This window comes from Hyla sarda, chromosome 11 (assembly GCF_029499605.1).
Source record: "Hyla sarda isolate aHylSar1 chromosome 11, aHylSar1.hap1, whole genome shotgun sequence".
In the NCBI taxonomy this organism is placed as follows: Eukaryota; Metazoa; Chordata; class Amphibia; order Anura; family Hylidae; genus Hyla; species Hyla sarda.
This window is the reverse complement of record NC_079199.1, coordinates 41,674,964-41,791,800: the sequence shown is the minus strand read 5'-3', so window position 1 is coordinate 41,791,800 and position 116,837 is coordinate 41,674,964. Positions and strand designations below refer to the sequence as shown.

Here is a 116,837-nt window from a genome sequence, read left to right as displayed (position 1 = left end):
TGTATTGTGTCCTTGTTTATAGTTACAGTGGTGTCCAGAAAGTTTACACTTTCTGTAGAGAAGTCCATTTTGAGTTTGATGGATGGATTAAATGTGTTGAAGGCATCATGAAATTGTTTATCCTCTCCTTCAGTCCAAACAATGAAAATATCATCAATGTATCTGTAGTATCTGTAGGGTTTGTGAATTTGGGTATTCAGGAATCGCTCTTCAAGGTCAGCCATGAACAGATTGGCATATTGTGGTGCCATCCTGGTCCCCATAGCAGTTCCCATCATCTGTAGGTATATTTCACTGTTGAAGCTGAAGTAGTTGTGTGTGAGAATGAATTCTATAAGTTTGGTGATGATCTGAGGGCTGTATTTCTGGTTGTGGGTCTGGGAGGAGAGGAACAGTGAGCAGGCCTCAATTCCATCTCTGTGTGGGATGTTACTATACAGAGATTCTACGTCCATTGTTACCAATATGGAGTTTGCAGGCAAGTTTGTAATCTGACTCAGTTTGTTAAGAAAGTCAGTGATGTCCTGTATGAAGCTGCTGGTGCGTGTAACAAAGGGTTTTAGTGTGTTTTCTACCAAACCAGATATCTGTTCAGTTAGTGTGTCCATACCTGTTATTATTGGTCTGCCAGGGTAGAAAACACACTAATCCCTTGTCAATTTCTATAAATTTTCATCCTTTTCATCCCTATTTTCTCTCATATATATGCTATATATTTCTATTCTTAACTACTTTCTTTTCATATATTTTTTCCTGTTACTGCGTTTTTACAATTCATTGTCCAATTGTACAATTACCTCAGGCACAGCTCTATGGTGTCCCTGCTTCCTGCGCTTGGGCTGGTAACCAGCTCCACATGCTCAAATCACCTCAGACATGGGCAGCTCCTTGCTCAAATCACCTCAGACACAGGCATCCATTTTCCTGACACATCGCTTATTCTCCTGTCAGCTGGTTTCCTCACAGCTTCAGCAGCCAGAGATTTCAGTCAAGGTTCAGCTCCATTAAAAGGCTGCTGCCATCTAGTGTTCATTTCAGATAACTACATTCAATATATTATAGTAATTCATTTTGTTTAGATTCCTTTTCTTCAATTCATACTACTAATGTCATTAATTTAATAATAAATATATTAATAGCTGAAGTCAATAAATAATTAATTAATTTACTAATAAATTAATTAATAATTATTAAACAATAATATTAAATAATTTATAATTAAATATTAATACATTAATAATTATTATTAAAATTAATTCATATTTATTCCTAAACAATTAATTATATACACCTATTTTACAATTACTATACAATTCTATTTATCTTTAATTTATTATATTATTTCCTATATTTTCTGTCATATATATATTTTTCTATTCATACATGAAGAACGAGGAAACAATTAAAATGTCTGAAACTCATAATTTTGATATTATAGATGAAAATCTATTAAAGGCTAACGAGGACCAGACCGGTCAATAAATCGGTACAGACAGCAGTTTGTTCTGCTTCCATACACAATGTAATTGCTAAATCCGTGGCTTCAGCAATGAACCGTAACACATTTCATAGTTACCCTCAAATGGGTCCAGCCACACCCTCTGAGTTTTTTTTGGTCTGCAGAGGACTCCACCTCTCACATGGCGGGTGGATTTAAAGCTACCCAAAAACAAAAACACCCCGTTACCGATCCTTCTGCTGCCAAACCAAAGAGAATGGAATCACAAGCAGGGGATCAGGTTTCTATAAAGGCTTTATCTAAAGCTTAATTCAAGAGGTCTCTAAGTTACCTCATAGACCCTCGGCCCCAGAGGAAGTATACCATGAGCAGGCAGCTAAGGCCTCTTCCACAGAGAAAGACTACCGCCTCCCCTACTTCACCTGTTCATTCCTCCTCTGATGAGGCTGATATTTCAGACCCAGGTGACAAATCACAATATGAGGACATTTATGAAGAAGGAGATGATTTATTGGGTGCGAATCCTCTGGTCCTGTCATTCTGGATAGTTTGAGGAATCCATACTTCGACCCGGGGGAGAATAAATACCCACTGTCGGGGGAATGGAGTCCCCATCCACAAGTTTCAAAGTTTGTTAGCCTGTGGGCCGGGCCGCCATCAGGGAGGTACAACCCATACACTAGTAAGGGGCACGGAGCTTCAGGGCAGCCCGGCCTGCGCTGTGTTTTTTTTTTTGCTTGTCAGTGAGTGACTGTGTCTGTCACTCACTGACCGCTGGGAGCCACTGTACGCTGCTCGCTGACTGATTGACTGACTACATACAGTCAGTCAATCAGTCAGAATCCTTTGAAAATGCGGCGGGCCCCCTCACACGCTGGGTCAACGCTACCAGGGAACCCTGTGCACATATGACGGGGCAAGCAGTCTTGCCCCGTCACTAAACTGCTACACCTGCCTTTTGGTACTTGCTGGCGGAGGTGCACACGGTGAGTGACGTCATCGCAAGTGCCGCGACGTCCTGCGCGGCGCATGCGATAACGTCACTTACAGCAGGCAGATGTAAGTAGCGCAGGCCGTGTGAGTGTGAGAGTGAGTGAGTGTGTTTGTGTGTGTGTTGGGGGGGGGGGCCTGATGTAGGAAGGCTACCTAATGTGGCGGTGCTACTTAATGTGGGGAGGCTACCTAATGTGGGGGTGCTACCTGATGTGGGGGTGCTACTTAATGTGGGGGTGCTATCTGATGAGGGGTGCTATATGATGTGGGGAGGCTACCTGATGTGGGGAGGCTACCTGATGTGGGGAGGCTAGCTGTTGAGGGGAGGCTACCTGACATGGGAAGGCTACCTAATGTGCCTACTTAATGTAGGGAGGCTACCTGATGTGGGGGTGCTACCTGATGTGGGGAGGCTACCTGATGTGGCGTTGCTACTTAATGTGGGGAGGCTACCTGATGTGGGGGTGCTGCTTAATGTGGGGGTGCAACCTGATGTGGTGGTGCTATCTGATGAGGGGAGGCTACCTAATGTGGCAGTGCTACTTAATGTAGGGAGGCTACCTGATGTGGGGAGGCTACCTAATGTGGCAGTGCTACTTAATGTAGGGAGGCTACCTGATGTGGGGAGGCTACCTAATGTGGTGGTGCTACTTAAAGTAGGGAGACTACCTGATGTGGGGGTGCTAGCTGAGGTGGGGAGGCTACCTGATGTGGGGAGGCTACCTAATGTGGCGGTTCTACTCAATGTAGGGAGGCTACCTGATGTGGGGGTGCTATCTGATGTGAGGGTGCTATCTGATGTGGGGAGGCTACCTGATGTGAGGATGCTACCTGATGTGGGGAGGCTACCTGATGTGGTGTTGCTACTTAATGTGGGGAGGCTACCTGATGTGGGGGTGCTGCTTAATGTGGGGGTGCAATCTGATGTGGTGGTGCTATCTGATGAGGGGAGGCTACCTGACGTGGGGAGGCTACCTAATGTGGCGGTGCTACTTAATGTAGGGAGGCTACCTAATGTGGGGAGTCTACTTAATGTGGTGGTGCTACTTAAAGTAGGGAGGCTACCTTATGTGGGGGTGCTATCTGATGTGGGGAGGCTACCTGATGTGGGGAGGCTAATTAATGTGGCGGTGCTACTTAATGTGGGGTGCTATCTGATCTGGGAAGGCTACCTGATGTGGGGAGGCTACCTAATGTGGGGGTGCTACCTAATGTGGCGGTGCTACTTAATGTAGGGAGGCTACCTGATGTGGGGGTGCTATCTGATGTGGGGGTGCTTCCTAATGTGGGGAAGCTACCTGATGTGGGGGTGCTACCTTATGTGGGCAGGCTCCCCAATGAGGGGAAGCTATGCAATGCTGCCTAATGTGGGGAAACTATGCTATGCTACCTAATGCGGGGAAACTATGCTATGCTACCTAATGTGGGGAAACTATGCTACACTGCCTAATGTGGGAAAACTGTGCTATGCTGCCTAACGTGGGGAAACTGTGCTGTCTACCTAATGTGGGGAAACTGTGCTGTCTACCTAATGTGGGGAAACTACGCTACCTAATGTGGGAAAACTATGCTATGCTGCCTAATGTGGGAAAACTATGCTATGCTGCCTAATGCGGGGAAACTATGCTATGCTACCTAATGTGGGGAAACTATGCTGCACTGCCTAATGTGGGGAAACTGTGCTATGCTGCCTAATGTGGGGAAACTGTGCTGTCTACCTAATGTGGGGAAACTACGCTACCTAATGTGGGAAAACTATGCTATGCTGCCTAATGTGGGAAAACTATGCTATGCTGCCTAATGTGGGGAAACTGCTGCCTACCTAATGCAGATTAATGTGAGTTGCAGTGCAATGTTATAGTATAGCACTTTTTTTTTTTGGGGGGGGGGGGCGGGGGTTGTCTAGCCCAGGCACATTCCTTGCACAGGGGCCCTATGCTGTCTGTGTCCACCCCTGGCGCCAGGTCTAGGCTCTATCACTCTATACGAGGGTGCAGCTCCGTCCCCTGAAAGAAATCTTTCCCCCTATCAGGCTGTTCCATCAACCAACGCCCCCGGAGGGATAGTATACAATTGGGGGCAATAAGAGGGGAGTAATATACAATGGGGGGAAATTGAGGGCATAATATACTATGGGGCAATGTGAGGGGCATAATATACTATGGGGCAATGTGAGGGGCATAATATACTATGGGGCAATGTGAGGGGCATAACATACTATGGGGTAATGTTTCTGGCATAATAACCTATGGGGGAAATATTTGGGCCTGCTAATCTGTAGGGACAATGTTGGGGCCTAATACTATTCATCTGCACAGAGGGATCTAATACTATCTGGGGTAGTGTGATATATATAGGAGGTTTGTATAGAGTTGAGGATTTTTCTGTAGCGAGAAGCCTAAAATGTTTGTCTGACAGATTCGGTGAAGACGAGTTGTGATTGGGAGACGTCTTTGTGATGACCCAGGACAGATGGAGAAGAAAGAGAAAAGTGAACGACTCTGATCAGAGAAGACGCCCCAGTGAGTATGTAACTATACTGACTTATATGGTCTGCAGCACCTGTGTACAGCTCAAATCTACACCTATATAGGGGTTATTGATCTTTTGTATAGTGGTTTTTATTCAATAACAATATAACGGTATTAGTCAGTGGTCATGGTGTGGCGGAATTATATGTCCCTTGTATTGTGGTGTTGTTAGTGATACAGGTCTGCGTTCATGTAGTGGCTTTTATTTCCTTACAGTATGGTGGTCTTATTTAGTCACTCTAGAACTAATATGGAGTGGTGATATTATTTTATGTTTCTAAGCTGGATACTAAGATAAAAATCCAGCGTGTGCCACAGTGATACTACAAGCCGTGTAAGGGGCCCCAAAATTTCTGATGGCAGCCCTGTCCGTGGGTTCAAAAACCTCTTGACAAAACGGCCAGGAACAAATTAAAATATGAGTGCCCTAGATCCTATTGATCTATCTACTCTTAAAGGTTGGGTACAATGTGCTTTATGCATGTTTGGAAATGCCAATGCCTCTATATGTATGGAGCAGAAGGGATCCACTCTAATGAAACTGAATCAATTAATCCATTTGGCATCTTCAGACTCTACCCCATCTGCTGATAATTATCTTCTTGGGGACTCATACATTGAAGAGATAAAAAAATATGTCAGGCAACCATATAGAGGCCTTCCCCCACCTAAACCAGATAACTTCTCTTTATCCCAGGTTTCTTATCAACCAACCCCCTTCTTTCCAAGTATAGGGCATCCATGGAAGGCTAGGGGCCATAGAGGCTTCCCACAATCGAGACCCCCTACAGGTAAGTGTTCCTCCATATTCTTCTCAAATACCCGTAGGAGGGAGAATAGCACATTTTTTTCCATGTCTGGTCCACGATAACTTCAGACACTTGGTTTTTGGAACACGGTTCAAGGATATTAAATAGAATTTATTTGTCCTACTGTTCAAACTCAAGTACATCAACCATTGATATCTTCAAAATCAGATCACAACCTCGTTCAAATAAAAATCAAGGAACTATGATCCAAAGATGCCATAATTCCAGTACCCTTCAATACCTCAGGTTTCCTGAGCAACCTATTCTTGGTGAAAAAGAAAGATAGAGGTGACAGACCCGTCATCAGCTTAAAAATTTTAAACTATTTTGTCATTTACCATCATTTTAAGATGGAGGTAATTCATCTTTTACGAGATTCATTATTACAAAACGACTGGCTGGCCTATGCCCTATGTCTCTAGCATACCTCCTGTTTTTATGGGAAGGTCAAAATGGCAATTCACCAGCCTGCCATTCGGTCAATCTTGAGCCCCATGGTGCTTTACAAAATTATTAAAACCAGTAATCGCTATTTTGAGGGCTCGAGGAGTTCATCTTATAATATTTCTGAATGATATTCTCATCATGGCCGATTCTTTAAATCTCATTTATCTTCAGTTACATTGGACACTAACCTTACTTACCAATCTCGGATTTCTAATCAATCTCGAGAAGTCAGTTCTCAAACCTTCAAAAGAAGTGGATTTTTTTGGATTCCTGGCCAATACTCAATCAGCCATACAGTTCAGTTCTGGATATGATCATAGAATCGAATGCCAGTGGTCTGGGTTGGGGTACTCACTGCAGTTCACTTTCCACAGGAGGAAAATGATCCGAAGAAGAATCCCTTCTTCATATCAACTGTTTAGAACTTTTGGCGGTTTCTTTTGCCCTCAAGAGTTTCGCCAAAAACAAGTCACATTGTTGTATTCTACTGCGGATGGACAACATTCCTGTGGTACAATGCATCAATCGACTAGTAGGTACCAAATTGTAACTGTTAGCCAATATCACAAAATATTGTCTGCACTTTTGTTTGAATCTAAACATTATTTTGAATGCAGAATACCTCACAGGTTTGTCTAACTCCATAGCGGACTGGAACTCTTGTTTCCTAATTGACAACAGCGATTGGAGACTAGATCCTCTTGTTTTCAATCAACTCAATTCTCTCTGGTGTCCCCTTCATCTAGACTAGTTCACATCCTGTCTGAATCGCCAACTTCCACGATTCTTCAGTTGGTGTCCTGACCCAGAATCTCTCGGCACAAATGCATTACTTCAACTTTGGCCATCAGAGACCCTTTATGCATTTCTACCATTTGCATTAATTCCAAGAATTCTCCTATTACCAAATTTCAGAAATCGACGATTGTCCTGATAACCCCTCTTTGGCCGACCCAATCTTGGTTCCCTCAGATTCTGGGAATGTCTATAGATTTTCCTTGCATCGTACTAACATCAATCCATCCTATTAGATCTGTCAGGGAATCCACATCCTCTGATTTTGTCAGACCAATTGTCTCTAGTAGCCTGGTTCATCTCAGGTCATCAGAACCTGATTTCGATCTTTCACAATCAGCTAGAGATATTCTCTCGGACGCGTGGGCTCCAGGTACCACATCAGCTTATGGATAAGCTGAAAATTTGGTCTGATTGGTGCTTACAAAGGGATTTGGATCCCATGCATGCATCTATAACTCAAGTCATCAATTTCCTTTCAGATTCTTTTGATGTGGGTAAAGCCATCGTACTATTAATGTATATACTTCAGTCACCCCTCTTTACCATTAGGAAAACACCCTTTAAAGTGCAAGATATTGAAAGGTATTAATATAGAAGACCCCCTGCTCCTAGATATGAATCCACTTGAGATGTCAAGGTAGTCTTAAATCTGATCAATTCATGGGGAGATAATGATTCCATACGATTAAAATTATTATCCTATAAACTCACAATGTTATCATGTCTCGTTTCTTTTAAGAGTCTCAAACGTTAGAGCTTTAGATATTTCTCAACGTGTTATATTTTTCAATATTTAAACGTACTAAGACTAACCTTCACATGGTTTTTAACCCAGCTTTTCCTCATCAAGAAAATGTATATGTTCGTTGCTTGAAGTCTTACGAACTAAAAACGGAAACACTTAGGAGTCGCTCAACTTCTCAATGACTTATCTCCTTTTGCAGACCTCATTTACCGGTATCTTCTCCAACTTTAGCAAGGTTGATCAGACAAATCATGTCTCTATTAGGTATCAATACTTCCATTTTTGGGACCCATTCAACTAGAAGTGCCATGTCCACTAAAATAAGACAAGCAGGAGGCTCTTTGGCAGATATATTGAAAGCTGCTTATTGGTCATCAGAATCCACATTCAAAACCTCTTATTTTAGACCCACAAATTTCTATGTCTTTATTTTAACTTTAGATCTATGACTGTATATATTTTCATTAATGTATAAGCTTTAAACTAGCATAATGTGAGTCTCCTGTCTTGCTATAAAATTGGAGATTTTCCTACCCTTGGTACGGAAAATATAGATTTTATTTAGGACAGGAGACGAGCATTATCCCTCCCATGTAGCCGACCCTATCTATTTACGATCTTTGTTTGTTTCTTTCAGCCTAAACAAATTACAACTCTGGGTTTCCGGTTATTCCTTCTTATATAATGGATCACTCATCCTTAAGTTGACCTACAATTGGTTCCAGTTCCGTTCATTCTGTTTTCATCACGAGAACTTCAACTTTATATTATTCTCATCTACCCCTTCATCAAAGAAAGAGGAGGGGCTTCACCTGAGGGGTCCTTATATTCACCTGGACTGTACCATTACTGATTAAATACTGGACTTAATGTACTGCTTCAACTTTTTTCTTGTTAACAGTTTATTAACTCTTTGTTGCTATCCATTCAGTAAAGAAAGAATTTAGCATAATGCTTGTCTCCTGTCTTTAATAAAATCTATATTTTTCATCACCACGTTTATGGTATGTAAAATGGCTAGGTGGCACTTATAATGTACATAGCTACAAAATGAGTATTAATAGTGCATCAGTAAATTATTTTAAAGGAGAATACATTCTCAAGAAATTCAGCAGATTCTTGAAGGTTAGCCCCTGCATCAATTCCTAGATTTTAAAACTGTAACTGCATTCCTGCTTTGTTACTGGAGGCACATCACCTGCATGTTCAACTAGGAATACTATTCAATACTATCATACATATTTCTTAATTTTTTACAAGAGGATAGTTCACCATTACTACCACTAACAGTTTTTATTCATGTCTTGTCTGGACAGTGGAAAATCATGGATGGCCAGTTCACAAAGAAAGTATTGTGTCCCTTAGCCTGGCCGGTGAAATATAAAGTGAGCAGCGATACATACAGTGTGTGCATTTATGGTGGCCCAGTATGGGATGGTGTTACCCTGTACCTTCCCTGCCCTGTCAGGCAGCGTCCCTCCATGTCCCAAGGGCCCCCCTGCAGTGTTTCCCCATTGCAAATATGTTATGCATTATGCTGTGTATTGTACCTTTAACAAACTATACCATGTGATTGTTACCCAGGATGTACCAGTGACCAGCTGACCCGAAGAGTGACCTATGGGCTCCCTGCTAGTTTCCCCCATATAAGCCCTGGGTGGAGCTAGCTTCTCTCTCTTGTAGCTCAGAGCTCTTTGTGCTGAGGTCCAGTGCAGTCAATCTGTCTTAGTGTGTGTGTCCAGAGCATTGGAGGCCTCAAGTTAAGTCTGGCAGCCACAAGTCAAGTACAAGTAAACTAAAGTCACCGTCCTGTCAGTCACGAGTCAGTCAAGTCATCTGTCTACCACGGTAATGCTACCGTTGTCTGTAACTTGGCGTCCGTGTCTTCATTGCCCCCTTGCCTAGCCCAGGATCCAGCGGTATACCTTCGGGTGGTTTTAGGCTAAACCACGCCCTGGCATCACAAATACAAATACAAAGGGGTTAATGTCATCTGCCCGTAGGGTAACAACATCTGCCCTGCATCACACCCCACCTTACCACATCTTTTGGCATCACAAACAGGACAAGGGTGTGTGTCTTATGCCACAAGTCCTCCCCCCTAGTCTGAACTGTGTCCAGTATTGTCTGCAAGAATCGCTTGCCGATGCGAATAAAGTTTGCGCCAGAAAGTGTACCGGACTTTGTCAGTGGAAAGTGTTTTACTTGTGGCGCTTGTGAAATAGAGGGAGAAGTGAAGGAAAGACTGTTGTTTGCCACTGTGGAGTACAAAGAGTCGTTACCTGAAAGGGTTAATTTGGTTCGGTGTTTCCCATGCGAGCAGTCGCAGCTCCGCCTTGTCAGTCCCCAATGGTGACGCCTCTTAAGCACAGCGAGGAGGAACCAAAGAGCCGCCCTGTGTTGCACAGGGGAAAACTTTGCCGACTAGACCAACACAGGAAGTTCCCTGGGCGCAGCCATATTGGAGGTTCCAGCGGCTGCGCCCGGCTCTGCTGTCTTCTATCAAGCACCCGCTGCAGTGCAGACTCTGCAAACACCAACGATCACCAGTATCAAGTCTCCAGTGCCAGTAGCTATCAGCATTAACCCACTAGTGTCCGCAAGTTTGGTCGCAAGATAAATTACTACCAGGTACCTGCAAAATAGAGGGGGAGCATCCATTACAGTACCCCCACTAGCCCAGTCCAAGCCGCTGCAGCACTTCAGCAATTTTCTTCAAGGGGAAAGCACCTTATTCTTCTTAAGGCGACAGCTCACCTATGAAGGAAAGACACCGCTCAGTTGCCCCAGGCATGTATCAGAATGTCAAGAAGATGCTGGCCGAAATGAAAGAGGCAGACGTCATCCAAGAAGAGTCCCTGGGCGGCGCCACTTGTCCTGATCAAGAAAAAAGATGGAACCATCTGCTTCGGTGTCGACTACAGGAAGCTGAACAATGCCACACATAAGGATGCTTATCCTCTGCCAAGGATCGAGGAGTCTCTCACAGCCCTCGGGTCTGCTGCTTACTTCTCCCCCCTGGACTTAACCAGCGGATATTGGCAAGTGCCCATGGCCGTCGAAGACCGGGAGAAGACAGCCTTCGTGACACCCATGGGACTATTCAAGTTTAAAAGTATGCCGTTTGGGCTATGTAATGCCCCTGCCACGTTCCAGCATTTGATGGAAACATGCCTGGGCCATCTGAATTTTAAAAGTGTCCTATTGTACCTGGATGATATCATTGTGTATTCCCTGTCCTACCAGGAGCACCTCAGTCATCCATCAGACGTCTTCCAAGTCCTGATCAAGCACGGGCTGAAGATCAAGCCGTCAAAGTGTCACTTGCTCAAAACTCAGGTACACTACCTGGGTCATGTTGTCTGAGTACCAACCCAATCCTGAAAAGTTGGAAGTTGTCAAGAACTGGCCTACCCCCCGCACAGTGAAAGATGTCAGGAGCTTTCTGGGATTTGCTGGCTACTACCCCCGCTTCATTCCCCACTTCACCCAAATTGCACAAGCCCTCACAGCTCTCTTACAGGGTACAATGAAGGAGAGCTACAATGGAAGACTACCTGATGAATGGGCCGAAGAGCAAGAGACAGCGTTCCGTCTGCTGACAGAACCACCAATCCTGACGTATCCAGACTACAGTCAGCCGTTCCGGCTATATACCGATGCCAGTTTCGAGGGTCTGGGAGCTGTCATGTCCCAAGCCCAGGAAGGACAGGAGCGGGTAGTTGCTTATGTCAGTCATAACCTGCCAGGAGCCGAGAAGAACGAAGCAAACTACAGCTCATTCAAATTAGAACTTCTCGCTTTGGTATGGGCCGTGACCGAAAAGTTCAAAGACTACTTTGCTGCCACACCATTTATTGTCTACACAGATAATAACCCATTGGCCCATCTGAACACCGCCAAGTTGGGTGCCATCGAACAACATTGGGCTTTAAGATTAGCCAATTATAGTTCCACCATCAAGTATAGAAGCGGCAAGTCGAATGTCAATACCGATGTACTGTCTCGGATGACCCCCGGCGAAGAATCCCCTTTTGAGAACATGTAGGAAGATGTGAAGATGCCCCCATTTTATCAACGCTTTGTGAACCAAAATGTTGTGACTGCCCTCAGGGATGGCGAACCCAGGTCCGAAAAGGTTTCAGAAGACCTATACACCTGGAATACTCTTCAGGACGAAAGTCGAGTCACTGGGGATCTGTTGGATTACCTTCTGGCGAAAAAGGTACCAACCTATCTATGCCGGGCCCAGTGTGACTATGAGCTGAAACATCTGTGGCGACAGATGAAGTGACTGTTGTGCACAAAGGGCTGTTGTGCTGAAATGCTGGTGATCAACTTCATCAGATTCTGGTTCCCCGAAGAGTCAAGTAAAGTCATCTGTTTACCCATTGTGGCCTGTACTAAATTCTCATCTCTTCAAACTAGAAGTCCCAGCAAGTCTGCCCTGGCTGTACTGCATAGACTGTACCAACTGTCTACCCGCAGTTAAGCTACCGTTGTCCGTAACTTGGCATTGGCGTCTTTATTGCCCCCGTGCCTAGCCCAGAATTCAGCGGTATACCTTTGGGTGGTTATAGGCTAAACCACGCCCTGGCGTCACAAATTCAAGGGGTTAATGCCATCTGCCCCTAGGGTAACATCTGCCATGCATCACACCCCACCATACCACACATTACTGTACAGTGTACATATACTGGGATGGATTCTATCACACAATGTCCAGTATACAGTCATGAGCAGTGTCACAATCTTGAAGCACTTATCTCACCCCATGAAGTTAGAGGTGATGGATGCAGTGTATGCATCACTGTTCAGTACTGTACAAGAGCAGGGAGCCGCCATGGAATATTCATTCAGTAGCAGGTACCTCTGTCAATGTCTAGACTCCCTGCTTACTTCACATTCAGTGAAGGTACACTTACGATGCATCACTGCACACTTTACATTTGCCAGGCCAGATGCAAGAGTACTTGGCCCAGTAAAAGTACAGTGTAGGAAGGAAGTAAGCAGAGATGCATACACTGTAGATTTTAAACCTCTGTGGCCCTCCTTCACACTATGCCACTGTATCTGGTTAACTTATATTTGACAACCTTGCTAGGTTTACATACTATTTAGTTACTCCTCACGCTAGCACCTGGGAGGAAGGAAGTGATCAGCGTCAGGGGCGTAGCTAGAAACGACAGGGTCCCGTTGCAAAAAAAAATTGCCCTGGGCCCCCCTACCATCTGACGACCCCTTACTCTGCCGCACAAAGATATCAGTGAACACAGCACTGATGGGACACAGTCAGGAGAATACACAACTATATAAGTGACTAACAGGCAGGGCCAGACAGTCAAAACAGGCATTGAAGAATAAGCAAACCTTTTTTCTGGTTGGGGTCTAACTGCTGGGACCCCCACCAATCACCCAATCACCAATCAGCTGTTGTAAAGCTATAACTCCCATTATGTCTGGAGAGCCTCAGGCATTATAGGAGTTGTAGTTTTGCAACAGCTGGAGAGCCACAAATTAGGGTACAGCGTCACCCATCATCACTGTGGAACTTACAAGTGACTCCAGCTGATGGGACAGTCAGGAGAACACACAATGATATCACTGACCTGAGTGACGTCTTCTCTGTTGTCTTTTCTTTTCTTCTCCATCTGGTCCAGACGTCAGGACGTCTTCCAGCTCCATCTTCTCTGCAGAGTCTGACGCCTGGACATCATAGGTTTTCACTTTGTCAGTAGATCCTCATCCTCTGCTTGAAGACAATAATCATTATTATTCTGCTAAATACTGTACCCCCTGAATATAATACTGCCATTCACTGCACCCCCTGAATATAAAACTACCATCCACTGTACCTCCTGCATATAATACTGCCACCTACTGTACCCCCTGAATATAATACTGCAACCTACTGTACCCCCTGAATATAATCAGCCACACACTGTACCCCCTGAATATAATACTGCAACCTACTGTACCCCCTGAATATAATCAGCCACACACTGTACCCCTGAATATAATACTGCCACACACTGTGCTCTCTGAATATAATACTGCCACATACTATACTCTATGAATATAATCCTGCCACACACTGTACTCTATGAATATAATACTACCACACATCATACCTTCTGAATATAATCCTGCCACACTGTGCCCCTGAATATAATACTGCCACACACTGTGCCCCTGAATATAACACTGCCACACACTGTGCCTCTGAATATAAACCCTCAAAAATAACCATGCTATACGCTGTACCCTCCCACACATCATACATACATCTTGCTTACACACATCTATCATTCATACACATACATCATTCATACACACATTATTCATACATACATCATACATACACACATCATTCATACACACGCCAAATCCGGACCACCCCAACACATGCATAATACATACATACACACACATCATACATACACATCATACATACACCATACATAAACACATATCATACATACATCCGCTTCCTCCAGATCCCTCTGCATAATTCATCTCCACACATCATACATACATCCTTCTATATTGCACTGAAGTATGAAAGGTTAAAATATCAATTTTTATTTCATCTAGTTAAAACTGATAGAAGGACACACAAAAAATATAAAAGGGCTAACTAAACGGCCGCCATCTCTACTCAGATATTGGTAGGAAATAAATGTTCATACATGCCATGGCATCAAAACAGTTACACCAAAGTTCTAATAAAGACCTGTGCAGCAATTTCAGCCAGGTGGAGACAGAAAAAGATTGAAAGTATAGACTGAAGTGACTTTGTTAGAGCTAAATATTTAAATTTTAACTGAAGTTTAATACATTTAGATGTGAACCAAGTGTGACTATATGGAAATAGCAACTAAAACAAAGGAAAGCGCTCCATAGTGTGATAACGTAGATATATGAAAAAAGGTGAACAGTGATCAGTTTTGCTCACCAGCGGTGGTTGTAGTGAGCCAAGCACAACAATGGTAAAGGCATATGGAGAGGGGAACTCTCTGATCTAGCAGCCGCTCCAAGGACAGATACAGCAAACACACAATTTCCTCCGAAAGAACCACAGGATAAGGCAGGCGCTTGGATCTTATTTGAAGTAAAAGGATTTATTACCCACAATGCAACGCGTTTCGTGGCGAACCGCTTCATCAGGCATATTGGGAGCAGCAGACATGCAAGGTATTTATACAGATTCATTTAACCCTTACATAGACAAAAAAGCAAAATACATGGGAAAACACAATAAAAAGAAGGGATACAACACGGAGTATAAAACATTTTTAAAATGCAGATTACATAACAAATTAGTTAAAGAAGGAACAAACATAGAATATATATAGATCTCAATTATCCACATATATCAGTTCTTATATTGTAGAGATATCAAATATGTATGCATACTTGTCAGAAAACCGTCTGATGCTATTTAGCATTGTCACGCCGTGCGCTCCGGGTCCCGCTGCTTCCCCGGAGCGCTCGCGGCGTGCTTCTGGATGCAGCGCTCCGGTCGGCACTGCTGACCGCGATTGCTTCTTCCATGTTCCCAGAGGGGACGCGATCCGAGGTGCGGGACGTGCCCGCTCTTGGATCGCGCCCTGTGTCTCTCACCAACCACGTCCTCCTTCACTGCCCTCCACGTCCTCCTTCACTGCCCCGCTCTCTAGGGCGCGCACACGCAGACTCTATGAAATTTAAAGGGCCAGTGCACCACTAATTGGTGCCTGGCCCAATCAGTTCAATACATATAAAAACCAACTTCCCCTTCCTATCCTTGCCGGATCTTGTTGCCCTAGTGCCCTGAGAAAGCATTTTGTGTATCCCAAGCCTGCGTATCCAGACCCTTGCCGTTGCCCCTGACTACGAACCTTTGCTGCCTGCCCAGACCTTCTGCTATGTCCGACCTTGCTCTTGCCTTGTCCTTGTGTACCGCGCCTGTCTCAGCTGTCAGTGGGGTTGAGTCGCTATCGGGAGGAACGACCTGGGGGTAACCTGCCACTGCAAGTCCATCCCGCTTTGCGGCGGGCTCTGGTGAAAACCAGTAACCTCTTAGATTCCGTTCCCCTGGTACGGCCCACGCCATCACCTCACTGACACAGAGGATCCACCTCCAGTGTCCTCTCTGCATACCAGTCCGGATCCTGACAAGCATTTTCAATGGATTCATTAAGACGATGCAGAAAAAGAGTATCTAATGTAAAGATCCAATATGATTCACTGTTGATCAATTTCTGAAATCTATTGTGAATCAGCGGAGAAATTGTTTCTATAATGACCAAATCACACATCAAAATTACTATCACGTTTTAACAAAAGATGACGTGAAATGCTGTAGAGCATGAAACGGTTTTTGACATTGGATCTATGTTTGTTCATGCGGGACCGCACTGTCTGAACAGTGCGGCCCACATATTGGAAACCGCAAGAACAGGATAGCTGTTTATCTTCTATCCTGTTCTTGTGGTTTCCAATATGTGGGCCGCACTGTTCAGACAGTGCGGTCCCACATCCAATGTCAAAAACCATTTCATGCTCCCTAGTATTTCACGTCATCTTTTGTTAAAACATGATAGTAATTTTGATGTGTTGGATTTGGTTATTATAGAAACAACTTCTCCCCTGATTCACAATAGATTTCAGAAATTGATCAACAGAGAATCATATTGGATCTTTACATTAGATACTCTTTTTCTGCGTGGTCTTAATGAATCCATTGAAAATGCTCAATAGCATCAGACGGTTTTCTGACAAGTACGCATTCATATTTGATATCTCTCCAATATAAGAACTGATATATGTGGATAATTGAGAGCTATATATATTCTGTGTTTGTTCCTTCTTTAACTAATTTGCTATGTAATCTGCATTTTAAATTTTTTTTATACTCCGTGTTGTATCCCTTCTTTTTATTGTGTTTTCCCATGTATTTTGCTGTTTTGTCTATGTAAGGGTTAAATGACTGTATAAATACCTTGCATGTCTGCTGCTCCCAATATGCCTGATGAAGCGGTTCGCCGCGAAACGCGTTGCATTGTGGGTAATAAATCCTTTTACTTCAAACAAGATCCAAGCGCCTGCCTGATCCTGTGGTTCTTTCTGAGGAAATTGTGTGTTTGCTATATGGCAATAGGACACCAGCACATTAGCAAGCAGTTCTGGATGGCAGGAACAAGGGCTGTTATGAGGCCCAGTAGCTAAAGCTGGCCATATATATCAGATTAATGTCAGCTAAGCCCACTGATTTTGGCAGGATCAGCAGACCATCTAATGAATGGGGGAATCATAATTTCCTACTGATGTCAGATGGTGGGGAGAAAAGGATCAGTTAGTTGGATTTCAACATGCCCAATCATTTTGTTCTGAAGGGAGAGGAATCTGGCAGCGGATTACTCCACTTTTCCTACTCAGAACACTTGCATGCTCTACTGTGCCAAGCATGCATGTCTATGGGGCGGTTAGGAAAGTCAGTTGACAGGCACAACTGCTTAGCTAACAGCTATCTAATGAATAAGCAGTGTTACAAATAGCAGGAAACTTCCTACTAGTCTGTATTCACCTGTGTATTAGTCTGTCTCTCTGCTGATCTATTGCTTTGGATTGGCTAATTTCTACTGCCAGCCCTGAATAGTTTAGAATGAAGTTTTTGATTGGTAATCCTGTCTTTAAAAATCCTTGGCTTGTGCAGTTCTTTGTGGATTATAGGTTAAGATCTGTGCATTTGTTTCCATGTTTTGTGTTTCTAATGTCATGTTCTAGTCCAGTCTTCCTATAGTTATTCAATGTGGTTTATATTTTGAAATTGCTGTTAGAATTCTCAGTTCCCTGTTTGTTTAGCTTTTGTGATTTGGTTTATGATTTTCCTGGCTTTGTCGATGTGTCCTAGTGCTTTTTGTAAGTTAGTCCAGCGTTTACATAGGGATACTTGCAGGGACAGTATAGCTCAGAGATGTCTAGTGCTAGGGAAAAAATTAGGGGAAGCTGGCGAGGGTCAGTCCTTTCTATTTGTTTCTCTTTGTCATCTTCTGCTCAAATTTTGACTACCACCATCATCATAATTTGTTTGTGCCATCAACTATTCCATTATATTTGGTTGTAGTCATCTTTTGGTGAGTTGCTATTCTTGTTCTGTATGTTTTGCATGCTTTCATGCTCTGTATGTTTTTCTTTCTTGTGAATGGCTTCTTGTCATACTATTTGGTTTTACTTGTCCTGGGGGTATCTAAATACTTTAAGCCACAGTTGGGACCCAGAAAAAGGCAAAAGTTATAGTTAAGTTCTGCTGTTTAGTGACCACCTGGCATTCTTTCAGCCTGCCTAGGTGAGCCTAAAAGGTGAAGGCGATTACAAAGGGTGGTAGTGGTTAAACATTGAATGTAAATCCCTACGAGACTAATGAAAAGGAAGACGAGACACAGGGGACTGAGTGGAGACAAAAATAATCATAAGATTTTCATGTTAATCTTAAACACGTTTGGCGCTGAAGATAACTGTGCTGAACTGTGGCAGCTTCCAAGATTTGCCATAGGGATCCATAGTTATACAGGGGAGTTTAGAAGTTGCTCTTAAGTTCTGGTACCTGAGAGAACCCAAAGACAGAAGAACAACACCAGTATTGTAAATGGAGCCCAAAAGTTTGCATAGACTCAAACACCAACGAAAAACAATAATAAATGTTGCTACAATATGCAATATTTCCTCTTTACTCTTATTTTAGTGCAACCGGAATAAACCTTCATGATTTATGTATTATGGCAGTCACATTACTAGTTTTATGTATTACAGGCAGACTGTATTAATTATTGTTTCAACTTGGGGGCAAAAATTAAAATGTCCAGCAAAACAAAATGTTGTTCTGCTGGTCTTCCACATCCTCACAATGACAGAAATAAGCAAAAGGAGACAAAATTAGTACTAAGAGATACCGTATTTTTCGCCGTATAAGACGCACTTTTTCTTCCCCAAAACTGGGGGGAAAAAGTCGGTGCGTCTTATACGGCGAATACACCCCTATCGCGGCGGTCCCTGCAGCCATCAACGGCCGGGACCCGCGGCTAATACAGGACATCACCGATCGCGGTGATGCCCTGTATTAACCCTTCAGACGCAGCGATCAAAGCTGACCACCGCGTCTGAAGGGAAAGTGACACTAACCCGGCTGTTTGGTCGGGCTGTTCGGGACCGCCGCGATTTCACCGCGGCGGTCTCGAACAGCCCGACTGAATAGCCGGGTTAGTGCTTACAGGACACCGGGGGGGACCTTACCTACCTCCTCGGTGTCTTCTCCGTTCAGGGATCCCCTGTATGGCCGGCGCTCTCCTTCCTCGTCATCACGTCGTCGCGTACGTGCGTCGGCGTGCGTAACGACGTGATGGCGGCGACGGAGAGCGAGGATACCCGGCCGGCAGCAGAGACATTCCGGAGCGACGGGGACACGGCGACAGCGATGGAGCGACATCCAGGGCAGCGGTGACGGGTCCGGAGCGGCGGGGACACGTGAGTATTACCTCCTCCTGCAGTGGTCTTCAATCTGCGGACCTCCAGATGTTGCAAAACTACAACTCCCAGCATGCCCGGACAGCCAACGGCTGTCCGGGCATGCTGGGAGTTGTAGTTTTGCAAAATTTGGAGGTCAGCAGGTTGAAGACCACTATTGGGTTAAAAATCTTTATTTTTTTAGATTTTGTCCCTAAAAATTGGGTGCGTCTTATACGCCGGTGCGTCCTATAGGACGAAAAATACGGTAACAATTTAGGGCTGGCATATTTTTCCACCTGTCAGCCGGAACCTGTACACCAAGGTTGTCACCTAAATAGGTGAATAGCGCTGTTTATATGAACCACAAGAATAGATTTTTTGGTAAATATTGTGCATTGGAAACTTAATTTTTGCAGAAGTTGAAATATATAAACTGAAGTAAATAATGTAATTTCCCGTTCAATAGCCTGCAACTTTCCAACTTCCTCTTTGATCTTAAACATCGTCATGCTTCTATAATATTGAAATGCTCCTGTCTTTCCCAGCCTCACTGCTCATAACCACTCACAGATTTCATCATGTCTCCCGTCTATTTATAAGTGAGTGAGTCACCATATCAACATGTTCAAACACACACATACATGCACGCTGGCATTGTCTGAAGTTTCAACACATCCACCTACCTTCCTTACCAATCTTGCTAAACCAGAATATAATATTCTGTATCACAGTACAGTATTAAATATAAGGCAATTGCATAAAAATATAACAAGGTATAGAACAAATATCATTCATCTCTTGAGTATCCTCTGCTGTGATTGATTCGAAAGGCTGCATTATAAACTGCTATAGAAACTGCACGTGTGAATACAACCTTTAGTCTGAAAACAGACACAGCGTTTAAAAAAAAAACAAAAGCATAAAAAACCCCACCAAGCTTGCTGAATGGTATTTTTGGAGGCCAAAAATGCTATGGCAAGTGCCATTTTAGTGCCATTTTTAGGCTCCGTGCTCTGGGTATAATGCCATGTGTGCATGTATGATGGTGTTTTTCCTGGCATCTAATCCCCCTTCCCCCCCAATTCTTCTACAGAAATCTCTAAATCATAGAACAAATTGTGGTGTCCCGGCACCGTATTTCATACAGTGCCTTAGTTATTAGTCCCCAAAGTTAGAGTCCCTAGGACTGACTGGGTTCGCTTTCCTCATTTAACCCCTAGTCACTCCTTAGTCAATTAATATTTGTAAATATTATCTATCTAAATAGATGTATATGGTATTACTCACTGTTTTAGCGTCGCAGGACCTGTGGGTCATGTGACTGGGTTGCAGAACTCTATGGTTTTTGCTAAAGGACCTTTGGTGGTTTTGGACATGTGATCACCCACAATCCATTGTAACGGTGAGTGACAGCTGATATGAACCAATCCAAAACGGCCAGCCCCTGCCCATATAAGGGAGCTATGCTATATTGTCGCTCTCTTGGGTTGCTGACTCTGGACGAGGTAGGACCTCCGCTGCTTACAAGACAAAGTACTAGGCCCAAAGCCTTGCGGCTTAGGCCTGCGCTACAGACGGATAGTTCTTACAATTCCCCGCTATCTCCGCAAGATCTCCGGACCTAATCCAACCCCTAAATCCGGCGGATCTATCCAAGTAAAATCCTTAAAATCTAAAGAGAACTTTCCGGTCCTAAGCATCTGTCAATCACTGCTGTGCTGTTTGTAAATACTCTGTTGTCTGGACTGACAACATCAATTCTTGAGAAATCCCTAAATGCCGGGATTTATTCACAATTTCTACCTTGGTTTAATATGTACAGTATAGTTATTAATGGGATATATATTATACAGATGGAGAATGGAGGCAAAATGCACAATTGTTACTACACACTCATTGGGATGTTGAGAGTTTTAGGGTCTATTCACATGGCGGATTTTCCGCCGGCAGAATTCCGCCTCAAATGAAAGCCCAATACACTTCTATTGAATTCTGCACTCCTGTTGACACTTTGGAATTTCCACTTGCTGAATTCCACTAGCATAATTTCCGAAGTGTCAACGGGAATGTGGAATCCCATAGAAGTGTATTGGGCTTTCATTTGAGGCAGAATTCCACTGGCGGAAATTCCGCCGTGTGAATAGACCCTTATGGAGTATGTGTTAAGCAACCAGAATGAGTCATAAGTAAATTGTTAATTTGTCAAGTTTGTTTATTAAAAATCAACATATATATAGAATTGATAGATCACACCACAGGGCCCTCATCTTTTGGCTCTATGACATAAAACAATATATTATATTATACTTGGTCACAAAATCATTACAAACACATCCTGAAAATAAAGTACATTGTGCACAAATGTGTAAAATTGCTCCCAATTGCCTTATTGTCTCTGATAAAGAGCCTGGTAAAAGAAATGGCATAGAACTATGTGCTCGTTGTTCTGTCTGTGTTGGGAATATTGCACTATTTCGTTCTCATATGCCATACTTCAGTGTATTGCAATATTAAAAACGTTTGGTTTAATGACAAGGTGTAATTCCGTTTAGGGCGTTAGGAGTAGTGCCATAAATGTCTGTACTGATGCTATTCACAGTACAGTACGAAAAGTTAGTGTTGCTATGCCCCACTGATTGCCGATGTGTCTGGCCCTCTTTAAAAAAGAAACTATAATAAAGAATAAAGATGTTGGCATTTCTCACCCTCTGTAAAAAAAGAAATTGTAATAATGTGGTAAAAAAAGAGTTTGAGCGCACGATCAGGGGGTTCCACTCATTAACGTTGGTGTCGTTCCGATCAAGGCAGTTAAGGCTCCTTTCACACTGCTGTTGCGCCCCGTCAAGAACGGACGTTAAAGTCTTTTTTTTTTGTGTGTTTTTTGTGCCTTTTACGGCCGTTCTCGTGATGGGGCACAACGGGCAACAAGGGTCCCAACGGCTCCCATTTATTATTATGGGGTTCCTCGGGCGCCGTTGCTTTTTGATGGGAATAGAGGGAGAAAAAGGTGGGTCTCTTTGAGGTGCATGGTGGCTGCCTCTGCATCCTCCCAATGTTCCTCTGAACAACGGTAAAGGAAGCCAGACAATGGTGTAGGAAATCTCCGAAAAATGGAGGTCAAACAGCAGGCGCCTTCCCCAAGGACATACCAGCATGTTACTTCTTGGGGAAGGCCCCTGCTGTTTGACGTCCATTTTTGGGAGACTTCCCGCACCATTGTCACCACGTGACACTGCTGCATTGCTCAGCATCACAGCTAATTAAAATGAAATGGTAGGGCACATCCTCTGGTTCACTTGAACATATAGTAGATACGATGCAGCACACCAAAGCGTTTTCATGCAAAAGGTGATTTATTCCATGATGAACACAGAGACTCAGCCGGAATGTTGGACCACTCTTCCTTTGTAAACTGCTCCAGGTCTCTTATTGGAAGGGCGCCTTTTCCCAACAGCAATTTTAAGATCTCTCCACAGGTGTTCAATGGGATTTAGATCTGGACTCATTGCTGGCCACTTCAGAACTCTCCAGCGCTTTGTTGCCATACATTTCTGGGTGCTTTTTGATGTATGTTTGGGGTCATTGTCCTGCAGGAAGACCCAAGATCTCAGACACAAACCCAGCTTTCTGACACTGGGCTGTACAGTGCGACCCAAAATCCATTGGTAATCCTCAGATTTCATGATTCCTTGCACACATTCAAGGCACCCAGTGCCAGAGGCAGCAAAACAACCCCAAAACATCATTGAACCTCCACCATATTTCACTGTAGGTACTGTGTTCTTTCCTTTGTAGGCCTCATTCCATTTTTGGTAAACAGTAGAATGATGTGCTTTACCAAAAAGCTCTATCTTGGTCTCATCTGTCTACAAGACGTTTTCCCAGAAGGATTTTGGCAAAATGTAGTCTTGTTTTTTTATGTCTCTGTGTCAGCAGTGGGGTCCTCCTGGGTCTCCTGCCATAGCGTTTCATTTCATTTAAATGTCGACAGATAGTTTGCACTGACACTGATGCTCCCTGAGCCTGCAGGACAGCTTTAATATCTTTGGAACTTGTTTGGGGCTGCTTATCCACCATCTGGACTATACTGCATTGACACCTTTCATCAATTTTTCTCTTCCGTGCACGGCCAGGGAGATTAGCTACAGTGCCATGGGTTGCAAACCTGATGATGTTGCGCACTGTGGACAAAGGCAAATCTAGATCTCTGGAGATGGACTTGTAACCTTGAGATTGCTCATAATATTCCACGATTTTGGTTCTCAAGTCCTCAGACAGTTCTCTTCTCCTCTTTCTGTTGTTCATGCTTAGTGTGGCACACACAGACACACAATGCAAAGACTAAGTGAACTTCTCTCCTTTTTATCTGCTTTCAGATGTGATTTTTATATTGCCCACACCTGTTACTTGCCCCATGTGAGTTTAAAGGAGCATCACATGATTGAAACAATCATATTTTTTCACAATTTGGAAAGGTTGCCAATAATTTTGTCCTGCCCATTTTTGGAGTTTGGTGACATTATGTCCAATTTGCTTTAATCCTCCCTTTTTTTGTTTAGTTTCAATACACACAAAGGGAATAAACGTGTATAGCAAAACATGTGTTACTGCAATACTTTTCTGTGAGAAATACTTCATTTTCTTGAAAAATGTCAGGGGTGACAACATTTACGGCCATGACTATATATATATATATATATATATATATATATATATATATATACTATAGTCTGTCGTCTAGGCAATGAGTTGTCAACAAATGTATAGAAATATTTTAAGGTTCAGAAAGAAAATAAAAGCACAGGAAACAGAGTTGATAAATAATATTAAGAAGTTAGAACAAGAATTAAGTGGAAATAATGACCAAAAAATCAGGGAATCGCTGGAAGCAGCCCAAAAGAAATTTCAGTTATTTATAAATGAGAAGGTTCAACACAGAATGTTCTTTTGGGGATATAAGAATTTTACTGAGTCAGGTAAACCAAATAAGTGGCTGTCTAGTATTGTTAAAAACCAGAAAGGGAGTAGACTAATTAAAAATGTGTATAGTCCCCAGGGGAAATTAGCAGTGGGAGATAGAGAAATAGGGGAAGTTGCTCTGGAATTTTATCAGAACCTTTATACGTCAGAGGGGGATAAGCAAGAGAAAGATCTGGACACATATTTTGAAAGTATAGATCTGCCTAAAATTAGGGAAGAAGAGAAAAAATTTCTTAACAGAAAGATCGGAGTGGAGGAAATAGAAAAGGTTGTTAACAATATAAGTGGTAACTCAGCACCGGGATCGGATAGGTTGGTTTTTGAGGTATACAGGAAATTTAGAGATCCCCTCTTGTCCTTTTTAAAAGAGGTATTTGATGAATCCTTGAAAATTGGGAGGTTAACCCCCTCAATGCTTGACGCTATTATTATTTTGATATCTAAAAAAGGAAGTGGGGGAGGAAGTATTGAATACTTTAGACCAATCTCTCTCTTAAACACCGATGGGAAGATTTTTGCTAAGCTGTGGGCTTGCTGGCTGGGACGTGTGATTAATTCCAGTCGGCGAGGAGCAGAAAGGGTTTGTGCCAGCGAGAAATATGTATTAAAATATTAAAAGACTTTTTTGGAACATCCAAATAGAAGGAGGGGGGCCCCGCTCCATCCTGTCGGTGGACGCGAACAAGGCGTTCGACAGGTTGGAGTGGGGCTTTTTGTTCAGGGTTCTAAAAGCCTTCGACCTGGGGGAGAAATTTATTGAAGGGGTTAGGACAATTTATAGTGCTCCCATGGTTAGGATTGACATCAATGGGGAACTTACCCCTAGCTTCAGGTTAGAAAGAGGAACCAGGCAGGGCTGTCCCTTGTCCCCCCTGCTATTTGCGCTTTTTGTGGAGCCCCTGGCGGGGCGGATAAGGGACAATAATAGCCTGCCTGGTTTTGGGATTAAGGAGGGAGGGGAAAAATTCTGTTATATGCAGATGATATTGTTTTATTTATTAAAGACCCCTTGGTGCAGATGCCGAGGGTGATTGAGGAAGTGGAGGAGTTTGGCAGGCACTCAGGTTTAGGTATCAACTGGAGTAATTCGGTTTTGTTACCCCTTGACAGTAAAATAGAGTGCCCAGTAGGGAAGATAAAAGTACTAGATATAGGAGATAGCTTTGAATACCTAGGGATTAATGTATCTGGGAATATTAATCAATTTGGGAAGTTGAATTTGGATCCTTTATATGAGGTAGTCAATTCTAAATGTAAAATATGGAGTAGAATGGGGCTATCTATGGCAGATAGAATTATGCTGGTCAAAATGGTACTACTCCCGATGACTCTTCACTATTGTAGAGCCGCCCTAATTAGGATTAAAGATGCTTTTTGGGAGGGACTGGAAAGGAGAATTAATGAATTGATATGGGGGCAGAAAAAGGTTAGAATGAAGAGTGTATATCTTAACCCCCCCCAATAGAGAAAGGGGGTTTGGGTCTCCCCACTTTTCGCATTTATTATTTTGCAAGTCAATTAACACATATTTGCAGGATAAGGATAACACGCTTGAATTTCTAAGGAGAAAGGGTATAGAGGTGGAGGATTTGTTCACAATTATGGAGAGTGGAAAGTTGGGAAACATAATTTATAGGAAGTATCCAGATATTCAGTTGTTATATTACACTTGGAAGAATATTAGGGAATTGATGGGTATAAGGGGAAGTTTGAAATGTACCCCACTCTGGCACAATATATATTTAAAGGAATTTGGAAAAATTTCCAACTTCATCGACTGGGAAAAAAGGGGTATTAAAGTGGTGGATCACTTATTTGAAAAAGGTAATTTAAAAGAGTGGACACAGATTAAAAGAGATTTTAGATAGGAAGAGAAATTAAAATTTGGTTATATAAAAATTAGAGAGGCTTATAAAAAGGATAAATACAATGATAGATGGGTAGTAGGGGAGCACTTAATTATGGATTATATTATGGACCCACTGATCCCTTATAAAGGGAAAGTAATGGGGAATATATACAAAATGATTGTTATCAGTAAAGGGGAGACTCAAATTAATAAATGTAAAGGGAAATGGGAAAAGGATTTAGGGGAGATAAGCAGAGAAGCCTGGGTGAACGCCTTCTGTAACATTAAAAAATCAATACCAAATCAAAACCATCGGATTTCCCTGTTTAAAATGCTCCATAGATTGCATTACTCACCAAGGTTCTTGTGGAAGATAGGATATAGAAATGACCCTATCTGCCTTAAGTGTAGAGTGGGGGAGGCAGACCTGTTTCATATGTGTTGGGGTTGTCCCGAGATCCTGAAATTTTGGGGAAACATTACTGCTAAAATTGTGGAAAGCTTTTGTGTAAAACTACAACTCAATGCGCTATCGGTAATAATGGGGGAAAGCGGAGTTAGTGGGGTAAAGAATGAAATGATAAGCAAACTAAATAGGTTGGCAAAGATGTGTATTCTTGGAAGGTGGATTTCAGATAAACCTCCGTCTACTGAAGAGCGGATAGGTTTGGTAAATAAAGCAGAAACATATGAGATACTTGCTAGTAAAGGAAAAAGGAAGGAGGAAAAAGTGAGGAAAAAATGGTCATTGTGGAAATGGTAAGAAAAAAAAAAGAGATTAGTAATGGTGCCAGACTGAAGGGGAGGGGGGGATTGGGGTTAGGCAGGGTAATAATAATTTGCTTTAATGTGACATTTAGTGATTGGTAATTTTTGTGAAAAACAATAACATTTTATAAAAAAAGAAAAAAAAAACGATGGGAGGAAAGAAGAATGTATTCTCAAAAATATTTAACTAGACGTGCCCTAAAAGTTTAAGCAAGTTTAACTATGTTAGTTAAGATGGAAATACCCTTTTAATATATCTTAAAGAAACTGCAACTCCATTATTTAGCTCTACACTTTACATGGCATCCTGAAAATATATATATTGACTGTATAAGTAAATGTATTCTATAGTCATATTGTGTCACACGATAGGTGAGGTTATCTATTGCAAACATTTATGCATTTCTTTTCTAGAGATTAAACATTTTTGTGCTTTATTGGATGTAATCTGGCAGCAGATGAATATAATCTTTTAATCCAATTTATGTAATCACCGCTGCAGCAAGCTGTGATCCTTCTACAAAGGTACTTTCAGGACTGTGTCACACACTTCGCCTGGTTTACTTACACATAGGTAAAAGCAGGATGCCTGCAAGGAATAAAATATTCTTTAAGCTCTAAACAAACATTTTTTTTTAAATTACCGTATATACTCGAGTATAAGCCGACCTGTATATAAGCCGAGGCCCCTAATTTCACCCCAAAATCCCAGGAAAAGTTATTGACTCGAGTATAAGCCTAGGGAGGGAAATACATCATCCCCCCTGTCATCATCCAGACCCCCGTCATTAACACCCTCATCACCCTGTCATCATCCCCCCTTCATCATCACCGCCTGTCATCATCCCCCCCTTCATCATCACCACCTGTCATCATCCCCCCCTTCATCATCACCGCCTGTCATCATCCCCCCTTCATCATCACCGTCTGTCATCATCCCCTTGTCATCATCCCACCCCCCCTTCATCATCCCCTTGTCATCATCCCACACCCCCCTTCATCATCCCCTTGTCATCATCCCACACACCCCCTTCATAATCCTCTTGTCATCATCCCACACCCCCTCTTCATCATCCCCTTATCATCATCCCACACCCCCCCTTCATCATCCCCTTGTCATCATCCCACACACCCCCTTCATCATCCCTCTGTCATCATCCCACACCCCCCCTTCATCATCCCCTTGTCATAATCCCACCCCCTTCATCATCCCCTTGTCATCATCCCACACCCCCCTTTCATCATTCCCCTGTCATCATCCCACCCCCCCTTCATCATCCACTTGTCATAATCCCACCCCCCCTTCATCATCCCCTTGTCATCATCCCACACCCCCCTTCATCATCCCCCTGTCATCATCACCACATGTTATCAGCCCCCCCCTTTCATCATCACCGCTTGTCAATGTCTGATACAGTGGTCTTCAACCTGCGGACCTCCAGATGTTTCAAAACTACAACTCCAAGCAAGCCCAGGCAGCCATCGGCTGTCCGGGCTTGCTGGGAGTTGTAGTTTTGAAACCTCTGGAGGTCCGCAGGTTGAAGACCACTGCAGCCTTCGACATCATCCAGCCCCCCCCCTCTCACCCCCTTTAGTTCTGTACTCACCTCCGCTCGGCGGGACGTTAGGGTGCGCTGGTCCGGTGCTGCAGGACTGTCCGGTGGGGAGGTCGTCCGGTGGGATAGTGGTTCCGGGCTGCCATCTTCACCGGGGGGCCTCTTCTCCGTGCTTCGGGCCCGGAATAGAGGCGTTGCCTTGACGACAACGCAGAGGGACTTTGGTAATGAACGTCCCTCTGCGTCGTCATCAAGACAACGTGACTATTCCGGGGCCGGGCCCGAAGCGTGGAGAAGAGGCCCCCCGGTGAAGATGGCAGCCCGGAACCACTATCCCACTGGACGACCTCGCCACCGGACAGTCCTGCAGCACCGGACCAGCGCACCCTAACGTCCGCCGAGCGGAGGTGAGTACAGAACTAAAGGGGGTGAGGGGGGGGGGGGGGGCTGGATGATGTCGAAGGCCGCAGTGGTCTTCAACCTGCGGACCTCCAGAGGTTTCAAAACTACAACTCCCAGCAAGCCCGGACAGTCGATGGCTGCCCGGGCTTGCTGGGAGTTGTAGTTTTGAAACATCTGGAGGTCCGCAGGTTTAAGACCACTGAGGCCGGAGAGTTCACTCGAGTATAAGCCGAGGGGGGTGTTTTCAGCTCGAAAAATCGTGCTGGAAAACTCGGCTTATACTCGAGTATATACGGTACATAGTAAGTTTATTGTATTGCCTGGATGTCTTTGCTAAGCGTACACTGCCCTGCAACAGTGAAAAAATGTTTAAAGGGGTAGTCCACCCCTAGACATCTTATCCCCTATCCAAAGGATAGGGGCTAAGATGTCTGATCGCTGGGGTCCCGCCGCTGGGAACCCCGCAATATCTCTTGCAGCATCCCGTGTCATCTGCTGCACGGATCGAACTTCGCTCCGTGCAGCAGATGACACAGGGTGCTGCAAGAGAGATCGCTGCCACTGCAGTTTTTTGAGCCAGTCAGAAGTGGATCCATAAGGGAGGAGAAGTGTAAGTCCTTTCTTTATATTTCCTATTCCTTTTGAATACATTTCTGGCTTTAGCTCAAAAACTGCAGGGGCAGAAATCCAAAAACTGCCAGAAAATATATGGTGCTGGTACAAAGTGGTCCCCTGAGCTTCTGACTTCTTCCGGCTTTTGAGACGAGTGCTCAGTACAGGACCTGCTGGCTCAGCCTATCACTGCTGAGATGGGGAAACGCAGTGGCCAGTAATTGGGTGAGCCACCAGGTCCTTCACCAAGCTGTTGTCTTCAAGTGGAGCTTTAGCGTGTAACTGCACAAAAAAGAAGTGACTTCTTTTCTGTGTGGATCCCTGTCTACCATTAAAGTCAATGGAAGTGGAGTTTTGTGACGCTGCATGGTTTCTGGTGAGGGAATCAATGCATTGTCCTCACAAAAAAAAAAAAGAAGAAAGATTATAAACTGCATAAACATGCACTCAGAATAGCCGAGTTTAGCGCACGTTAATGTTTATAAGTCTCATAAATTAGTGTATACCCGCCAGGGTTTCTCCAGCTATTGCAAAACTACAACTCCCAGCATGCACGGACAATCATGGTTGGGAAACACTGTTAGACAGTAAGTAGAGTGGAGGTTTAGTACAAACTGTTGTTCCATTTATTTGGAGGGCTGGTGGTCGGAGCCCCACCTGTCAGTCAGTTATCCCCCATCCTGTTGGTAGGTGATAAGTTTAAATCAGGAAACGTCTCAGGTAACGGATCAGCTGCTAATGTTTAGGTGCCACACAGCACAGGACACCATCACAGGTCTATTCCTTAAGGGTCTATTCACATGTACAGTATCCTGCGCAGGATTTGAAGCTGTATTCAGTCATTTAGTTTACATTAAAATCTGCAACATCAAGTCATGTGCATTAAAGGAGATGTCCGGTGTAGACTATTCCTATTCCATTCTGCCCGGGCTGCAAAAAAAGAGAAAACAAACTTTCACTTACCTTCCTACGTTCCCCTGGAGCTCCGCAACAGCTGAATTGTCTACTTACTACTTCCCTTAGCCCGGTACGTCACACGGCGCTTCAGCCTATCACTAGCCGCAGCGATGTCCCGCCTTGGCCGGTGATAGGCTGAAGCCCCGTGTGACGTACCGGGCTAAGGGAAGTAGGAAGTAGACAGCCCGGCCGACCGATCAGCTGTTGCAGAGCTCCGGGGGAACGTAGGAAGGTAAGTGAAAGTTTGTTTTCTCTTTTTTTGCATGCCGGGCAGCATGGAATAGGAAAAGGCCATGCCGGACATCTCCTTTAATTATGAGCAGGATACTGTACGTGAGAATACACCCTAAGGGTAGGGCCACACGTAGCGCATCCACAGCATATTTTACATTGGGAATGCGCTACTGACCATCCCTAGAGTGTGTCTCCTGCTGTGCCCATGCGTTCAGCTTTGTCTGCTCGTAACAGCAATCCACCGCTATGAGCAGACGCACAGGGATTGCAGGAGCAGGAAAAGTGACCGTGTAGTCTGTGATTACACTGCGCGTGCATATGCTACTTGCAGATCCCTGTGTGTCTGCTCGTAGCGGCAGATTCCTGCTACGAGCAGACAAAGCAGGAAGCACGGGCAGAGCAGGAGGCACACTCTAGGGACAGTTAGTAGCACATCCGCAGCATTAAATACACTGCAGATGCGCTACGTGTGAACCCTACCCTAAAGGGGGCCCCAGCCAAAACTAACGTATCATCTATCCACAGGATAGGGGATAAATAGCTGATCGTGGGGGGTGCGACCACTGGGACCACCGCGATCTCCAGAACCATACCTGCCTGTCAGTAAGGAGCACATGCTGCAGATGGCACGTGCTCCATTTATTTCTGTGGATAGTGGATAAGTTAGTTTTGGCAGGAGTTCTCCTTTTAGGGGCCTATACACACGTACAGTATCCTGCGCATATTTGATGCGCAGGATTTGAAGCTGTAGATTTGAAGCTGTGTTCAGTAATTTAGTTTACATTGAACTCTGAAGCATACAATCTGCAGCTTCATATCCTGCACATCAAATATGCTCAGGATACTGTACGCGAGCACAGGGTCATACCTGCCGTATTTTGCTGCATATTTTGTGCAGCTGACTTTACGCAGCAGCAGATACATAGCATAATACGGTAGGTGTGACCCTACCCTAAGGTTCCATTCACACATACAGTATCCTGCGCATATTTGAGGCCGCAGATTTACACAGAAATCTGCAGCATCAAGTCTGCAACTTCAGATACGCACTGGATACTGTACTTGTGAATACACCCTAAAGCAGTGTTTTGCAAACAGTAAGTCTCCAGCTGTTGCAAAACTACAACTCCCAGCATGCCCGGTCAGCAAAGGCTGTCCGGGCATGCTGGGAATTGTAGTTTTGCAACAGCTGGAGATGATGTGTTTGGAAAACACCACCTGAAGGGTCTGTGCTCTCCTGGCAGCACAAGAGAGGTCTAGACAATACTGTTTTTTTATTTTTATTTTTTTTATAGGTTTTATTCTTATGGCTGATGAGTATATATAAATCATATACTGTATGTCTATATATGTCACTATGGTGCTCTTTATTATGTATTCCACATTCAGACAGTGCGGATTGAAGGTCATAGGATAAGCTCCATCGTCTTTTATTAACACAGCAGCCTCTGTCAGGATTCCACCTTGGCAAGACTCCGCACTTATGCAACAGCCCTCATAAGCCCCGCCCAGCTGTAACAGGGAGCGCCGCCGCCATATTAGATCAGGGCGGGGCTTCCTGAAGGTTGTTGTTAGCATCGCCTTCCGCTGCGTGACAGAGAAGTGGGAGGGCCCGCGCGAATATCCCGCCATTTCCTCTTATACCCAAGGTAGGCGGGCACTAAGCGTGACGTCAGGGGCTGTGATTGACAGCCTCAATGTCCTTAGTTCCCGGAACGGGTTATCCGTGGCAGACATGATTGTGCTGAGCTACTTGTTGTTACTGGTGCCCTGCTGCCTCCTATACTTTGTCGTGCAGCTCGTCAGGCTTAGTAAAGCAGATGGAGATTTAACTTTGTTGTGGGCTGAAAGCTTTGGCAGTTCCCCAGGTAATTATCAGACACGCTAATACGTCACTAGCTACGTCATTAGAGCATTATAACCTTATTATCACCAGCAGAATCATATTACAAAATATCCTAGATAAAGCAGTGTTTTCCATACTGAGGGAATGCAAAATGTGCTTTTGCATCTTAAAAGACTGCAATTCCAAACAACGTACTTTGCTGGGACTTGTAGTTCCACAGCTGCAGAGCCGCAGGATATGAGCGACTTTTTTTTTTTAAACAGTTGTAACGCGCTACGTACCGTATCACTATGTACCATCTGGCTGCAAAAAAAATCTATGTGTATCCTCAGCCCAGTGTTTCCCAACCAGAGCGCCTCCAGCTGTTGCAAAACTACAACTCCCAGCATGCCCGGACAGCCTTCGGCTGTCCGGGCATGCAGGGAGTTGTAGTTTTGCAACAGCTGGAGTCACCCTTGTTGGGAAACACTGTAAATAATCTTGTGTTTTTTTTTTTTTTTTTTATGTCTTCGCAGAGCGTAAGTTCCGTGGTAGCGTTGTCTGGGTCACAGGCGCATCCAGCGGTATCGGTGAAGAATTATGTTACCATCTGGCGAAATTAGGCGCCTCTGTAGTCCTGTCCTCCAGAAGAGAAGCAGAATTGTTGAGAGTGAAAAAGAGGTGTCTCGGTATGATGTTTTTGTCTAGGGGGTACAGGGGGGTGAGTTGTAAAATTTGGTGCAGAGAAATAGTGGAGCAGTTGCCTATAGCAACCAATCAGATTCCAGCTTTCATTGTTTAGAGGCCTTAATGCCTTGGGGACGGAGGGCGTACCTATACGCCTTCAGCTCACTCCCTCTCTACAACGCGGGGCCTCTAACAATGGCCGGGACCCGTGGCTAAATTTACCCTTTAGATGCGGCGTTCAAAGTTGAACGCCACGTCTAAAGTGAAAGTAAAGCACTGACTGTTAGCTCAGGGGGCTGTTCGGGATCGCCGCAATGAAATCGCGGCATCCAAGACAGCAGGAGGGTCCCTTACCTTGCCTCCTGGTGTCCGATCGCCAAATGACCGCTCAGTGTCTGAGATCCAGGCATGAGCAGTCAAGCGGCAGAATCATTGATCAATGGTTTACTATGAGAAACCATTGATCAATGTAAAAGATCAGTGTGTGCAGTGTTGTAGTCCCCTATGGGGGCTATAACAGTGGGGAAAAAAAAATTAATAAAGATCATTTAAAGGGAACCAATCAGATTTTACCCTATATAACGCTTGGCAAAGCGTGTTATAGGGTAAAATCATTATTTTCACCATTCCCGGGGGACGCTCCTGCCCCCAGGGATGGTGAAGATATGAAGTTATAAACTAGTCGCCGCCGCCATAAGTAGTCACCTGGGCGGGGTGCTCTTCTCATCTACTCCTGTTCTTCGGCCGGGAGCGACGCCCCCTCCGCTTGATTGATGGGCCGCGTCATCACTCTGCTCCGTCTGTTCAGTGAGCGGAACAGTGACGCGGCCCATCAATCAAGCGGAGGGGGCGTCGCTCCCGGCCGAAGAACGGGAGTAGATGAGAAGAGCACCCCGCCCAGGTGACTACTTGCGGCGGTGACTAGTTTATAACTTCATATCTTCACCATCCCTGGGGGCAGGAGCATCCCCCGGGAATGGCGAAAAAAAAAAGATTTTACCCTATATAACGCTTTACCAAGCGTTATATAGGGTAAAATCTGATGATTGGTTCCCTTTAACCCCTTCCCTAATAAAAGTTTGAATCGCCCTCCTTTTCCCAATTAAAAAAAGAACAGTGTAAATAAAAATAAACACATGTGGTATCGCTGTGTGCGGAAATGTCCGAATTATAAAAATATATAATTAATTAAACCGCACTGTCAATGGCGTACACGGGAGAAAAAATTCCAAAGTCCAAAATAGCGTATTTTTGGTCACTTTTTATATCATGAATAAATGAATCAAAAGTGATCAAAAAGTTTGATCAATACATAAATGGTACCGCTAAAAACTTCAGATCACAGTGCAAAAAATGAGCCCTCATACCGCCTCAAACGCAGAAAAAAATTTATAAAAAGTAAAACAAAATCAAACCTATATAAGTAGCTGGACCTACAGAATAAAGAGAAGGTGTCATTTTTACCGAAAAAATTTACTGCATAGAAACAGAAGCCCCCAAAAGTTACAAAATGGCATTTTTTCTTCAATTTTGTCGCACAATGATTTTTTTTCCCCTTTCGCTGTAGATTTTTGGGTATAATGACGGATGTCATTACAAAGTAGTATTGGTGGTGCAAAAAATAAGCCATCATATGGATTTTTAGCTGCAAAATTAAAAGAGTTATGATTTTTAAAAGGTGAGGAAGAAAAAACTAAAGTGCAAAAACTAGAAAACCCTCCATCCCCAAGGGGTTAACAAAATAAATAAAAAGTTGCTATGGGCAACTGCACAAGTTTAAAAAAATCTCATCCACAATGTTGCAGTGACCCTAATATTTTAGGCTACGTTCCCATTCTATAAGTAGCCACAATTGGGGTAGGCATCAGCTGACCAGCAGAACAGGGTGCTGACATAAACCACACCGTACCCATTTCAGAGTTTAAAGGGGAACTCTGGTGGAAACAAGTAGAAAACAAATGTTTTCAAATCAACTGGTGCCAGAAAGTTAAACAGATTTGTAGATTACTTTTATTAAAAATTCTTAATCCTTCCAGTACTTATTAGCTACTGTATAAAACAGATACATTTGTGAATTTCTTTTCTGTCTGACCACAGTTCTCTCTGCTGACACCTCTGTCCATGTCAGGAACCTATCCTATCCTGCTCTGGACAGTTCCTGACACACAGAGGTGTCAGCAGAGAGCACTGTGGTCAGACTGGAAAGAACTTCACAAATTTCTCTGTAGTATACAACAGCTGATAAGTACTGGAAGGGTTAAGATTTTTTTCATAGAAGTAATTTACAAATCTGTTTAACTTTCTTGCACCAGTTAATTTGAAAACATATTTTTTCCACCGGAGTTCCCCTATAATGAACCGAATGCAGTCACTAGTGACTACATAGCGATCATTTTTGGGCATTTACTCGTTTATGGAAAATAAAGTCCTCAAAAAGTGTACAGTCCCACAACAAGTATAGTCTATCCAGAAGAGCACCCTTTATATAGACCAGGTTTTTGAGTGATTTTTTTTAATGCAATTTTGGGTGGGCTTTTCACGCCCCCTTTCCCTGACAATCCCGCCCCTTTTCTGGGTTTTCTTAGAAAAATGGAGAGTTAGTTTTTTGTTTTTTTTAATCTGGCACAGACAGAATTTCTGGCGCAATGCGCCAGAATCTGGCGCACAACCCGACAAAACATGTCAGGTTTGCAATAGTAAATGAGGGCCATTGTATATACTTGGAAATGTAGCAAATGTAGTCTCTTGTAGAGTTGAGTGAACTTACAGTAAATTGGCTTGTACTGAACCTTGCAGCTCGGCTGTTGATTACTTTAGTCTGCATAAATTAGCTCAGCTTTTTAAGTGCTCATGTTGCCTGGAAAAGTCCCACGTGACAGTGTTAGGTCTCCTAGGACTGTATCCACCTTTTCTAGGACCACTTGGAAAGCTGTACTAATTTCCGCAGACTAATCAACGACCGAGCCTCTAGGTTCGTTACAAGCCAATTTACTGTAAGTTTGCTCAACTCTATAAGTTACTACATTTGGTCCATTTCAAGCATATACAGTGAATCCTTATTGAAAAGCCCACCCAAAATTGCATTGAAAACTGTTGTTCTATGTGGGTTGGGCTTCTTAAAAAAACTGAAAATGGCAACCATGCAAAATATGTGGCCATCTTAAAAAAAAAAAAAAAAAAAAAAAAACACTCTGCATTTTGGAGTCCCACAAAAATGAGTATATGCCTGAAAAGGGTCCAAATGTAGTCACTAGTGTATATGTCACCATACCAGTCTGGTGGTATGCTAATGTGTACCCTGAACGTGACTACTTATCAGATGTGAGCCCGGATTTGCTTATCATGTCTGTGCCACACTTTTGGCTTATTTGTGAAAGTTTCATCAACATATATATTTTTTTAACTTGTGAAAACATAAAGGGGTACTCCGGTGGAAAAATATATATTTTTTTTTTATTAACTGGTGCCAGAAAGTTAAACAGATTTGTAAATTACTTCTAATAAAAAAAACTTAATCCTTCCAGTACTTAGCATCTGTTATATGATTCCAGAGGAAGTTCTTTTCTTTTTGAATTTCTTTTCTGTCTGTCCACAGTGCTCTCTGCTGACACCTCTGTCTATGTCAAGTATTGTCCATAGCAAGAGAGGTTTGTTATGGGGTTTTGTTCTGCTGTGGACAGTTCCTGATATGGACAGAGGTGTCAGCAGAGAGCACTGTGGTTAGAGACAAAGGAAACTTCCACTGTAGTATGCAGCAGCTAAGTACTGGAATGATTAAGATTTTTTAATAGAAGTAATTTACAAATCTGTTTAACTTTCTGGCACCAGTTTATTTAAAAGAAATTGTTTTCCACCGGAGTACCCCTTTAATATTAGGCAGGGTCAGGGCTGGTGCAAGGATTTTTGCCACCCTAGGCAAAAGCTAATTTTGCTGCCTCTTGACTGTGCAGCGGACACCTATTGACAGCAATGGGATCCTTCTGCAGCAGAATTTCAGAGCAGAATTCCATTGCAAAATTCCGCACTGAAATTCCCTAGTGTAAACCTAGCCTTACAATAGTGAATCTGGGCCAAAATCTAAAATGAATCTGCAGCAGTTTCACAGTAATCTGAACATATTCTGGATTTTCAACACTTACAAGTTGGGCAACTTTTACCACCATATGGTAACATAAAAGTCATGAGCTTGTGACTTATAAGGAATAAGTCACACAACAAAAACAAAAAAACAAAAAAAATTATAGCAATATAGGGGGAGATTTATCAAAACGTGTGCAGAGGAAAACTTGCCCAGTTGCCCATAGCAACCAATCAGATCGCTTCTTTCATTTTTCACAGGCCTTCATAAAAATGAAAGCAGCAAGATGATTGGTTGCTATGGGCAACTGGGCAAGTTTTCCTCTGCACAGGTTTTGATAAATCTCCCCCATAGTGTCCTCTGATGACAGACGTTATGTAGTAATGGAGCAGATGACACATGTACCACATGACTATATTTTGTGCTAGGAAGTGCCACGTCTTTAATGTGCCATGAAATCAGCGGATCCTCTTAGCCAAACCACCAAGGTAAGTATAAAAAGAAGTGCAATGTGCTCAACCCATTGGATTCTATTGTAAGTCAATGGTAGTCCGTCGTGTGATGGATCTCGCTGAGTACTTTTTAATAAAAGCTATGGTGCAGATGTGAACCTTGTTGCACATTTACATTCGTGGAGAGGCAGCACTAATAGACATCTCTAAATATGGCTGCTATTGGTGACTTTCCAAACCCAGCCAGAAAGAACATGTCAGGAGCATTTCTAGTTGATGAGAAGAAAACGCAGCACAGCGGTGAACACAAAGAGCTCTCGGCACTGCTAAGTGCACTGCTTATCCTTATCACACTTACTTTTAAGAGGCATGAACCAGGAGTCATTGTTTTATGTAATGCTAGAAATAGGCAAGACATAGTCTGCTGTTATTACGCTACTTATTGCGTTTCTTTCAAAGGCAAATTTTTTTTTTAAAGATCTTGAATTATTGATATATTATGAGGTTCACAGGCCACGGTCATGTTGATTCATTAGAAGGTTGCTTATACATACATTGTGACCCATCTACCAGTTCATGGGGAGTGATTAGCTATTCCATAATAGATCTGTACTGGTATGGCTCCCAATATCAGCAAGATTATACAGTGCAATAATGTGTGCAGCTACAAAGAACATAGATTCCCCACAGCTGCTCTCAACCAAATACATATGCTGTTAAATGGGTATTCCAGATTTTTTTTTTTTATTTGACTATGCTACAGGGGCTGTAAAGTTAGTGTAGTTCATAATATAGTGTCTGTTCCTGTGTGTGACGGTTTTCTCACAATTCTTCTGTGATTTCCGCCCCAATATTTATTTTTAACAGCATACAAAATGACTGTTGTCTCAGGATTTCCCAGGTTGCAGTGCATCAAGACCTGACATCACTAGTCAGGTGATCAGAGGGGGCCAGTCCTGCTTCAATTTTGCAACAGTTGTAGGCCCCCTGGTTAGAAGACAATGTGTTTTCAATTGGTGGGGTGGCTGATGTGTAGAAGGGAGGAAAGTGACCTCATACTTGCAAGCATGGAACTGTGGGATGTGTAGTTTAGAGAACAAAATTCAAGAGGAAATACCCAGTTCAGGTATGTGCTAAAATCACCTTATGCTGGATAACCCCTTTAATAGCAGACTGTAGTATACGAATGTAGAGTGCAGAGTAGACACATTGCCCATCTGAGAAATTGCTCAAACTTTGAAATTGTTGTTTATTTATTTTTATGAAAGTGATTAATTTATGACCTATATATTTTTTATTATCAGAGATCAGCAGTTTGGAAGAGAAAGATCTTTTAATTGTTCCTCTTGACTTGACTGATACCAGCGCACATGAAGCGGCAACAGACAAGGTCATAAAACATTTTGGAAGAGTAAGTGCACATTATATCGTATACAGGAAGCCTACAATAGAAACAATAAAAATCATCACTGCACTTTCAACAAACTTTGCATTAATTTATAGTAAAAGAAAATATTTAAAAAAAAACTGTCATCACAGAATAATGCCTTCTTTTACACTTGCACTTTTGCACTTAACTCTTTTCTGCTCTCCAGCACAAAATAGTTATCATTAACTCAAAAAACATTTTGAGTGAGGAGATGGACTAGCAGCTCACTGAAAGATCAGGTTACAACTGTCCAGAAAAGTCTATGGAGAGGGGAAGGGGGAAGATCTAGATGGACTAACAGCTCACTGAGAGATCAGGTTACAACTGCCTAGAGAAGTCCATGGAGAGGAGAGGGGAAGGAGAAGTTAGCACCATAGGTAGAGAGACGCCAAAAAGCTTCTGAATGCTCTAGTAAGTGTAATCTCTGTGCTAGATTCACAGCTTACACTGCTCTTTAATGTCCTCTATGGTGCTGCTGCTTCTAAGGGTGTGCCATAGAGGTATAGGGGAACAGGATCCTTTTCTGTGTGTGCATGCAGAGTATATTTTACAAACTGTTAACTATGGTATAAAATAACAAAAGGAGTAAAACTTTTAGTATTGATTCCCCTGATGCCCTTATGCCAAGGCTTCCCTGCCCCTACACCAGTCAATTTTTAGTGGTCTTTAGGGATCATGTGACATGTGGACTTGTGACTGCTGCAGCCAATTAGTCGCTGTAGAGGTGAAGTATATCTATCTGATTGATGGGGAGTTAAGTGATGTGTGTGTATAAATCTTCACCAGTCTAATGGCGAGTGAATGGAGCCGAGGGTAAGCATGCGACCTTCCACTTTATTCACTTGTGGGACAAGGGATCCCTGTTCTTGGGATCAAATGCACGGGCCCCTATGGAGTAAATACTTTTCACCTGTCCTGTAAGTAGGTGATAGGTTATAATCTTGGGATAACCCATTTAAGGCCATATACTTTGAGGCTACAGTCTGTGGCCAATAATCACAAGTTTCAAGATGTAAAAGCTAATCCTTTTGTTTCTGTCATTTTTTTTACTGTCTGCAGATTGACATTCTGGTAAATAATGGTGGCCAGTCACAGCGCTCATTGTTTGTGGATACAAACCTGAATGTTTATCAGGGATTGATGAATCTCAATTATATAGGGACTGTTTCCATAACAAAACATGTCTTACCCCACATGATCGAGAGAAAAAAGGGAAAGATCATCACCATAAGCAGCATCACTGGCTTGATCGGAGTGCCCCTGTCTACAGGGTATGCTGCCAGTAAACATGCGCTTCAGGTAAATATTTTACCAAGTGTAATCTGATATTTTGTTTTACCAAAATCATATTTTAGGCAAATATTTATAAGATCACTTTTTTCCCCCTAAAATGAAAAAATGTGAATCAGGGATTTCCATCTGTTCTATTCATATGTCTAAAAGACTGCAATTCTTATTCTATGTCCATTCTTCTTATACACACACTATCCACATAAGCACACATTACTGCAATTATTTAGGCTGAATAGAATCTTGATGGTAAATTGGGTCCTCCACATGCCCCTAGGACAAAGGTGACTTACCAGAGAACAGAAAGACAAGTGTTGCCATCAGGACATGAGCAGATTTGCTGCAGGCTTTGGGACTGTAAAGTCAAACAAGGAAGTAAGCCATAAAAATACAATTTTCACGTTTTTCATGTATACTCAAAGAGCATTCCTATAACATTTCTGGTATTTCTCCTTTAAAGTAAAGCTTCCTCTTTTTACCCTTGTATGTAACTCATTCACTCAAGTGGAAAAATGCAATACCAGTTATCGCTGCTGAATGTACAGAGCTGTCCCTGATAGGAAGTGAAGAGGCTGCAGAATATATGACAAGTGCAGTTGATCCTTAAATCAGCTGATGAAAGTTGTGCCTCCACTGATCAGATATTAATGGCCTAGCACTGAGCCTTGTTCATCTACCATGCAGGGCTGGGAGGGGCCTCTACGACTCTTAAGCTTTGAAGGAAAACATGATTTTATAACTTTGGATACAGCCATTAGCTAAGAGAAAGATATCCTTTATTTTGTGTCAATGTGAGCCATCTGCCCATTTTATGCAGCTCTGAGCAAGATATAGAGCTGACTGATTCCAAGGGAAAAATAAAGCAACTTTGCAAATAGTCTTGAATAGAAATTACAGCATCAGTGTAAGAGAGTAAAGAAACAAAGGCTAGAGAATTAAGAAAAGGGATGGGGAGAAAGAGCTTCCTATACAGAGAACAATTACTTGACTCTGGAGTTGCAGTGCTACAAGCAGGCTTGTAAGATTCACTTAAATGGGCACTGTTATTTGCAAAAACTCTTTATAATGCAGATAACATTATATGTACATATGTTATATACATTGGTTATAAAATGTGTATATTTTTGGATGAAATAAAACTACCGTATTTATCGGGGTATACCACGCACCGGCCTATAACACGCACCCTCATTTTACCAAGGATATTTGGCTAAAAAAAGTTTTTTACCCAAATATCCATGGTAAAATGAGGGTGTGTGTGTGCGCGTGTATACCCCGATATACCCCCAGGAAAGGCAGGGGGACAGAGGCCGTCGCTGCCCGCTTCTCTCCCCCTGCCTTTCCTGGGGTCTAGAGCGCTGCTGTCTGCCCTTTTCACCCCCTGGTTATCGGCGCCGCTGCCCGTTCTGTCCCCCTGACTATCGGTGCCGGTGTGAGGTGGTTTTTTGCGCCCCCGTAGATCCATGCGTCCGCTCCTCCCCCAGCTCTCCGAACATTTCCGAAGCTAGAACTGGGGGAGGGCAGAGCAAGGGGAGAGAAAAGGTTCACGCCCCCTCCCTCATCTCCCCTACCTGAGCTCGGCTGGACGCAGATCTCCACAACACGCCCCCTCCCTGAGCACATAGATCGCCACGGCAGGTCCCTCCCTCATCTCCCCTCCCTGAGGACGTAAATCTCCACGGCAGGTCCCTCCCTCATCTCCCCGAGCTGAGGACATAGAGCAGTGCTCCCAATGAGCTTTATGTGTAAAGGGGGACATACTGTACGGGCTAAAGGGGACATACTGTACAGGCTGAAGGGGGACATACTGCACGGGCTAAAGGGGGACATACTGCACGGGCTAAAGGGGGACAAACTGTACAGGCTAAAGGGGGACATACTGCATGGGCTAAAGAGCCCGTGCAATATGTCCTCCTTTACACATAGAGCTCATTGGGAGCACTGCTCTATGTCCTCAGGGAGGGGGCGTGCCGTGGAGATCTGCGTCCAGCCGAGCTCAGGGAGGGGGCGTGTACCTCCTCGCTCCCCTTGCCCCAGTTCTAGCTTCGGAAATGTTCGGAGAGCTGGGGGAGGAGCGGACGCATGGATCTACGGGGGCGCAAAAAACCACCTCACACCGGCGCCGATAGCCAGGGGGAGAGAAGCGGCGCCGACAGCCAGGGGGAGAGAAGGGGCAGCGGCACCGTTGCCTCCCCCCATCCCCGGTGGCATAATTACCTGAGTCGGGTCCGCGCTGCTGCAGGCCTCCGTCGTGCGTCTCCAGCGTCGTTGCTATGCACGGCGCGGCGCACTGACGTCATGCGCCGCGCCGTTCCGCACATAGCAACGACGTTGGGGACGCACGCCGGAGGCCTGGAGCAGCGCGGACCCGACTCAGGTAATTATGCCACCGGGGATGGGGGGAGGCAACGGGGCAGCGGCGCCGGCAATGGGTGCCGCTGCCCCTTCTCTCCCCCTGGCTGTCGGCGCCGCTTCTCTCCCCCTGGCTATCGGCGCCCCATTGGACAGAACGGGCAGCGGCGCCGATAGCCAGGGGGTGAGAAGGGCCGGCGGCAGCGCTCTAGACCCCAGGAAAGGCAGGGGGAGAGAAGCGGGCAGCGACTGCCTCTCTCCCCCTGCCTTTCCTGGGGGTGTATCGGCATATAACACGCACACAGACTTTAGGCTAAAAATTTTAGCCAAAAAAGTGCGTGTTATACACCGATAAATACGGTATGTCTTACCACTAGGGGTCCTTCTTCTGCACAGAGCACTGTCTTTTCCCTGCAGCTATTGCCTGTACCAAAATAATTCAAGAAGGGATAAGCAGTCCTATCTTGTCAATCAGCCTGTTCTGTGAGCCGGGGGTATGTCACAGAGCCTCAGTGCACAGAGCAGCCAGTTGTCAGCTGTCAGGAGTTGACTTCAATGGATAGCAGAAAATATCCATCAGCAGCATGGGCAGCAGAAAATATGCATCAAAATATGCTGCTAATGCTATACGCGTGACCCTAACATCACCCCCAACAAAATACAACTTTAGCCCCTCCTGGTACAAGACTAGATACACACATATAAAAAACTCCTAATCTCATTTCTTTTACAGGGATTTTTTAACAGCCTGAGAATTGAGCTGGGATGTTATCCAGATATTTCAGTCATAAATATATGCCCAGGACCCGTACAGTCAAAAGTAGTGGAAAATGCTTGCACTGAAGACTTTAAGAAGGTAAGATCTTGCATATTTTGCTGCAGAGCTAAATCTGTCATTAGTTACCTGTAAATTTATGCTGGGTCAGATTGTGATTTACAGACATCTCTTTACTATTGGTAATGGAAATTAAATGGGCACTCAGATACAAAAACGTTTGATATGTTGTAAAGCATGTATAACCAATAGGTTTTTCAATTGCTTTCATTAGAAAATTTTCAGTATTTCATAACGAAAAAGCCAGTCAAACAACTGCCCCCCTGCCTGCTTGGACACATACTAGTCCTGCTGTGTCCATGCATCATCACCTATGTCATGGACACATTTCCTTGATTGACAGCTGTGAGCACAGGGCTCACAGCTGGAGGAAAAATCCTCCCACTGTCAGCTTGTGTCCCGCTACTGTCAGTGAGGACAAGCTGGGAGTTGTAGTTTTGCTAATGCTAGGGGAGATGTGAGCAGACAGCATACTGAGGGAGGGGGCGGAGACCTGCACAATGAGGCCACGCCCCCTCCTTTTGAGAGGAATTCAGACTAGTGAGCTAAATTAAAAGTGTAATAAAAAAATAAAGGTGCTAGACACATAACAATTAGATGTACATGGTCAGGATTAGGTACTGAGTGATATATTTAAAAAAAAAAATTTGAATCTGACGGGTACGCCTAAAGAGTTACTTTGAGTGTCTTTTATTCCAGGCATCTGTTGGAAATCGTGGAATATAATATTGTATTTTAACCATCTGGCCAATTCCTTGGAAGAGCAGGAACTATAGAAGGGTTTATCATGAATAGAAAAGCTTTGTAAGGCTTCATTTAGAAGCCACCATACAGGATCAGTATTTTTGGTGCAAAAAAACCAGGATTGAATCCTGTCAGGAGAAATTGCAGGAACCTTTTCCGCTGAGAATTTCCCTGCAAACCTTTTTGGATTTGCTGTAGAACTTTTCCTCTGCAAATGTGTTATACGTGAACTTTTACCCAGCCAGAACAATACAGAAAAGGGACCAAAGATGTACGGTAATATAAAACTGCTGGTTTTAGCTTTTGCACGATCCACAACTAGTTGGTTAGGCATCGGTTATGGAAAATTGTAATTGTTTTGTAATACAATAGAATATGTATTTTTATTCTATTAAGACAAAAACATTTATTTTATTTTTTCCAACTGATTTTCTTGCTTTTATGTCAACAGTCTGTTGGAAACAAAGCGGATCAGAGTCACAAGATGGCAACAGACCGCTGTGTCCGTCTTATTTTGGTTTCAGCTGCAAATGATTTGAAAGAAGCCTGGATTGCAGATCAGCCCTTTTTAGCGGTTTATTACCTGTGGCAGTATGCGCCCACATGGGCATGGTGGCTAACACAAAAGATTGGTCAGAAGAGAATTCAGAACTTTAAAAATGGAATAGTAAGTATTGCATGGGAAGTATATATGCTTCACATTTTAGGTTGTAAAGACACAGAGCAATGATTATATGCGGTTGAGATGGTAAGGACTGCTTACATCTATCAACAGCAGTCCCATGCAAAGCCAAAACGGCAACATTGTGGCTTGTTATTTTGTTGGAACAAAGTGTAACTTTGCTTTTTTTGGATATAATGGTGGTCCCTATAGAATAAATATGTCCTAACATCCGTTTGGAGGTTTGGTAATAGGATTATTACTGAATTACATCGCCTTAAATGTAATCTGTTAACAGAACCGACCTCTTCAAATTTATTTATATAACGGTATTACACGTTTGCTGTATTATACAGTAAAACCTCTGAAAAGACCAAAGAGAAACAGAATATGGCCATAGTGATATTCTTAACCAGTCCAGTTAATAAAAATGAATTAATCCCTTCCCTAATAAAAGTTAAAATCACCCCCCTTTACCCACTTTTAACCCCTTAAGGACCCAGCCAATTTTCACTGTAGGACCCGGCCATTTTTTGCACATCTGACCACTTTCACTTCAAGCATTAATAACTCTGGGATGCTTTTACCTTTCATTCTGATTCCAAGATAGTTTTTTTTTTTCGTGACATATTCTACTTTATGTTAGTGGTAAATTTTTGTCGATACTTGCATCATTTCTTGGTGAAAAATTCCAAAATTTTATGAAAACATAAAAAATTTAGCATTTTTCTAACTTTGAAGCTCTGTTTGTAAGGAAAATAGACAATATGTCTACTTTGTTGGCATCATAAAGTTTACATGTTTTTACTTTTGGAAGACATCAGAGGGTTTCAAAGTTCAGCAGCAATTTTCCACCATATTTTCAAAATTGGAATTTTTCAGGGACCAGTTCAGTTTTGAAGTGGATTTGAAGGGCCTAATATTAGAAATGCCCCATAAATTTTTATTGAAAAGAAATACCCCATTATAAAAACTGCACCCAAAGTATTCAAAATGACATTCAGTACATGTGTTAACCCTTTAGGTGTTTCACAGGAATAGTAGCAAAGTGAAGGAGAAAATAAAATTTTTTCATTTTTTACACTCTCATGTTCTTGTAGACGCAGTTTTTGAATATTTTACAAGGGGTAAAAGGAGAGAAATATTCCTAAAATTTGTAACCCAATTTCTCTCGAGTAAGGAAATACCTCATATGTGTATGTAAAGTGTTCGGCGGGCGCAGTAGAGGGCTCAGAAGGGAAGGAGCGACAATGGGATTTTGGAGAGTTAATTTTTCTAAAATGGTTTTTGGGGGGCATGTCCCATTTAGGAAGCCCCTATGGTGCCAGGCAACAAAAAAAACTACACCCCTCAAGGAACGTGACAAGTGTACAGTGAGCCTTAGCACCCCCCAGGTGTTTGACGACTTTACGTTAAAGTTGGATGTGTAAATTTTTTTTTATTTATAAAATGCAGTTTTTCCACAAATTTTTTTAATTTTTACAATTGGTAATAGAAGAAAAAGCCCCCCCAAAAGTGTAACCCCATCTCTTCTGAGTATGAAAATACCTCATGTGTGGACGTCAAGTGCACTGCGGGTGCACTACAATGCTCAGAAGAGGAGTCATATTTGGCTTTTGAAAAGCAAATTTTTCTGAAATGGTTTTTGGGGGCATGTCCCATTTAGGAAGCCCCTATGGTGCCAGAACAGCTAAAAAAAAAAAAAAACCCACATGGCCTACTATTTTGGAAACTACACCCCTCAAGGAGCGTAACAAGGGGTACAGTGAGCCTTAACACCCCACAGGTGTTTGACGATTTTGGATATGTAAATTAATTTACGATCGTCTGGCCAATAGCAGCGATCCTGGGGGGGGGGGGGGGGGGGTGACGAAATCGCCACCTCCCCATAGATACAGGAGGTGATTGGGAGTGTATCCTACACCCCCGATCACCATGTATCTCCGGGTCAGCGAGTCACACGTGACCCGCATCACCGGAATCGCCGCAAATCGCAGGTGTGAATTCACCTGCGATTTGCGGTGATCGCCGACATGGCATCTACATCTGCAATTGAGAAAGGGTAATATTCTACCCGAAACGCGTCTTGCCCATGGTTGTACATGCAGACTACTTTTATCAAATAAAGTATAAGTTCTGCTTAACCCATCGAGTCATTTTATTTTATTTATTTGGAATCTATTCAATATGCCATAAGGAATAGCGCCCTTGCTTGGAGCCCTTTTTTCTTGCTTCTCTGCATATCGTGTCACCGGACCTCCTGCCAGTCTCCGGTTAAGCTCCATCGGCCTGCCATTCCTAAAGATCACCCCGTTACCAGAGGTTATGTGACCATTTTCTGCATTCATCAGGTGAGAGTCTCCAAGACAGCTGCTCACCATATTCTCTGTACAGCCGCAGGATTATACAAGGCGCTGCCCTCTTTTTTTTTTTTTTTTTTTCCTTTTTTTTTTTTTTTCTTCTGTTCTAGACAAGGGAAGTAACTATCTCATACGTGTTGGAGCAGAAAAAGTATGCATAGGAACCTGACAGGTTATACTTCCCTCAAGCATCACTGCTGAGAGCAGAGAATTCTTGGCATATAAGCAGGTGGCAAGTGCAAAATGCACATCTCAGCCAGTTATTCTAAGTGGTTCATGAAAATTGGGACTTTGTGCCATGTGACCCATTATTCTGCCTATGGCACTTTTTTCTTAGGCTGTATATTTTTATCTTTGTATTCTTAACATGAGCGTTCCAATAATAGAGTAAGGAAGATTCCCTGTAGTGTGTTTGGCTAGAAAGAATACAGACTGTCCTAAATGGCTGCTTGAATTCTGCTGACTTGCTGGGCAGTAGTAAGGAGTACTCCCTTAGCTTTGCTTACTGAACTTTTAAGAGGGATTATCCAGAGCAGAATAAAACAAAATGCTAAAATTAAGTTACAAATGGTAACAAAGAACAGCCAATAGAAAAGTCTGCCAAAAGGGTTCGGGTGCGCTCCTATGTGTAGAGGTCCCACTCTAGGTATGGTGGCATTAACCTGTTGTATGGTGTGTATAAAAGGTTTCACTAGTTACACGCCTGCAAAAAGTATTGAGTCTACCTAGTTCTTCCTCCTTATTTATTGTCCCTCGGTTTATGGACTGAAAATATCACAGACAGAAATCCTGGACTACAAAGGGAGACTAGAAGCAGATGGATCCTGTGTACAGGATGAATGGGCTCTAGCACACCCCTATCCTTGTATGTTCTCATGCCCTATATGTTTCTCTTCAGGGGGAATCAGTCAAAACTGTAACACACTAAGGGGCTTTGATCAATGTTTGCTTATGTATTCCTTTTTTTTTTTTCTTACAATTTTTTTGCTTACTGTGCGACTTATCAACTGGTTTCATCCTGTTAATAAATTTCTTTCACATAAGCAATTATTTTTTATTTTTTGCTTTGGTAGTGGCTTTTTCTGCTCCACGTCTGAGCTGGAGTAAATTTAGTAAGTTTTTTTCATGCCAAGTAGTAATGCAGATCCAGCTGTACAGTAAAATATTTTATTAGAAGACAATACAGTTAGAGTACCTCTCTTGATCTTGTTAAATTTTATAATCCTCCCAGTTCACTGCCCCATCATGATAAACCACCCCCTTTGCTTTTTTTATTATTTTTTAGTTTTTTACCTTGATATTGGTCTGTATTTTCTGCTCAGTCTCAGATTTACATACAGCCCCCCCCCCCCCCCCCCCCAGCACTCCAGACCGCATTTCCTGATTTTGGACTTCTGCCAGGCCAGCAGGAGTCCAAAGTCTGTGCAATAGATGTGGAATGTGCTCAGGACAAGTAGGGAGACACCTAGTGGCAGCTACATTTAAACACAGAAAACTAAAAAAAAAATTTTTTAAACAAAGTATATTACAAAGATTTATTTATTTATTTACCATAAGGAGTGCAATAGCAAAAATTAGTTTTAATGACCATGCCCATTTAATACTTGTACTTTAGCCACATGACTATCTTTTTGCGGTAATGACTACTAAGGTGAGACTGCATGTTAACCTGTGCTGTTTTCTCTTGCAGGATGCTGATGCTTCTTTACTTTCAAAGAAAACCTCCTAATGGAAATCTTTTTTACATTGAACATGAGAAGCAGAACCAAATTGTTCTAAAAAAAAAATAAAAATTAGGTAACGCCTGATTGGGACTACAGGATGTGCTATGAGCTCATTGGCTTTTCTGAATTTTTTGCATTGCACTTCTGCTAGGACAGAGCAAAACACACGTGCATGCACTGTGCGGAATCAAATGTTCTCTTTTAAGATGAGCAGGCCTTATCTGCTCCTGCAGAACTGTTTACACAACTCCGGAAGTTATGTAAAAAGCGGAGCTAGGTTATTTGCGCAAAGTTGTTTATAGTCAATTGCATAACTTTCCTGCATTGACTATAAACATTCCGGCTTTTGCGACCACCTCCGTGGCCAAAGATGGAGGAGCTGGGCAGAAAACAATCAGCGAGGTGGGACAACCCCATAAGTCGTGTGATCCTGCAGCTTGATCTAACCCAGAATTGTACCTTGAGTCACGCACATACTTGAGTTGACCTGTGATTCTACATTTCCTTCCTTATGTTTGGCCATAGACCACGCTGCTCTTTAACCACTGCAATACTTCATATCATTTTATTTTTATTTTTTCACATTAAGTGAAATAGACATAACAATAAGTGAAATAAAGTATTAGCAGTACATTCTAGTTTTCTTAAAAAATAGATTAGAACCATAGATCAGTGTTTCCCAACCAGGGTGCCTCCAGCTGTTGCAAAACTACAACTCCCAGCATGCCTGGACAGCCAACGGCTGTCCAGGCATGCTGGGAGTTGTAGTTTTGCAACAGTTGGAGGCACCCTGGTTGGGAAACGCTGGCATAGATTGTAAGCTCTTGTGAACAGGGCCCTCATTCCTCTTGTTTGGATTGTGTGTTTTATTTTATTTTTTTATTCTGTAATTTTTCGTTTTCTCTGAAATCTAAAGTGCTTCAGAATATGTTAATTCTATAAAAATTAAATGTATTTAATGGATCCATCGTCATCAGTCTATTTAATACATAGTCATTAGTCTGTCTCCCTCTGGGAATCTCATTGCAGTGTGGGCATCATTGCTTCCAACTAGACATGAGCGAACTTACAGTAAATTCGATTCGTCACGAACTTCTCGGCTCGGCAGTTGATGACTTATCCTGCATAAATTAGTTCAGCTTTCAGGTGCTCCCTTGGGCTGGAAAAGGTGGATACAGTCCTAGGAGACTCTTTCCTAGGACTGTAGCCATCTTTTCCAGCCCACCGGAGCACCTGAAAGCTGAACTAATTTATGCAGGATAAGTCCTCAACTGCCGAGCTGAGAAGTTCGTGATGAATCGAATTTACTGTAAGTTATCTCTACTCATCTCTACTTCCAACACATTACTATTCAGGAACTGTTCCAACATGTGCACTACATACTCATTCATACGGCGATGAAGGGCGTTTTATATCTGCTTTATAGCCGCAATAGGGGCCGGAACAAGTGGTGATTGCACGAAACTCACCGGTTTGTAGCCTTTGAGCTTCCTGCAAGATCCCGGACATCCATGGTGGCTGCTATTTACTGAGTGATGGTTGCGGTGAGTTGCTGGATCTTTCCTTTTGTTATTTCAATATTGACTATCGATTCCTCTGCACCACCGCTTATCTCAGATTTTTTGGAACCACTGGTATATTTTGTCTTCATTCTCCATGCATCCTATTGATAGCTTTTTTTAATTTGGTTGGTTAGGTGCCTCCAGCTGTTTTTCTCTTCATTAGCCAATAGTCAAGACAATGCTGTACCTGTACTGTAAATTGAACTTTAATTACTATAGGGCGTCAACTTGAATCAATCCAGGCCAGGCCACTGCTGAAGCCGATACCAAAGTGAAGCAATACCTGCATAAGAGCTTTGCATCTCCTGACTTTTATTTAAAATATGGTTAACTCCTGAGACCTGATATTATCCATAAGTGGAGTTACAGGTTTTAAAGAGATTTTCCAGCTTTGGAAAATTGCTGGCCTTTTAACAGGATAGGCAAACAATCTTAGATCAGCAGGGGTCCTACTCCTGGCCCCCCCGCCATTCAGCTGCTTGAAGTGGCTCTAGTGCTTGCACTAGCACCACTCTCTCTAAAGGGGTACTCCGGTGGAAAACTATTTTTTTTTTTTTTTATAAACTGGTGCCAGAAAGTTAAACAGATTTGTAAATTCTGGCAGCCTCCCAGTTTGACTGGGAGCACATGGTAAGTGGCGTCCATTGCTGCCACGGCGCCGTGTCTGTGGGGAGGTGCGGCCCAGGGGCTGGTTTGAGTGGCATTGGGGCTGCTCTGCCAGTGGGTCGTTCCCCCTGTGGGCACTGGTGTTGCGTCGGTGGTGGTCACAGCCCAGTACTACGCCATTTTATGCTAGGGCCATTAGGAACCAACTCTAATTAGGTGGCCTTGACGTGGTAAGTGAGCTTGTACCTTTTGATCAAAATGTATACTAACAACCTGTTAGTTTTTGAATTTATGCTGAGAAGCAAGTAGATCTAAATAGAATTTGTGGATGTGCGACCATGTCTGTCTTCTCTACTTGAATTCAGATTTTGTAAATTATTTAATCTTAATCCTTCCAGTACTTGTCCTTCCAGTACTTATTAGCTGCTAAATACTACAGAGGAAATTCTTTTCTTTTTGGAACACAGAGCTCTCTGCTGACATCATGAGCACAGTGCTCTCTGCGGACATCTATGTCCATTTTAGGAACTGTCCAGAGTAGGAGAAAATACCCATAGCAAACATATGCTGCTCTGGACAGTTCCTAAAATGGACAGAGATGTCAGCAGAGAGCTCTGTAACAAAAAGAAAAAAAATTCCTCTGTAGTATTCAGGAGCTACTGGAAGGATTACGATTTTTTAATAGAAGTAATTTACAAACTTTCTGACACCAGTTAAAAGAAAAAAGTTTTCCACCGGCATACCCCTTTAATGTCATCTTTGCATCACCAAGCAAATAATAGCAATGGTGCAAGGTACTGTTGTCCCGTTCACACGAATGGGATGATTCTGCAGTAGCTTGCACTGTCGCTACTTAGTCAGGTCCCAGACTATCTAAGCAGGCTTACGCCTATTAAGCTGCATGTACAATCGAATGCATCAGCACTCACTAAACTGTGCTCTCTTCAGATGAGAGCTGCCAACATAAGCCTATTCAGACTCTATTATAATGCTAGAGGAAACTTATGTTTCTGGGTCAAAGAACTGGTGGGCCATTTAGGAGCTGCATATAAATTGTGGGGGGGGGGGGGGGGATTTATCAAAACCTGTGCAAGAGGAAAAGTGGTGCAGTTGCCCTTAGCAACCAATCAGATTCCTTCATTTTTTAAAAAGGCCTCTAAAATGACAGAAGTCAGGTTGCTATGGGAGTCTGCTCTACTTTTCTTCTGCGCAGGTTTTGATAAATTTATCCCCTAAGTATTTTTCCAAAGTATTTGTAAAATAAAACAGAAATAGAACACATGAACAGTATAAATGTTTTCTGGAATCACAAAAGAGAAAGTGCGGAGCAACTCACCCGGTAAATCGGAGGCAGCGAGGCACATCACGGTTAGGCAATGATGGAGCGGGGAGGGGGTAGGTGGAACGGGGGGAATCAGGCGTCGTGCCACAGCCGTATCGCACTGTTAGGTGCTTCATCAGGCCCCTGCGACCTCGTCGCAGGGGCCTGATGAAGCGCCTAACGGTGCGATACGGCTGTGGCCCGATGCCTGATTCCCCGTTCCTCCTATCGCCTAACCGTGATGTGATGTGCCTCGCTGCCTCTTATTTACCGGGCGAGTTGCTCCGCACTTTCTGCGATTCCATTGTGCATTGTTTAATCTTGCGTGCAGCACCACCCATAGGAGAACACAGACTGCTAACGCTAGCCACACTATTAGAGGAAGTATACTCATAGGATAAAGCGACAGTGCCGGATTCTTTCCTTTTTGTTTGTGATTGCATAGAAATGTTTTCTACCGCTTCAGTTTTGGACCTAAACCCAGCGAGTGCTTATGAATACTGATGTAAAATGCACAAATGTGAACAAGCTCTAACATTTTTCTTACAACAGAAATCTCATAGGCCACAGTGTGGCAGCTTCCTGAATGAGGTAGTAATAAAGGGGGGTCAATATATTTCAGAAGCCTTTTGAGCTGTTTTAAAGGCAACACCAGCATCTGTTCTATGCAGTGACAAACTCTTCGAGCCTTGTTACCCATTTGGTCAGTTTTGTACAAAGGCAACAACGGAGTTTCACAACTGCAAATCCCAGCCTGACCATGGATCTAATGATCCGAACTGACAGCTATACATTCAGATAATCAGACCCAAAGGTGGTCCAGGACCAGTAGCCATAATACAGTCTATAAAATGCACTGGTTTCACACATGTATTTTGCCCCTGTATTACTTTTGTTTTGCAGACTGTAATAGGGATCTAATGTTAAAGGGGTATTCCAGGCCAAAGCTTTTTTTTATATATCAACTGGCTCCGGAAAGTTAAACAGATTTGTAAATTACTTCTATTAAAAAAATCTTAATCCTTCCAATAGTTATTAGCTTCTGAAGTTGAGTTGTTGTTTTCTGTCTAACTGCTCTCTGATGACTCACGTCCCGGGAGCTGTGCAGCTCCTATGGGGATATTCTCCCATCATGCACAGCTCCCGGGACGTGACATCATCATTGAGCAGTTAGACAGAAAACTTCAGAAGCTAATAACTATTGGAAGGATTAAGATTTTTTTATAGAAGTAATTTACAAATCTGTTTAACTTTCCGGAGCCAGTTGATATATATAAAAAAAAAGTTTGGCCTGAAATACCCCTTTAATCTATAGAGCTATTCACATGGCTGTATAAACTGTGCGTATTTTAAGAATACAGCATGTGCTACTCTCCCAATGGAGAGGGAATAAAGTACAGATGCATCTGATCCCTATTGAATCAGTATTTTCATTTATTTTATCAATGGCTTTTTAAAGTCATTGCTAGAAGACTGATTTATACCTAAACAATTGGAAGAAACAGATTTTAGTCTGATAGTATTGGTGGAAGGTATTGAGGAGGCAGCACCAGCACTTTGAGGGGTACTCCGGTGGAAAATCAACTGGTGCCAGAAAGTTAAACAGATTTGTAAATTACTTCTGTTAAAAAATCTTAATCCTTCCAGTACTTATGAGCTGCTGTATGCTCCACAGGAAGTTCTTTTATTTTTGAATTTCTTTTCTGTCTGACCACAGTGCTCTCTGCTGACACCTCTGTCAATTTTAGGACGTGTCCAGATTAGGAGCAAATCCCCATAGCAAACCTATCCTGCTCTGAACAGTTCCTAAAATGGACAGAGGTTTTGGCAGAGAGCACTGGTCAGGCAGAAAGGAAATTCAAAAAGAAAAGAACTTCCTCTGTAGTATGCAGCAGCTGATAAGTACTGAAAGGATTAAGATTTTTTAATAGACGTTATTTACAAATCTGTTTAACTTTCTGGCACCACTTGATTTAAAAGAAAATGTTTTCCAGTGGAGTACCCCTTTAACTCAGAACATGGCATATGGGAGACAGATCGGAAGTCATACGGTTTTTGTTACTTTGAGGCTATGTTCATACAAGGAATATCCACATGGAAAATCTCTGTGTGGACATTCTCCTGACAGCTTCTCATAGACGGCAATGCATTTCATCTTCGGTGTATTCAGCATAAGGTGTCATTTGGTACAAATTACAGAAAACCAAACAAAACAGCACACTACCATGTAAACAAACTCTGGTTTACTACAATCAAAATGAACAATTTATAAAAGAAATATTATACATTATACACATTTTGGTCAGACATTTTTGTAAAGTGTACACGTATTTACAAGAGGAAGCAATAACCTATTTCAAGTCGCCTGTCAAATTTACTATCTGACATATAAAACAAAGTGATTGCAATGATGTAGAGGTAACGTGGGGATGACATTGGTACGTGCAGCTTAAAGGGGTACTCCGCTCCTAGACATCTTATCCCCTATCCAAAGGATAGGGGATAAGATGTCAGATGGCCGGGGTCCCTCTGCTGGGGATCCCCGCTGCGGCACTGCACTATCATTAGTGCACAGAGCGAGTTCGCTCTGTGCGTAATGACAGGCGATACAGGGGACGGAGCAGCGTGACATCATGGCTCCGCCCCCTCGTGACATCACAGCCTGCCCTCTTAATGAAAGTCTATGGCAGGGGACGTGACGACCGCCACGCCCCCTCCTATAGACTTGTCTTGAGGGGCTGGGCTGTGACGTCACGAGGGGCGGAACCGTGACGTAACGATGCTCCGGTCCCTGTATTGCCCGTCATTATGCGCAGAGCGAACTCGCTCTGTGCAGTAATGATAGCGGGGTGCTGCATCGGCGATCCCGGGGGTCCCCAGCAGCGGGACCCCGGCCATCTGACATCTGAGATGTCTAGGGGCGGAGTACCCCTTTAATAAAAAAATAATAATGACAAAACAATTTTTTTTTTACAAAAATCCAACAGCAGCATCTACATTTGTGTTACTAGGTCATAAACTAGTGTTTTCCACTGAACATGCAGAAACACGGTAAAAATGGATTAATATAAAGGCACATGGAGAGGTACAGAGGAATAAATGGGGTATCCAAGAGGTGGGTCTGCTGCCTGCACAGTTAGGTTACGTAGGAGCACAGGGTGGGCTTGGATACTGTAGCGTTCTTCATCATCGTTGGTGGCGTACAACAATTCCCAGGAGAGATTGGCCCATTGGCCTCGCACAGCTTCTGAGTTCAGTTTTCCAATCTGCACCAGCTGTTCTTGTAGGGTGAGCACTCTGCCAGTGTAAACGCCCTGCATACAAAATAAATATTAAGATTAGAAGTTGTAAAGAAGAACCGGATTTACATGAAATCAAGGCAAGGAAGCAGAAACACAGGAGGCGGCGTAGTGATGCCAACAAAATAGGAGAGGAGTAATTGTAAGCATGTGACCAGCCTGATAATAACATGTATTGCTGGTACTCTGTCATTAGGATTTTCTAGGAAATGACATGTAAAAGACCGACTACTCTCTGGATTCAGAACAGCTTTATAGTATTTTCATGTAGCAAATTTCTGCATATATCACCCAGCACTGTAAAACCAAATGAAAACACACATTACTTGGCAGCAGATTTTACCCCCCATCTGTAGTGAAAATGTGCAGAAGTGCAATTTTGCTTATGCTGGGTTCACATTAGCATAATACGGATGCAATTTGGGTAAGCAGAGCCACGGTTTGGGCAGGACTTGCGGTGGTAATGATGTCACAAAAAGGCATCCTTAATAATGTTAGTTTTAATCCAGTCTTAAAGGGGATGTGCCATTTTATAAAGTTATCCCCTATAGCAGTGGTCTTCAACCTGCGGACCTCCAGATGTTGCAAAACTACAATCCCAGCATGCCCGGACAGCCAAAGGCTGTCCGGGCATGCTGGGGGTTGTAGTTTTGCAACAGCTGGGGGCACCCTGCTTGGGAAGCACTGGTCTATGTAGAGGAAAGGAGCTTCTAAAAAAAATTAACATGGAGCCGCCCTCACCTGGTGTCCAAAGGAGCAGCTAACCCTGGCCCAAAGAGTAGTACAGAACATGTAATACCACCCTGTACTGTAGGGGGCACTACCAGACATCAGTCAGTGCATACGCTTCAGTAATACAGGTGTTTTACCAGTGAATGCCCATTCTGATTGGTCAGTTCATTGACACATTTCACAGATCAGGACTGTCTGTACATTGTATGTTGAGTCTGGTTTCAACTTACAATGTTCCAGAAAAGACCATTGTATGTTGAAACTATTGTATGTTGAGGCCATTGTAAGTTGAGGGATCACTGTATCTACCGTAGCTGTCAGGGCTCTGCCAGAAGAGTCGAGATCATTACAACCACAATAAATTCTATTTTGCAATCATGTAGTTACTTATTTTCTAAACTATCTTTCTTGGCGAGGAACGAGATGCAGCTGTCCTGGATGTGTAATGTCCCCTCAGCTTATCTAGCACAATAAAAGTAATGTTGCGTTCCTTGTAAAAATCAAAATGTAGTTTAGTGAAACGTCTATTGGGCAATACGGTTCAGAGGCCAGGAACTCTGGGGCATCTCGTATCATAGCCCTTTTTAACTAGAATTTTATGGTCATTGGCAGGTTCTAATTTTAGTACATGAGCAATTTCAGTTAAGGCTTCTTAAAGGGGACATAGAAATCTAATATTCTCTAACATTGTATAGGTGATTTCAATTTTGTTTTCCTTATTTGTCAAAAATTCTAATTCATTTCACAATGTGGTAGGGTAGGGGTAGGGTCCCACGTGGTATATTAGCCATGGATTTTCCGTATGGAATCTGAAGCATTTACAGTAGCTGCAAAGTGGATAAGATCTCATTCATTCACACACTGTGGAAAAATCTGCACTAAATCCATATAATAATCCGGTGTGAATTTCATCTCAATTTTGGGATTTTGAACCACTACAAATTTATTGTGCATTTGTTCAATTAAAAGAAAGGAATTTATGGTTTTTTTTTTGGGTTGTTTTTTTAGGCTCCCTGGGTGCTGCAAAAAACACTAAATAAGTCATGCCCACCTGCCCTGATCCCTACCGCTGCTGTTTTGCCCTGTACCCAATGTTCTCGCTTCATTCCGCTTCTGATGACTTTTTGCTGAGCAGTAAAAGCTTACTAGGGTGGTTAGCCCTGTGACCAGTGATTGGCCGAGTCGGTACATCCTTTCCAAATGAATCGGCATCGGAAGTTGAAATCAGAGAGGAAAGGGATTAGGTTCCATCAAAACAGCTGCAGTGAGGATCAGGGTAAGGGAGTATTATTTTGTGTTTTTACAGCACCCAGGACATACAAAAAAAAAACATTGTGCCCAAAAAACCAATAAAACTACGTGGGAGTCAATTTTCACAATCAGTAGTTGTGAAGAAAAGTTTGCAAGTGTAGAATTCATAAACACATTTATATTTTGTAGGTGTGTGTTAGCAGATATATAGAAAAAAGACATAATAGATGGTGTTTTAAGTGCCATTACCAGGTGGATATAATGGGGTGAACTAGAGTTGCAAGTTATGCACCCACAAAAAGTGTCTCATTGTCGCTGTTGGGCAACAGGATACAGGAGGCAGACGATATCCAGCTGTGGTCCATGCACGAATGAGGACTCAAGTAGAGATGAACCTCGGACAAGATCAGGGACCAGCAGAGAAAGTCGATACTTAGCGCCGCCCAGAGGCTGTTCCCGATTTCAGGAGCGGTAGCCAGTGTAATAAATAAGGTTATTTTATTCTCATTTTATTTATTACGCTGGCTACCGCTCCTAAAATCAGGAATAGTAGCTCGTTTGTGTCATCCCAAATCTACACCAAAAGTTGCACAGTTTGGTGATAAAAGGGTGTGTTTCCACTTTGCTTACAAATTGTCAGAAGATGCTCCTGGTCTTCATGCATTATGCACAGTTTACCTTTACATAGCACAGAGCACCTTCACTGCCACTTCCTTCTAGTTTTTAGAAAGAGGCGGAGGGTTCACATTGAGGAATATCACTGATCATTGGCGACACATTCCAGCCATATGCTGCCAACCTCTCTAGATGAATCATTTCAACAGGGCTTGTGGAACTTGTACTAGGGCTGGGCGGTATGACTAAATGTGTGTATCACGGTATTTTTTAAACTTTTGGCGGTTCCACGGTATATAACGGTATTTCCTAGCCCCCCATATTAATCATCAGCCCACATCCCCATCGGGGTAAATACTCGCATTTCACCCGCATGCGCTGCCCTCCTCGTCCTGTTGGTTGCGACCGCCGGCGCTGACACTCTATACTGTGCGGTATCCCTATGCCCGGGATGCAGAAGGTAAACAAAATAAACTTTAACTCACCTACGTCGGCCTTACGCTGGGGACGGAAACGTCGGACAGCCGTCAGCCTATCACCGGCTGCAGCGATGTTCCGCCTCGGCCGGTGATAGGCTGAGCCCACTGTCATGTAAGAAGTCGGCTTCTTACATGACAGTGGGCTCAGCCTATCACTGGCCGAGGCGGAACATTACTGCGGCCGGTGATAGGCTGACGGCTGTCCGACGTTCCGGTCCCCAGGAAACAAGTGAGGCCGGTACCGAACCAACGGGAGGTGAGTTCAAGTTTATTTTGTTTATTTTTTTTGCAGCCCGGGCATAGGGATACCGCACAGTATAGAGCAGTGGTCTCCAACCTCCAGATGTTGCAAAACTACAACTCCCTGCATGCCCGGACAGCCGTTGGCTGTCCGGGCATGCTGGGAGTTGTAGTTTTGCAACATCTGGAGGTCCGCAAGTTGGAGACCACTGATATAGAGTGTCAGCGCCGGCGGCCGCAACAAACAGGACGAGGAGGGCAGAGCATGCGGGTGACATGTGAGTAGTACCCTGATGGGGACAGCGCTGGGCTAATAATTAATTGGGGGGGGGGGGGCAGAACTGCGCTCGCAGGTCACATATGATTAGTTCCCCGATGTGGGGACAGCGCAGCGCTGGGCTGATTCATTCATTCCCGAGGGGGAGGGGCCAAACCGGTATTGCGGTATGGGTTAAAATCGTGCAGCACAAAAATTTCGGTATTCGGTATGAACCGATATACAGCCCAGCCCTAACTTGTACTATAATTTAGATTAAAATCAATTCTGATGCAGCTATTACTAAAATATCTTACCATGTTTGGATCATGACCCAAAGAAAAAAGATATGATTTCTCTTGCAGAATTGCCTGCTGCCACTCCGAGTCTGACACCAGACCAATGTACCAATCGTTATCATACTCCTCCAGATAATTCAGCAGTTCTTTGAAATCTTCGACGGGTCCCAGACTCGCTTTATCAACCATGAGCTTAAAGGTATACCTACAAGATAAAAGTCAAAGACTGAGCAAAGGTGAACAGTTCACAAGCACGTGCAGTCATGAGGAATGGAGAAGCTGCATAAAAACTATTTCATTAGTTATAAGAAGAGTTTACAACAAGATATTCACCTAAAGTCCTGGATGGCAAATCTTCTTCTCCTTCAATGATATGGAAGAATCACTGAATGAATAGATGCCTATTCTATGTGTACTAAGCTTAGAAAGTAGCTGACTACTCAGATCACGCCTATTTACCGTATATGCTCAGTCTTTTTAAAGGGCTTCTCCACCATAAGGTGATTTTAGTATGTACCTGGCAGGCAGTAATGGACATGCTTAGGAAGGATCTGCGCTTGTCTTGGGGATAAATGGCTGTGTTGTGAGATTACCATAACACTGTAGCTAGCTTTTTGTGAACTGGAATTTTCTGTTTGACTTTTCTTTTTTTTTACTACAAATCCCACAATTTCATCTTCCTCCCTCCCACACATCAGCCACCCCACCCATTGAAACATAAATGAGCTGCATCCATTCAAATCACTGTGGTTTTCAATAAGTTTGCCTATAGCTGTTGCATTAGTTGCAGATTGATCTCTCTTCAGTGATCGCTCCACCCATTGAAGCAGACAGGCTCCCTGTCATCAGCTGACTAGTGAGTCAGGTCTCGGCCGCAATGCAAACTGGAAAAAATCTGAGACAACAGTCATTTTGTATGCTGATGAAAATAAATATTGGGGTGAAAACCATCACACACAGGTACAGACACTATATTATGAACTATACTAACTTTACAGCTCCTGTAGCATAGTCAAATAAAAAAATTCCTGGAATTCCCCTTTAATATCAGGGGAAAGTGCCCCTTATAATGAAACTTGAGGGAATGACTAAAGATTTTGCCTTTGGTTGGGCCCATATAAAGCACTGTCATAGCCTCATCTACCTGGGAGCCTGCAGAAATAGTATTTCTTATGCAGACCCCTGGTTTGCTCAGCAACCAAAAGTGGAAGTATCAAATTCAAGCTCTGTTTACATGACTTCTCTTTATAATGGGGCTAGGAATGTTCAGGCTTTAAAGGGGTACTCCGCTGCCCCAGCGTTCAGAACATTTTTTTCCGAGCAGGCGGCGGGGGTCGTGACGTTACGGTCACGCCCCTTGTGATGTCACACCACGCCCCCTCAATGCAAGTCTATGGGAGGGGGGCGTCGCCACGCCCCCTCCCATAGACTTGCATTGAGGGGGTGTGGCGTGATCACGACTCCCGCGATCAGACTTCTTATCCCTTACCCTTAGGATAGGGGATACGATGTCTAAGGGGCGGAGTACCCCTTTAACTCCTTAATGGCAAATTACAGATATATATCCAGAGCAGGTGCTAGTACCCGTACCACAATGGATGTAATATATCCATCATAATGATCTCATGGGTACTGACAGTAATTGAGCAATTGCTGGGGTCAAAGTTAAAGGGGTTATCCAGGAAAAAAAACATTTTTATGTATCAACTGGCTCCAGAAAGTTAAACAGATTTGTAAATTACTTCTATCAAAAAATCTTAATCCTTTCAGTACTTATAAGCTGCTGAAGTTTAGATGTTCTTTCCTGTCTAAGTGCTCTCTGATAACACGTCTCGGGAACTGTCCAGAGTAGAAGCAAATCCCCATAGCAAACCTCTTCCACTCTGTGCCCGTTCCCGAGAAAAGCAGAGATGTCAGCAGAGAGCACTGTTGCCAGACAGAAAAGAACAACTCAACTTCAGCAGATGATAATTATTAGAAGGATTACGATTTTTTTTTTTTTTTTTTTAACATGTAAATTTTTATTGAGAAAATTGTACAAATGGAAACAAAAAGTCGTACACAAAGAGATAATAACATATAAAAAGTGCATCGATTCACATTCGGTACATGGAGTAGAGAAAGTCAACTCTAGGCTGATTGTACATAAAAGCAAGACATATACCTCTGTACTTTAGATCTAACATATTTTAAACAGAAACAAGAAATAAAAAACTGAGTATGAACCATATCAGTGTACTCATCACCACGATGTGTAAAGTATATAATTGAATAAGTAAAAAGTGGGGGGGGGTCTAGGGATCAATGTTCCCACCAGGCAACTAGAAGTGCACAAGTGCAACTATAGTTGCACTGTATTATGAGGGCAGTTTAGCCATATATCCCGACTGGACATGAAAGTGCGTTCATTCCCTAAGGCACACGCTATCTTATATTCATGCCAACAGTTCGAATTGATATTATATGTTATTTCTTTGACCGTGGGCACCGTCGCTGTTTTCCATTTCTTAGTGATATTATGTCTTGCTGCAATAAGTGCATTAATAATAACAGTTTTATGGAAGAAAGAATATGTGTCAACACCTATGGTGACGATTTTTTAATAGAAGTAATTTACAAATCTGTTTAACTTTCTGGAGCCAGTTGATATATAAAAATATTTATTTCCTGGAATACCCCTTTAACTCTAACTCAAATTTACCGCATAGAGTCCCCATCCATAGTGACCGCAGCATCTAAAGTGTTTGACAGAAAGAGGGGATTCCCTCTGTCTGGCCATCGACAACATACCACACATTTACCAAGGTTCCAATGACTACCATGGTAGCAGCCTCCAGGTCTTCCATCGGTCTCTGTCTATTAGGCTGTGCCTCCCAATGTAGGTCCTTACCCCGATTAACCAGAATGGATGACTGAACATACAAAGAGACGTTTTGATTCTTTGTAACATTTTTTTTGTGATAGAAGTAATTGTAGCCACAGCAGTCCTGCAATCTTACTGTGTCTCACCCAAATAACAGCATGTTGCCATATTGCCTAGGACTTAAAGACAATGGTGCCCCAGTGACATACTGTTCCTATCCTCTATTCAATTTGATGTAAAACACCAATGGAACATTGTCTATGGCATTTAATCTACACATTCGCTGAGATGTAAACAGAAGTATGTGGTGCTAGATGTGCACAGATGTCCTATCAAAATTTATGGTCACTGCGCTATAGCACATGCTCATTCCCTCTCTTTTTCTTATTGACGCGGTTGAGAATTACTTGAGAATTTTGGTACTATATTAAAGAGATTGGCCATGATTGACAACTGATTTATGCCAATTGGCAGGATAGGAGATCATTGTGAGTTTGACCGATCAGACTCCCACCAATCCCAAGAATGGAGGTCCTGTGTATCCCCTGGCTGAACGGAGCTGAGGTTGGATATGCACATCGCTACCCTAATAAACTCTATAGGACGGATGAAGATCTGTGTCTGACCCATATAGGTGAGTGGAGTGGCAGTACATATGTGATCAGTGGGTGTCCCAATGTTCAGATCCCTCGCTGATCAGACACTAATTCCCCTTTCCTGTGGATAGAATTTGACACCCCTAATGTAATTAAAGGGCCGTTTCCCTTGGGTCTCTACCACAATCAACCAGAGTGCAGAGGGACAAACCCTCTGGGTTTATACATCTTATCCCCTAGGATAGGAGATAAGATGTATGATCTCGGTGCAGCCCCCCAGCATTCTATGCCGGGCCTTGCCTGCAAGACGGGGACATGCCACGGCCCCTAGTGATGTCACGCCACACCCCCTCCATTCATGTCTATGGGAGGGGGCATGACATGACAGCCCTCCCATAGACATGAATGGAGGGGGCATGACGTCACTAGGGGGCGTGGCCGTGACATCACATCCCCTTTGGATAGGGGATAAGATGAATAAACCCGGAATACCCCTTTAAGGCGTGCAGGGAAAGAAATATTGCCATATTTCCTGATCACTACATGAGAATTTAACCCACTTGTATGTACTGGTTGTACAGGGTTCCAGTGTACTAGCTTATAATATTTTCAAATGACAATATGCCGTCAATTCCAGTAAGATGCGCCATACAAATAAAATTTTCCACGTATTCCTTACCTAAACGCCTTGAGTGCAAGTTGAAACAGTTCTGGGTTTCCAGTTAGCCAGTCTAATGATACTGACCAAGGTATACCGCCCAAATAGGCTCTAAACAGCCAAGCTGAGCTGGGGGAAGAGTTCTCCATACCAAAAAAAGCAAAATAAATAGAGGTCAGTCCTTTTATATATTGGTCTCTTAGCGATCTGTCTCTTATTCCTTCTTCAAGTAAAACAGAAGGTTTTCCATTCAAATGGTGGAAATCTAACTGGGACAAAACAAATTCATACCAGTCTGCTGGGAACATTTGCTTCATCTCGCTCATTTTCAAACCCATTAAGGAACCTAAAATCCAGTCCTGAGGTAAGGTAAGAAACTTGGAGTACGAGGAATTAAATTCCACCATTTTGAAACGTTCGACATGAGTTGCATTTCCTTTGTCAGTAGCTGGAAGACCAAAGCCCACCACTGAGTAAAGTTTATCCACTGCTACATCTTGCTCTACATAGGAGTCAACATGTACTGTGTGCACACTGCCCGGGATGGAGAAGCCATCAGCAGATGCAGCCACAGACGGTTTGACTCCAGTTTTCTTTGGATGTGGAAGAATTTCAAATATGTCATCATCCGACCACTCGTCGACTATGTCATCATTGTAGCTTTCTATGCCCTTTGATGATTCATTATATTCTGCTGGATGTGCAGATCCCTGGTGTTTCTCAGGCAGGGCTGTCACATCTGACTCTTTCTGTTCTTCATCAGTGTTTTCCTGTGCTCCTGACTTCTTGTAGCATGTCTGTATCAGCACCCATAGAAGAACTTTAATGAAATCCTCTTTGAATTGTTTTAAGTTCTCATGAGAGTCTATTATACCGGACAAAACGTTCCTGGCATCAGAATAAACTCTAACGGGGACGACAGTACATGGTGTTAGGACATTCCCAAAATGGTTATTCAGGACCAGTCGACCAGAATTTTCTGCTTGTTCAAATGCCATTTCAAATACTTCATCTACTCTCCGAGCTTCAGCTGTATGGCAGGAGGTCTCCTGTAACTCCAGTCCCTATGGCAGAAAAAGGAATTTAAATGTTAATTCTAACTAGAAACCAACACGGCATCCAGTTCTTAAAAATTGATGGCTCATCCAATATTACAGCAGGGGGTTGAACTCTAGGGAACCCCAATAAACAGACATCTTCATTTACAGTCACAGCTCTGCACTTTTAGTGGTGGTTATATATGGCATTGCAGCTCATTCTTATTTACTAAGATGAAGCTGTAAGTAAAAGGAGCTGGACCCAGTAAACCCTTGGGATAGGCCATAAATATGCAATCGGTGGGGGACCAAATCTTGGGTAGTGGCAATACCTGGTAGTGCATCTTGTCTAATTGGATACCAAGTACAGGCTCTACAGAGTGTACTGAATGTATGCCAGTTGGCCTTGCAGAAAGTTGAAGAGTTTCTTTCATTTGAAAAAAACTTTTGACATGTCATCCAGACATGTTAAAATATACATCGCATCGGGTCTCGCTCTAAAACATTTTGCAATTGCGCTCTTCACAACCTGGCCGGCCGTATTTTCCAATTAATTCACTGCAAAGACTAATGCAGTAAAAGAGTTGGATATGATTGACAGCACGCGCTGCTGAGCACTTCATTGGCTTATAACTCACAATCACAGGAGGTCTCAGCACCAAGATCTAAAGTTTCAATGTCTGGACGACTTGTCCAAATTTTTTTAAATAGACAGTAATGCTTTAAAGGAAAACTGTCACTAAACTCCCCCCCCCCCCCACTAACCAGAGGTACTGGCTGGTAGTGCGGGGGATGCTGATCAATATGCTGCCTACCATGCCCGGATCCGTCCTGCCGTTCGCCGGATATGCTAATGATCTTCTAACTGGCACGGGCGGGGTTACAAAGCTCCATCTGGCACTGTGACGTCAGCCCCGCTCGTCATCAGCACCGCCAGTTTTATGAAAATTCATGCCCTCCCTCCGCCTCTCCCTCTCCTCCCCGCTCTGTACAGGACTCCTCTGCGCATGTACAGCTTCCTGTGTAAACCCGGAATCGGCACCCCAGGGGTGCCAGACACTAGAGGGTTATAGCAATTCCACGGAACCGGAAGATGCGTCTGTGACGCAAAACGGTGCCGAAGGCTGTCCGGACATGCTGGGAGTTGTAGTTTTGCAACAGCTGGAGGCACCCTGGTTGGGAAACACTGGCCTACACTATGCATAGTCCATAATTATAAAGCCCTGGAAAACCCATGCATGTTGAGATTGAGCTATGCAAATATTTTTTGATTTACCAAGGCCTTTTTGGGTTACAAATATGAATCTGTAAAAGTTTTATGCCAACATACAGAAAATGATTTCAGCACTACCTATGTCTGTACTGGCAGCAAATTGTACACACCCGTGTGCTAAATACAGACGTCATTAGTTGTGCAATAAAAGTCTATAGCTAAAGGCCTTCAGGGCACACTAGAACAGTGGTCTTCAACCTGCGGACCTCCAGATGTTGCAAAACTACAACTCCCAGCATGCCCGGACAGCCAACGGCTGTCCGGGCATGCTGGGAGTTGTAGTTTTGCAACATCTGGAGGTTCGCAGGCTGGAGACCACTGCACTAGAAGATGTAGTTTCACAACTGCCGGAGAGTCACAGGTCGGAAATGACTGGTCTATGGAGTTTTCATGCAGCTTTGATATAAGATGTGGATATGATTTTTAGGCTACCTCAATCTCTAAGGGGAAATATGATTCTTTCACGACCTCTAATCACACTGGGCATGGGCAATGTAAAACAGATGTATTTTCACTTTGTAAACAAGATTGGTGTTTTTAGACAAAAATGAACTATTGCACAACAGAGAATTTGTGCAGACAATACTAATCAAAGTCACATGTTAATCTGGGCATGGATAGAAGATTGTCAGCGAGTCACATATTTTCATAGCGACAGCCCTCAATAACAAGGGGAAGGGGGCTCAGCAGCTTTCTCAGACGTTAAAGCGTCACTGTCATTTGTAACCACTTTGGACATTGCCCGAGCCCGTTGCCTGGGTCTCAGTTCTAAAACCCAATGTGCACTGCCATGCACTTCAGAGGCTTATAATTCCCAATCACAGCGGGTGTCAGGGGTGAGACACAATATGACCTAGGGCTGGGCGGTATGACCAAATGTGTGTATCACAGTATTTTTTTTAACTTTTGGCAGTTCAACGGTATATAACGGTATTTCCTAGCCCCCCCCATATTAATTATAAGCCCACATTCCCATCGGGGTAAATACTCACATATCACCCGCAAGCGCTGCCCTCCTCGTCCTGATTGTTGCGGCCGCCGGCGCTGACACTCTATACTGTGCGGTATCCCTATGCCCGGGCTGCAAAAGGTAAACAAAATAAACTTTAACGCACCTACGTCGGCCTTACGCTGGGGACGGGAACGTCGGAGAGCTATCAGCCTATCACCGGCCACAGCGATTTTCCGACTCGGCCGGTGATAGGCTGAGCTCACTGTCATGTAAGAAGTCGGCTTCTTACATGACAGTGGGCTCAGCCTATCACAGGCCGAGGCAGAACATCGCTGCAGCCGGTGATAGGCTGACGGCTGTCCGACGTTCCCGTCCCCAGGAAACAAGTGAGGCCGGTACCGGACCAACGGGTGGTGAGTTAAAGTTTATTTTGTTTATTTTTTGCAGCCCGGGCATAGCGTACAGTATAGAGCAGTGGTCTCCAACCTGCAGACCTCCAGATGTTGCAAAACTACAACTGGGAGTTGTAGTTTTGCAACATCTGGAGGTCTGCAGGTTGGAGACCACTGGTATAGAGTGTCAGCGCTCGGCGGCTGCAACAAACAGGACGAGGAGGGCAGCGCATGCGGGTGACATGTGAGTAGTACCCTGATGGGGACAGCGCTGGGCTAATAATTAATTGGGGGGGGGGGCAGAACAGCGCTCGCAGGTCACACAGGATTAGTTCCCCGATGTGGGACAGCGCAGCGCTGGGCTGATTCATTCATTCCCGAGGGCGAGGGGCCAAACCGGTATTGCGGTATGAGTTAAAATGCATATCGTGCAGCACAAAAATTTCAGTATTCGGTATGAACCGGTATACCACCCAGCCCTAATACGACCTCAACTTTTAATGTGTCTGAAAAACATGTGAAAAGTTGTTACAACCTACACAAACACTTTAAATCCAGAGCAGCTTTTACTACATTGTTGTAAGGCAGTATAGACACGTAGTGTATAAGGCACTACCATTTACTTTTACCAGAGCTATAGAAAAGGCCTCACAACATACATTATACTTCCATCCCAACTGTTCATGTGCTCTGATCATCATCTGGAAAATGAACACTCGACTCCCACTTATGTGAATGAGAGATGTCAGCATAATTAAGAGATACAAAAATCTGTATTACAAGCCAAAAGGGCACTGCTTTTAGTAAAACATTGCACCACTCTTATGATCATAGATCTGATCACAGATCTCCAGTACAAACTGGCTAATAGTGGCCAATGAGAAGGGAAGATGCCAGGGAGTACTGGTCATGTGCACCACTCTCTCCATCATTAAAGCGTACCCATCAGATCCAACAAAATTTTTTTTTTAATATATCCCTCAGTACCTAATCCTGACCATGTGCATCTAATTTTTATGTGTCTAGCACCTTTATTTATTTATTTTTTATTACACTTTTAATTTAGCTCACTAGTCTGAATTCCTCTCAAAGGGAGGGGGCGTGGCTTCACTGTGCAGGTCTCCGCCCCCTCCCTCAGTATGCTATCTGCTCACATCTCCCCTGGCATTAGCAAAACTACAACTCCCAGCTTGTCCTCACTGACAGTAGCGGGACACAAGCGGACAGTGGGAGGATTTTTCCGACAGCTGCGAGCCCTGCGGTGACAGGTGTCAATCAAGGAAGTGTGTCCATGACTTAGGTGATGACGCATGGACACAGCAGGACTAGTATGTGTCCAAGCAGGCAGGGGGGGGGGGGGCAGTTGTTTGACTGACTTTTTCAGTATGAAATACTGAACATTTTCTAATTAAAGCAATTGCAAAACCTATTGGTTATACATGCTTTACAACATATCAAAAGTTTTTATATCTGACAGTGCCCATTTAACAATAAAAGTTAGGAAACAGCCAAACCTTTCAAGCTGTTTACATCACTCTCAAAGAGTATAATGTGGAAAGCAACTCAAATGCACTCTAAGCGCCTCCTGTTAGCCAAACATTTATTCAGCCTATAGCTACGGTATCTCTTTGCTGATCCCCGAATACACACAAACACTTGGCTTGGCTGAGCAGTGTGTTCTGTATTGTGAGAAGAGGGGTATGTCTATTTGGACAACAGCTCATCTCTCCTTGAACAAAAGGATCAGGCAATTAAAAACCAACCTGCCTGATCCTTTACTGCCTACATGGACACCATACACATTAGATGCTTGGCAGGTTTGGCTGACTTATCTAATGAGCATATAGGGGGCTTAGTAGCCACTGCTGGCAAGAGAGGTGAGGGTACCGCCATTCTCTTGATCTCCGATCAGACATGTATGGAATGTCCTATTGAATTTTTAATTTGCATATACCCTTTAAAAACATTATAATGTCAGAGGCCTGGGGGGGGGGGGGCTTAGCAAAATCTACTTGTCCCTCGGTGAGATCCATTGGTCCTGGTACACAAAACAATTTTAACTAAAATAGTCTGTAAATAAGGTCTTTATTAGTTTATTTAGTTTTTACACTTTCGATTTTTCCTCCTTGCCCAATAATAGCCATAACTATTTTTCCATCTACAGACCCATATGAGGGCTTGTTTGTTTTTTTGTGGGTCCAATTGTACTTCGTAAGGACACCTTTTATTTTTCTATAACATATGAACCGAAACACAGTAAAAAGTATTTGTGAGGTCATATTGCAAATTTGGGGTTTTTAAATTTAACGCTATTCACCTAGTGGTCTGACTTACATGGTATTTTGATACTTTAGGTCACCCTGATTACAGAAATACCAAATTTGTTTTGTTTCCGTCACGTTTTACTAATTTAAAATTCAAAGCTTGTTGGGGGGGTTGGGAGGGGGGTTTTGTTGGGGAGGCAGGGTGGGATGGGATGGAATGGGTGTCGGTGATTGGGGTCTGTGTTCTTCTTTTCTGTATGTAAATGTAAAATTTTATGGAAAAAAATTAATTTTGATTTAAAAAAAATAAAAAATAAAAAAAAAACATTAAAAAGCTTTACCTTTACATTAACACAACAATAACTGTACCCTCTTTCAAGAATCAGCAGCCATATAAGTCGGTCCTGAAAGCGGCAAAGGAAATGGGATCCTGGGTTAACAAGACCTAAATTAAATAAATAAATAATAATAGAATAATTAATACCATTAAATATAAACTTATAACACTGAGTACAATATATAATTCTCAACAGCACTTACACAATCCATAGGCCAGTGAACTTCAAACTACGAACCTTCAGCTGTTGCAAAACTACAAATCCCAGCATGCCCGCCAACGGCTGTCCGGGCATGCTGGGATTTGTAGTTTTGCAACAGCTGGAGGTCCACAGTTTGAAGACCACTGCCGTGGGCTATCTATCAACATCTCTATTGACTGCAGGAACTAAATTTGGTTTATGTCTACTTTAGAACTTTGCCATCACAATGCTCCTTGTATGCATGCTGTAGCAAATAAATGATCCAATATTTATAATAGTAATAATAAATATGTAATTAAATATTATACATTTATACACATAAATATGTGACAATATGTAGCACTGAGACTTTATGGACACGGCTATATATGGACTTTAAAGGCAATAACCCTAGTTTAAAAGAACAGAACTACAGGATAAGCTGGTTCCGACTAGAAAGGTTACACCATCCACCTTTGTTTGCCCGAATGTAACATTGCTTGTTGTGTGACAAGAGTTCCGTGTGTAATATAATCTGTGAGGCTGCCATTCCTAGCATTGAGAACATGACTGGGAACACGAGAGTGGGGTTTCTGCCTGATTGTCATACTTCCCTCATGTGCTGTGGCAACGCTCCATGGAAACACCAGTAAACCACTTAGGAAACAAAGAATATAAAAGTCACTCTCTTTCATCAAACTCCAGGGTGTAGGCCGGAGGTTTTTTTTAATTTTTTTATGCAACTATAGCTTCAAATGTGTGAATACAATCCTACTTAAAAGGGGATTTCAACATAAAGTCGTATAATGACATGTCGGCGAGTTGTCTGTTTGTGCCAAGTTGTTAAAAAAGTCTATTTAAGTATTTACTAGTTAACGCCGCCTAGTCGCTGACTAATAACTGCTATACCAGCTCCAGAGTTATGCTCCCGCCTGCCCCCACTTTGCCGTGTTATTAGGCGGATTTGCTATTGGGGAGTCTGGGAAAATAGGATAACAGTCTCTATGGGATAGCATTACTACACAGGAACTCTGCTTTGGACAGTCCAGTTTTCTTTTGGGACACATAAAAATTATTTAGGGAGGTCCTCCAGTTGAATCCTAGCTCTATTAGTAATAGAAGTAAACTATATACATATATATGTGTGTGTGTACAGTATATACATTGGCACCCTTTCAAAATTGTGGAAAAATAAGATTGTTTCAAGCATGTGATGCTCCTTCAAACTCACCTGGGACAAGTAACAGGTGTGGGCAATATAAAAATCACACCTGAAAGCAGAGAAAAAGGAGAGAAGTTCACTTAGTCTTTGCATTGTGTGTCTGTCTGCCACACTAGGCATGGACAACAGAAAGAGGAGAAGAGAACTGTCTGAGAACTTGAGGACCAAAATTGTGGGAAAGTATCAACAATCTCAAGGTTACAAGTCCATCTCCGGAGATCTAGATTTGCCTTTGTCCACAGTGAGCAACATTATCAAGAAGTTTACTACCCATGGCACTGTAGCTAATCTCCCTGGGCGAGGACGGAAGAGAGAAATTGATGAAACAGAAGATAGTCCGGATGATGGATAAGCAGCCCCAAACAAGATCCAAACATATTCAAGCTGTCCTGCAGGCTCAGGGAGCATCAGTGTCAGCGCAAACTATCCGTCAACATTTAAATGAAATGAAACGCTATGGCAGGAGACCCGGGAGGACCCCACTGCTGACACAGAGACATAAAAAAGCCTACATTTTGCCAAAATGAACTTGAGTAAGCCAAAATCCTTCTGGGAAAACATCTTGTGGACAGATGAGACCAAGATAGAGCTTTTGGTAAAGCACATCATTCTACTGTTTACCGAAAATGGAATAGGGCCTACAAAGAAAATAACGCAGTACATACAGTGAAATGTGGTGGAGGCTCAATGATGTTTTGGGGTTGTTTTGCAGCCTCTTGCACTGGGTGCCTTGAATGTGTACAAGGCATCATGAAATCTGAGTATCACCAACAGATTTTGGGTCTCTCTGTACAGCTCAGTGTCCGAAAGCTGGGTTTGCACCCGAGATCTTGGGTCTTCCAGCAGGAAAATGACGCCAAACATATGTCAAAAAGCACCCAGAAATGGATGGCAACAAAGCGCTGGAGAGTTCTGAAGTGGCCAGTAATGAGTCCAGATCTAAATCCCATTGAACACCTGTGGAGAGATCTTAAAATTGCTGTTGGGAAAAGGCGCCCTTCCAATAAGAGAGACCTGGAGCCGTTTACAAAGGAAGAGTGGTCCAACATTCCGGCTGAGAGGTGTAAGAAGCTTATTGATGGTTATAGGAAGCGACTGATTTCAGTTATTTTTTCCAAAGGGTGTGCAACCAAATATTAAGTTAAGGGTGCCAATCATTTTGTCCAGCTCATTTTTGGAGTTTGGTGTGACATTATGTCCAATTAGTTTTTTTCCCTCCCTTTTTTGGTTTAGTTCCAATACACACAAAGGGAATAAATATGTGTAAAGCAAAACGTACTGCAATCCTATTCCGTGAGAAATACTTCATTTTCTGGAAAAAATTCAGGGGTGCCAACATTTATGGCCATGACTGTAGGTCTATATACACATAAAAGAAAAGGGCTGTGCAGCTCACAAGTGGTGGGGGTAGGTGACTAAGGTTAACTGTGACACTGAAAACCTAAAGAGTCGAAAAAGTGTAACTGAAATATAGGCAAAAATATACAGTCCTCAAGTACTTCCTATGTTGGGATAATCAGGAGACAAAGTAAATTGTGGAAAATAGAAAAATAGGAATATACTAGGGAATCGATAAAAGGGAGGCAAGAGGAAGAAATAAAGGGGAGGAGGAGAAACATGAGGGGATAGACACAATGTACAGGTAATAGAAAAGTTAGACCATAGGGCTAAGAAAAACTAATTTGTTGAAAAATTTATATTTCAGGTTGGATACTGTGTGAACAGAGAGATGCTGCAGGGCCCTTGCGGATCCTCTATCGGTGGTCACACAGTGGAGACTAACAATTGATAAAAATAATAAAAAAAACTCCCCTTAAAATGTCAATATGAAATGTGGCAAACAGTAGCTGATAAAACAAGATATAAAGTCTCTCTGGGTATTCGCCCGAAAGCTGTGGATCCTATATACAGGAGTAAAAGTAGTTGATACGTGCAATTAATGTGCAGCTATACACCGGTTCTACAGCGCTATATGCTGTATATCAGAAGTTTGAGTTCCTGTAAGGGAAACATTTGCTACTGTGTAGATACAAGTTCATATTCCTGCAAAGTAAGTATGCATTGGTGTATATACAGTAGCGTGATCCTCCTGTGGGAGAATAGTATGCAGATGCTGCCGGTAATAGAGAAAGTTTATAGTCAGTTCCGTATATTCCTGCAAAGGGAAATGTTAGGGGACTGTGTCCCCGCTCACCCGGTGGCAATCTTCTGTCCGGTCTGTTTCGCTGACTCCCGTGCTCTAGCTGCCCGAGGCGGCCCGTCAGTAAGGCAGTGGAGATGTGCGGTGTCCTGGGATCTTCTGCGGCCGGCTGCGTGTGTTAAAAGGTGCGCATTGGGTGAGTTGGTGATATGTAAGCTGTCCACGGCTGCGCTGAGAAGTGTGGTCACGGCAGAGTCTCTAGAAGTGTATGCCACAATGTATGAGCAAATAGTGGGGATCAGGTCTGGGCTAGACGAGTTTCAGGAGGGCTACTCCTTTCCTCAGTAGCTGACAATGATGGGGATTATCTCTCTTATATACTGCCCAATGGTCAAACAGAAGAAAAGGAAAAAGGGGAAAAGGGAAAGGAAAGAACACCAGATAGAATGATGAAAAGCCGGGACAGTGGATCAGACTGGATTGGGAAAGGGAAAAAAAGATGGGAAAAGTGGATAATGGTAAAATCATCCACTATATATGTCATGTGTTTAAAATAAGAACTGGTAGTAATAATGTTTATCATGAAGATAATAAAATAAGGTTATAGATGAGACATATTGTTGTAAGAATTGCAGAAAAAGTTCTGGGAAAAGCATAAAAAATTGCAGAAAAAATTCTAGGGAAATGCAGATACTAATGGTGATAATGTTTATCATTGTGGTGGTGAAATCATGTTATGGATGAGACGTGTAGTTGCAAAAATTGGCAGCATCTGCATTCTATTATCCCACAGGAGGATCGCGGTACTGTATATACACCAATGCAGGAATATGAACTTGTATCTACACAGTAGCAAATTTTTCCCTTACAGGAACTCAAACTTCAAATATACAGCATATAGCGCTGCAGAACCGGTGTATAGCTGCACATTAATTGCACGTATCAACTCCTGTATATAGGATCCACAGCTTTCGGGCTAATACCCAGAGAGACTGTATATCTTGTTTTATATTTTAAGGGGAGTTTTTTTTTAATTATTATTTTTCTCAATTGTTAGTCTCCACTACGTCACCACTGGCCCTGCGGCATCTCTCTGTTCACACTAGGGGTGTGAATCGCCAGGAATTTGGCGATTCGAATCGCGATACCAGTGTGGCGATTCGATATATCCCGATATATCGCGATACCGTCTAGGTGACGATACATCGCGATATATCCCGATTCTGTTTAAAAAACAATGTCTTTTACGCTTTTATTAAAACTTTATTTTTATTTTATTTTATTTTTGTACACTTTATTAGTCTTTTAGGAATCATTAGATTCCTCAGACAGATAAATAGAGTTCTATTGAACTCCATTTATCTGCGATCCATTGATAGAGCCTGGTCCAGCCAGGCTCTATCAATTACAGAGCCCCGAAGAGCATACACATGTCCCTTTAGACGCCGCTGTCAGCTTTGACAGCGGCGATCTAAAGGGTTAATAGCCAGCCGCGACGATCGCCACATGCTGGCTATTAGCGGCTGCCCCCGGCTACTAAGAACAGCCGGGGGCTGCAGAGTATGGAGCGGGCAGGAGTCCGGAGCCCGCTCCATACATACTGCAGAGCACCGCATGCTGGATATTAGCGGCGGTGATGCATCAGCGGCCCCCGGATACTGAAATCAGCCGTGGGCCGCAGAGTATGGAGCGGACACGAGTCGGAGCCCGCTCCGTACACCCAGAGCGCCGCCGCCGTGTCAGATCCGGCTGACAAAATGTGGAACTTGTATCTCCTGATGCCCGGGACATGCTTTCTGTGCATCAGGAGATACAAATTCCACATCACTAAAGCGATTTTTCACTTGCCGATACTGAATCGATTCAAAATATTTTTGAATCGATTCAGTATCGGCAAGTGAAAAATCGCGATAATCGCGGGAATCGATTTTTTTCTTACATCCCTAGTTCACACAGTATCCGACTTATATAAATATACATTTTTCAATGAATTAGTTTTTCTTAGCCCTATGGTCTAACTTTTCTTTTACCTGTACATTGTGTCTATCCCCTCCTGTTTCTCCTCCTCCCCCCTTTCTTTCTTCCACTCGCCTTCATTTTGTTGATTCTCTAGTATATTCCTATTTTCCACAATTTACTTTGTCTCCTGATTATCCCAACATAGGACATACCGTATATACTCGAGTATAGGCCGAGTTTTTCAGCACGATTTTTCGTGCTGAAAACACCCCCCTCGGCTTATACTCGAGTGAACTCCCCCACCCGCAGTGGTCTTCAACCTGCGGACCTCCAGAGGTTTCAAAACTACAACTCCCAGCAAGCCCGGGCAGCCATCGGCTGTCCGGGCTTGCTGGGAGTTGTAGTTTTGAAACCTCCGGAGGTCCGCAGGTTGAAAACCACTGCGGCCTTCAACATCATCCAGCCCCCTCTCACCCCCTTTAGTTCTGAGTACTCACCTCCGCTCGGCGCTGGTCCGGTCCTGCAGGGCTGTCCGGTGAGGAGGTGGTCCGGGCTGCTATCTTCACCGGGGAGGCCTCTTCTAAGCGCTTCGGGCCCGGCCTCAGAATAGTCACGTTGCCTTGACAACGACGCAGATACGTCGCTGTCAAGGCAACGGCTCTATTCCGGGCCGGAAGCGCGGAGAAGAGGCGCCCCCGGTGAAGATAGCAGCCCGGACCACCTCCTCACCGGACCACCTCCTTACCGGACAGCCCTGCAGGACCGGACCAGCGCCGAGCGGAGGTGAGTACTCAGAACTAAAGGGGGTGAGAGGGGGCTGGATGATGTTGAAGGCCGCAGTGGTCTTCAACCTGCGGACCTCCGGAGGTTTCAAAACTACAACTCCCAGCAAGCCCGGACAGCCGATGGCTGCCCGGGCTTGCTGGGAGTTGTAGTTTTGAAACCTCTGGAGGTCCGCATGTTGAAGGCCGCAGTGGTCTTCAACCTGCGGACCTCCGGAGGTTTCAAAACTACAACTCCCAGCAAGCCCGGACAGCCGATGGCTGCCCGGGCTTGCTGGGAGTTGTAGTTTTGAAACCTCTGGAGGTCCGCAGGTTGAAGACCACTGAGGGCGAATGATGAGAAGAGGATAATGAAGGGGGGGGGGGGGGGGGTGTGGGGATGATGAAGGGGGGTGGGGATGATGAAGGGGGGGGGGGGTGTGGGATGATTACAAGGGTATGATGAAGGGGGGATGTGTGGGATGATGACAAGGGGATGATGAAGGGGGGATGTGTGGGATAAGGGGATGTGTGGGATGATGACAAGGGGATGATGAAGGGGGGATGTGTGGGATAAGGGGATGTGTGGGATGATGACAAGGGGATGATGAAGGGGGGATGTGTGGGATGATGACAAGGGGATGATGAAGGGGGGATGTGTGGGATGATAAGGGGATGTGTGGGATGATGACAAGGGGATGATGAAGGGGGGATGTGTGGGATGATGACAAGGGGATGATGAGGATGTTAATGACGGGTCTGGATGATGACAGGGGGGGATGAGGTATTTCCCACCCTAGGCTTATACTCGAGTCAATAACTTTTCCTGGGATTTTGGGTTGAAATTAGGGGTCTCGGCTTATACTCGGGTCGGCTTATACTCGAGTATATACGGTACTTTAGGACTATGGGGGAGATTTATCAAAACCTGTCCAGAGGAAAAGTGGCCCAGTTGCCCATAGCAACCAATCAGTTCGCTTCATTTTTTTTTTTTTTTTAACAAGGCCTCTGCAAAATGAAAGACGCAATCTGATTGGTTGCTATGGGCAACTTTTCCTCTGGACATGTTTTGATAAATCTCCCCATCTTTTAGCCTATATTTCTATATACACACAAAACAATAGGAAATGGGAAAGACTGTTTAATAATTCCTTTATATTCAATGCAATGGGACAATAAAAAATGGTTGGAAAGGAGGACATAGCCCCTATCATGCATTAATGTTTTTAAATATCATGAAATCTAAAATGATGTTAAATGTTCTACATCCTGCCTGGAGGTTGTCACACCCCATTAATATGCCAACTGCAACTATTCTTCTCAGTAGTAGCCTACAAGGTGAAAGTGGACATGTTACAGTCCCGTTTACACTACAGAGATTCTGAGCGGAATAGTCACAAATATTCCATTTGCAGTCGCCTTCCATTGATTTCAATGGGAATTCCAGGGCTCAGGTCACACGTCAGAAGTTCCATAGCAAAATGTCTGACATGGAACTGGATTCTGGGAGAAGAGTGAACAGGTTATGAGAAGTCCCATCTGTCAATGGGAAGGAGCTAAATACGTCAAATGCTGATTCCTGATTAATTTGGCTTCATTTACCATAGAGTAGGAATATCAAAGATCCACAGGGGATTTGAGTAAATACATTTTCCTCGCTGAATTTGTTCAGTGTGAACAAGCCCTAAATGTGCTACACCTAAATGCCATTTGTGCAGAAAGGTTAAGTATAAGTTATTGTTTGAAATCCTTTCACAGGAAGGTTTCACTCTATGAATGGCTGACAGCCATACTTGTAAGAGTATGCATTAACCTGTCCAGGACAAAGGGCGTACAGGTCGCCCTTGCGTCCTGGCACTTAAAGGGGTACTCCGCCCCTCAACATCTTATTCCCTATCTACATGGCGGGGGTCCCTGCAGTACCCGGTATTCATTTAGAATGCCAGCTGTGGTACCGGAGGTTCGTGACGTCACGGACACCCCCCCTCGTGATATCACACCCCACCCCCTCAATGCAAGTCTATGCGAGGTGGCGTGGCCGTGACGTCAGCGCCACATAGCTAGTCATCAGGCACGGTGCTGCAGCAGAGATCGTGGGGTGTCCCAGCGGCGGGACCCCCGCGATAAGACATCTTATCCCTTATCCTTTGGATAGGGGATAAGATGTCTTGGGGTGCAGTAACCCTTTAAGGACCGAGGGCATACCTGTACGCCCTGGTCCGGTTTACCGGGGTTCAAACCGTTCTCATGAGCGGAGAACCCTTCAAACCCAGTGGGTCCCGGTTGCTATGAGCAGCCGGCACCTACGGTTAATGCTGGGCACCACTGGGCTGACGCCCAGCATTAACCCTTTAGACGCCGCAATCAAAGTTGATCTCGGCATCTAAAATGCAGGATTAATGATGCCAGTTTGCTCAGTGGAGCTGATTGGGACATCTGTGCTGACCTCGCGGGTCCTAATCAGCTGAGTGGATGGCAGGAGGACCCTTACCTGCCTCTTCGCCCTCCGATCGGTCTTTTGCAGGCTGGAGCAGCATAGCAGCGATAACACTGATCAATGCTAAGCTATGGCATAGCATTGAACAGTATATGCAGTCTTTCCTTTCCTAATAAAATTTTGAATCACCCCCTTTTCCCATCTTTTAAATAAAATAATGTGATAAATAAAAATAATCATATGAGGTACTGCCGCGTGCGTAAATGTCTGGACTATTAAAATATAAGGTTAGGTAAACCACACAGTCAATGGCGTACACGTGTACACATAAAAAAAACACCAAGTCCAAAACTGTGCATTTTTTGATCACTTCATATACCATAAAACTTTTTTATAAAAAGCGATCAAAAATTCCCATCAAAATAAAAAATGGTACAGATAAAAACTACAGATCACGGCATAAAAAAATTAGCCATCATACAGCCCCATATGCGAAAAAAAAAAAAAAAGTTATAGGGGTCAGAAGATGACAATTTTAAACATACTAATTTTGCTACATGTACTTATAATTTTTTGTTTTTTTAATTTCACCCAAATATATATTTTTGGGGTTTTGCCATAGATTTTGTTATTAAGTGATTGATGTCATTACAAAGTACAATAGCTGACACAAAAAACAAGCCCTTATATGGGTCTGTAGGTGCAAAATTGAAAGCGTTATGATTTTTAGAAAGGGAGAAGAAAAAAATGTGCAAAAACCAAAATTGGCCTGGTCCTTTATGTCAAAATGGGCTTTGTACTTAAAGGGGTTCTCCGGTGCTTACACATCTTTTCCCCTATCCAAAGGATAGGGGATAAGATGCCTGACCGCGGAAGTCCCGCCGCTGGGGACCTCCGTTTGTAATCAGTCCCCGGAGCGTGTTCGCTCCGGGACTGACTACAGGCAACCACCGGGCCAGCGGCGTGTGACGTCACGCCTCCGCCCCCGTGTGACATCACGCTCCGCCCCTCAATGCAACCCTACGGGAGGGGGCGTGACAGCTATCACGCCCCCTCCCGTAGGCTTGCATTGAGGGGCGGAGCGTGACGTCACACGGGGCGGAGGCGTGTGTAAGCACGGGAGGGTAGGGATGTCCAGATACAATTTTTTTAAGACCGAGTACGAGTACGATACTTTAATTCTAGTACTCGCCGATACCAAGTACGAGTACTTATATTTTAAAGGGAATCTGACACCAGGGTGACCCGGTCTCTGGCGCTGCTTACCGTATGATATGTGGGTCCTTGTAGTGTACAATGGAGGCGGCTGCTGTAGTATGAGCAAAGATTTCTCTCTTCTCCATTGAACAGAACAGGGAATTTGCATTGGCGGCGAGAACGATGACCACATGGTGAGCAGCTGTAGAAACCAGGTCACCTGACCTATCTACCTATAAATTCAAGTTAGTGCAGGTGACTCTGCTGTAAGATTGCCTTTAATAGTAGGTAGTATTCCCTTGCAGACATTAGCAGCAGCCCCCCTGTAGACAGCAGCCCCCCTGTAGACATAAATAGCAGCCCCCCTGTAGACAGTGGGCCCCCATTTAAACAGCAGCAGGGCCCCCCTTAAGACAGCAGCAGGGCCCCCTCCTTTAGACAGCAGCAGGGGCCCCCCTTTAGACAGCAGCAGGGGCCCCCCCTTTAGACAGCAGCAGGGGCCCCCCTTTAGACAGCAGCAGGGGCCCCCCTTTAGACAGCAGCAGGGGCCCCCCTTTAGACAGCACCAGGGGCCCCCCTTTAGACAGCACCAGGGGCCCCCCTTTAGACAGCAGCAGGGGGCCCCTGTTTAGACAGCAGCAGGGGGCCCCCATTTAAACAGCAGCAGGGCCCCCCCCCGGTAGACATTAGTAGAAGCCCCCCTCCTTGCAGGCAGCTCACCTCTGTCGGGTGCTGCCGCTCCACTGCCCCGTTCTCCCGTCCTCCGGTCCGCATCATGTCGTCCTATGGAGGAGCATGTGACATATACATCACTCTGCTTCCTCCGTAGCGTTACGCCGGGTGCAGGGGAGGAGGCGGAATGACGTGTGTGTCACATGCTCCTCCATAGGAGGACATGATGCGGCCCGGAGGACGGAAGATCGGGACAGTGGAGCGGCAGCAGGTATTGGGCATGGTATCGGGGACATTAAACGAGTCCCCGATACCATGCAAATAGCTAGTATTGGCACCGATACCAGTATCGGGACATCCCTACTTAAGGGGTTAAGAAATATTGATCAATCAATCATTAAGGAAGAGTGGGTACTTTCATAAGCCCAAATACATGCACCTTGTTGACTAGTTTTGATACTTAAAACTGTTTTCTATAGATATAACTAAACAACTTTTAAAATTATTTAGGAATTATAACAAGTCAATTTGAATGTTTGTTCCACATGATCATACCTACCAAGACTACCTGATGCAAACGCAGACTGCAGTGCCCCAGCAAAACCTGGAACCATTTGCTGGTAATAGACTGTATCAGCACAAACACAAGCTGCAGCTCCAACAGCTCCTGGCCAACTGCGGATAGGTCGCGGGAATCCAACCAGGAAGACGGGCAAAGTGAAAAGTGCCAGTAGAGGTGAGGAGAGGAGAGCAGAGAGGATGATGAAGGTCAGCACCACGGGGAAGAAGATGATGTTCACTGTGATCAGACTGCTGGTCGATTTCCTCCTCTGCTTCTTCTCTGTCCAGGACGTCAGCAGAACAGTCAATGCAAACTGCAGCTTAGAGACTAACTGGCATAGCCGGTCACGTATTACAGCAACCTGAGGAAGGGGGCAAGAGGTAAAATGACACATCTACAATGCAGGATAACACCTTGAAGAGACTTTAGCAAGAAACTATGGTAATTTTTTCTAACATTATGGGGTACTGAGTGCAGATTGATGGGGAAAATGAGAAATGTTTCTCTTTTAGCACAAGTCCACAGCACAACATAACGTGAAACAGCAACAGGATCTGAAGACTTTCCGAATGCATTGTACACCATTGGCTTACATAACTAGTGGTCATGGGCTGTTGTGAACATGTACAATACATATCTAGGGATGCCATACATAATGTGGTGAATTCAGCACATGCAGGTTACCTTCACACAGGCAAGGACAGGGTCTAGATCTGGACACCAGAATACAGTATGTTGCTGTTCACACCAAGGGCGGAAAGGTAACTACCGTATTTTTCGCCCTATAGGATGCACCGGCATATAAGACGCACCCAATTTTAAAGGTGCAAAATCTAGAAAAAAAAAAAAGATTCTGCACCCAAAAGTGATCTTCGACCTGCGGACCTCCAGATGTTGCAAAACTACAACTCCCAGCATGCCCGGACAGCCGTTGGCAGGTTGAAGACCACTGGATAGGAGGGAATACTCCCGTCACCGCTGCCCTGGATGTCGCTCCATCGCTGTCGCCGCGTCCCCGGGGTGTCCTCGACGCTCCGGACGTCTTCTTCCCCAGGATCCACGCTCTCCGTCGCCGTCATCACGCCGCTACGCACGCCGCTATTATTGGATGACGGGACGGCGTGCGAGATGACGTGATGACGTCGAAGGAGAGCGCCGCCATGCAGGGGATCCCAGCATGGAGCAGACACCGAGGAGTCAGGTAAGGTCCCTCCCGGTGTCCTGTAAGCTGTTCGGGACGCCGCGATTTTACCGTGGCAGTCCCGAACAACCCGACTGAGCAGCCGGGTTACTGTCACTTTCGCTTCAGACGCGGCGGTCAGCTTTGATCGCCGTGTCTGAAGGGTTAATACAGGGCATCACCGCGATCGGTGATGTCCCGTATTAGCCGCGGGTCCCGGCCGTTGATGGCCGCAGGGACTGACCAGATAGGGGTGTATTCGCCGTATAAGACGCACCAAATTTTACCCCCCAGTTTTGGGGAAGAAAAAGTGCGTCTTATATGGCGAAAAATACGGTAGGTATTTTTTTTGTATTTTACTTTGGTTGGTGATTAGATGTGATGTACAGTAATTATAGGCTTAGCTTACTTAGTATTTGTACCCTAACCAAGGGATGGGTGTTAGCAGCGATACTAGTGGGGAAGACTAGAGATGAGCGAACTTACAGTAAATTCGATTCGTCACGAACTTCTCGGCTGTTGATGACTTATCCTGCATAAATTAGTTCAGCTTTCAGGTGCTCCGGTGGGCTGGAAAAGGTGGATACAGTCCTAGATGACTCTTTCCTAGGAATGCATCCACCTTTTCCAGCCCACCGGAACACCGGAAAGCTGAACTAATTTACGCAGGAAAAGTCATCAACTGCCAAGTCTAGAAGTTTGTGACGAATCGAATTTACTGTAAGTTCGTTCATCTCTAGGGAAGACTTTTATGTGCCTTTTATTCTGCTTACTTTCTTGTGATGTACTGTATTGTTTTTATAACTATTTTTGAGGTTTACTGGGATTTTTCATTGGATGTCACATGATAAACTGTTATCAGCTATATAAGTTGTATACTTTGGTAAACACAGCTTTATTATGTTATCTATAAAGATATTTATCCTGTACGACCTGTATGACCTCATTGTATCAGCTTATCGTGATCTTTAGTATGATGATATTTCCTCTTGATATGTCATGTAGGTATGTTTAATATAGTTCAAAAAGGTAAGTGGTGTGTGAACTTATCCTTATGCAATGTGTGATGTGTTTCATGTTTTGTTTTATTAGACAGACTAATAATGTCCTTATTATGGCTCACATATTGTCCCAATATTGGGTGTAAAAAGGTGTCCTATATAGGATTAATGTGATGTATAGCATGTTAAACAAATTTTAGTAATAGTTAAACAAAAGTAATAGTCTTACGTTACATCTTACAGTTTTTTGTGTTTCTTCATATTCTGTGTTATATGTTTTGAAATGTAATACGCAACAGGGTTTGTTAAATGGCAAAATAACACTAAGAATATTGGTTATAAGTCTATACAACATAGATAAGAGTCTGTGCATGTGGTAATGGACACAGCGTAATAAAAAAAAAAACATTTCAGAGATGTGAATTTAGTTTACCATGTGCTGCCTCATCCCCCCCCCCCCCCATGTCATACTCACTGCATTTAGGAAGATAATATATGAGGAACTATTATGGACTATTCACACGTACAGTATTCTGCGCAGATTTGATGCGCAGGATTTTCTGCTGCAGATTTCAATGTAAACTGAATGACTGAACACAGCTTTAAATCCTGCGCATCAAATCTGCACAGAATACTGTACATGTGACCCTAAAGAAACATTTCGGAGGATGGTGGTCACCAGTGATTTCATATGCTTAGCTAATAAAACTGTCCGCATAGGGCACAAAATGGATGCTTATTTTATTCATAAACAAAAAAGTGACCCCAAGTGCTACTGTTTGTAGACTCCACATATCTCAGCTTCCAGGACCACTGACATGGAGGAAGACAGGAGCATTGGGGGTTATCTTTTCTTATATATAAAATGCATTTTGTTAGTAATGTGACAAATGTAAGGCTGTGGACACCACTGACATGGAAAAACTGTTCATCATATATGTCAATGGTTATCATGAGATTAAAAAAAAAAAATAATAATATTGCCCTCATTTTCAGGCTGTAATCTCCTTTACCTGTTTTAAGGCATTTTTATGTACAATTCTTCCCCCTTCCCCCAATGTTGGCATATCTAACAATTAAAGCAGATCTGTCAACAAGTTTTTGATGTATAAAACTTTGTTTTGATAATCGACCGCTCCAGTGGAGAGATATCACACTTTAAATTCATATGCAAAGTAGCCTTAAAGGGGTACTCCGTCCCTAGACATCTTGTCCCCTATCCAAAGGATAGGGGATAAGATGTCAGATCGCCGTGGTCCCGCCGCTGGGGACCCCCGCAATATAGCAAGCAGCACCCACCTGTAACTGCTTCCGGAAGCGCTGGAGGCTCCCAGGCTATTTCCTCCCGACCGGGTGCTGTTTCCTATATTGCGGGGGTCCCCGGTATAGAGGCGGGACCCCGGCCATCTGACATCTTATCCCCTATCCTTTGGATAGGGGATAAGATGTCTAGGGTCGGAGTACCCCTTTAAGAGCCCAGGAGGTGTTGCCCTGGGCTACAAGAGTCCAGCAAAGTTCACCCCATCCACTTGTTAGCAACACCTCTTGAAGATTACAAGGGAGGTTACAAGCACCCCAGAGGCGTTGCTAATATGAGGAGGTGATGAACTTTACTAAGCTTTTGTAGGTCAGGGTAACAATTACTGGGCTTTTAAGGCTACTTCACATATAGATTCAAAGTGTGATATCTCAGTGGGGCTAATCATCAAAACAAAAGGTATGCACAGATTCAGGGTCAGAAGCCTTATACATCTTTGGCCTTAGTTTATACTTTTCTTTTGTCTGACCATAGGTCCTCTTTCAAGGGGTTGTGCCATCTTTTAAGATTATCTCCTAACCACAGGATAGGGGATAACTATTTGAATTGCAGAGGGTCCAACCACTGGGGTACCCATGATCTTGAGGACAGGGACCTTAATCACTCATTAGAATGGAGCGGCAGGTTGTGAATGGACGCCACCATTTCATTCTTTTTCAATAGGAAGCGCAAAAACAGCCTAGTACAGTGTTCAGCTGTTTCCAGAAGTTCCCCATTCTTGAAAAGGCGGGAAGCCACAGCAGTCGGAGCCCCTAAAATCAGATAGATATCCCTTATCCTGTTGATAGGGGATAACCTTATAAGATAGCACACGCGCTTTAAAGAAGAGTGCTATGCTGTTGGATCCATGTCAGAATTAGCAGAGCCGACTTTAATGTAGAGGACTTAATTGAAGATTATTTAAACATTTGCTTGATTTAGGAAGCAAATGAACAAAAAAAAATAAAAAATCAGAGCAAAGATATCCATTGTTTTGAAAAGCACTACAGTATAATTTTACTTCCAATCTGCAGTCACCAGGGCCGGCCTTAGGGGTGTGCGAGCTGTGGGGCCGGCCTTAGGGGTGTGCGAGCTGTGAGGCCGCACAGGGCGCCATAGCAACAGGGGCGCCGGGCGTCCGACACAGCTCGCACCAAGTATATGTAATTTGAATTGCCCCACCCCCGGGATTTAGCCCTGCTTTGGGCAAGCAGCGCTAAATGCCGGTGTAATGAAGAAAACTGTGCCCTGTAGCGGAATGTTACCCTCCGCACAGGGACACAGTTTTCTGCTTTGCAGGCCGCTCCCTCTCATTACATTCCCACTACCCTCCCTCAACTGTGTCCCTATGCGGAGGGTCATATGTGCGTATGGGTCAATCGGGTTTTCCCCATCCGGTTTTTGACTTTACACAGTTTTTTTTCTTGGAATTTCAATCAAACAAGTGAAACTTTATTCATAATGGAATGAAAAGTTAAAAACTTATACGGATTAACATTTGTACACACGTTTAGATACAGTTTAGCCCCGGTTTTGAGGAATCCGTTTTTAATAAAAACCTGATACGGGAACTGTATTGCAAAAACGTGGTGTGAACCCAGCGTAAGACTGATGCACCTTCTCCATGCACCATCCACTGTGCTGTCAGCGTCTCTCCATAATCTATGTAGGATCAAACAGGTCATTGAAACAATTTACTTACTAGCTATGAATTGCAAACTTACCAGAATTAGTCGTATGCCAGTATTCAGCCCGACGTTCCACCACACATTTGTGTTAAACACAAACAACTGTACAATAGATACAACAACCATCTCAAGCATGGCATTTTCTGTATTCTGCCAGATCTGAAAGAAGGGAGAAAATAAACCAATGTATCAGACAGGAACTATTAGCATATTTTTGTGCAATTACAAAATTAAAAACTTGCATCATTAGCCTTCACAAATCACACTAAATATCCATTGAAGTACATACAGTAGAGCAGTGTTTCCCAACCAGGGTGCCTCCAGCTGTTGCAAAACTACAATTCCCAGCATGCCCGGACAGCCAAAGGCTGTCCGGGCATGCTGGGAGTTGTAGTTTTGCAACAGCTGGAGTCACCCTGGTTGGGAAACACTGCTCTACTGTATGTACTTCAATGGTGGGAGTCGTAGTCAAGCTGGGAGTTGTAGTTTTGCAACAGCTGGAGTCACCCTGGTTGGGAAGCACTGCAGTAGAATATCAGTATCTATTCTATCAAGGATTAATATGTGTCCCATTGTTTTAAAAAGAAATACATGCTGTAAATTACATTGTGGACTGCGACACAGCACAGATTTGGAATATGCATTGATAAATGACACATCACTAAGGGTAGGTTCACACGAGCGGATTTACAGCGTATTTTACGCTGCGGATCTGCTGGTGAAGGCCCGCTTTATGCTGTCTTTAAATGTGCCTGCTCGTAGCAGCAATATGCCGCGACGAGCAGACTCACTGCAGCGATGTGCGCGGTGTACTCGCACATCGCGGCCACTCTCCCTGCTCTGAGCTAGGCAGAGAGCTCCCGCGATGTGCCAGTACACTGCATCTCGCACATCACAAGTGTGTCTGCTCGTAGCGGTGTATTGCCACTACGAGCAGGCACATGTAAAGCCAGCATAAAGCGGGGCCTTCACCAGCAGATCCGCAGCAAAATCCGCTGCGAAAATCCGCTCGTGTGAACGTACCCTTATATGTTGAGTCAGTGCAGAAAATGCAACAGAAAGCCAATATACAGATTAGTCCAATTGAGATGGGCGGATCCACATCCAAAATGGCAACAAAATTAATAGTAAAAATCGAAGGGTATGCATCCGAATTCTGCCACGTATTCAGCAGCATATTTTTCTGAAATAATAATATGGTGTGGGGAAAAGGCACAACACCTCTGCAGAATCACTAATACGTTTTTCCCTCAACAGACCATAGGGTAAAGGTTGTACTGTATAACTAACCCTTATCCCAGATAAAACTAAACAACACCATGACTAAACACCATCATATACCAGTCAATAGGATTTAACAAAAATAATTATTTTTACCATCCTGTAGGCCCTTGTGAATCCAATGCAGACTGACACAGAGTGCAGGTTATACAGTGAAGTGTCCAGAGAGAGGTAAGCTACCATTGCGAAAGGAGAGACTGAAAAAGAAATAAAAAATATCAATGAATACATTTCTATACATAACACGGTTTAAAAATAAGCTGACAGAAATCGGCATGTTCTCAAAAGCGCACCTCCACTCTGCCCCGGGCTTCCGGTTTCATGACGTGTCGCCGTATGGTATGTCATGTGACTTGTCACGTGACGTCCGTGCGGCGCACGTCACCCGGAGGCTCGGCATCTTACAGCAGGACAGATGTGCTCTTCCTCTGACCAGGTAGGTGAAATTATTTTCAGTTAATCACGCTACCAGCAATCTTATTGGCCCTTCTATACTATATAACCCCTGTCTGCTTTGGATACCGACACCCCCGGACGAAGGTCTAAGGACTGAAACACATGTTGGGGTGGCGGTATCCTGGGACTCTGGACTCTCATTTTCAGTGCGGTTGGTATTCATACTTTGTCTGGCTTTCTTTCATTGTAGCAGTTTTTGCACCTTTTATGCATTTGTAGCCCTTTATTTGTATATAGCCCTAATTACCATCTGCCTGCACATAGCATATATTCCTAAATGACTTACCTACATATATACTTGTAGTGCTGTAGTGCAATATATACTGTTATATCCTCACTATATAGTTAATTACATATATTTTTTTCATACCCACCGCACTATTGATGTACTCACTATTATGGACATTTATCAACGGGTCTAGTCAGGTTTTCTTTACTATAATTGTCGCAAAATTGTCGCGACTGTGACTACGCGATTTTTCGTGCGACGTTTTGACTGGAAAGCGAGAAAAGCAAGTTTTCAAAAAATTAGCTACGTAGTAATAATTTTAAAATGGACTACGGGTAGTCAGGTATTTATTAACTGCGACAGTCGCAACTGCGCAAAAAAAGTCACAACAGGGTTAAAAATTTACTAAATTTACTCCAGCTCAAACATGGAGCAGAAAAAGCTACTACCAAAGTAAAAAAGGAAAAATTGCTTACGTGAAAGAAAATTATCAACAGGCTGAAACCAGTTGATAAATAAGTCACACATAAGCAAAAAAAAAGTAAGGAAAAAATGACAAAAAAAAAGAATACACAAGCAAACATTGATAAATGTCAATCTATATTTTTACCGCACATGCATATATGAAATGTCCCAGTCTGCCGCCTATATTGTTGTGATTCCTCCTTGCTTTTAATATATTTTTACTTTTATGTATGTTTACATTATGTACCAATAAAATGTATCTATGTTTGCATAGAATTGTGTGTGAATAGTTCCTTTGTTTTCCTTTTGGGTTTATATTACTTGCAAGGTGCTATCTGTCCCCTATTCTAGGCTGCTGTAAGTGCCTGTCATGATAGCAAGATAACCTATAAGAGTAGGAAATATGCCATCATTCAACTGCTGCAGTTGGTGTATTGCCTATGCTGGGTAGAGAAGATTTCAGTAGCACCCTAGATGATGACGACTGAATATCTCAGAAACTCTGGCTTAGGCTGGGTTCACACCACGTTTTTGCAGTACAGTTCCCACGTATGTTTTGAATTTGAAAACCGTATGAAATCGTATGGAAAACCGTATGCATTGACTCTCCATTGAAAACTGTATGCCAAACGATGCATCCGGTTGTGTCCTTTTTGCATCTTATACGTTTTGGTTTTTTCCCCGTACCCAAAACAGTAGCCTACCACGTTTTTTGGTCCAGGGGAAAAAACATACATTTTTTTTTTTATAACATGGGAGTCAATGGGAACCATACAGAACCGTATGTGCGTACGGTTCCATCCATTTTGCACCATACAGTTTGTTTCTTGGAATTTCAATCAAACAAGTGAAACTTTATTCTTAATGGAGTGAAAAGTTAAAAACGTATACTTTTTTTTCTTTAAAAAAATTTATGCAACAGGACATTATTTTTCAAACCGTATACGGGTTAACATTTTTACACACGTTTTGATACAGTTTAATCCAGTTTTGAGGAATCCGTTTTTCATCTAAAAACCTGATGCAGGAACTGTATTGCAAAAACGTGGTGTGAACCCAGCCTTACTGGGATCATCTGAAAAATGGTTAACCAGCTATAACCTGCCTGAAATAGAAAAAAAAAATGACTCACATTTAATTCCACTGCTATTAAACGTTGAAACTACAGTGATGACATTGCCGTACGTTGTCCACATGATGCTGCCGCCACAGGGGTCATGTGCCATATATGTAGGTACAGACCGGTGTGTCCGATGTTCATTGTATGCAATGTCACCGCAGCAGGCCTAGTTAGGCCCACCAGACCACAGTAGTGGTGGAATTACGGGTAAGTATGGCATTTTTTTAATTGTTTGGCTGCGTTCAATCCGAAGGCAGTTTTTAGAGAATTTAGTAACATCCCTTTTAGAGATGAGCGAACTTACAGTAAATTCGATTCGTCACGAACTTCTCGGCTCGGCAGTTGATGACTTATCCTGCGTAAACTAGTTCAGCTTTCAGGTGCTCCGGTGGGCTGGAAAAGGTGGATACAGTCCTAGGAAAGAGTCTCCTAGGACTGTATCCACCTTTTCCAGCCCACCGGAGCAAGCTGAACTAATTTATGCAGGAAAAGTCATCAACTGCCGAGCCTTGAAGTTCGTGACGAATTGAATTTACTGTAAGTTCGCTCATCTCTAATCCCTTTAAAAAGCATAATGCCACTGATGCAATACTTAGTGTTTCTGGTCTTTCATTACATTTTTATTTTCTACTTCTTACCCAGCATGAGCAAAATTCTCCTTACAAGAGCGGCTTTCTGTAATCGGCTTTGTTTCTTCATGAAGACATTGAACATCCGGATATCATTCTGGAAAAAGGGATTTCGTACAATCCCCAATATATAAGCACCTTGAATTTCTTTGAGAATCCATAAAAAAGCTAAAAGTACAATGAGACAATATCCGACAATAGCCTGAGGACTTTGTAAGGAAAAGGTGGAATAACAGTAGTGATGTAACAAGCTGGACTCCAGCAGAACCAGTATAAGAATGCTGCAGTACACCACAGGTTCCTTCCAAGTCATCTTCCAGAAGGTATTACAGTTATTTGTGGATTTCCACTGTTTCCTCATGCGATGTTTGAGAACAATTCCAATCTCTGTTAAGTTAAGACTGAGAATAAATCCAAGTCCAGCTATGAAGAGAACCAGACCAATGGAGTTTGGAATGAAATATGCTGATATGGTGATCCCGAGTGATATTAAAAATGTGACCAGCAACCTGTAAGATATAAAACAAAATCTTAAAAAAAAAAAAAAAAAAACAGGAAAATGCAAGAAAAAAATTATAGTGTAGTCATAAATCCAAAACATGTCAGTATGGGTCTGCGTTATGTAAGGTCCTTCAGCTACATGAGCAAACTAAAACACGCGGGTGATCATGCCATATGTAAGTTGAGTAGCTAGGTGACCCATGGGGTCATCCATGAATGAGGCTAACTGGTGATAGGAAGGTGTCCTAGATCTGGAACAGGGAACCCTGAAGCTGTGATGATCTACTGAAAGAATATGGAGGGTTCTGAAAATCTACTGTAAAAAAAAAATAAGTATCTACTGTAAAACCGTGGTTGACCACGGTTTTGTCTCCGGATTAAAAACCGTACTTCAACCGAACACGTTTTTTTTTTTTTTTTAACATGGACGTCAATGGGAAACACACATGTATACGGTTCCATACGGGAAACCGCATACGGTTTTTACTTTGCACATGTGCATTTGCATCCTTAAAGGGGTACTCCGGTGAAAACCTTTTTTCTTTTAAATCAACTGGTGGCAGAAAGTTAAACATATTTGTAAATTACTTCTATTAAAAAATCTTAATCCTTCCAGTACTTATTAGCTGCTGAATGCTACAGAGGAAATTCCTTTCTTTTTGGAACACTGATGACATCACGAGCACAGTGCTCTCTGCTGACATCTCTGTCCATTTTAGCAACCATGCATAGCAGATGTGTGCTAAGGGCAGCATGGTAGATTAGTGGTTAGCACTGCTGCCTTGCAGTGCTGGGGACTTGGGTTCAAATCCCACTAAGGACAACAATAAATAAAGCGTTATTATAATAACGTCAGCAGAGAGAACTGTGCTCGTGATGTCATCAGAGAGCATTCCAAAAAGAAACGAATTTCCTCTGTAGTATTCAGCAGCTAATAAGTACAGGATGGATTAAGATTTTTTTAATAGAAGTAATTTACAAATATGTTTAACTTTCTTCCACCAGTTGATTTAAAAGAAAAAAGGTTTTCACCGGAGTACCCCTTTAAGTCCCCACCCAACACCCCTCCCATTAAAAATGGACAAAATTTTCAAAAAACTATATATATTTTTTTTATATATAAACGGACGGAACCGTATGCAGTTTTAAATAGTATACGGTTTAAAAACACATACTGTTTACTTTTTCCATACAGTTCCATCCGGGTTTTTTTGCCATACGGTTTTCTTTAGAAAAACTGATTGAAAACAGTATGGCAAAAACGTGGTGTGAACCCAGCATGACCTAGATAAATGCTGATGCTAGAGTGAGAATAGACCATCCACTTCCCATGCAAATCTGCACTAGAATCAGTGCAGCCGTTCTATTCGGTGAGTACTGCAGAATAAAGTTTATTGTGCACTGCTGACTGAACTACAACCGGTCTCCTCAGCACTGTCGGCGATCAACAGGTTCACAATCCCTGCCCTAGAAGTTAAAGAAGATATTTGGTGCACACTCAAAAGAGAAGGTCAAAAAGAACTGGTGAGTTCACCTGACCCCTTGTATAGAACTATTTAAGAAGATTATAATAACAGGATAATCGCATAAAATTGTCTCCTATTTTTAAATAATAATCTGTGACATATACTTTACTTTTAAATTGGTTGCACCCCCCCAGCTCGGATTTTTATGATTGCAAACTAATGTGGTGACCTTACTGACATCATATCACCTGACTGGCGCACAGTAATTGACTACTACAGGACAGAAGACCATAAGGTCAGGTTCACATGCAGTTTCTTTGGTACATATTTTAGCACTACATGCGATGAGCCACACAGGCTCCTGTGGAGTGCTAGCTGGTTGGCTATAACGCTGTCTCCGTGCACCCTACGGAAAGGGGGACTGATGTCATGAAACACCAGCAGTGGAACACGTGCTAAAATGGCTAGGAGGAGGTGGCAAAATGTTAACCTCGGATTTGGCTGGGCAAGGTGCAAGATACTTATATTAAAGGGGTACTCCGCACCCCTAGACATCTTATGCCCTATCCAAAGGATAGGGCATAAGATGTCAGATCGCCGGGGTCCCGCTGCTGGGGGCCCCCGGGATCTCGGCTGCAGCACCCACCTGTACGGCTTCCACCTCACACTGGAAACGCTGAAGGCTTCGGGAGGGGGCGTGATGGACCTCCCATAGACTTGCATTGAGGGGGCGGGGCATGACGTCACACGGGGTGGAGTCATGACGTCACGCTCATCCGCCATTTTGGTCGGGATCCGAAGCCTCCAGTGTTGCCAGTGTGAGGTGGAAGCTGTACAGGTGGGTGCTGCAGCCGAGATCCCAGGGGTCCCCAGCAGCGGGACCCTGGCGATCTGACATCTTATCCCCTATCCTTTGGATAGGGGATAAGATGTCTAGGGGTGCGGAGTACCCCTTTAAATCCTGAAGAAGGATGCAGGCTGTAAACCCAGAAACATGTTTATAAAGCCATTCAAGAGTATTTTCTATAACAATAATGCATTGCGGATCTGGCAGTGATTTGTAGAGTTGAGCGAACTTACAGTAAATTGGCTCGTAGCGAACCTTGCAGCTCGGCTGTTGATTACTTTAGTCTGCATGAATTATTTTAGCTTTCCAAGGGCTCCATTTGCCTGGAAAAGGTGGATACAGTTCTAGGAGACTTAAGACTGTCATCCTGGACATTTCCTGGCAATCAGAGCCCTTGGAAAGCTGAACTAATTTATGCAGACTAAAGTAATCAAGGGCCGAACCACGAGGTTCGCTACGAGCCAATTTACTGTAAGTTCATTCGACTCTAGTGATTTGCTAACCATTCATGGTTACCCTACTCATACACAAGGATATCATCAGGAAGATCATCGCCAAAGATCCACCACAGTGAATTGTTGTAAATCAAACAAAAATTAAGTTCCTCAAGGAAGTTTTTCCATTTGTGAACATTATCAACATATCATAAGCCGAAAGGCATAATAAACAATACCTTAAATTACTGGACATTGGTGACCCTCCTAATATAAATTCCAGTATTTGCTCTATTCCCCAAAGAACAAGTGCGTCAAGAGGTGGTAGGATGCCCAGAGCCCAAAGAAAGGGCAGAAACAGAAAGATAACATGTAAGACTTTGTTGGCCAAAAGTAAAGCTGGTATAGTTGTGATAAATCTGCAAAAAAGACAAAGTATAAAAAAAAAAAAAGTCATCATTACGGAGGAGTAAATTGTCTCTACAAACACAAATCGTCATTTATAAAGCTGACGTCACATCAAGAAAGTGTTATATGCTGCATGTGTATTTCTGAAAAACAGCAAAAACTGTGTTCTGACATTTGCCACAGCATACCCACAGTGTGCTCAAAGAGATATATAGACAGAACATACCCGACTAGTGACTACGTTAAGCCTGCTTCATGGCAGTAAACGCTTAAAGGGGTACTCCGCTGCTCAGCGTTCAGAACAATGCCCCGCCCCCTCAATGCAAGTCTATGGGAGGGGGCGTCACGCCCCCTCCCATAGACTTGCATTGAGGGGGCGTGACATCACAAGGGGCGGGGCCGTGACGTCTCTAAGCGTTCGGAGCAAAATGAGTACCCCTTTAATGCTGTTCTGTCACACAAATGAAACATATGCTGCGGTGAAATGGACTGGACCATGTCAGTATGTTCAGTCTGTTCATCTCTATGGCATGCTGCAGGTACGCCATGGTAAACAGCAGAACAGGTTTTACGTGCAGCTAACATCTGTTTTATTTTCCTTTTTTTTTTATTACCGTATATTTATTATAGTAACTATGTAAACCTTAAACAATCCATCAATTTCAACCTATCCAGATGGGTGGATTCATATGTTGCAGATTGCAGTAGACTGAATGTGGTAGTTTTTTCGATAGCAAGAATATAGAACTCTGAAAATGGACAAGATGGTGGCTGAAATTTCTGCCACAATATCTGTTGTGTGTGAATCCATCCTTCTGGAAGATACTGATGGCTGACATTGACACATATACCCTCAGTTTGCATAAAACCCAGACCGGAAGCTCAAGTACAGTCAACACTGAATTATAAAGCTGAATGGGTAAATTCACAAGGCCAGATGAACTACAATGTGCCAAAATCAAGAGTGGTTTCCAAAAGAGGGAAGAAGGAAACATACCGTATATACTCGAGTATAAGCCGAGTTTTTCAGCACGATTTTTCGTGCTGAAAACACCCCCCCTCGGCTTATACTCGAGTGAACTCTCCACCCGCAGTGGTCTTCAACCTGCGGACCTCCAGAGGTTTCAAAACTACAACTCCCAGCAAGCCCGGGCAGCCATCGGCTGTCCGGGCTTGCTGGGAGTTGTAGTTTTGAAACCTCTGGAGGTCCGCAGGTTGAAGACCACTGCGGCCTTCGACATCATCCAGCCCCCTCTCACCCCCTTTAGTTCTGTACAGTACTCGCCTCCGCTCGGCGCTGGTCCGGTGCTGCAGGACTGTCCGGAGAGGAGGTCGTCCGGTGGGATAGTGGTTCCGGGCTGCTATCTTCACCGGGAGGCCTCTTCTAAGCGCTTCGGGCCTGGCCCCAGAATAGTCACGTTGCCTTGACGACGACGCAGAGGTACGTTCATTACCAACGTACTTCTGCGTCATCGTCAAGGAAACGCCTCTATTCTGGGCCCGAAGCACGGAGAAGAGGCGCCCCCGGTGAAGATAGCAGCCCAGAACCACTATCCCACCGGACCACCTCCTCTCCGGACAGTCCTGCAGCACCGGAACAGCGCCGAGCGGAGGCGAGTACTGTACAGAACTAAAGGGGGTGAGAGGGGGCTGGATGATGTTGAAGGCCGCAGTGGTCTTCAACCTGCGGACCTCCAGAGGTTTCAAAACTACAACTCCCAGCAAGCCCGGACAGCCGATGGCTGCCCGGGCTTGCTGGGAGTTGTAGTTTTGAAACCTCTGGAGGTCCGCAGGTTGAAGACCACTGAGGGCGGATGATGACAAGAGGATGATGAAGGGGGGGTGTGGGATGATGACAAGGGGATGATGAAGGGGGGGTGTGGGATTATGACAAGGGGATGATGACAGGTGATGAGGATGAGGGTCTGGATGATGACAGGCGGTGATGATGATGAGGATGTTAATGACGGGGGTCTGGATGATGACAGGGGGGGATGATGTATTTCCCACCCTAGGCTTATACTCGAGTCAATAACTTTTCCTGGGATTTTGGGTTGAAATTAGGGGCCTCGGCTTATACTCAGGTCGGCTTATACTCGAGTATATACGGTAACCATAAAATACTGAGAGTTGCCCATAACCAGAAAGCTATTCCCCCTATTGGATTCCAATACAGAAAATAAAGTGACATTTCAGCATAAAATATTACTGGTAGCTAAATTCCTATGCCAACATTTATTGTATACTGTTTTTGGTATCCTCCCCTATTCCATCCCAGTAAAGTAAAAAAATAGGTTATTAATCCGGGTAACACTGAGAAGTCTTCACAACAAAGACCACACCTGGTATGACACAGATCAGTGTGGACAGGCCTCCCTAAATATATCTGGAAAATCCTCCTTCACCTACAATTTATACCACATGTCTGGTCCTTAATCATTCATAAAATGACATCCTAAGACAACCTTTGGCTCTCCAGCTGTTGCAAAACTACAAATCCCAGCATGCCCAGACAGTCAAAGGCTTTCAGGGCACTCTAAGAGTTACACTTTTGAAATAACTGGAGAAGCACAGGTTAGGGAAGACTGTCCTAAGGCTGGGTTCACACCACGTTTTGTTAAATACGGTTCCCGTATACGGCTGGGAGGAGGGGGGCGGGGCTTAATCGCGGCGCCCGCAATGAGCCGTATTCGGGAACTGTATTTAATGCATGTCTATGAGCCGACCGGAGTGAACCGCAGCCTCCGGTCGGCTTCGTTTTCGGCCGTATGCGGTTTCCCGACCGTAGGCAAAAATGCGGTCGACCACATTTTTGCCTGCGGTCGGGAAACCGCATACGGACGAAAACAAAGCCAACCGGAGGCTGCGGTTCACTCCGGTCGGCTCATAGACATGCATTAAATATGGTTCCCGAATACGGCTGAGTGCGGGCGCCGCGCTTAAGCCCCACCCCCCTCCTCCCAGCCGTATACGAGAACCGTATTTAACAAAACGTGGTGTGAACCCAGCCTAACATATGCTCACTCCAGCTAAATGCATTACAACAACTTGAACATATTTAACCTTTCATAAAACTCATCCTTATGTTACAAGCCGATAACCAGGGTATCTTTGTTAAGCTATTCACACTATAGAAATTCCGCTTACAGCAGCCGCTTACAGCAGCAGTTATGGAATTAGAGCTTAATTGATAAAGACAGTGAGCACCATCCCATTCACTGCAAGGCTTCTATGTCAGACTCCACCAGAAGATTGAACATGTTAAAAGGGGAACTCCACTGGAAAACCTTTTTTTAAATCAACTGGTGCCAGAAAGTTATACAGATTTGTAAATTACTTCTATTTAAAAATCTTAATTCTTCCACTACTTATCAGCTGCTGTATGCTCCACAGGAAGTTCTTTTCTTTTTGAATTTCCTTTCTATCTGACCACAGAGTAGGAGCAAATCCCCATAGCAAACCTATCTTGCTCTGGACAGTTCCTGACATGGTGTCGGCAGAGAGCACTGTGGTCAGACTGAAAAGAACTCCAGAAAGAAATACAACTTCCTGTGGAGTATACAACAGCTAAGTACTGGAGGGTTAAGATTTTCAAAAATAAGTAATTTACAAATCTGTATAATTTTCTGGCACCAGTTGATTAAAAAAAAAAAAAAATGTTTTCCAGGGAAGTACCCTTTAATTCTTCAGGCAGAATACGGTTGCACATCGGAACCTCTGTAGTGTGAATTGAGCTGTGATGACCCCTGTAAAAGCATTTTTTTCACTTGCTTTGTACTTATTATGGTGCAAAAAACATATTCTCCAGAGGTCTTATTTTGAATTGTGTTTAGTTTCTCTTCTGCTGCCTTCGTGTAGAGCAAAATGCATTTCTGTCTCTAGTGGCGCTGCAGGGAATGGTTATAGTATGATTGTGGCTGGGCTCCATCTTGCTGGTATTACATTAGTTGATTGTTTCTGTCCTCTCAGATTGGCCTTAATTGACATTTATCGATCGGATTCCTATTAATGTTCTCCCCCATCACAGATAATGTTCTCCCCCATCCCTGATTACGTTTTCCCCCCATCACAGATAATGTTCCCCCCATAAAAGATAATGTTCTCCCCCATAACAGATAATGTTCTCCCCTGTTACAGATAATGTTTGCTTAATCTGGTTGACTAGTAAATAGTTTTTTTCTTTTCCTCTTCTCATTAATGTGGTGACACCAACATCCAGCAGTGAATCAATTTTGTAAAAGCTACTCTACTCTAAATTTTGTTAAAGTTTTCTTTTTTCCTGGATCTTCTAAGCTCATTCATGACCAGATCTGGCTTTAAATCAGATTAGAAGGTTGTTCAGGAAAGGACAGATTAGGGATGGAGACAGAGCCAACAGGGATCTCTTCTAATGGAACTTCTGTGAATTAGACAGCAGTCAACACCGTATATAAACACAAGAAAGCTGTAGAAAAGAAACTAAGCAAAATTTTAACCAAGCGCTATTGAAATTTTTTTTTTAATTTTTTTTTTGCAACTAAATAAGCACAAAGCAAGATTGCAAATGCTTTCTAAGGTGTCGATAGCTTTTAAATCAAGAAAAGTTCTATAGTTTTTCTCCTATGGATACATTACTGCTTTTGGACCAGTTGGATCATATGAAAATCTTTACACTTCTAGAAAGAAAAAAATGTATAAAAATTTACCTGTTTGTAAGGTCAACAGCAATAAAAGCAAATATATAGAGAGGTCTCAGAAGTGGGGTGATTTCATAAGTGTCTTGTGCATGAAAAGTCGCTGTTTCTGTGGCTGAATTGACGATTAAAGAATATTCTGCTATGCAAATTGTAACCCAACCAAAAACAAAAATCATAACTGTTCCTCCTGTATTTGCGTACAACAAGTCTATCCTATACGGCATCAAATACCATGTCCCAAGACCACAAAGAACCCCGGCAAGGATGGAATGAAATATAAGATTTGCAATAAACTTCTTGCCCACTATTATGAATTTCACAGTCTCTGAGCCCAGGCAGCCTGAAAAGTCAAAGTCGTCTTCATCTGTGAGGGTGTTTTGATTCTGTAGCCTTTCTATGGTGGATGTCTTCCTGCGCGCATATTGATTTAAAAGCTGAATAACAAAGGAGGAAATGAGCATCAGTCCTGCCGAGACTATGGCAGCATAGTAGTCTTCTAAGATATGGACTTCGCATAGAACAGTGCCCACACCGCCTAGGACCCATGGTGTCAGGAACAAGATCACCTGATTGATGTATATGTAAGGAGGAGCACTGTAACCCAACTTGAATCGCGGACCGCCAAGAACTGTTTGTGGAAAACGTTTCCAGAAGAATTCTTGCTTGTAATCATTTAGTAAAGGAACATCAGGACCCATTCTTCTTATTCACAGCTTTGGGTTTGGTTTCATTTTTAATGCGGTGAAATGGTGATATCTAAAAAATAACAAAAACACAATAGAATAAACATTGGGCAATAAGCAGCGAACAGAGCACCTTTCATACTGCTGTATAATCACGATTTAAGTGCGTCAGTAATGATAATTTCCCGCCTGCTTTTCTGATTGATCAGGCATGGAAAAGCACACGTCCACCCAGCAAATTCTGAAACTCATGCACAGAACTCTCTGGGTGTCACATGGTTGCCCTGGCAACCTGACCAACCAGCATAGACCTGTGTCTCCACGCTCGATCTGAAGAAGCGGCAGAAAATTAGCTTTACAGGTATGTTACCCTGTATTTCCACTTCAGACATTATACATTCGATTGCCTATAACCATAAATGTCTAACAGGTGTGGACCCAATCTTACGTGGATGATGGTGGGTCCTCCTACCCAAATTATGATGCAGCTGCCATATTTAGATATAAAAATGAATATAGATTTGTCTACATACAAGCACAGCTCTCCCTATTTCATTTTCTATGGGTATGCAAAAAAAAAAAAAAACAGAGCACGCTTCCTTGTCTGCTTCCCTAGCTCCCAAAGAAGTAAATGGAGCCATGACCATGTACAGTCACCTCCTAATTCATTCTCCAGCTGCCCAACTGGGTGGGACAGGGGTCACATTCTGGAGACGCAGGTCCAGAGGTGGATATGCAAAATGTCTATAGTGGTAATAAACTTTTAACATATGGACAGATGTATTACAACTTCAGAATTGCACTACCCATACTCTATGGGGTTTTATAGTACCCCCCCCCCCCCTCCATTACTTCAATTATATATGGAGGAACTGAAAGTTTTTAATAGGGAATCAAACAAAAAAAACATTGTGACATTTATTATCATGCTGCAGTGGTATTTTCAAGGAGATTACTGCTATATGATACCACCACATGGTGCCACAGAAGATGTATACAAGTCTGCAGTGTAGAGCTACAGGGACTACTAGACAAACCTAGTAGTATGCATCGATAAACACCAACAACAAAGTACATACCCACCTTGTACTATCCCTTCCTTCTTATGCCCATGTTGTACCTAGATACTGTATAATTAACACAAAGCATCAGAATTTTTTTTTTATTATTCCTACAGCCGTAAGCTATTATGACACTATACAGGCAGCTGCAGCAGGTAAGGAATCCCTAGCCAGGGGAATGTCAGATCTCTCGGGAATGTCTCGCGTTCAAAAACATGAATTGGCTCAGAATTGACTCTACCTGCCAAACAAATGGATTTGCTTCTCTTGTTTGCATCACAAGCTTTGGATTTCCTGTAATTAGAAGAAAGGTTACAATTCAATATGCTGTTCACATGATAGACAAAACATAAGGAACAACCAGAAACAACAGAAATATAAAGAAATCCTGATGAATAAACAATCAGAACTGTGTCCATGTAGACGCAGGACTCTTACCTTCTCATCGGTTCACATTATAGGTATCCGCGAGATTGTTTGGTAATTGTATACGGTATTAAGCTTTCTAACCAGAAACTTTTCCTTTTCCTCACATGGGCATATTGTCAAGTTAAAGAAACCCTTGTCTCATATTGTGTTCCCTTAGTAATTGTAAACTGAACACCTAGCAACCCCCAAACACTGACACGACACACCAGCACATTCAGGTGACTGCTCTGAATAAACATCCGGACTATGTTAACCCTGAAGGACTAGGGGCATTTTGTCTTTTCCACTTTTATTCTTCATGAATTTTCTAACTTTTAATCCTGGTACACCAACATCATAAATATAATTTTACAGAGGTGTTCCAATCCTAAACTTTTATTGCAAATCCAAAATATAGGTCATAAAAGAGGTGCAGGTGCTACCTATGGGACCTCACTTGGCAGGAAAATAAAGGGGTCCCATTGCACCAGTTTGACCATTAGAGTAGGGAATAACTAGATGATCCATCAGGATCCCTACCCATCACAAGAACTGAGGTTCATCAACTCCTGAATTAAAGGGGTACTCCGGTGGAAAAAAAAAATTAAGATCAACTGGTGCTAGAAAGTTAACAGATTTGTAAATTACTTCTACTAAAAAATCTTAATCCTTCCAGTACTTATCAGTTGCTGTATGCTCCAAAAGGAAGTTGTGCAGTTGTTTTCTGTCTGATCATAGTGCTCTCTGCTGACACCTCTGTCCATGTCAGGAACTGTCCAGAGCAGGAGAGGTTTGCTATGGGAATTTTCTTCTTCTCTATGCCTGATCAGTACACAAAAATATATCCCCTATCCGCAGGACAAGTTTAAGATCGCAGGGGGTCCGAGCGCTGTGGCCCCCCGCTATCATCTGCATGGACCCCTGGCCGCTCAGCTATAGCTCTCTCCGATAGATATATGGAGGGGGAGTGGCAGCCCCCGCTTCGGGCAGGGGTCATAATGCGTCACTCTGTGGGAGAGAGGGCTCCGTTCAGGAGATTGCTCAGAGCCACTGCGCTCGGACCCCCGCAATCTAAAACTTGTCCCCTATCCTGCGGATAGAGGATAAGTTTTTCTGTACTGATCGGTCATGGGACTTCTCCTTTAATGGATTAGCGGCACCAGACCGTCCATCGCTCCATTGACTGTCCATGGCACTTCTGAACACAGAGAATGAATGGAACGGTGACAAAGCATTCCGGCCTCTGTAGAAAGAATTGCTATGTCAATTCTTTCGGAAGAACCCGCTCGCAAATGTATTACCGTCTATGGAGAGGACGCATTTTCGAGCCTTCCTAGCAACAGTACTGCGGAACATTCCCCTGTGTGAACATATGCTTACAGATGTTGCTTCAAGTCTATGTTTACATGTTTTGTATATACTGACTCTCCACAGAGAATTTGCATACAATCTGCAATGTATTACAGCAGCTGCAATGAGGATAAGATTTTACGAAATCTCATCCACAGGCTATGTTTTTGGGCCTTATTTGGACCTGTAAACGGCTCAAAATCAAAGCCGAAAGCAAAATATGCGTGAACATTTTTGTGTGAACCCAATAACGTATGAAAATCAGGTTGAAAAATCATTGTGAGAACATAGCCACTGCCGAAAAATCTGCACAAAATCCAAATGAAAACTAACCTGAGCTGCCGGTGAACTTATGTGGGGGGGAAACGTTGCAAACTGTCCCCATTAATTCCAATGGGTAAGTCTAAATTCATAACAATTCTTCAAGAAATTCTACTGTGGCAGATTTTGCAACAAATTACCACACCTAAATCCATTCCAGCTAATTTTAAATATTATATATTATATAACATTTTATTTAAAATAAGTATTTTTCTTGTATCTAATGTCCACAGTATTGCCCCATTCACACTGTGTAGAATCCACACGGAATATCCACTAGGAATTCTGCATTTCTGCACACTCCCATTTCAATGGGTTTTACCATGCTCAGTTTAGGCTGGGTTCACACTACGTTTTTGCCATACTGTTTTCAATCAGTTTTTCTAAAGAAAACCGTATGGCAAAAAAACTGATGGAACAGTATGGAAAAAAGTAAACCGTATGCGTTTTTAAACAGTATACTGTTTTTAAAAGTGCATACAGTTCCGTCAGTTTTTATAAAAAAAAAAAATACGTTTTTGAAAATATTGTCCATTTTTAATAGGAGGGATCTTGGGTGGGGACTTTAGGATTCAAATGCACATGTGCAAAGTAAAAACGTATACGTTTTTCCCGTATGGAACCGTATACATGTGCGTTTCCCATTGACGTCCATGTTTAAAAAAAAGTATGCGGTTGCAGTACGGTTTTTAAACCGGAGACAAAACCGTGGTTGACCACAATTTTGTCTCCGGTTTAAAAACTGTACTGCAACTGCATACGTTTTTTTTAACATGGACGTCAATGGGAAATGCATATGTATACGGTTCCATACGGGAAAAACGTATACGTTTTTACTTTGCACATGCGCATTTGAATCCTAAAGTCCCCACCCAAGACCCCTCCCATTAAAAATGGACAAAATTTTCAAAAACGTATGTTTTTTTTTTTTATAAAAACTGACGGAACTGTGTGCACTTTTAAAAATAGTATACTGTTTAAAAACGCATACGGTTTACTTTTTTCCATACTGTTCCATCCGTTTTTTTTTGCCATACGGTTTTCTTTAGAAAAACGGATTGAAAACAGTATGGCAAAAACGTAGTGTGAACCCAGCCACACAGCAGAATTTACAAGATGGATCTGAGTTCTGGCAGAAGATAATCTGCCAGAGAAGCCCTGTTTGTCAATGTGACAGCGCCTATGTCCCCAGCAAATTGCTGCGGACATGGCCAACAATTCTACAGGATCAGAAAGATCGTAGACCCACAGGGCAAAGAGAGTACATTTTCCTCGTTGGATTTCCTCAGTGTGAACGAGCCCTATTTCTGTTCCATGGGAAAATAACCTTAGGGTAGGGTAACACATAGCAGCAGAGTATTTGACGCTGCGGAGATACGCTGCCGGCAGTCTCTGCAGTCACTCTATGACTGCTGGCAGCGCATCCGCAGTGGCAAATACGCTGTGGATGTGCTGTGTTTGACTCTACCCTTGTATAGCTACAAGAAAAGTCACCAAACTGCAGCCCCTTCTGGGAGTTGTAGTTCTGCAACATCCAGAAGGCCACATTTTGGAAACCATTGAGATAAATGATAAACACATGATAGGTGCGGGCCTCATGTCTGGGACCTTCAGCTATTTCTATAATAAGGGCCCCTCAGCCCCGTCAAGCCACTTGGTAGCTGAAGGTGGGCAAAATTCCAAAAACAGACAAGTTGGCTGATTTAAACAGTTTACATCATTCCTATAGACCAGTGGTCTCCAACCTGCAGATCAGTCCAGATGTTGCAAAACTGCAATTCCCAGCATGCCCGGACAGCCGTTGGCTGTCCGGGCATGCTGGGAGTTGTAGTTTTGCAACATCTGGGGGTCCGCAGGTTGAAGACCACTGCTATAGACCAATGTTCCTTAGCTGTCTGGGCATGCTGAGAGTTGTAGTATTGCAACAACTGGAGAGCCACAGGTTGGGGAACACTGCCATAGACAACAATGGGAGTTGTGTTAAAGGGGTATTCCAGGCCAAAACTTTTTTTTATATATCAACTGGCTCTGGAAAGTTAAACAGATTTGTAAATTACTCCTATTAAAAAATCTTAATCCTTCCAATAGTTATTAGCTTCTGAAGTTAAGTTGCTGTTTTCTGTCTAACTGCTCTCTGATGATTCACGTCCCGGGAGCTGTGCAGCTCCTATGGGGATATTCTCCCATCATGCACAGCTCCCGGGACGTGACATCATCATTGAGCAGTTAGACAGAAAACGTCAGAAGCTAATAACTATTGGAAGGATTAAGATTTTTTAATCGAAGTAATTTACAAATCTGTTTAACTTTCCGGAGCCAGTTGATATATATAAAAAAGTTTTTGCTTGGAATACCCCTTTAACACTACATTGTTACTATAAGGCCAGGTTCACACCACGATTTGTGTTTCCAAGGCATGGATACTTTGGGAAACTGTCAAAATGACATGCCCATGTGTCCGTGCTCGGAGAGGCATGGACCCTATTTATTTCAATTCCCTGGGCTGTAAAGTGATACAAGAAAGGTTTCTCAGTCTGAACCAGAACTTCATTGCTCGGAAAATGACCCGAACTAAGTCACTAGCTGAGCTTGGGCCACTGAAATGAATGGGGCCTGCGACTGTCTAAGCGCGGACACGTGTGTGAACAAGGCCTAACTCGGGATTTACAACATAGCTTGCGGTCCTACGCTGTTTATGCATTTCAGGTTAACATCTAATTACATAGGTTTTCATAAGCCGGTCGACCCAACCAGGCCAGACAGGGTCAGGGGTGGTAGAGGCAGGTAGATGGGATTGGCGCCAGGCATTTATTGCCTATTCTGTGGGTTATACCCCTCTGGCTGCGGTGAGGTGTACATAGGGCAATTGGAGACATGGGGGGGGGGGGGGGGGAGATTTATCAAAACCTGTCCAGAGGAAAAGTTGCCCAGTTGCCCATAGCAACCAATTAGATGGCTTCTTTCATTTTGCAGAGGCCTTGTTAAAAATGAAAGAAGCGATCTGATTGGTTGCTATGGGCAACTGTGCAACTTTTCCACTGCACAGGTTTTGATAAATCTCCCCCATGGTCCACGTACAAAAAACGACAGCAGCAGAACACATAACTATCTAAAGGCAAAACCATCTTTGTTGCCCATAGCAACACTGCTTTGGCAAAATAAAAGCTGTTCTGTGATTGGTTGCTATGGGCAACAAGGGCAGCTTTAATTAACGAGACTCTAGTGCAGACATGTGGTACAGTTTCCCATACCAACCATGTAAGAAGACATCTAATTGGCTGCTGGTTGTAACGGCTCTACTTAGCCTGGAGGCGTCTCGTACATACGTCACCATGGTTAAGACGTGACGTCATATCACAACTAAAGGGAATACTGCACAGGCACTGTACACACAGGACACGTCCCATAGCGCAGGTAATGGCAGCCACTGTTTATATATTACCGCATGATATAGCAGGGGGTTAGCTAGTGATGGCGGCCGGACCTAATGATACCCGGGGCTCCCTCCGCCCGCACAGGTGCTCTGGGCCTCTCCGCTTCTCCCCGTCCTTCCCACGTCTCCCACCGGCCCGCTGCACTCACCCGCCCCCCCTCGGCTAGCGGGCCGCGGCGCTCATCAGGCGGCTCCCGGCCCCGGTGCTGTGGACTCGGCCTCCATTTGCTCTTCACCTCCTCCTCCTCCTCCTGATCCCCCGCTGAGGTGCAGGGCCGCGCAATGTGACGGGAGCCCGCACTGCTGTGTGTACTGTACTATATACTACTACACAATACTGTATACAGCGCACACAATATACTACAGCATTTATATACTACACAATACTGTATACAGCACACACAATATACTACAGCATTTATATATACTACACAATACTGTATACAGCACACACAATATACTACAGCATTTATATATACTACACAATACTGTATACAGCACACAATATACTACAGCATTTATATACACTACACAATACTGTATACAGCACACAATATACTACAGCATTTATATATACTACACAATACTGTACATCACACACAATATACTACAGCATTTATATACACTACACAATACTGTATACAGCACACAATATACTACAGCATTTATATATACTACACAATACTGTACATCACACACAATATACTACAGCATTTATATACACTACACAATACTGTACATCACACACAATATACTACAGCATTTATATATACTACACAATACTGTATACAGCACACAATATACTACAGCATTTATATATACTACACAATACTGTACATCACACACAATATACTACAGCATTTATATACACTACACAATACTGTATACAGCACACACAATATACTACAGCATTTATATACACTACACAATACTGTATACAGCACACAATATACTACAGCATTTATATATACTACACAATACTGTACATCACACACAATATACTACAGCATTTATATATATATATATACTACACAATACTGTATACAGCACACAATATACTACAGCATTTATATATATATATATATACTACACAATACTGTACATCACACACAATATACTACAGCATTTATATATACTACACAATACTGTATACAGCACACAATATACTACAGCATTTATATATACTACACAATACTGTACATCACACACAATATACTACAGCATTTATATATACTACACAATACTGTACATCATACACAATATACTACAGCATTTATATACACTACACAATACTGTATACAGCACACAATATACTACAGCATTTATATATACTACACAATACTGTATACAGCACACACAATATACTACAGCATTTATATACTACACAATACTGTATACATCACACAATATACTACAGCATTTATATACTACACAATACTGTATACAGCACACAATATACTACAGCATTTATATATACTACACAATACTGTACATCACACAATATACTACAGCATTTATATATATATATATATATATATATATACTACACAATACTGTATACAGCGCACACAATATACTACAGCATTTATATATACTACACAATACTGTATACAGCGCACACAATATACTACAGCATTTATATATATATATATATATACTACACAATACTGTATACAGCGCACACAATATACTACAGCATTTATATATACTACACAATACTGTACATCACACAATATACTACAGCATTTATATATATATATATATATACTACACAATACTGTATACAGCACACAATATACTACAGCATTTATATATATATATATATATACTACACAATACTGTATACAGCGCACACAATATACTACAGCATTTATATATACTACACAATACTGTATACATCACACAATATACTACAGCATTTATATATATATATATACTACACAATACTGTATACAGCGCACACAATATACTACAGCATTTATATATACTACACAATACTGTACATCACACAATATACTACAGCATTTATATATATATATATATATATATATATACTACACAATACTGTATACAGCGCACACAATATACTACAGCATTTATATATACTACACAATACTGTATACATCACACAATATACTACAGCATTTATATATATATATATATATATATATATATATATATATACTACACAATACTGTATACAGCACACACAATATACTACAGCATTTATATATATACTACACAATACTGTACATCACACACAATATACTACAGCATTTATATATATACTACACAATACTGTACATCACACACAATATACTACAGCATTTATATACTACACAATACTGTACATCACACACAATATACTACAGCATTTATATATATAGATATATACTACACAATACTGTACATCACACAATATACTACAGCATTTATATACACTACACAATACTGTATACAGCACACAATATACTACAGCATTTATATATATACTACACAATACTGTATACATCACACAATATACTACAGCATTTATATATACCACACAATACTGTATACAGCACACACAATATACTACAGCATTTATATACACTACACAATACTGTATACATCACACACAATATACTACAGCATTTATATATACTACACAATACTGTATACAGCACACACAATATACTACAGTATTTATATACTACACAATACTGTATACAGCACACACAATATACTACAGCATTTATATATATACTACACAATACTGTATACAGCACACAATATACTACAGCATATATATATATATATATATATATATATATATATATATACTACACAATACTGTATACAGCACACACAATATACTACAGCATTTATATACTACACAATACTGTATAAAGCACACACAATATACTACAGCATTTATATATACTACACAATACTGTATACAGCACACACAATATACTACAGCATTTATATATATATATACTACACAATACTGTATACACTACTACACAATACTGTATACAGCACACAATATACTACAGCATTTATATATATATATATACTAGACAATACTGTATACATCACACAATATACTACAGCATTTATATATACTACACAATACTGTATACATCACACATAATATAGTACAGCATTTATATACACTACACAATACTGTACATCACACACAATATACTACAGCATTTATATATACACTACACAATACTGTATACAGCGCACACAATATACTACAGCATTTATATATACTACACAATACTGTACATCACACACAATATACTACAGCATTTATATACACTACACAATACTGTATACAGCACACAATATACTACAGCATTTATATATACTACACAATACTGTACATCACACACAATATACTACAGCATTAATATATACTACACAATACTGTACATCATACACAATATACTACAGCATTTATATACACTACACAATACTGTATACAGCACACAATATACTACAGCATTTATATATACTACACAATACTGTATACAGCACACACAATATACTACAGCATTTATATATACTACACAATACTGTATACAGCACACAATATACTACAGCATTTATATACTACACAATACTGTATACAGCACACACAATATACTACAGCATTTATATACTACACAATACTGTATACATCACACAATATACTACAGCATTTATATACTACACAATACTGTATACAGCACACAATATACTACAGCATTTATATATACTACACAATACTGTACATCACACAATATACTACAGCATTTATATATATATATATATACTACACAATACTGTATACAGCGCACACAATATACTACAGCATTTATATATACTACACAATACTGTATACAGCGCACACAATATACTACAGCATTTATATATATATATATATATATATACTACACAATACTGTATACAGCGCACACAATATACTACAGCATTTATATATACTACACAATACTGTACATCACACAATATACTACAGCATATATATATATATATATATATATATATACTACACAATACTGTATACAGCACACAATATACTACAGCATTTATATATATATATATATATACTACACAATACTGTATACAGCGCACACAATATACTACAGCATTTATATATACTACACAATACTGTACATCACACACAATATACTACAGCATTTATATACACTACACAATACTGTATACAGCACACAATATACTACAGCATTTATATATACTACACAATACTGTACATCACACACAATATACTACAGCATTAATATATACTACACAATACTGTACATCATACACAATATACTACAGCATTTATATACACTACACAATACTGTATACAGCACACAATATACTACAGCATTTATATATACTACACAATACTGTATACAGCACACACAATATACTACAGCATTTATATATACTACACAATACTGTATACAGCACACAATATACTACAGCATTTATATACTACACAATACTGTATACAGCACACACAATATACTACAGCATTTATATACTACACAATACTGTATACATCACACAATATACTACAGCATTTATATACTACACAATACTGTATACAGCACACAATATACTACAGCATTTATATATACTACACAATACTGTACATCACACAATATACTACAGCATTTATATATATATATATATACTACACAATACTGTATACAGCGCACACAATATACTACAGCATTTATATATACTACACAATACTGTATACAGCGCACACAATATACTACAGCATTTATATATATATATATATATATATATACTACACAATACTGTATACAGCGCACACAATATACTACAGCATTTATATATACTACACAATACTGTACATCACACAATATACTACAGCATTTATATATATATATATATATATATACTACACAATACTGTATACAGCACACAATATACTACAGCATTTATATATATATATATATATACTACACAATACTGTATACAGCGCACACAATATACTACAGCATTTATATATACTACACAATACTGTATACATCACACAATATACTACAGCATTTATATATATATATATATATATACTACACAATACTGTATACAGCGCACACAATATACTACAGCATTTATATATACTACACAATACTGTACATCACACAATATACTACAGCATTTATATATATATATATATATATATATATATACTACACAATACTGTATACAGCGCACACAATATACTACAGCATTTATATATACTACACAATACTGTATACATCACACAATATACTACAGCATTTATATATATATATATATATATATACTACACAATACTGTATACAGCACACACAATATACTACAGCATTTATATATATACTACACAATACTGTACATCACACACAATATACTACAGCATTTATATATATATATATACTACACAATACTGTATACAGCGCACACAATATACTACAGCATTTATATATACTACACAATACTGTATACATCACACAATATACTACAGCATTTATATATATATATATACTACACAATACTGTATACAGCACACACAATATACTACAGCATTTATATATATACTACACAATACTGTACATCACACACAATATACTACAGCATTTATATATATACTACACAATACTGTACATCACACACAATATACTACAACATTTATATACTACACAATACTGTACATCACACACAATATACTACAGCATTTATATATATATAGATATATACTACACAATACTGTACATCACACAATATACTACAGCATTTATATACACTACACAATACTGTATACAGCACACAATATACTACAGCATTTATATATATACTACACAATACTGTATACATCACACAATATACTACAGCATTTATATATACCACACAATACTGTATACAGCACACACAATATACTACAGCATTTATATACACTACACAATACTGTATACATCACACACAATATACTACAGCATTTATATATACTACACAATACTGTATACAGCACACACAATATACTACAGTATTTATATACTACACAATACTGTATACAGCACACACAATATACTACAGCATTTATATATATACTACACAATACTGTATACAGCACACAATATACTACAGCATTTATATATATATATATATATATACACTACACAATACTGTATACAGCACACACAATATACTACAGCATTTATATACTACACAATACTGTATAAAGCACACACAATATACTACAGCATTTATATATACTACACAATACTGTATACAGCACACACAATATACTACAGCATTTATATATATATACTACACAATACTGTATACACTACTACACAATACTGTATACAGCACACAATATACTACAGCATTTATATATATATACTAGACAATACTGTATACATCACACAATATACTACAGCATTTATATATACTACACAATACTGTATACATCACACATAATATAGTACAGCATTTATATACACTACACAATACTGTACATCACACACAATATACTACAGCATTTATATATACACTACACAATACTGTATACAGCGCACACAATATACTACAGCATTTATATATACTACACAATACTGTATACAGCGCACACAATATACTACAGCATTTATATATACTACACAATACTGTATACAGCACACAATATACTACAGCATTTATATATATATATACTACACAATACTGTATACAGCGCACACAATATACTACAGCATTTATATATACTACACAATATTGTAAACAGCACACACAATATACTACAGCATTTATATACTACACAATACTGTATACAGCACACACAATATACTACAGCATTTATATATACTACACAATACTGTACATCACACATAATATACTACAGCATTTATATATACTACACAATACTGTACATCACACACAATATACTACAGCATTTATATATACTACACAATACTATATACACTACTACACAATACTGTATACAGCACACAATATACTACAGCATTTATATACTACACAATACTGTATACAGCACACACTATACTACAGCATTTATATACACTACACAATACTGTATACACTACTACACAATACTGTATACAGCACACAATATACTACAGCATTTATATACTACACAATACTGTATACAGCACACACAATATACTACAGCATTTATATACACTACACAATACTGTATACACTACTACACAATACTGTATACAGCACACAATATACTACAGCATTTATATACTACACAATACTGTAAACAGCACACACAATATACTACAGCCTTTATATACTACACAATACTGTATACAGCACACACAATATACTACAGCATTTATATATACTACACAATACTGTACATCACACATAATATACTACAGCATTTATATATACTACACAATACTGTACATCACACACAATATACTACAGCATTTATATATACTACACAATACTATATACACTACTACACAATACTGTATACAGCACACAATATACTACAGCATTTATATACTACACAATACTGTATACAGCACACACTATACTACAGCATTTATATACACTACACAATACTGTATACACTACTACACAATACTGTATACAGCACACAATATACTACAGCATTTATATACTACACAATACTGTATACAGCACACACAATATACTACAGCATTTATATACACTACACAATACTGTATACACTACTACACAATACTGTATACAGCACACAATATACTACAGCATTTATATACTACACAATACTGTATACAGCGCACACAATATACTACAGCATTTATATACACTACACAATACTGTATACACTACTACACAATACTGAATACAGCACACAATATACTACAGCATTTATATATACTACACAATACTTTATACAGCGCACACAATATACTACAGCATTTATATACACTACACAATACTGTATACACTACTACACAATACTGTATACAGCGCACACAATATACTACAGCATTTATATACACTACACAATACTGTATACAGCACACACAATATACTACAGCATTTATATATACTACACAATACTGTATACAGCACAAACAATATACTACAGCATTTATATATACTACACAATACTGTATACAGCGCACACAATATACTACAGCATTTATATATACTACACAATACTGTATACATCACACACAATATACTACAGCATTTATATATACTACACAATACTGTACATCACACACAATATACTACAGTATTTATATATACTACACAATACTATATACAGCACACACAATATACTACAGCATTTATATATACTACACAATACTGTACATCACACACCATATACTACAGTATTTATATATACTACACAATACTGTATACAGCACACACAATATACTACAGCATTTATATATACTACACAATACTGTATACATCACACACAATATACTACAGCATTTATATATACTACACAATACTGTACATCACACACAATATACTACAGTATTTATATATACTACACAATACTGTATACAGCACACACAATATACTACAGCATTTATATATACTACACAATATTTTATACATCACACACAATATACTACAGCATTTATATATACTACACAATACTGTTTACACCATACACAATATACTACAGCATTTATATACACTATACAATACTCTATACATCACACAATATACTACAGGATTTATATATACTACACAATACTGTATACAGCACACACAATATACTACAGTATTTATATATACTACACAATACTGTAAACAGCACACACAATATACTACAGCATTTATATACTACACAATACTGTATACAGCACACACAATATACTACAGCATTTATATATACTACACAATACTGTACATCACACATAATATACTACAGCATTTATATATACTACACAATACTGTACATCACACACAATATACTACAGCATTTATATATACTACACAATACTATATACACTACTACACAATACTGTATACAGCACACAATATACTACAGCATTTATATACTACACAATACTGTATACAGCACACACTATATTACAGCATTTATATACACTACACAATACTGTATACACTACTACACAATACTGTATACAGCACACAATATACTACAGCATTTATATACTACACAATACTGTATACAGCACACACAATATACTACAGCATTTATATACACTACACAATACTGTATACACTACCATACAATACTGTATACAGCACACAATATACTACAGCATTTATATACTACACAATACTGTAAACAGCACACACAATATACTACAGCCTTTATATACTACACAATACTGTATACAGCACACACAATATACTACAGCATTTATATATACTACACAATACTGTACATCACACATAATATACTACAGCATTTATATATACTACACAATACTGTACATCACACACAATATACTACAGCATTTATATATATTCTACACAATACTATATACACTACTACACAATACTGTATACAGCACACAATATACTACAGCATTTATATACTACACAATACTGTATACAGCACACACTATACTACAGCATTTATATACACTACACAATACTGTATACACTACTACACAATACTGTATACAGCACACAATATACTACAGCATTTATATACTACACAATACTGTATACAGCACACACAATATACTACAGCATTTATATACACTACACAATACTGTATACACTACTACACAATACTGTATACAGCACACAATATACTACAGCATTTATATACTACACAATACTGTATACAGCGCACACAATATACTACAGCATTTATATACACTACACAATACTGTATACACTACTACACAATACTGAATACAGCACACAATATACTACAGCATTTATATATACTACACAATACTTTATACAGCGCACACAATATACTACAGCATTTATATACACTACACAATACTGTATACAGCACACACAATATACTACAGCATTTATATATACTACACAATACTGTATACAGCACAAACAATATACTACAGCATTTATATATACTACACAATACTGTATACAGCGCACACAATATACTACAGCATTTATATATACTACACAATACTGTATACATCACACACAATATACTACAGCATTTATATATACTACACAATACTGTACATCACGCACAATATACTACAGTATTTATATATACTACACAATACTATATACAGCACACACAATATACTACAGCATTTATATATACTACACAATACTGTACATCACACACCATATACTACAGTATTTATATATACTACACAATACTGTATACAGCACACACAATATACTACAGCATTTATATATACTACACAATACTGTATACATCACACACAATATACTACAGCATTTATATATACTACACAATACTGTACATCACACACAATATACTACAGTATTTATATATACTACACAATACTGTATACAGCACACACAATATACTACAGCATTTATATATACTACACAATATTTTATACATCACACACAATATACTACAGCATTTATATATACTACACAATACTGTTTACACCATACACAATATACTACAGCATTTATATACACTATACAATACTCTATACATCACACAATATACTACAGGATTTATA

General features: G+C 42.1%; 2 protein-coding genes across 8 annotated transcripts; one reads left to right on the top strand and one right to left on the bottom strand.

Annotated features, from left to right (window-relative positions):
• The first annotated feature begins 32,284 nt into the window (after positions 1 to 32,284).
• DHRS7 (dehydrogenase/reductase 7) lies at positions 32,285 to 50,027 on the top strand. 2 transcript variants are annotated; one of them, XR_008848845.1, is made up of 8 exons: positions 32,285 to 32,495; positions 32,989 to 33,141; positions 38,974 to 39,080; positions 40,158 to 40,397; positions 43,474 to 43,596; positions 44,771 to 44,986; positions 49,031 to 49,738; positions 49,850 to 50,027. XR_008848845.1 is itself a non-coding variant. In XM_056546274.1 (7 exons), the coding sequence occupies exons 1-7, from the start codon at positions 32,363 to 32,365 to the stop codon at positions 49,067 to 49,069; spliced, it is 1,011 nt and encodes a 336-aa protein (XP_056402249.1). In that variant the 5' UTR covers positions 32,285 to 32,362; the 3' UTR covers positions 49,070 to 50,027. The 2 variants fall into 2 exon arrangements, 1 of the variants encoding a protein (XP_056402249.1); XM_056546274.1 differs by having other exon boundaries at positions 49,031 to 50,027.
• Positions 50,028 to 54,776: 4,749 nt separating this feature from the next.
• PCNX4 (pecanex 4) lies at positions 54,777 to 106,450 on the bottom strand. Of its 6 annotated transcripts, none has more exons than XM_056545293.1 (12): positions 106,311 to 106,450; positions 100,891 to 100,943; positions 98,915 to 99,661; positions 94,061 to 94,240; positions 90,583 to 91,082; positions 87,771 to 87,871; positions 86,430 to 86,552; positions 81,225 to 81,588; positions 70,101 to 70,204; positions 63,863 to 64,905; positions 59,743 to 59,929; positions 54,777 to 55,867 (listed from the first exon to the last, which is right to left on the bottom strand). In XM_056545293.1, exons 3-12 carry the CDS (start codon positions 99,601 to 99,603, stop codon positions 55,616 to 55,618), a joined length of 3,543 nt encoding a protein of 1,180 aa, XP_056401268.1. In that variant the 5' UTR covers positions 99,604 to 99,661; positions 100,891 to 100,943; positions 106,311 to 106,450; the 3' UTR covers positions 54,777 to 55,615. The 6 variants fall into 6 exon arrangements, with proteins under 6 accessions (XP_056401268.1, XP_056401269.1, XP_056401271.1 ...); XM_056545294.1 differs by lacking the exon at positions 106,311 to 106,450 and adding an exon at positions 106,171 to 106,304; XM_056545296.1 differs by lacking the exon at positions 106,311 to 106,450 and adding an exon at positions 105,984 to 106,164.
• Positions 106,451 to 116,837: the final 10,387 nt, after the last annotated feature.

Bases quoted from the DNA above. Each gene is read 5' to 3' on its own strand.
- DHRS7 (XM_056546274.1), top strand. From the start codon at position 32,363: ATGATTGTGCTGAGCTACTTGTTGTTACTGGTGCCCTGCTGCCTCCTA. The intron at 33,142-38,973 runs GTATGATGTTTT...TTTTATTATCAG, and splicing joins AGTGAAAAAGAGGTGTCTCG to AGATCAGCAGTTTGGAAGAG. The intron at 44,987-49,030 runs GTAAGTATTGCA...TTTCTCTTGCAG, and splicing joins AGAACTTTAAAAATGGAATA to GATGCTGATGCTTCTTTACT.
- PCNX4 (XM_056545293.1), bottom strand. From the start codon at position 99,603: ATGGGTCCTGATGTTCCTTTACTAAATGATTACAAGCAAGAATTCTTC. The intron at 70,205-81,224 runs GTAGGTATGATC...TATTTAATTTAG, and splicing joins GTTTGCATCAGGTAGTCTTG to GTCTTGTTAACCCAGGATCC. The intron at 55,868-59,742 runs GTAAGATATTTT...TTTTGTATGCAG, and splicing joins TGGGTCATGATCCAAACATG to GGCGTTTACACTGGCAGAGT.